This window comes from Hyperolius riggenbachi, chromosome 6 (assembly GCF_040937935.1).
Source record: "Hyperolius riggenbachi isolate aHypRig1 chromosome 6, aHypRig1.pri, whole genome shotgun sequence".
NCBI classification, from domain to species: Eukaryota; Metazoa; Chordata; class Amphibia; order Anura; family Hyperoliidae; genus Hyperolius; species Hyperolius riggenbachi.
In genome coordinates this window covers 267,423,598-267,548,898 of record NC_090651.1, presented here as the reverse complement: position 1 = coordinate 267,548,898, position 125,301 = coordinate 267,423,598, and the positions used below count along the sequence as shown (strand labels likewise).

The window sequence follows — 125,301 nt, the reverse complement described above, 5'->3', positions numbered from 1 at the left end:
TGTGTTGTAATTTTACATAGCATAATTACTCTCATTCCCACCCCCCCGTCCCCCCCGTCCCTAACAAACAGTGTAGCCAGCATAATGCCCTTCCATATATGTGTGGCCAGTATAACAACCTTCCCCACCCCTAGCTAGTGTAGCCAGTTTAAACACCCCTCATCCATTCCTGAAGTGTGGCAAGTATAACACCTCTTATCCCTCACAGTTAGTATGGAAAGCATAACACCCCATCCAACAATAGCAAGTACGATCAGTATAGCAGCCTCCCCATAGCCGTAGCCAGTGTCACCAGTGTGACACCTCAAACCCCTACAAGTGACCCCCAAAACCCCCTCTCCATATGCAGGGAGAAGAATATTTAATCTGCTTTCAATTCCAGGTCAGGTCTGCTGTTCACCCGTCTCCGCAGCAGTATTTACCACTGTCTCTGTCCTTGTCGGAGAGTGTTTAGAGCGTCTTAAGGTGGCCACACACGATACAATAAAATGATCTGATTTTACAGCAATTCGATAAAAATGATCAGATAAAAATCGAAAGCTTTTTTTTCATTTGACAGAAAAATCCGATCGGATTTCCCGTTTTTTTTTTATTTTTATCTATCCGGAATGCCAGATATTTTTCTTCAATTTCTCTAAAGATTGTATGGTGTGTGTTAGATTGTCAATTTATTAATATACACACCCAAGCAATTTTCTCAGTGTTTCCAATCATTTTTATCATAATTGGGGAAAAATGTAACATAGGTGCGTGGTACATTGGTCATATTTTTGGAATGTTACAATCCGTCAGAAAAATTGATTGCAATTCTTAAATTGAACAGATATTTAAAAAATTGTATGGTGTGTGGCCACCTTAACACAGGAAGTGATGGCAGTTCTCCTGGACGGGCATATAGATAGCAATAAATCCTTTAAAATACATTATAAACAATTTCCACATTATCCAAATATGGGCTTTAAATGTATTGTATTAATCTTTGTACTGAATGATTTAAAGAGGAATTGTAGTGAAAATAACATAATAAATAAAATTGCTTATTCTATACAATATTCACTTAAAATGATTCAGTGTTTGCCCATTGTAAGATCTTTCCTCTCCCTGATTTACATTCTGATATGTATCACTGTTGGTGACATCTTTAGTTCTGCCAGATTATTTCTACAGAATGTTCATTATTGACAGTTCTACGCACAGAAGGAAAGCCATTATTTCCCACAATGCAACACGATTCACAGACAGCAAACTGTCAGGACCATGGCCATGGCATCACACTGTGGGAGGGGTTTCACCACAATGGGCCTGATGCTATTCCAGGTGATAAGTAGCTTGCAGATGCGAGCTACTTATCACCTTGCCATCGCACAAGGATTACCGGCAAATCTTATTGCCAGTTTCACTCGTGCGATGGCCGATCGTTAGGGAGCATTACTCAGGCGAAAGCCTGAGCGATGCTCTCTATTACCGGGCGGTGGGGATCGAGGTTTACCCTGTGGTGCTGTCCATCAGCACCACGGCCTCGCTCCCCACACATGCGCACAACCCGCCGAACATCCGCCGCCATCTTCCGCCGCTGCATCTGGGGGTCTCCTTTAATAAGGAGACCCCCAGAGCTCCCCACTGGCCGCCGCTCGTCTCCGCAACCCCCCACAAAGCTAAATGCTTAAATTCCTTACCGCCGCATCTCGCCGCAAGTCCCCGCTGTGTAATTACAGTGTACGAGTTACTGTAATTACACTCACTAATAACAGAGTCCCGGCAAAGCATCTTTGAATCAGCCGCCGGGGCTCCCCATTGGTTCACAGGCATCAAAGATGCTTTGCCGGGACTCTGTTATTAGTGACTGTAATTACAGTAACTCGTACACTGTAATTAAACAGCGGGGACTTGCGGCGAGATGCAGCGGCCGACGGGTGTAAAGCGGCGGTTAGGAATTTAAGCATTTAGCTTTGTGGGGGGTTGCGGAGACGAGTGGCGGCCGGCAGGGAGCTCTGGGGGTCTCCTTATTAAAGGAGACCCCCAGATGCAGCGGCGATGTCATGCGTTAGCATGTTTAGACCTGCTTTTTGCAGGTCTAAGCTAACGGTCATGTCTGCCGGGAAGCATCGCTTTCCAGAGGCATGCAAAGTGTAATAGGTTAGGGTGTAAGGAACTTGCTGGGCGATAATATCACCCAAGCGAGTTCTTTTAGCACCCTGTCTAGGGCTAAATGCAATTGGATCAGGCGACTTTATAGTCGCCTGATTATCGGACTCACCAGCGTTTAACACTGACGAGTCTGATAATTGCATCAGGCCCAAAGTCAGCAATACAGATTCCCCTAATGATCTATTTAAGAAAAGGTAAAGATTTCTCGTGGGATAGGGGGTATCGGCTACTGATTGGAATGAAGTTCAATCCTTGGTTTAAGTCCTCTTTAAGTGAGACCTTACTAAAGACAATGGCTTCAATTCATCAAGCATTACCGCATTCGGTAATGCTGAAAACAGCTGAGTTAACGGAGGACTTAAGAAAATGTTAATTCATCAAAGCTGTTACCGAATGAGAAGCTGAAATGACAGAGCAATGAGATAAATTACCGACTTGTGCTCAACACATGTCAGCAAATGTCAGTAAATGTTAATTCATCAAGGTTACCACATTCGCTAGCACATTCGGTGTTTATCTCCAGCTCTCCCCTCTCCTTACAGGCTTCGAAAGCCTTCTGTGTGAATGTTTTCATGATTAGCAGGAGCAGGCAGCCAATAGAAACAGCCCCTGTTCTCCTGCAAGTGCTGCTGATAGGTCACACAGGCTTCTCCACACAAAGCTTTCAGACCCCCCAGGCAGTGAGCAGAGAGAACGGGACAAAAGATATCCCCAGATTCCCTTCGGTCGTTTAACCCTTTGAGTCTCTGTTTGAATATGCAAAGATGCAAGTGGTGAAATCACCAAGCATGGCATTTGTAATGTCTCCAGGAAGTTTATCTACGTTGTGGCAAATAAGTAAAATGTTAAGAAACACTGATGGACAGATTCAGAGCAGCAGAGGCAGTATAAGTAACAGTAAATATAACACGTTTACATGTAAAGGGATGTCTGGATGCCTTCTATTGTTATCAGCTTGTAACAACACAGAGACATTCCAAGCTGCTCTGCACCACTCTGCTGTTATCTAACAACCTTTGATGAACTGAAGCCGTAGTACTTCGGTAACTTAACGAACCTCTACCACACATGTGAAAATATTGATGAATCAGCACAGTGAAGTGTAAAATACCGAATGCGGTATTTCAAGGACTGGGATTTTGTTATCGAACACCCTTTGATGAATTGAAGCCAATGCCCTACTTCTCCCTAAAGCTAGAATTATCTTTATAAGAGGAAAAAGTAATAATATGTTTAGTGCTTTACCTCAATGGCTACAACATTAAAAGGACAGCTTTTATTAGTTGATTACATTGCCATGCCGTATATCAAAGCAACAGGAATTGTTGAACGTGAAGCCAAAAGTGAGATTAACCCTTCACTGCCTATGAGCTTCTGGTTGCCTGTCCACTGATTAAATCATCTGGCGGTAATTCTGCCTGACATTGAGACAGATTAGAGAGTGACCTCCTTCCGTAGGGGATTGGAGTCTCAGTGACTCGGTTACACATTTCCTCTCCAGCACATCCATCAGCCATGCATGGGGTCTCCGGCCCTCGCTGCTCCTAAATGATTTTTGCTGCTGTCCCTGTAACAGACACCTTTTCAGGATTGCCAGCTTGTTAAGACCCACAGGGACATCAGAATGAGGTAGGAATGTTTTAGTTAAGTACTTGTTTTCTGTGTTCTTTAAAAATTTGGTGATGTTCAAAACTTCACATCGGACTCTGTACTGAACCATAACGATTAACTCTCGTTGATTTAAACCTTTACAACTGAAAGTGGCAGCTTGTAAAAATACCTTTCATTCAAAAATGAAGTTCTATATACATTTTATTTCTAAACTATATTGAGAAGTTCTGTCAATGTCAACAAATTATGTATACAAATAGCACAGCTGAAATGTATGTGTGTGTGTATGTATGTATGTGTGTGTATGTATGTATGTGTATGTGTGTGTGTGTGTGTGTGTGTGTGTGTGTGTGTGTGTGTGTGTGTGTGTGTGTGGTGTGTGTGGTTGGTGTGTGGTGTGTGTGTGGTGTGTCTGTGTGTTTGGGATTGTGTGTGTGTGTGAGGTGTGTCTGTGTGTTTGGGATTGTGTGTGTGTGTGTGTGTGTGCGTGCGTGTGTGTGTGTGTGGTTGGTGTGTGGTGTGTGTGTGTGGTGTGTCGGTGTGTCTGTGTGTGTGTGTGTGTGTGTGTGTGTGTGTGTGTGTGTGTGTGTGTGTGTGTGTGTGGTTGGTGTGTGGTGTGTGTGTGTGGTTGGTGTGTGGTGTGTGTGTGTGGTTGGTGTGTGGTGTGTGTGTGGTTGGTGTGGTGTGTGTGTGTGAGTGTGTGTGTGTGTGTGGTGTGTGTGTGTGTGTGTGGTGTGTGTGTGTGTGTGTGTGGTGTGTGTGTGTGTGTGGTGTGTGTGTGTGTGTGTGGTGTGTGTGTGTGTGTGTGTGTGTGTGTGTGTGTGTGTGTGTGTGTGTGTGTGTGTGTGTGTGTGTGTGTGTGTGTGTGTGTGTGTGTGTGTGTGTGTGTGTGTGTGTGTGTGTGTGTGTGTGTGTGTGATTTTAGAAATTTTAGTGAATGACAAACTGTGCACCCACAATCTGGAAGCCATTTTGTAGTGGAGAATAATAACACAGTCACAAAAGTACAAGTGACATACAGATGTGAATTGTCCATTGACATTTGATGTGGATTGATTGGATTGACTTTTTTTTCAGAATCTTGTATTAAAACAACACATTCTTTTTTTCTCATTTGTCTACTAATTTATGTATAAATGAAATACTAAATGGCAGGGGCATAGATACAAATCATGGGCTCCCAGAAAACTTTAGGCCCCTTTACGGCCAAAGGGCCCAGCTGCCAGGGGTCATATAACAGGTGTGGTCACAATTACTCCCCCCCACACACACATAACCTTATAGCCACCAAGACAGTCTATCAAGAGTGACCACAATGGCACACCCCTATAGCAATAGCCATGCCACCTCCCTCATGCAGAATGGTGCAGGGGATCAGGTGTCATTATAGCTAGCTGTCCTGGGAGCCCTTGTGTGATGTCAGAGGAGTGCCAAAAGGAGATTGATACAAGGAGAAGGCATCTTATGAGAGGCTAGAGAAAAAGGACTGCACTGCATATCAAGAAAGGTAGCTATAGCAACACCAGCTTCCCTGCATCGCTCAGCATCCATATAATTTGAAGCTACCTGGCGAGCTCTAGGGGAGGAAGAGCTGTATTGGAGAAAAGGTGAGAAGTTGGGCCTCCCCTTCACCCACCCATGAGACACACTGTATCTGCTTGCTAGCTGCTTTCACATAGTGGATCCTATAGACATTCTATGGATGTTATACGTCCAATCATGTACATGAGGATCTCTTTCTTGTTGGAACTCCAATGCACCTGACTGGATGTTGTGCCATACACCTGGACTAAATCTCCTAGTGTAACAACCACTCTGGAACTGATGTTTAAGAAAGGGACAAAGTCATTTTGTATACAACAGAGAAAGCAACTATAAAGATCAGTTGGTTGGGTTTAAGCCGATGAATGACTCAAATATAGGCAAAGAAGGCAAATACATTGAGCACTGCTTTTTTTAGCAGGAGGGCTTTTCAGTCCCTTTCATGATGTCCATACATGGTACAATTTTTTTTCAATTAGATAATTTCATTCAATTATTCTGTTAGATCAAATATAAAGATTTTTTCCAATATGTCTGATCAGATCTTTATTTAAAAAAAACTGAATAATCATTCATTTTTCTTGATAAATAAAACAAACAAATTCTTTTAGACTTTAATTTGATTCAACAGTTTTGGTGAATTGAAAGGGAAAATCTAACATTTTTATTGTACTATGTGTGGGCACCATTAGTCCCCTATACTTTCCTAGTGGTTTTGGGCCACCATGAGCTGCTTGGGTATTCAAAGGAAAAAAGTTATCCTGAGTAGGTCTCTGGGAATCTGTTCCAGTTTTAGTCCTGTTTTCTTTGTCCATGCTAAAATGAAACAGCTTCTCTGTGTGTAGAAATGAATATACGAAAACATACCAACCCTCTTTACCCGGCATTTGGCTTCCATGTGAATTATGTTCATTTTGGTTTTCAGAGAAGGGGGACCTTTCCTGAAGCCGAAATTAAAACTCTGTGACTAATCAAGCAAACCTGAAGCGAAAATAAAGTTATGAGATAATGCCTTGTATGTGTAGGACAGCTCAGAAATAAAAGTAGCAAAGAAAAGAGCATCATGTTGTAAGTACAGAAAGAGTAAAAAAAAAAAAACAGCTTCTCTGAGGTACTAGACCCACTGGGTTGAATACAGTCCTGTTTTTTGAAGCACTTCAGTCAAGAAACAGTGAGAGACAGCTTGAGATGAGGGTTTACTGCAGGAAAGTTCAAAGGTTATTGTTTCTGCTTTGATTTATAGCTTAAAAGACAGGCTGTGGTGTTAAAACAGCAATTGTTACAGTATGATGCAATGTTATAAAAAAAAAAGCTATATCAAAAATATGAACTTTTCTTTGCTACTAATGTTCTTTCCATTATCCGTACTACACATACAATTCATTATATCATACTTTTTTTTGCTTTAAATTATATTATGTAAACTCATTTTGTTCTAAAGTTTGCTGTTGGCATATTATTCACATGCTAAGTATAGTTGTTGCAACCCTGTTGTGTGTAAAGCCCACCCAAAAATGTTTTTGCAAAGAAATAATGATTGGTATAAACCTATTGAAAAAAAAAAATGTGTGGTGCAAAACATCTGTTGCCATGGTTTGCAGGCCAACACTTGTTCAGCTCATCTTGTTTATAGTTGGCTTTATTTCTGCTCCCATTTCCATTCTGATCTCTTCATTAGCGAGCATATAATGATTCAGGGCCAGCCGAATCGCTTTTGGATCTGAATATTCATGAAACAATGACTGTGTCTGATATCAGGAGGCAAACCGTACAGCGCCCTTCCAGTGGATACATTAACATAAGATATGGCAGGATAATATTTATATCGTAATATTGAAATCTAGGATTTATGGTTAAAATATTGTGTTTCATAACAAACCCTGTTTTGAAAACTTTTGTATTTTACTAAAAGGAAAGAAAAGGAGTATAAAAAAAAATCTTCCCTTCTGTTTTGCTAAGGCTACAGAGAGGATGTTGTTGTATGTACAGTACATAGCGTCACAGTACAGCAGTAAAGGAAGGCACACAGACAATATTTTTAACGCTTTCCAATACAATGTTTGGATTACCAACATACCCCCCAGCACTTACTTTTTTCCTGTGTGCAGTGGGGATGTGGGTGAACTAGGAAGTGCTGCAGCACTGGGGACCCTGAGGGTCTCTACCTCCTCCCACTATAGCAAGGATGCAATCTGGCATTAGGGGAAGGGGGTGTGGCAGATGGCAGCTTCCACACTGTAGCTCTGGCCCCTTTGCATGTGTACCTAGTTATTATGTAATTATGCAGCACTGCATGGTCCTGGAGGGGATCAAAGTGTCAGACTTGTGCAACACTTTGATCCACATTGGGTGACCCTCTGTTGGACTATATCCAGCAACGACGTCCCTAGTGACGCGCCCAAATGTGCTCATGTAATATTTAAATTAGGAGTCGCAGAAGGTGGGGCTGGTGGAAATTAAAGTGTTTGACCCAGTCCAAAATGTTCATCTGAAGTGGCTGACATTTTCCCGGATTTAATCCGGCAACAGAGCTCCCCCGCTCCAGCCATTTTTCCTTGTTGGACTATTTTGGACATTAGACTTATGCTGGAAAAGGCCAACATAGGATTGGAAAAGGTTAATAAGCTAGATGTAAATGTAAACATTGAATCCAATGAAAATCTATTGAAGCTATAGCATTTGTACATTTGATAGGATTATGAAAATTTTGATTGAACCTTGATTGGAGGCCTGTTCTTTGCCTGACTGATGTTGGCTGGAACTTGGGGGACCACTGGTGGGGACAGTATGCAAGCAAGATTTTTCAAAGCTTTGTACTACATCAAGCAGTACAACGCTAGCAGCTGCAGCTGTGCAAATTATATTGGACAAGATTTCTGTTCAAAGCGGACCTACAGTGAATATCACATTCATTGGGTCCTCTTCTTCTTCTATAAAGATATAGTCACCTGCCGTGACGTCTTTTCTTAAATCACCCCCCCCCCCCCCCGGGGCTACTTGTGTGCTGACTTCCGGTGGGGAGCCCCACCCCCCTATGCAAAACCCCCAAACTCCATTTTGTTTTCTCTGTCTCGAGTACAGACATCCCTGGAAGCAGACACATAGCCTTGGGGGTGATTTAAAAAAAGAAGACATGGCAGGTGATTATAACTTGATAGAAGAAGAGAACCCAGTAAATCTGTGATATTCAATGGAGGTCCACTCTAATATCTACTGCTTCAAGGTGTTACATCACAAATTGTATGGTGGATATCTAGAACGGCTGCAACATATGTGAAGAAGAGTGTCTTTTCAGGAGAATGGGGGTGGGGGGTGATGTGCCTACTTTACCACACACTGCTCAGCGCCAAAAGTGAGCAAAGGAAGTGCTTAAAGCAAACCTGAAACGAAACTAAATGTATAAGATAATGAATTGTATGTGTAGTACAGCTAAGAAATAAAACATTAGTAGCAAAGAAAAGAATCTCATATTGTTTTCCAGTACAGGAAGAGTTAAATTATTTAACCCAAACTTGCTCCTATTGGCATCCTATTGACGCTGCTTTCTTATGATAGATAAGAGAATGTCAAGCTCTGTTGGTCATTCTGCATTACATTATGTAATCTAATAACAAATCTGTCAAGGTGGACAAATGCCCCCTCCTGTCACTGTAAAATGCAAACACGAATGTTAAGATCCAAAGTGATCTATCATCTGCTTGAGATGGATGAATCCAATGTTTTCCTTTATAAACATAAACTTTGGCAATCTTAAATTGTTAAAGCTGCTGTTTTGAAGTTAGAACAAAACAACAAATTGGATTAAAGTGTACCCGAGGCAATATGCGACATGATGAGATAAACATTTGTATGTATAGTTCAAAACATATTAATAACCAGGCTGTTTTATTTGCTTTATTTTGCTGCCTTAAAAAGCTATTTTTTAGGTTTGGAATTTACAGCTTCTGTCTTGTCGGTACCTTGTAGGGAATTTAGTAAACCTCACTGATAAGCACATTACAGCCATAAAAGTTTTCCTGGCAGAATAGAGCTTTTGAGAGCAGAGGGAGATAGAAAAGGTCAATAGTTCAAGTATTTTACCTCTGGGACACTTAATAGGCAAGTAGAGAATAGAGTAATGCACAGGACAGGGCCAGACTCACCGGAATGCAACTCACCAATGAAGATCAGTAGTATATGTAATCAAGTAGAAAGCGGCAGTGCACTGCTGCTTTCTACTTGATTATGAATACTGGGACACTTAATAGGCTGCTACTTGTAATAAACTATATGTTGCTATCGGCAACAACACAACACACCTTTATTCCGGCACCAGCAACTCATTAGTAAGAGCTGCAAACATGACTCTCATCACAGCAAACAGCATAGGAGATAGAACTTCTTTAGTTGTCTTCCAAGTTTCAAAGTGTTTATTCAGTAAACAGATATACCGATACAGTCCGTTACATCTTAACCATTTACCGACATCCTATCGTATTAAAACGTCATGCTTACCGCTATTAACGGCAACATGACGTTTTAATACGTCGCGCATTCCCGCCGCTGCTACCGCCGTGTGCGCGCCGCTACCGCCGCCATTACCGTCGGGATCCCGTGCTGGGTGATTGGGGAAGAAGACCGAACGGTCCTCTACCCAATTGCAGTGCCTGGAGTGAATGGACGTGACCGCAAACAGCGGCTACGTCCATTCACATAAACAGGAAATGTAACAGTTTAATAAAGTGTAAAAAAAAAAAAAAAAAGTGAACACGTCCTATGAGTGTTCACTAGCACCATCTTGTGGCCAAAAAGTATGTTACACCTACAAAATACATACATTTTCAAGTATATACACATCATTAATAAAATTACACTTCCAACCCTCCCCCCCCAAAAAAAACACTTGTAAAAAAAAAAAATCAGCTTAAAATAAATAAATAAATAGTTGCCTTAGGGACTCAGCTTTTTTTATTCTATATTTTATGGGGGAAAATTAATTTTAATTTATTACATAGGGGCTTGTAATTATGGCCAGAACAAACAGAAAAATAACCACTTATATTTCAAAATAATATACTGTCGCCATACATTGTGATAGGGACATAATTTAAACGGTTTAATTATCGGGACCACTGGGCAAATAAAACGTGTTTGTTTTATCCACAGGAGAATGTTTAATTTTAAAACTATAATGGCTGAACACTGAGAAATAATGATTTTTTTCTTTTTTTTCTGTTTTTCTCATTAAAATGCATTTAGAATAAAAAAATTCTTAGCAAAATGTACTATCCACAGAAAGCCTAATTGGTGGCGAAAAAAACGAGGTATAGATCATTTTCTTGTGATAAGTAGTAATAAAGTTATTAGGGAATAAAAGGGAGGAGCACTGACAACTGAAAATTGCTCTGGTCCGTTAGGATAAAAACCCTCGGGGGTGAACTGGTTAACAAAGCAGATTCTTCTGTAGTAAGTCCGTTGCATTACAGCTTCTTGATTACCTTCCTGTTGAATGGTAATCAGGTTATCTTCTGTCTATACTACGTTACATCTAACTACCAAGCCCTGAGGCCTATCTAATATATACAGCATACGTTATATCAGGTTACATAAATAAAGGAAAGTAATTAGGGTTCCAGTCAGTAGATAGAGAGCGTGAAAGTAAGTGTGAGCTCAGTTGGCTCATCATAAACCTTAATACTGACCAGGAAAGAGTTAACTGTGTCATCATCTGAACCATTCCCCTAAACCTATAATTGGTTCAGATCCCTCGTATGGTAATGACACACACCTACTCAATTAATATTCCAAGTACCTCTTTACCCTACATACAAAGAATGTTCTGTTTAGTAAATATGGCCTATGTTTACCTTTAGGTCTCCTAACCGTCTGGGGCAGTTTAGGCCTGTGGCCTCCCTTCAGGGACATGTTCAGGACATATTCCTGGTAACTGCCTGCATCTTCGATTCTGTGAGAACCTCTTCTTAAAGGTATACTCTGCGAACAAGCCTTTTACCTAAAACTCAGTCCAAATAACTGAGGCCTACTTAAATTATAACAATACTGAGCAAAGTCAACAAAACCTTCAATTTATTTTTAAGTATTTAATTACAAAATAAAAATATGGGATATCTAAAAAAAAATTATTTTTAGGAGTAGGGGGATAAATACAATTGTTTATCTCATCAGTTTATTTGCACCTCAGGTTCACTTTAAGGATTTGTTCACACAATGGTTGAAGAGGCAACAGTAGTTTCAGCGCCAACTAAGCGCCAACTACCTTCTGTTTGCAGTGGACAATTCTCCTAGCAGGAGAAGGCTTAGTGAGGCACCAGATGTAGCCCTATCAATCTGCTGCTGCTCAAACAATGCATGTTATATTTCTAACAAAATTCAGAGTTGTAAACTAAGGGTCTGAGCATACTTTTTCATTGCTACATTTATGGGGGATTCATCAGGCAAGAATGGAGGAACCAAACCTAGTGATCAGATTTCATAGAAACCACAAATTTAGCCTACCCTAATTACAAGTGACTAGAAGTGAGCTCTGCAGCTTATGTTTGGCTGTTCTATACCAGCCTCTAAACAGTTAAATGTGACATCACCCGAGGGGTGGATCATGATTGTGTCATATCTGTCAATTACCTGTAGAAGATCACAGGAGCTGGCTATTGGCTCATGCGGTCATGTGACTGATAAGACACTGCACAGGTATGAATGTGGCCTTAGTCGAAAAGTATGATTCAGCGCTCACCACACCAACAACTTTAAATGTCCAGTCTGCTGCTAGCTGTCCAAAGAGTAAACAGATTTTCTCCTTTAACCAATTTAAGATAATCACAGCAGCGCCACTGGCAAACGGCTCCTCAATAGATCTCACTCCAGGTCCTATAATAGCAATAAAACATATGCACACATAGCGGGTAAACTTCCAGCACTAGTACACCCTGTGTATGAATCCACACTTTGTGCTAGGAAACCTCCACCGCATGCAGGACGGGGGTCACGCTCCCCCCCCCCCCCCCCCCTAAATCCTCTGCTCACCAAAATTATTCTTTCAAGCAGACAAAAAAGGAGGATCCGCAAGCCAGACCAGGTAGAAGTGTAAAAAGGTTGTAGTTACGATTAAGGGCAGATGGTAGGCCCGATACGCGTGAGTTGATCCTGTGATTTTATTGCCATGTCTGTGGATTTTTCTAATAAACTACAACCTTTTTACACTTCTACCTGGTCTGGCTTGCAGGTCCTCCTTTTTTGTCTGCTCATCTTCTATGGTTTGACTTGCCTGGTCCTGCACCGACTGGTATGAGGTTTGGGGGTTTAGAGCGTTTATGAACTTTTTTTGTCGCTATTCTTTCAAGCAGGCGTATCAAACATAGCCTTCAACGGCAGACTGCCACTTCCTGTTTTCGTCCTACATGTTACAACGATCAGCAGGAAGCGAGGCTGTGTGTTCCCATAACACTTTCCTCCTAGCCTGTGCACTGCTCACTGCTGCCCCCCAAGCAAGCTCAAGACACTACACGGGTAAGGAGGTGTAGTGTCTTGAGCTTGCTTGGGGGGCAGCAGTGAGCAGTGCACAGGCTAGGAGGAAAGTGTTATGGGAACACACAGCCTCGCTTCCTGCTGATCGTTGTAACACGTAGGACTAAAACAGGAAGTGGCAGTCTGCCGTTGAAGGCTATGTTTGATACGCCTGCTTGAAAGAATAATTTTGGTGAGCAGGGGATTTAGGGGGGGAACGTGACCCCCATCCTGCATGCGGTGGAGGTTTCCTAGCACAAAGTGTGGATTCATACACAGGGTGTACTAGTGCTGGAAGTTTACCCGCTATGTGTGCATATGTTTTATTGCTATTATAGGACCTGGAGTGAGATCTATTGAGGAGCCGTTTGCCAGTGGCGCTGCTGTGATTATCTTAATATGAATGTGGCCTGCCTTCTAAGGACCTTTCTTCTGTGATCTGTCCTGGCAGAATGTGTTTTGGAATCGAGGCGAGTTTGTTTATGTTCTGCCTGCCTTGATATCTGTACATAGAGCATCTTCATCTGCTCCGTGATATTCCCTACACACACACAAAATGTTTTCTCTAAAACTCAGAACTCTACTTCTTGGAAATCTCCTTTAACTAATTAAGTACCAAGGTGATTGAAATCTGCTAATGAAATCTAATGAAAGCAGCTCCTGACCGGCTCACATTATCTTTTTTTACTTTTACTCAAGCCACAGGATGCCAGCTGCTTGTGTGCAACCCATTGTCCCCCCTCCTCTCTCCATTGAACAGTACACTCTGCTCAGCTTTAACTCTTTGCAAAGCTACCAAATGTTTGCAAAGCTTCACAAATCTTTTGGCAAATTTGCAAGTGACTTTGTTTTATTATGTGCGCATGACACAAAATTAAGTGGAAGTGTGTACATTATGAACTTTTACAGTAACAGAAGTTCACAATTATGTGCAAATATGCAAATTAACCTCTACCATGACAACAATAATGCAAAATCAAGTGAAAATGTGCACAATATTAACCTTTACAAATTACAATATTAGCACAGGATTAAGTGGAAATATGCACAATATCAACCTCAATGATAACAGTAATGTACAATTATATACAAAAGTGCACAGTTACCCTTTAGGGTAACAGTCGTAATGCATAATTATGTGAAAATGTGCAACATATTAACCCTTTTTTTCATAATTAAAAACTGTGATCCACACAATGATATATCATCAATAGCCATGCTGGCTGTCTGAGTAGTGTGTGTACAGCCAAGAAACTATTCATTGCTACTGTCCCTATACTGTACATTCACCAGCCCTGTCAATCCAATGCAACTCTCCCTGTACATATATCTACCTACAGCTAGGGTGAAAACAGGAAACAGAATACCAGAAAACCCTCTCACTATACCTTTTATAAAGGGGAAGAGAATGTTCTACTCTCCTTATAACACTGGTACAAGGGGAGTAAGAGAAAACAGGGAAGGCTGTATAGGATCCAGAACGCTAGGAACGAGGCTAGTAAGAGCCTTCTCTGTAAGTATCTGCCCTTTTTTTTAAAGTTAATTACATTTACTTTAAATGTTACTAAGGGCTGTTTCCCACAAGGAATTGCAATCGCGATTCCAAGTGCCCAACTCATGCAGTTACGGCACAATCTGACAGGTGTCATGCGATGATTGCTTTCAACAAGGGCACAAACACATGAAAAATGCAGCTGTACCAATGCTAGCAGTTGCATTACAGTACTTAATACATTTCAATAGTTTAGCAGAACCGAGCATTTTGTGATCGAAAGCAATCAGAATTGGATCACAAAACACTGCTAGTGAAAAACAGCCCTGTGACTAATTGTCGTTTCCCACTTAATTCATAGTGTTCTGTTGCAACAGACAACATCATTGCATCCCAGTGTGATGTAATAATATTGCTATGGTGAGTTCACATAGGGTGCTGTGGGTCCTGTTGTAACATAGCATGCTGTGCGTTTACCGGATAACATGCACATTTACAGTGGCAGTCAAGCATATTTTCACTGTACTGTATGCTTCCCTGTATGGTCGCACTGCTCGTCTAACGTGTGGTGCACCTTTTCACATGGTATCGCAATGCGAGGTGCACAGTGTAAAAGGACTGTTAGGCCAAAAACTAAAGCTCAGCTTCCAAGAACTGTGAATTTCTTAAGAGAAAACTTTCTTAGGAAACACTTTTCATGTCATAGTCTTCTTCACTAAATACTGTAATAATAATAATTATAATAATAATAATAATAATGCTCTTATTCTGATTAAAACTACTAAGTAAAAAGAAAAGAACCCATGAGAGCACGCCTTCATATAATTATTAACCAATTAATTACATTTTGCCTGTTGATTTTTTTTTTTTAATTAACAATTTTATTGGGATTTTAGCTATACAACTGAGAACATGGGAACAAAACATCAGACACCTGCTGGGCTGTCCCGCAGTGTCTTTTGTGTATGCGCGATTTCAGAACAATGCCTGCCTGATCTATGTACTGAGATTTTCATTCTTTCTTTCTTTGCTAATTAGTTGTTTATTATAGTGCATGGTGAGAGCGTAATTATATTTAGTCATTATCATATGTCTTTGATATGTCGCAAACCTCATCAGCGGCAGGTTTAAGCACATTCCACATCCACAATATGGCGGATGGAGGGTTTCCCAATATGTTCCCCCCTCATAAATAAGGTGCAGAGCCTATCAAGGCTGCCTCAGTTTCAACAAGCAGGTGCCCATATGCTGGGATTTCTAATAGCGAGCTACAACCCTCTGACATGGTTCACCCCAGAGGGACTTTCTCAGAAGGCGTGGCTGTGATGTCATGCTGACATTCGCTTAAATTACTTTTTATGCCCAGTTTACCATACTCCCTATGCTTTTATACTTTTTCTTACTGAAAAAAAAGGTATTCAAATACATTTTAAATAAAAAATTCCAGGTTTTTTTTTTTTTTATAAATCTATAAGCATAATTTGGTGCTGCACAAGTCTTTTTGCATCACTATGATATTAATTATCTTACCATCTAAGTTTGTTGCTAGCACACGGACAATTACTGTATACTAGCTGACCCGCGGCGTAGCATACGCCGCATAAGAGGGTAGATGGCAGGAAGGGGGTATTGGGCACAGCGGCGGGGAGGGGGGTTGGACCCCCCCTCAACTAGGTCCCCATGTGCACTCCCCCTCCAGCTTAAGCTCAGCAGGAACCCCCCCTCACCTGGGTCCCCCTCCTGCTTAAGTACAGTAGCAGCCGCCACTATTAGTAAGAGGCAGCGGGCGGGGATGACTCACCTCTACCGTATTCCATCGTGCGTTCCACTGTCGTCACTTCCTGCAATGCTGCACACTGTATTGGTGTAATTTGCCATTTTAAGACAGAAGGAAATCTGCAATAATTCAGCTATAAGTGAACATTTGTGGTTACCCACAATGCACTGCTACTAAATATGCACATTATTCCTTTTCACCCTTAGTAACCCAAGCAAGCATTCAGAGCCACTGGTGTATAGCAAGCCTATAGCTTTAAATTTTATACAGTCATATCAAACCTACATGTAACAGCCTGTTTCAGACTTTTGCTCCTCATCAGTACATGGCAGGGATTGATACGGCTGAATGAGATAGGGCTTGGACCAGTACAACAGAGTAACCAGACAGCTTAGGGTGACCCAAACCGCTCGGAATGTATAGGTGGATAAAAGGGACTAAAAAGCTCTCCTACTAAAAAAATCAAAGCTTGGTGTAATTTGCCTTCTTAAAACAGAAGAAAATGTGCAATAATTCAGCTATAAGTGAACATTTGTGATTACCCACAATGCACTGCTACTAAATATGCAAATTATTCCTTTTCACCCTTGGTAAGTCAAGCAAGCCTATAGCTTTCAGTCAGTGGTTCTTAAACTTTTTTGGGTGAGGGTGCCCTTGATGGCTTTGACATTTTTTCAAGGCACCCCTCGGCAAAAACTACCAAAATACCGTTATGACCTTTAGTAAGTAACACCCCCTCCAAGTAGCTAGTGATGCCTATTAGGCAGCATCCGCCTCTAAGTAGTCAGTGACCCCCTCCCCCATTATGCAGCCCCCCAAAAGGATAAAGAGTCAACCTTGTAGACCACAAAGACATTTCCCCACAGGGGGACTGCAGTAAGTAACGGGATTAAAGGTTAACTGGCAGGTAATGCAGCTGGTTGCATTCCCTGATGGCATTGTACAAAGGATAAGGACGATGGCAAGGCACCTAGTTTGAGAACTCCTGCTTTAAGTTTTACACAGTCATATCAAACCCACATATGACAGTCTACTTCAGCCATTTTGTCCTCATCAGTACATAGCAGGTATTGATAATGTTGTATGAGATAGGGATTGGCCCAGTACAACAGAGTAACTAAGCAGCTCAGGGTGACCCAAACTACTAAGAATGTATAGGAGGATAAAAGAGACCAAAAAGCCCTCCTACTAAAAAAAGCAAAGCTTGGTGTAATTTTCCTTCTTAAAACAGACGCAAATCTGCAATAATTCAGCTATAAGTGAACATTTGTGGTTACCCACAATGCACTGCTACAGAATATGCAAATTATCCCTCTTTGCCCTTGGTTTGATATGACACTGCTTCTTCTTCTTGCTTGGACCAGCCCCTTCGTCTTGCTTGGACCGGCCCTGGGGGCAGGGCGCTACTTCTTCTTCTTGCTTGAAGGTTGAGGCACTTACTCTATTATATATATAGATACCAGAGTATAAGTCTAGAAATGTAGGTCTGATTCACTTCATAAAAGTATAGGGGTCGACTTATACACGAGTCACTGGCAACACTGAGCACACTGACTAATGTGTGTACTAATAGTGACATTCCCATTTTCAGCAATTTACCCTGTGGTAAGTAATACTTTGAGGAAAGGAAATGCCAAAAAAACTGAGGTCTGTGAGTCCTGGCCACAACAATTGTCAAGGAAAGGGGCAAGGGGGAATACTGGGCTGCATAAAAGGGAGTGAATAATTGCAGCACTTGGGGGCCTGGAGGATGTATTGGTTGCACTTAAAGAGAACCTGAACTGAAAATAAAAAGTCAAAATAAACATACACCGGTCATACTTACCTTCCATGTAGTCTACTCCTCAATCTCTTTCTCCTCTCCTGCTTCCTGTTTGTCCACTCTGATCAATGGGATTCTCTGTCCTCCATTTCGAAAATGGCCATTACCCCATAACAGCTTCCTGGTCAGCACACTATTAAACTGTTATATCTCCCACTTGAGCCATAGGGAAACATGGACATTACCTTGCACATTCAATTGTAACTGACAGGAGCTGATATATAACTGACGTCAACTGGTATATTTCATTTCTGACAAAATCTTGTCAGAACTGGAAGGGATCACTGTAAGAAGAGGAGCAGGACAGGGACAGGAGGGATTAGTGGCTGCAATACTGTATGCAGTCCAGTCATTAACCCCTCCTGTGCCCCAAGTGCAGCCATTAACTTTGCTGGATAGACTTATACTTGAGTCAATAAAAAAAATCCCTCTTAAGAGGGTTGAATATTGGAGTCAACTTATACACGACATCGACTTGTATTGGAGTATATACGGTACTGTCACCTGCATGGAGCACACTCAATGTCGATTCGGAATCAAGTGCTGCGCAGACACATTACTAGCCTAGCAGGCTGTTCTATTGCTATAGGGAGAGAGGAGAGACAACAGCACAGAGTGAGAGAGAGAACAGAGTGATTTTGAGTGTGAGGTAAAAGAAAGGGAACCATGAACACTGCCTGTGTTTCACGCCACAATCTGGCACTCTGCATCTCTTGGCAGTGCATTAACGCCACTGTACACACAAAAGGGTTAAAATTATACTACTTTGCAACCATGCTAACAGTACTGTGTTGAAAAAACAGATTGTCCAGAAACTTCCACCTTATTGCATATGTAATTATCTGAAGAGAGCAGTAGCCCTTGAATCTGGTTCAACACTTGCACCATTCTGTTGACTCGTAGCAAATTGTGACACCCCCATCTGCCAGCTTCTGTTAAACACCCTTTGAAATTGCTTTGTTTCTTAGGAGCACAAAACAATGTAAGCAAGCTAAAATAGTGTTTGCCAGATAGGCTTCCAATATCTATGGCTGTACTGAAATATTACAATTAAGCTGCTAGATTGATACAGCAAGTGCAAATAAATTCCAAATCACTACACTGACTCAATCACAAGGTGGAGCGCTCCTTTCAACGAGATGTCACTGTATATTCAATATATAGAAGCGCTTCAAGCTAAAGAAAAGTTCCAATATTGCAAGATTCCAAAGTCCTCCGAATCTTCAGACAATGTTTATAGTGACAGGATGGGATCCTTATAAGAGTGACACCCACCACCTCACCCTCAGAAGTGGGCACTCACCCTTTTCAAATGACCCTCTATCAGATGGGTCTTCCGTACCTCTGGCATACTTTTAAGACAATCCCCAGCCTGTCACAAATCCTCCTTTTGTCCACAGAAATTAGGATCCTCCTTATAGCACATAAACCTCAGAATACAAGAAAACGCGCCCCACCATAGTGTAAAATCATTAAACAATTTATTTAAAATGATGAATGCACACTCACATATTAAAAGTGAAAAATCAGGCGTAGAATGTTAATGGGCTCTACACTGTGCTTTGGCCGCCTGGCCAGCTGTTGATGGTGCCACAATCAAACCCTGCACAGCTCCAGAACACCATTCCGTCTATGCTGGCTTTGCATGGCAATTGGCTTGCAGCCGATTCCTCCTAGGTTTTTCTGGGCTAATTAACATACTGGTGAGTCTGATTTGTATCTGCTCTCTGGCTGCATTTCACATAAAAGTCTCTTCTTGTCTGGGCTCCACGCTCGGAACAGCAACTGGTACAGCGTTCAGTTGCCAGTTCTTCTTAGGGTGTGCTTTGTATTGCTCTGTTTGGTAATCAACCTTGTCTTGTTTGACCTTCCTAGTTTGTTGCCTGTATTGACCTCTTCTTTTGTACTGAGTGACTACACTTCTGTTTTAACCCTGATTTATCTGCCTGTCTGCCTCCTGATCCTCCGTGCATGACCTCCAGCTTGTTCCTGACTTAGAGTTTGCCTAAACCTCTGATTTGTAAGTCATCTGACCATCTGTGTATGAACTTTGGCCTTGTTCCTGGACTCTGTCTTTGTGTAGCTTTTGTCTGTTACATTGGTTACCTAGGCCTCAGATCCAATACCTTGCACAAATAAGTTCTATGAAAACATGTCAGGTAGACATTATATTCAAGTGGGGCTTGGCTATAGGTGAATATCGTGGTGGAGATTGAGGTATTGGATCTGAAATGGAAGGTCACCAAAAGTCCTTAGACCGTGTTTAACATGGCCGGTGGGGCATGGTTGTAGGTTGGAGGAAGTATAGTTGGACTTCCCTGTATGGCCACTAGAGCCTCATTTTAGAGTGGTGTGTACTATGTATCTATATCACCTGTGTTTTTTTTTTTAGAAATATTTCCAGTTCACTATCAAATGAACACTCACTGAAAATTAAGATGTTCCTTTAAGACACCCGCCTTTATTCTATCTGGATGCATAAATAAGACAAGCTTTACTTTGCCCTATCCTTTTCCTCTGACTAGCCAAGCACGCCAGAGCCTTCTTGAGTACTTGAATAGAGTACAGCAGGAGGCCTCAGTTAATGTAATTTATTAGAGATTTTTATTTTCTATTACGCCAGTACAACCCAGAACATGCTGATAACTGTTTGTAAAAAAGAACTGAGAAATGATTTAAAAGTCTGTTTATGAGGACAGGCACGGTTTTGCCTTTTGATGGCGGCTTCTGGCTGGTGCAGATTAAAGGCAGATGGAAGAGAATTACTACACAGTAGCATGCGCTTGATCTGACGATAAAAATAAACCAGAATTAGGCAGTGGGGTTTAGTAATTTTGTGCTGTGTTTAGCTTATTTGGGCTGTGAGCGGAGGATGCTTCCACCTTGTGCACCTCTCTGATCATACTAAAGATTGCTTTCCATTTATCCTCATTGGATATGTTTAGACGGATAACAAAATAAAAGCTTCTAAACTCGTGCCAAATAATTATTCCTGAGATTTTTTACCCCCTTTTCTTAAATCCGGCTAAATCCAGCAGAGCTCTTGGATGTTACAATTCTTCTCCCTGACTTCGAGCTTAGAGGAGCCGTGGAGTAATCTGCAGTTTAATTTTCCTTCTTCATTGGAAGTCTTACAAAGATGAAAACTAAGGTTTAACTCTGTGTGTGCGACGTGCTAGCCAGCCGCAGATCAAACATTGTTATTTATCACACTAATTGGCTTTCTGTGAAATAAGAATGTTCAGTTCCTTAGATGAAGTGTGTGAGTCGCATATATTCAATCAGTAATAGATAACCAACCAAAGGCATGATTAACCATTCATTCCAACAAATACACATACACTTGTATACACACACACACACACTCCGTCATGCACACACACACAGGCACGTACACATACCTGCATGCACGCACAAACACATACTTAACTCATTCAGGTACCAATTATAAAGCCTTGAGATTTGTAAGGTCCATTATTAATAAATAGATTGAGTAAAAGTACACACATACAATAATTGCTGGTCATCAGGAATTGGGAAACAATACATTAGTCGACAAGTCAGGGCACGGTGTTGTACAGATGCTTTGCTAGCCAGAAGGCTAGTGATGCAATCTGTTGTTATGGGGGATGGCTAATGATGGGCTTGGTTGCTAAGGAGGGGGGCAGATAGCTAGTGATGCATTCTGTTGTTATGGGGGGGGGGTGGCTAATGATGGGTTTGGTTGCTAAGGAGGGGGGGGGCAGATGGCTAGTGATGCATTCTGTTGCCATAGAGTGAGGTGGATGGACAATGATCACACACAATGGAGTGCATTTCTGCAGGTGGGTGGAGCAAAAATAACACTGCGATAGGTCCTGCTCGGGAGTAGGTTCATTAGACAATGTTTTTTTTATCTTTTTTCCTATTAGTTTTATGCTGTGTTTAATGACATGGATGCTGTGTTTAATGACATGGATGAAATGTGAGTTTTATCCCTCTGTAAAGTAGATCTATAACTGCTCATGTAACAGTGGGGTTGATTGACAAAACACATCTCACTTAGAAACGTACTTATTTCTCACATTATCCATAAAATAACTTTTCAGCACTTTATAAGCAGAACAATTATTCCACGTAAGTTATCCCTGATATTCTTTATATTACCTTTCTTACCTCACTTTCCATATTTCTATGCTTGGTGGATACTTAAAGCGGAATATAACCCTGCATTTCAACTTTGCTCTAAAACATTATTTACAGTATATTATATGCAACCAGCATTTTTTTTTTTACTAGACCAGCATTGGAAGGGTTACACAGGGCTTTAAAGTCCCTGGAGATTTTTGCAGACGCATCCGAACTTGAGTTAGATACTTTTTGTTTACACAAATGTATCTAAGTGTTTATTGTGACTCATCTCTCTCACTGAGAAGGAGTTGGAGGACAGCCAAAGAGTGTGTAACATTTCTAAATATATACATATAACTAAATAGAATGTAACTATCTGAACGTCTGGAACTTAAAACCTCTGTGTTTAACCCTTCCAATGCTGGTCTAGTAAAAAAAATATGCTTTTTGCATATAATATGCTGTAATAATAACACACATAGGCTGTATTGCCCGATCATTAATTATTTCTAACTGGCAACAAGAGGAAAGACGGTATATCTCACAACTAATTCATATATTACAAACGAATCTACAAATGGAGAGACTCCTTAGGAGTCGTAATAATCAGAATATCCATTTATACGAATGGCAATACGACTGGAATGCTTTGACCCCAAAGTTCACATAAATTATAACAGATGCTAAAACAGAATTAGCCATTAAGATATCAAAATTTTCCACACCAAAGATCAGATCCTGCGTAAGCTTTCTCACTCTCATCCTCCCCCTCCCTGTACTCCCCTCTGATAGTTGTGCCACTTCTTAGGACCAGAGCTCTAGGGTTAAAAAAAAAAAGTGTTCCTAGACTCCCTCTGGTCAACTTCTCATGAGGTTACTCACTCATTTGAATTGACTTGCTCAATTTGTGTTCTAAACTTTATGTTCTATGTTTAAGTTGTATGGCTCAGTTATGAGTCAGTTATCTGCAAAAATTCAAAAGATACATAGAAGTATCTAATTGTTTTATATGGTTTACGTATGGTTGCAGTAACAGTTTGTAGTCGCGGAGTCAATTAGATGTATGTCCAGTAGAATGGCCACACACAAGATGTACTGCAAGATTTAACGAAATACGTCCTTCATCAATATTTGTCTCCATTAAGTGTTAACATTTCAAATGTTATTGCAACATAAGTTCATTATTGTATTTGCATTTTAAAACTTCAATAAAAATGTATTGAGAAAAAAAAAAAGGTCTTACCTAGATCAGAAGAAACACAGATAATTCATGAGAAATGTTTTATAATTCAACTCCATTATGTTAAACAAATGTTTGTCTACATATTCTTGGACACTAAATATCTGTTTGATTGATTTGAAACATGGTGCAGCATCTATGCACAGAGCATGTGAAAATGCTTTTTCTGTAAAATGTTGAATTACAGGTTTTTGCATACTTATTATCCCATTAGACATCTACCATCTATCTGACTGTTCAGAAAGGCATTAGCAGTATATATTTATCAAAGTATTTATCAAAGTTCCCCATGTTCCAGCATGAACAGCACTGAGCTGTTACAAGCTGCAGACTCGAGCCAGAAGAGAAACATCACACAAGCAGTCAGTCAGGAGTGGTGTATACATGTCTCCCTGACTGATATCTCCCTGACTGCTAGTAATATTCCAGCAATATTACAGCACATCTAGCCCTGCTACCTCCTCTGATCAGCTTTCCTCCTCAACCTTTGTCCATACTGTGAGGAGAACACAGTGAAGTATTTGTGAACTGTGTTAGGAGTGAATGATGATTTTAAAGCAGAGAGAACTGGGGTAATAAATACAGTGCCCCTGGCACAAGTGGTAATGTGAACCCTAATACAGAGTATTTAATAAAAAGGTGTTTATCGATAGTTGTTGTCCTTTAACCATTTTAGTCGCCTGGATGGGATTGTCACATCCAGGCGGCTGCTGTTGCGTGCTATTGCGCTTGCGCCCGTGTTGCCCCCCGTTATCCCAGAGATCAATGAATGGTAACATAGTTACCATTCATTGATCTAAGTCCTCGGTAGAAAGACCGACGGCTTCTTATCAGAAACCACAGTCTTTCTGATTAAAAAAAGTTTCCTGTCCTCCTTATGCTTCCTGGCTATCTTGTGGCCAAATAGTAAACTACATCTACATACATTTTTTATTAAATAAACACACATTATTACATTTAAAACTAACTGTTTACCTCCCGCACCAAAAATTACCCAAATAAAATTATTAATTAAAAAAAAACATAAATAGGTACCTAGGGGTCTGAACTTTTTAAATATGCATGTGAAGAGGGTATATTACAAATATTTTTTAAATTATAAGCTTGTAAATAGTGACGGATGCAAAACTGAAAAAATGCACCTTTATTTACTTAAAGTATTTATATAGCGCCGACATATTATGCAGCGCTGTACAGAGTATATTGTCTTGTCACTAACTGTCCCTCAGAGGGGCTCACAATCTAGTCCCTACCATAGTCATATGTCTATGTATGTATCGCGTAGTGTATGTATCGTAGTCTACGGCCAATTTTAGGGGGAAGCCAATTAACTTATCTGTATGTTTTTGTGATGTGGAAGGAAACCGGAGCACCCGGAGAAAACCCACACAGACACGGGGAGAACATACAAACTCCTTGCAGATGTTGACCTGGCTGGGATTCGAACCAGGGACCCAGCACTGCAAGGCGAGAGCGCTAACCACTACGCCACCATGCTATGCGCAGTCACCCACCAATTCCTGTTGCCTTTGCTGCAGTTTACCATAAAACCTCAGAACCTGAGGGAATCCTGAAGGCAGTCAGCACTGCAGGCAAAATAACCTTTTGGATTGGTTGGTGAGTCCACACACAGTCCAATTTCGATTATATATACAATCAATGCAATATGGGCTCTCATATAGAGGCCAGGTCGCTGCCACCAATCCGCAATAAAACGTACGGATGCGCTAAGTTTAACCCTAGCTAAATTCTGTAGGAAAAAGGGTTAATGCACAACCTTTCTAAAGATAGAAAAATAACAATATTAATATCCAAACATTTATGGTAACGTCTCTACGGAGATATGAATCCTTTTCCTATAGAGATTTTCAGAACAGCACTAAGACGTACAATTTTTAATCGTTTATTTAAAGAAATAATGCAGAACAAAAATATAGCAAATGAAACAAATTGATACAGAAATAATAAAGATTAAATGGGAAAATAGCTATTGATAGTCTGAGCAATTTGTCAAGTTACTGTGTCATTTGCGATATTAAGTCCAACAGAAGATATGTAGTCCAGTTATGGAAAGTTCTGTGGACTAGATAGAAGTCCTTTGGTAGAATGAAATGCCAATCCTTTGATGGTATGGATGGCTGCAGCAGGACTCTCTCTCAGCCTGATTGTCCAGGCAGTTTTTACCCTTTCTCTGCCAGAGGGTGTGGATGGTAACAAGAGAGGTTCTCCCACCCTTAGCAATCTGACCTCAGGCTGCTGAAGTCCGCCCCTATTGTCTGAGGGACAGAATTGGCATTTTCCCCAATTATGCCATAACTCAGCGGATATCTGACATAACATATAAAAACCAACATTTTACATTCCGTCATCATGCGCTGAACCAATCGATATCAAACTTGCTTGGAGTGACACCTTCTCTGACTATGTAATCGATATCTCAGGCTGTGAGGCAACTATGTGATCGATTAACATCTCAGAAGGTGTGCTGCACTGGTCGCATGACGCACTGCGAGTTGTGGACCGCTGGGTCCAAACAGTTTCGCAATATCCATTGAATTATGGACTACTGTGAAATGAGATATCAAAGTCTCATTAAAGAGACTCTGTAACATTAAAAAGATCCCCTGGGAGGTACTCACCTCGGGTGGGGGAAGCCTCCGGATCCTAATGAGGCTTCCCACGCCGTCCTCTGTCCCACGGGGGTCTCGCCACAGCCCTCCGAACAGCCGGCGACTGTGCCGACTGTCAGTTCAATATTTACCTTTGCTGGCTCCAACGGGGGCGCTGTGGCGGCTTTCCGTTCCGAACTACACGGAAATACCCGATCTCATTCGGGTCCGCTCTACTGTGCAGGCACAGGAAACTTGCGCCTGCGCAGTAGAGCAGATCCGACGGCGATCGGGTATTTCCGTGTAGTTCTGAGCCGACAGCCGTCAGAGCGCCTGCGCAGGAGCCAGGAAGGTAAATATTGACGTCATCGCTGCACGGACTCCACGGAGGGCTGCAGCGAGACCCCTGACGGATGGAGGACGGCGTGGGAAGCCTCATTAGGATCCGGAGGCTTCCCCCACCCGAGGTGAGTACCCCCAAGGGGATCTTTTCATGTTACAGATCCTCTTTAAGGGACATGTCTCTGGGTTTCTGCAGGACAGGCTACGTGCAGGAATGTGGTCACCTTATGATTTTACGACCCGGTCTGTTCTGGCCTAGCTAGTATCATCTTTGAAGTAGGAACCAGTGACCCTGCCATCATGGTTTATGGTCCCCTTAGCTAGGGCGGAATAAACAACACATCATTTCCTCTAATGTGTGGCTGGCTTGGACATGCAGAATTTTTTCTTGTCCATATATCTTTTTATAGTAGTAGATTTGTGAGCTATGTGAATGGCTCTGGTTTTAGGGTAAATGGCTTCTCTCAGTAAGTACAAACAAACACTCACATCCCCCCAGTGCAGGGGTTGTGAGATAGAAGAACACTCATTTTCTAAAAGCAGGCTTATAAATTTAAAGGGGTACTCCAGATCAGATTTGGTGCGCATTTTCATGCGCTTGCCGTAATGACGTTCGCAAAATTGTGACACCTTCCCCGAACTCGTTGCGGTGGGGCTAATAAAATATTGGTGCCATACAGTATATTGTGATAGGGACATAATTAAAATGGTGTAATAACCGGGACAAATGGGCAAATAAAATACATAGGTTTTAATTATGGTAGCATGTATTATTTTAAAGCTATAATGGCCAAAAACTTAATATTTTTTCCCATATTTTCCTGTGAAAATCCATTTAGAAAAAAAATAATTCTTAGCAAAATGTACCACCCAAAGAAAACCTAATTGGTGGCAGAAAAAACAAGATATAGATCAATTCATTGTGATAATTAGTGGAAAAGTTATTGGCCTATGGAGGTGAAAATTGCTCTGATGCATAAGGTGAAAAATACCTGCGGGCTGAAATGCTTAATTATTACCTCTTTCCTCTTTTTTGGTTATATCCCTCCCTTACCACTAATTCTAACTCTAAACTTACTCTGACCTTTAACCCTTTCTGCACTCATTGGTAGCACTTGATGTACATTTGTTATTTTTCAACATAAGTAAGTCACCATGTAACTGTGCAGGAGAACAGAGGCACCAAAAGGATAAAAGGAAGCTAAATGAGCTTAAAAACCAAATTCTTGGTAAATAGAGGAGGTAGTGGTGGACTTACCTCCTCCAAGTAGACACACAACGACTGTAGTAAAGACAGTCAATATATTTTATTTATGAACTCCAAATATGCAACGCGTTTTGCAGGTTTGATCCCGCTTCATCAGGCAATAACAACGGAGCAATAGCATATGTGGTCAGTAGAAGAGCCAGGCACCTCTGGCTCTTCTACTCTTCTACTGACCACTTCTCATCTACAGAGAGCGACTTCTTATCACTGAGTGGGGTCAGGAAAATCTCCCCACCTGCCTTTACAGTGGTTGCCTAGTGGTAACCCTGGTTTGTGAGTATTAATATTTACTCTATCTAGTAACCATTTACCAGTACATATTACACTATTGGGGCTCTTGGTGTTTCTTGTTTTTATCACCATGTAACTGTGTTTAATTAAATCTATGGCAACACTTTTCTCTGCTTGTGTAATTGGCTCAGGAAAGAAGCATTATGCAATCAAGGCTTGAAGTTTTGCACTCCCTTTAGTACTTAGGGGGATAAGACATAACAGTGCTACAGCTTCATCCACTGCTATCATTGTGGTGAGCTCTGAGGCAACCCACTTATCAGCTAATAAGCCAGTCGAAAAATTGAAGGGTAGTGGGTGAAAGTTCAGTTAGTCATACATCTCAAAATACAACATTTTTTTAATCAGTCCTAGTACTTTTTTTTAATCCTACTTAAAAATCTAAAACGTGTGAGGCTTATTTGCTGGTATTCTTAATACCACTCAACATCCAAAATCCTAAAGCATGGGAACACACACCGCCATTTCTAAAACACATTCCTCCCTGCTTCTGCCATCCTTTATTCTATATGACCCTTTTTTCAGAAACATTATTATTGGTTTAAAAGTGTTGCTAAGACAGAGAGTTACAAAGTCCTTATTTATCCACCTTATTTAAAGTGGACCTGAACTCTTGCACAGTACAGAAGAAAAACATAGGGAAATGCACCCCGTATGTACAGTATTTTATTTAGGGCTCTTTTCCACTATGAAATACGATCGCGATTGCGCTCGTGATCGCAATCACATTTAAATTTCCACCATGCGATTGCGATTGGGCTACTATACTCATTATAGTAGAGCTGAATCGCATACAAAACGCAGCAGGACTACGATTGCGCTTTGACCAAAATCGCATCACAATCAGATCACACTAATGGAAATTGCTGCTGCAGTTTCCATTAGTTTAATATACCTTGCAATTTGCGATCAGAATAATATCGCAAATCGCAGGCTAGTGGAAAAAAGCCCTTAGAGAGTTTAGCCTGTCTAATCTGTGATTTATCACAACTGTAATTTGATCTCTCATCTGTCAGCTTGCTGCCTTGGTGGAACAGCTAATTTGTAAACACAGGATGTTAGCCCTATGTCTGCTTCCATGAAAGCAGGAAGTAGACACACTGTAGATTTATTGTAGGATTTGTATAAGCTGTAACAAATGAAATAGTTTTCTTTAACTACCAAAAAATCGCATCACGCCAATGGGCGTGACAGCGGCGACAGCCCCAGGGCTGAAGCCTATGACAGCCGATCACGCTGATTGGCTGGCGGGGGAGAGAGGGGGGATTATAAGATAAAAACAAAAATCGGAAAACATATTCTTAAAATAAAGGGATAAATATAAAAAAAAAAACACCTGGGGGGGCGATCAGACCCCACCAACAGAGAGCTCTGCTGGTGGGGAGAAAAGGGGGGAATCACTTGTGTGCTGTGTTGTGCGGCCCTGCAGCTTAGCCTTAAAGCTGCAGTGGCCAATTTCTCAAAACATGGCCTGGTCTTTAGGGGGGTTTAACACTGCAGTCCACAAGTGGTTAAAGATTGCTTATCTTTTAGAAGGTACAGACTAACCAGCAAACTCATGGTGAACCAGAACTCATTAGAGTATGTAAGGGACTACAATGGTCCTAAAAGCCCCCTTACTAAAATGTTAAGAAAAACAAAATTTTGCTTTCCTAAAACAGAAAGAATTTGCGATAATTCAGGTTGGAGTGAGCTTGAGATGTCTCCCAGTGCATCACTGCTGAATATATGCAAATTAACCATTGTACCCTTAGAAGCTAAACACACTTCCAGAACCGCTGGAATGCAGTGATGTGTCAGCTTGTCAATTTGTAGTGCATGGCATCAGTGCATGGCATGGATCAATTTGGCCCTACTCCATAGAGCCAAATGAATCCATGCCATGCACTGATGAGGATCAAACAATCCGAAACAGTCTGTATGCATGTTGGATTATTATGGCTCTGTACAAATTAACAAGCTGACACATCATTGCATTCCAGCGGTTCTGGAGGTGTGTTTAGCTTCTAAGGGAACAATGGTTAATTTGCATATATTCAGCAGTGTTGCTCTGGGAGACATCTCAAGCTCACTCCAACCTGAATTATCGCAAATTCTTTATGTTTTAGGAAAGCAAAATTTTGTTTATCTTTTAGAACAAAGAGAAAGTTCTGAGTTCAAGTTCTGCTTTAAAGCCTGAGACCCTCTACCAGTGGTTTTCTAAGCGCTTGTGATTTGAAAAGCTCTTGCTATTGTAATACTATGCCTGTGATCACACTGGAGGGATGTGATTTTTTATTTTTAAATACCCCATAGCGTTAGCAAGAGATTTTCAAATCACACATCCTTAGAAAAGTGCCACTAGTGGGTCCCAGGCCTAACCTCCATTTTTTAGCTAACAAATTTCGGACTGCACAATTACCAATTTCATTGTAAGATAAATATTTTCACCAACTCTGCACCTTTTGCAACAAAGAGAGTTTAAGATGTTTTGCCCATCGCTACTTATTACTAAAGGTGGTAATTTTTTTCTATAGCTAAAATCATGTAGCATTAAAAAGGTGTAGCAATATATATGATCAGATGATGATGAACAGCCAATCAGAGACTTACACATGGATCATACATCCTATTCTATTTCCAATTTTATGTAAAAAAAAAAGTATGAATTTGTATTACACAGTCAGCAGGCCACTCATGTTATTTATCAAATGAATGTGGGCTGGCAGTGTAGTATAACCCTGACTGTGTCATTTTTGACAGCACTGCACATTCACTTGCACTTCGTGGGATTTAGGGAAAAAAGTGTTTCCCTTTAAAAATATAAAGAATAATATAAGCGTGGATACCATGTCCACACACAGGCCACATTACCCCCTTTTACCCAATGCAGGTTGGGATGCTGATGTGGGTGGGGCTTGCAAGTATACAACACCAATCCAGTAAGGCCGTAACATTAAGTGGTATGTCTTCAAAATGGGGAGATTCAAAACCCCCTAAGGCACCCTTGTCCTAATGTTATGGACTAGAGCTCCATCCTCACCTTATCTTAGTCTTATGTTAGTCTTCATATTTTCTCTTATTTTCTTGATCTTTTTTTTTAACTTGTCTGCAGGACATCACCCCACTGTTTATACTCGCTCCATTTCAACATATTTTTGCTTGACAAAAGAAATCACAGGTTTCCTTCCATTGTATTAGCCTCCCCTGCGTAAATAATTTTGAAATCAACGTTAACATGCTTTAAAGGACACCAGAAGTGAGCGGGATTTGGCGGCTGCCATATGTATTTCCTTTTAAACAATACCAGTTGCCTGGCAGTCCTGCTGATCTTTCATGCATAAGTAAGGTTTGAATCACACACCTGAAACCAGCATATAACTAATTCAGTCAAACGTCAAACATCTTATCTGCATGCTTGTTCAGGGTCTATGGCTAAAAGTACTAGAGGCAGAGGATCAGCAGGATGTCAGGCAACTATTATTGTTTAAAGCGGTATTGTCACCATAAAAATCAAATTTCAACAGCAACTGGTCTGAGTGTATTAAGTGATAAAGATGCTAATCCTGCATTCAAAACTTGTAAAACTGTTTCTGCTATTATGGTTTGGAGTTATCACATACTTAAGGAGCACTGGCCCTTTAGTAATCAGTGCCAAACAGTTGAATGCTGGGGATTCTTTTTATCTATAATATATTCCTCCTCTTCCATTTATTCATTCATGAGGTGACTCAGCGATTGGAGGAGAAAAGAAAAAAAAGACAGTGCAGTTCCTAGCATAGACCTCAGTGGGAGTGTCTAAGAGACTCTGGGAGGAGGGCAGCTAATGAATACACAATGAGCAAAAGAAGGGAGGGGGGAAACAAGAGTCAGGGAGGATATGATGTCAGTGTTAGCTTAGCAAGATGGCCACTGCCTAGAACAGGATTTTCTGCTTTTCCTTTATAAAATTCACAGGAATCATTACGTGGATAGCACAATACATCTGTTATGTAAGTAGAACTAGTATTTATCTACTTATATATGTGTTTTTTATTTCTAGTTTAGCATGTCGCTTGTTCTTTAAAAGGTAATTAATTTGACAGGCTCTGTATCCTTTCACTTCATGTGTCCTTTAAGTGGAAATGAATGCTTCTTGTATGTATAGGAAAGTATAACAAAAAACTGACCCAAAAAAAACCCCATGGGAATTCCCTCATTTGTGTTATACATCAGTTAAGCATTGCATTAAAGCTCATTGCAATGCTCTCAGTGTAAATTGGCCCTTATAATATGGGCTTGTGCACTTTTTTTTTGTTGCAAATTTTTAAAGTGCTTGTAACAGATTATACATGCAAACGTGTGTTTAGTTGTGTTTGATTTGCATTGCATGTTTGAAATTGCAGCCTGTCCTATTATTTTGAGTTGGAAGTGTTATTCTGGTTGATCCCTTTATTGAATTCAAAGTGTGGATGGGATCCAAAGCTATTCAAATGTGAATATAACACTGCTTCAAATATAAAATGCAAGTGAATGCCATTCAAATGCAAACTAATAGTAAACACCACAGGTATTTTTGTTAAAGTGGATTAGGATTAAATTTTTTTACGTACACATGTTGCTGTCTCATTCTTTGGTACAGTGCTTACTACTCAGATGCTGATGTAAACCCAACTGCAGAAGCATGTGTTTAATAAGAAAAATGCTAAAAAAATCACTTCTTTGCCTTGGGTAAGTTACGTATCTGTATAATACTGGTATTATAAAGATACATAACTTACCCAAGGCAAAGAAGTGTTTTTTTTTTTTCAGCATTTTACTTTTTGTACACACGCTTTGGCTTTTAAATGGATTTCCAGTTGACATGAAAATCCTTTGCTCAGAGGTATGCCAGGTGCCTTGTAAACAGCATACGAACATGATCCTGCTGTTTACAGTTTTGCTGATTTAAATGGGAAAAATCAGTTAAACTGGATTTAAAGAGAAACTCCAACCAAGAATTGAACTTTTTCCCAATCAGTAGCTGATACCCCATTTTACATGAGAAAGACAATGATTTTCACAAACAGACCATCAGGGGGCGCTGTGTGACTGATTTTGTGCTGAAACCCCTCCCACAAGAGGCTCTGAATACCGCGGTACTGCTGGCAAACTGCCACAATGTAACAATGTTCAGAGACAGGAAATAGCTGTTATTAGCTGTCTGTAACAGACAGAGCAGCTAGAAACAGCTAAATAACCTGCCCACAGTAACAATGTCACCATGTAATACATGTCAGAATGTGAATCTGGGAGAGGAAAGATTTTACAATGAGCAAACACTGACTAAATCATTTATACATAATTATGGTAAAAAATGAAGCACTTTTTTTACTACATTATTTTCACTGGAGTTCCTCTTTAAACAGGAATCCCCAGTAACCAGTTGAAGCAATCCTGTCACATATCATTGGAGGATAACCTGAGAATATGATTTAAGAAATATAATCATATGTTACAACTGGTAAATTTTGCATGTCAAAATAAATTACAACTATAAAGGAGGAGATTAGCTCCACAATGTTAACTTCCCAAGCTTTTCTTTTGGTTGTTTTTACAATTAATGGTTATACCTTCCAGTTTGCCAGATGCTCTGCATACATATGGGGGCTGCTTCTCCCCTCCTTTCCTCTTCACCCTGGCCAACCATTCACATCGCCTGTCTTTTGATATAGGGTGCATGTTAATATGTACCTTACACTGATGAACCCTAACTTCAGACTAAAATGGCTGTAAGGCTTAACAGGTTATGTCCCCAATCAGTCTCAAGCCCAGCCCACGGTCTTCACCTATAGACAAGCCCCTGCGTGAACAGGACACTTTATTTGTCTCCTGACTACGGTTACTAGGTCTTAACGTGCAAGGCATACAGACTGAAGTAGAGAGGACAATAACCCGCCAGAACCCAACTGAGGCAAGTATAGCACAGTTCAACAGTTATAATAATAATAATAATAATCCAAACATTTATATAGCGCTTTACTCCTGTTGGACTCAAAGCGCTCAAGAGCTGCAGCCACTGGGACGCGCTCAAGAGGCCCTCCTGCAGTGTTAGGGAGTCTTGCCTTGAACTCCCTACTGAATAGGTACTTACCCTAGCCAGGATTCGAACCCTGGTCTCCCATGTCAAAGTCGGTGCCCTTAACCAGTACACTATCCAGCCACTGTACACTAGCCAGCTGCTGTTCATAAGTCATAAGTATCATAAAGGATTAGTACCTTGATTTTAGGAGGATGAGGCCCTCAGCGTCGATTACATGGGTTACCTTAACCAACCCCCCCAGCTAACCCCTACCAACTCACAACGGCTAACCGTAACCCCCCACGGCTAACCACAACCATCACCCCCACAGCTAACCTTAAACCCCTCCTCCCCACGGCGCCTGCTATTTGTAGCCATATTTTGCATTGCGGGGGGGGCCATTGGGCGGGTGTCTAAATTTCCCCAATTACTGTTATTTCTATAGGCACCTATGGCAGTGGCCAAATTTCCCCCATGAACGGGCACCGAATATGCCTGCTTTCCGACTGCTATGAGGAGGTGGAAAATTCTCGCCTATGTTTGATGGGAAGCATCGCTTGCAGGTGGGTGATTTTGGAAATTGAATAGGGGTGAAAGAACTAGTGGGCGATTATATCACCTAAGCAAGTTCTTTAGCGCCAATTGGTGCTGAATTGAATTAGGCAAAGGTCCCATAGTCTAGTTTTAGAGCTTGCTAGCACTTATCGCTGGCAAGGTAAGGAATTGCATCAGGCACACAGTGTTTGATCATATGGTGAATACACACCGCAGACAAGATTAGGTACCAAATGATGTGAATGGACAGAATTATACAGTTTAAATCATGTACAGACATGTGATAGTGTATGTTGGTATTTGGCATGTGACTGATGTTAGGAGAGCGGCTGCAATAACTCTAATCAACTGAAGTGGAGATTTATCCTATCACAAAACAAAGCATTTCATCTGCCACAGCTGGCTGTGTGTGAGGAGAGTGACAGAGGGATAATGTGGGTCAGCAGAAAGGCATGGAGGAGCTGAGTGGAAGCCCTGGACAGGAATAGAAAGGATTATGTCACTAACACATGACTTACTCTACAGTCAACAAGTCTGCATGTCTTTGCAGGTAGACCTAGCTATAATAACTTTGTCACCACATAAAGAAAAGAAACACACTCCTTAGCATGTCAAAACATTTCACAGGTGAAATCAGCAAGTACTGTACTGTAATAGAAAATATATATGTTTTTCAATTTACTTTTTATTGATTCTTCAATTATTTGTTCCAACATGGAACATCAAAAGGATAAAATAACAACAAGAAACATATTGAAAAAGGAAATCGAACAAAATGCAAAGAAATGTATCTCAAGAGCATCATATTAATCATAGAGTGTCAATCATCAAACATGAACAGAGGTAACCAACCGTAGCTCTGTAATAGAAAATATTACTTGTAAAGACATTTTTTTTTTACATTTTACAAACATGAATATTTTGAATAAAGTTGTAGACTAGATACGTATAGCTAAAGTATTATTCAAACTTTCCAATGCTTAGATTTAAAGCAGAGCTTTAAGGTGCCCATACATCAGAAGATGTATGGGCAGATTGACCAAGAGACAGATCTCTCTTTGATCGAATCTGTTGCCTGCCCATACACTGCAGGCCGATTCCTGATCTATTTGAGCATGCGATCTTTCGGGAATCGGCCTTTTGACGCCACATCTTCAGCCTAGCCACCCCGGTGCAAAATTTGCCACCCACCTTGCAGTATACTTTACCTGTAGGTGTCCGCCGCTGGCTCCATCTCCTCACTGGTTCACAAACAAGCGCCTTATGTGGTTGTCCGCGTAATGTGGGTGCGTGTGTAACGTAACACATGCACCCACGTACATGCCGGCAACTACGTGGGGCGCATGTATGTAGGTGTAGCACAGAGCCAGCGGCAGACACTGACAGGTAAAGTATAATGCATGGGGTACTGGTGGGGGGGCACATTTTACACTAGGGGCGACAATATCACACGCCATTATAGCATGGGAAAACCTTGCGCTGCCTTACAGTCCACTAGATCAAATAGTCCAATAGTGTTGTCTCCACCAGGTCTTCAGAAAGAGACTTTTCTCGAAAGATTTCCTCAAAGCAATAAGAAAGACATTTTTTATCGCATAGACCATCAGTTACATATGGCTCCTTCACCATACAATAGTCCTCTTGTGCGTTTTTTACCAATATCACCACGATACTCGTGTCCACCACCTTTAGGGACCGCTCTCACCTTAGTAAGTCGATGCCCCGGCCTACAGGCAGCAACCACAGCATAAGATATAACTCCTGCGATTCAATTCCTTTACCCGATCTCACTCCATTTTGGACTCATAAAAGAAAAGATATACAGATCATAGTGCAGACTGCTATCTGCTAAAATCCCCAGCACCTCAGTAATATGGGTATCAGCCTGTGCAATTTTAACGGGTCACCCTTCAATTGTTGTGATCCACACACCTGCAGGGACTGTGCTCACCTTATGCACTGGCTGCCCAGACCAACAGACAGCAATACAGCATGGATGCACAGTCCTGGATCATATGTCAGCCTGCGTGCCTCTTACAAAGCCAAGGTTCCCACAAGTCAAACTGCAATACTAAACAGGAGATATCATCGCATAAAACCATTTATTGGAATATAAAAAATTGGTAGTACAAATTAAAAATTTGCTACACGGGCAGGAGAGGATTTAGTGCAAAGAGGAGACATCCTCTATAACATGCTGTTTTACTTCGAGTGTTTGTGAGTAGTACTACCAATTTTTTGATCTAGTGGACTGTAAGGCAGCGCAAGGTTTTTCCATGCTATATTTTATTGATGTTTTATTGTGACATTTATACCTGTGCAGCATACCTTCAGTAGTGTGTAGGTTTATAATTAGAGCGGGGAGCGCATACCTTTGCTAGTTTTTCTTAATTCCTGATAATTACACGCCATTACCGAGCATGTCAGCCCTACATTTTGCAGCATGTCCAATCAACACATACGACCAATCTTGGCACAAAATTGGTCACATCATCAATCGGACATGCTCCTCCAATCCGATTACAATGTTCTAACTAGATGGTCAATCGGCTGCCAAGTCGCCTGATGTATGGCTACCTTAAGTTTTTTTCTGTTGTTTTAGTTAACCGCTTCAGAAGCGTGAATGCCCTGCTTATGACTGCTTATTCCTGCCAGGACATAAATATCAATTACCACGCCTCACGGACCCTCCGCTTCCACCGATCGCGCCGCTCTCCTGATGCAGCGTCAGAAGGCCACTCGCTCTGCTGTCGCTATGATGGCAGAGCCCTGTGATCCAGTCAGGAGTGTGATTACAGGGTCGGGAGCCAATAAAATTGGCTCCTTACAAGCTCACAGAGCTCTGCCATAATAGCGATGGCAGAGCAAGTGGCCTGCAGCGACAGTTAGTGGTGGGAATGGCGAGATCGGGGGTCCGTATGGCGAAACGTCAGTAGGCCCCGTTTTTTGGTACCAGCAGTCTGTGGTCCTTAAGTGATCACAGTGTGTATATGTGTGAATCATCAACCACAACTTCAAGTACCTTATGCTTCTACCTATCTAGAGCAGCCGCAAATCACACTGTCCTGATACCAGCCTGACATGTTTATTAGGAGAAGATTTTCTACATCATCAGAGATATAGATATGCCCATTAAGCAAACAGGGTTTTTAAACAGGGATAGTTCAACCTCCTGCACACTATTCTCACAATGCACACTTACTTACATACAGTGGCTTGCAAAAGTATTCGGCCCCCTTGAAGTTTTCCACATTTTGTCACATTACTGCCACAAACATGAATCAATTTTATTGGAATTTCACGTGAAAGACCAACACAAAGTGGTGTACACATGAGAAGTGGAACGAAAATCATACATGATTCCAAACATTTTTTACAAATCAATAACTGCAAAGTGGGGTGTGCGTAATTATTCAGCCCCTTTGGTCTGAGTGCAGTCAGTTGCCCATAGACATTGCCTGATGAGTGCTAATGACTAAATATAGTGCACCTGTGTGTAATCTAATGTCAGTACAAATACAGCTGCTCTGTGACGGCCTCAGAGGTTGTCTAAGAGAATCTTGGGAGCAAAAACACCATGAAGTCAAAAGAACACACCAGACAGGTCAGGGATAAAGTTATTGAGAAATTTAAAGCAGGCTTATGCTACAAAAAGATTTCCAAAACCTTAAACATCCCACGGAGCACTGTTCAAGTGATCATTCAGAAATGGAAGGAGTATGGAACAACTGTAAACCTACCAAGACAAGGCCGTCCACCTAAACTCACAGGCCGAACAAGGAGAGCGCTAATCAGAAATGCAGTCAAGAGGCCCATGGTGACTCTGGACGAACTGCAGAGATCTACAGCTCTGGTGGGGGAATCTGTCCATGGGACAAGTATTAGTCGTGCACTGCACAAAGTTGGCTCTTATGGAAGAGTGATAAGAAGAAAGCCATTGTTAACAGAAAAGCATAAGAAGTCCCATTTGCAGTTTGCCGCAAGCCATGTGGGGGACACAGCAAACATGTGAAAGAAAGTGCTCTGGTCGGATGAGACTAAAATGGAACTTTTTGGCCAAAATGCAAAACGCTATGTGTGGCAGAAAACTAACACTGTACATCACTCAGAACACACCATCCCCACTGTCAAATATGGTGGTGGCAGCATCATGCTCTGGGGTTGCTTCTCTTCAGCAGGGACAGGGAAGCTGGTCAAAGTTGATAGGAAGATGGATGGAGCCAAATACAGGGCAATCTTGGAAGAAAACCTCTTGGAGTCTGCAAAAGACTTGAGACTGGGGCGGAGGTTCACCTTCCAGCAGGACAACGACCCTAAACATAAAGCCAGGGCAACAATGGAATGGTTTAAAACAAAACATATCCATGTGTTAGAATGGCCCAGTCAAAGTCCAGATCTAAATCCAATCGAGAATCTGTGGCAAGATCTGAAAACTGCTGTTCACAAACGCTGTCCATCTAATCTGACTGAGCTGGAGCTGTTTTGCACAGAAGAATGGGCAAGGATTTCAGTCTCTAGATGTGCAAAGCTGGTAGAGACATACCCTAAAAGACTGGCAGCTGTAATTGCAGCAAAAGGTGGTTCTTCAAAGTATTGACTCAGGGGGCAGAATAATTACGCACACCCCACTTTGCAGTTATTGATTTGTAAAAAATGTTTGGAATCATGTATGATTTTCGTTCCACTTCTCACGTGTACACCACTTTGTATTGGTCTTTCACGTGGAATTCCAATAAAATTGATTCATGTTTGTGGCAGTAATGTGACAAAATGTGGAAAACTTCAAGGGGTCCGAATACTTATGCAAGCCACTGTATATGGAGATATCCTTGGTCCCCCGCTACCTCATTCAGCCATAAGTTAGTTAACTGCTCAGTTGCACAGTGTAATAAACCCCCAGATTGGAAGTAGTCAAGAAGGAATGTGAGGACCAGAAAATGAGCATTGACTAAAAACAATATGACACAGAGCGGTAGCAAAACATAAACCATACTTAGGTATTATGTTTTAAGTATGTATGGACAATAAAGAAATTCATGTTTCAATGGTAGTTGAAACCTCTAGGCCCTCTGGTTCCCAGGGAAAATCCCCAAAACTTACCTAAGAACTTTTTCTGTAGGTCTGGTTCATTTAAAGGGCACCTGAACTGGGAGGCATATGGTGGCCGCCATATTTATTTCATTTTTTAAACAATACCAGTTGCCTGGCTGTCCATCTGATGATTTGCTTCTAATTAATTTAGCCATTGACCCTGAACAAGCATGCAGATCAAGCAATCTGACTGAAGTCTACTGGATTAGCTTCATGCTTGTTTCAGGTGTGTGATTCAGACACTACTGCAGCCAAAGAGATCAGCAGGAATGCCAGGCAATTGGTATTGTTTAAAGTGGACCTAAACTCACACAGGACACAGTGAAATGCACCCTGTGTATTTTAAAGAAAAAAACCTAATTCTCCCTCATCTGTAAGTAATCACAAATGTAATTTGATCTCTCAGCTATGTCGTGACAGAAATGTGTCAGTCTCTCAGGCCCAGCTAATATGTAAACACAGGATGTTAACCCTTTGTCTGTTTCCATGAAAGCAGAATGTAGACACACTGCAGATTTATTGCAGGAGTTCTCTAAATTGTAACAAAATAAATGTTTTCTTTAAAGGTTATTATGCTGTTGCTTATAGAGCAGAGAGGAAGTTCTGAGTTCAGGTCTGTATTAAAAGGAAATACATTTGGCAGCCTCCATACCCCTCTCACTTCAGGTCTCCTTTAAATATGGGTCTAATATCAGCTGTTTTTATAGGGTATAGGCCACTATATCAACTTCCACTATATCTAATCAAGCAGTATCTAATCAAGCAATACATCAATTGAAATACTAGAACAGTTATTTATGGACTCTTTTTTTCTTCAGCATGCCGCAAACAATGTGTGGGTTGCACAACCAGGCCATGGCATTACAGAATAGTTGAACACTATTGTGGCGCTGTTAAAGCGAAATATAACCCAGCATTTCATCTTTGCTCTAAAACATTATTTACTGCATATTATATGCAACCAGCACTTTTTTTTACTAGAACAGCATTCAAAGGGTTACACACAGAGCTTGAAAGTTCAGTGCAGTAAAATGTGGACGCATCTGAAGTTGTAGATAATGTTATCTTGTGTTTACTTAAATGTATCAAGTGAGTAATGTGACACATACTCTGACTGTGGAGCAGCTCCACACAGACAGAGAGTCAAAGCATGTCTGCCTTCAATACATAATGAATAAAACCAGTCATTAATAAAATGCAAAGTCAGCTCACAAAGCAAAAACTGTACTTTTGGGAACCTATAATTTCTAAATGAATAATAATACTTATGCACAAATGCAAATATGATAATCGTATGGCATATAAAAAGTAGGAAAACATGTTTTTATTGAATATTATGTCAGGGTTTTAAACCGCTTTAATATGGGAGATAATAACCTGTCAAATTTGTCCAAACACTTATGCCATGGAAGTGATATACCGCATTTTACTTTTGTTAAGGGTGGCGAGAGAGAAATCAGAGTTGTGTTATGGTGCGTACACACCTTTGATGGGTGTCATTGATCAGGGATTGGGACACGATCCTCTTGGGCAACATCGCTTGGCCAGTCTGTACAGACATGAGTCAACTGTGAATTGGACAACATGCTCTGTTGCTATGCTGGGAGGAGGGAGGATCATGGAGCAGCTTGTGTGCGTCACGCGGTGGGTGAGTAGCGTTCACAAAGAAGTTGGCTGCCACTCGGCCAAGTTGATCTGCCAGGCAGATCACCCGTGGAGTGGCGAGCGGGAGCCAATGTACATGTGCCTGACTATCGGTGAAGGGGGGCATTATCGGCCATCCTAGATGACTTTAGTTAGGCGTGTGTATGGGGCTTTAGAGAAAGAAAGCTCTTAGGAACGTTGAGCAGATTTTCCTATACTCTTGCCTTGTTCATGATATCCTTTAAGTGATGGCAACAGCCAAGCACATTGATCTTCTCCTTTTCACACCTACCAGGCATCGCTCTGTCATGACTCTGCAGTGTTGTCCTTATAACAACTCCTATTCGCAACAGCTGTAACGCATGTGAAGCACCCTAAGAATAACCTTCTATTGTATCATGAAGATTGAAAATCTTTTAAGAGTAATGAGCTCTCCCAGTATGATCCCAATCCTTGGTTGCATCATTACAATCATATGGGGAATTTTTCATGGGTTAAAGTGAACCTCCGGACTAAAAATCGACTCAGCAGCACTGAAAATGCTTGGTGTTTCTTTAACAGTTTCACAGCGTCAGAACTTTGTTTCTCTTATACAAGCCTCATTTTTAGCTGCACAGAAGAAAACTGCCCGGGCAGTTTTCCCCTTATGCTGTGCAAAGCATGATGGGATTTCTGATGTTGCTGTTCTCGTTCTGCTGTTTTGGTGCAATTTTTTTTTTGACATTTTGCATTTGACATTTGAAGCCTAGTGTGTGCAGCTGGGAGGGGTAATCAGGACACAGGACAGTTGGAACTGTGTCTCCTGCTCCTTGTCACCTCCTTTCAACCAAAAAGATGGCTGCCCCCATGACAAAGATGGCAGCCCCCATGAATCACAAACATTTGCCTGTTCTTTTAAAACAGGGTGGGTAAAAGACTATATTACCTATCTATTCTAATTAACATAACTAATGTAACTTAACCACTTAAGGACCGCCCCCAGCCGATGGGCGGCGGCAAAGTCCGGGCCCAAACGACCGCAATACGCCCATCGGCGGGGGCGGCTGCGGGAGTGGCTATGCGGCGATCGTGTCATTTGTGACGCGATCAGCCGCCGGGGACTGGCTTCGCCCACCGCTCGCTGTAACCCGCCGGCCGTTCGGAAGCGCCGGCGGGTTACTAGCTGCCCGATCGCCGCACGGAAAGTGTATAATAGGCTTTGTAATGTATACAAAGCCTATTATACTGGCTGCCTCCTGCCCTGGTGGTCCCAGTGTCCGAGGGACCACCAGGGCAGGCTGCAGCCACCCTAGTCTGCACCCAAGCACACTGATTCCCCCCCCCCCCGCCCCCTGATCGCCCACAGCACCCCTCAGACCCCCCCCCCGCCCACCCCCCAGACCACTGTTTGCACCCAATCACCCCTCTAATCACCCATCAATCACTCCCTGTCACTATCTGTCAACGCTATTTTTTTTTTTAGTCCCTAATCTGCCCCCTACTCCCTCCTGATCACCCCCCACCCCTCAGATTCTCCCCAGACCCCCCCCCAGACCCCCCCCCCCCGTGTACTGTATGCATCTATCCCCCCTGATCACCTGTCAATCACCTGTCAATCACCCGTCAATCACCCGTCAATCACCCGTCAATCACCCCCTGTCACCCCCTGTCACTGCCACCCATCAATCAGCCCCTAACCTGCCCCTTGCGGGCAATCTGATCACCCACCCACACCAATAGATCACCCGCAGATCCGACATCAGATCACCTCCCAAATGCAGTGTTTACATCTCTTCTCTCCTCTAAACACCCACTAATTACCCATCAATCACCCATCAATCACCCCCTATCACCACCTGTCACTGTTACCCATCAGATTAGACCCTAATCTGCCCCTTGCGGGCACCCAATCACCCGCCCACATGCTCAGATTGCCCTCAGACCCCCCCTTATCAATTCGCCAGTGCAATATTTACATCTGTTTTTCCCTGTAATAACCCACTGATCACCTGTCAATCACCCATCAATCACCCCCTGTCACTGCCACCCATCAATCACCCCCTGGCACTGCCACCCATCAATCAGCCCCTAACCTGCCCCTTGCGGGCAATCTGATCACCCACCCACACCAATAGATCGCCCGCAGGTCCGACATCAGATCACCTCCCAAGTGCAGTGTTTACATCTCTTCTCTCCTCTAAACACCCACTAATCACCCATCAATCACCCCCTATCACCACCTGTCACTGTTACCCATCAGATTAGACCCTAATCTGCCCCTAGGGCACCCAATCACCCGCCCACACCTCAGAACGCCCTCAGACCCCAGCCCTGATCACCTCGCCAGTGCATTGCTTGCATCTATTTCCCCCCTCTAATCACACCTTGAGACACCCATCAATCACCTCCTGTCACCCCCTAGCACACCTACCCATCAGATCAGGCCCTAATTTGCCCCATGTGGGCTCCTGATCACTCGGCCAAACCCTCAGATCCCCCTCAGACCCCCTTCCGATCACCTCCTCAGTGCATTGATTGCATCTATTTTCCCCTCTAACCGCCCCCTGAGACACCCATCAATCACCTCCTGTCACCCCCCTAGCACTCCTATCCATCAGAACAGGCCCAATACATCCTGTCATCTAAGAGGCCACCCTGCTTATGACCGGTTCCACAAAATTTGCCCCCTCATAGACCACCTGTCATCAAAATTTGCAGATGCTTATACCCCTGAACAGTCATTTTGAGGCATTTGTTTTCTAGACTACTCCTCGCGGTTTAGGGCCCCTAAAATGCCAGGGCAGTATAGGAACCCCACAAGTGACCCCATTTTAGAAAGAAGACACCACAAGGTATTCTGTTAGGTGTATGATGAGTTCATAGAAGATTTTATTTTTTGTCAAAAGTTAGCGGAAATTGGATTTTTATTGTTTTTTTCACAAAGTGTCATTTTTCACTAACTTGTGACAAAAAAATAAAATCTTCTACGAACTCACCATACCCCTAACGGAATACCTTGGGGTGTCTTCTTTCTAAAATGGGGTCACTTGTGGGGTTCCTATACTGCCCTGGCATTTTAGGGGCCCTAAACCGTGAGAAGTAGTCTAGAAAACAAATGCCTCAAAATGACCTGTGAATAGGACGTTGGGCCCCTTAGCGCACCTAGGCTGCAAAAAAGTGTCACACATGTGGTATCGCCGTACTCAGAAGAAGTAGTATAATGTGTTTTGGGGTGTATTTTTATACATACCCATGCTGGGTGGGAGAAATCTCTCTGTAAATGGACAATTGTGAGTAAAAAAAATCAAATAATTGTCATTTACAGAGATATTTCTCCCACCCAGCATGGGTATGTGTAAAAATACACCCCAAAACACATTATAATACTTCTCCCGAGTACGGCGATACCACATGTGTGGCACTTTTTTGCACCCTAACTGCGCTAAGGGGCCCAAAGTCCAATGAGTACCTTTAGGATTTCACAGGTCATTTTGCGACATTTGGTTTCAAGACTACTCCTCACGGTTTAGGGCCCCTAAAATGCCAGGGCAGTATAGGAATCCCACAAATGACCCCATTTTAGAAAGAAGACACCCCAAGGTATTCCGTTAGGAGTACGGTGAGTTCATAGAAGATTTTATTTTTTGTCACAAGTTAGCGGAAAATGACACTTTGTGAAAAAAAAAATTAAAATCAATTTCTGCTAACTTGTGACAAAAAAAAAAAATCTTCTATGAACTCACCATACTCCTAACGGAATACCTTGGGGTGTCTTCTTTCTAAAATGGGGTAATTTGTGGGGTTCCTATACTGTCCTGGCATTTTAGGGGCCCTAAACCGTGAGGAGTAGTCTTGAAACCAAATTTCTCAAAATGACCTGTGAAATCCTAAAGGTACTCATTGGACTTTGGGCCCCTTAGCGCAGTTAGGGTGCAATAAAGTGCCACACATGTGGTATCGCCGTACTCAGGAGAAGTAGTATAATGTGTTTTGGGGTGTATTTTTCCACATACCCATGCTGAGTGGGAGAAATATCTCTATAAATAGACAATTGTGTGTAAAAAAAAATAAAAAATTGTCATTTACGGAGATATTTCTCCCACCCAGCATGGGTATGTGTAAAAATACACCCCAAAACACATTATACTACTTCTCCTGAGTATGGCAATACCACATGTGTGGCACTTTTTTGAAGCCTAACTGCGCTAAGGGGCCCAAAGTCCAATGAGCATCTTTAGGCTTTACAGGGGTGCTTACAATTAGGCACCCCCCAAAATGCCAGGACAGTGAACACACCCCACAAATGACCCCATTTTGGAAAGTAGACACTTCAAGGTATTCAGAGAGGAGCATAGTGAGTCCGTGGCAGATTTCATTTTTTTTTGTCGCAAGTTAGAAGAAATGGAAACTTTTTTTTTTTTTCTTTTTTGTCAGAAAGTGTCATTTTCCGCTAACTTGTGACAAAAAATAAAATCTTCTATGAACGCACCATGCCTCTCACTGAATACTTTGGGATGTCTTCTTTCCAAAATGGGGTCATTTGGGGGGTATTTGTACTTTCCTGGAATTTTAGCCCCTCATGAAACCTGACAGGTGCGCAGAAAAGTCAGAGATGCTTGAAAATGGGAAAATTCACTTTTGGCACCATAGTTTGTAAACGCTATAACTTTTACCCAATCCAATAAATATACACTGAATGGTTTTTTTTTTATCAAAGACATGTAGCAGAATAACTTTCGTGCTCAAATGTATAGGAAATTTTACTTTATTTGAAAAATGTCAGCACAGAAAGTTAAAAAAAAATCATTTTTTTGCCAAAATTCATGTCTTTTTTGCTGAATATAATAAAAAGTAAAAATCGCAGGAGCAATCAAATAGCACCAAAAGAAAGCTGTATTAGTGACAAGAAAAGGAGGTAAAATTCATTTAGGTGGTAGGTTGTATGAGCGAGCCATAAAACGTGAAAGCTGCAGTGGTCTGAATGGAGAAAAAGGCTCTGGTCCTTAAAGAGGATCTGTAACATGAAAACATCCCCTGGGGGGTACTCACCTCGGGTGGGGGAAGCCTCCGGATCCTAATGAGGCTTCCCACGCCGTGCTCCATCCGTCAGAGGTCTCGCTGCAGCCCTCCGTGGAGTCCGGGCAGCGGTGACGTCAATATTTACCTTCCTGGCTCCTGCGCAGGCGCTCTGACGGCTGTCGGCTCTGAACTACACGGAAATACCCGATCGCCGTCGGGTCCGCTCTACTGCGCAGGCGCAAGTTTCCTGCGCCTGCGCAGTAGAGCGGACCCGAATGAGATCGGGTATTTCCGTGTAGTTCGGAACGGAAAGCAGCCACAGCGCCCCCGCTGGAGCCAGCAAAGGTAAATATTGAACTGACAGTCGGCACAGTCGCCGGCTGTTCGGAGGGCTGCGGCGAGACCCCCGTGGGACAGAGGACGGCGTGGGAAGCCTCATTAGGATCCGGAGGCTTCCCCCACCCGAGGTGAGTACCCCCCAGGGGATCTTTTTAATGTTACAGAGTCTCTTTAAGGGGCGAAAAGACTGTGGTCCTGAAGTGGTTAATAACAGTATGTTTGTTTAGGCTGAAGGTCCCCTTTAATTATGGTGCTTGATCCTTAACTGATGAATGGAATAACATAAGACTGGCAAAGTTCTTGACAACATACCTGAATTAATCTTGTGTTGTACAAAATGTTGTCTGTGTGATTTTTCTCTGTTGTTGTTGTTGTACAAGAACCTAACCATTCCATCCCACCAGTAAAGGGTTCTGTGTGTCTCATTGCCCATGCTTTTAAAGAGGAGCTGTCAGCCATACTACCTCATTAAAAAAAACACATATATAAGTAGATAAATACTTGCTCTACATACATAACATATGTATTGCACTGTCCACATTTAGAATTTAGTGATTTTTCTATAGTAAAAAAAGAGAAAATCCTTCTTAGGATTCTCCATTTTAACTGTGTCTATCTTGAAGCCAATCCCGATGTAATTTCCTCCCTTACTCTCCTCTGCCTGATTGTGTATGCCTTGCCCACCCTTATCCCAGTCTTCAGGCACTCCTACCCAATGCACTTTCTGCAATAGAAAATGCATTGTCTCAGCATGAGAAATATTGGCCAATTAGAAAGGAACAGAGGTGTGGGAGGGGAAAACAGGAGGGAAAGAGGCTTCAGCCAATCTGGCTGCAATAGTTAAGTCTGAGGGGAAAGTAAAGAAGCAAAAAAAAAACTACACAGCATGCCCTGCAACTTCCTTTGTGCGGCAATGTACCAAATAAGAGCCAGGGAAACTGGGGAATGATCATTTATCAACAAGAAAAGTAATAGTGATTTTTAACTTTTGGATTGCCTGGTTAGCATCCTTATTACTTGTTTACCAGATAAAAATAAAGAATTGAATTTTTATTTTATGCCCGACAGTTTCACTTTAAGGAAATCACACAGTAGCAGTACAATGTAAGTCTGCTAGGTAAAATGTGCAGGATCATACGGGCAGAAGAACCAGGTTTGAATCTTTAAATATGAGCCAAGTTGTTTTTGTGTCTCAACTTTAAATATTTTCCTTTTTGTTTTGGTAAGCCTTAATGTAACGAATTTGAATGGAGTATAGGTTGTAGTCATTGTGTAAGTACGATTCATTTCAGTTAAAGTATTTTGTTACTGCTTCGTATTTGAGTTTGAGAGGTCCAAACTTTTCGGATATGCAGTATGTTATGTTTAGTTTATTTGACTTTTAAATATTACACAATTTGTATTGTATTTACTTAAAGGACTAATGAAGTGAGAGGTATATGGAGGCTGTCATATCTAATTCCTTTTAAGCTATACCAGTTGCCTGGCTGTCCTACTGATCTATTTGGCTGCATTAGTGCCTGCATCAAACCACAAACAAGCATGCAGATAATCTTGTCAGAATTGACAATAATGTTAGAGACACGTAATCTGCATATGCTTGTTCAGGGTCTATAGCTAAAAGTATTGGAGAAAGAGGATCAGCAGGATAGCCAGGCAACTGGTATTGCTTAAAAGGAAATAAATATGGCAGCCTCCATATCCCTCTCACTTCAATTGTTCTTTAACTACTGGAAGACCGCCTCACGCCAATGGGCGTTACCGCGGCAGCAGCCCGAGGACCACCTAACGCCAATTGGCGTCAAGTCCTGGAGCTGCAGTTTGGCAGGGAACGGCCGCGCACATGCGCGATCGTTCCCTGCCCATTCACGGAGCGGAGTTCTGTGAATAGCCTGCTAGCTGCCGATCGCGGCTAGCAGGCTGCTTGTAAACGAAAGAGGAAAGAAATCCCCCTTGTTTACAAGCGTACAGCGCTGTGGTCCCCGGCAGCGCTGTACGAGATCGGCGATCCATGGCCTCTGATTGGCCGGGGATCACCGTCCTCTCATAGGCTGATGCCTATGAGAGGCGGAATAGGACGGATCGCCGTCCTGTTCAACTCTCTGCACGGAGGGGAGGAGGGAGAGATAAACAGCCTGATACAGGCTGAGGAAAAAAAATGTGACAGCAGCGATCGTCGGACCTCTCCGGCAGCATGTCCCCTTAGGGACAAAAATAGGAGGTGAGTCCGATCGCCATACTTCTTAGCTGGGCTGTGCAGGAGACTGAAAAACTTACACAGCCCAGTACTGCAAATAACAGCCTGGTCTTGAGTTTAACACTGTGGTCATCAAGTGGTTAAAGTGAACCGTTCCCCTGATCATGTAAAGAAAAGATATTCTACGTTTTCTCATAAGGTTTTCACAACTTATCAATAAAATATGTTTGCAGTCCCAGCAATTTACTTAATTTGATATTACTTTTCTTGCCTTATTTTTAGTACTTATTCACCTCCTAGGTCAGTGGTTTTCATACTTTTTTCAAGTCACAATGCATCTCTCCAAGCCTTCAGATCTCTGTGACACACTGCTGCTGGCACAGGGGAGGCTGCTAATCAGTGGCTGTTGCTGCTGCTGGTAAAGTGGTGGTTGTTAACCAGTGGCTACTACTGCTGCTGCAGGCACAGTGGCGGCTGTGGCTGCTAATCAGTGGCTACTGTGTTGACATAGTGGTGGGTGCTAATTGGTGGCTGTTACAGGCACAGTGGTGGTTGCTGCTGGTTCAGTGGTGCCTGCTAATTGGTGGCTGCTGCTGGTACAGTGAGGGCTGCTGACTAGTGGTTGCTGCTGGCACAGTGGTGGCTTCTATTAACCTCTTGACGACCAGCTAACGGCGATTGGCGTAAACTGGTCGTCTGCGGGTTACCATGGAAACGGCCGCTCGATCGAGCGGCCTTTCCATGTCAGTTCACGGAGGGTGTCTCCGTGAACAGCCGGAGAGCCGCCAATGGCGGCTCGCCGGCAAAATGTAAACAGGCGGGGAAGAAATCCCCGCTGTTTACATCATACGGCGCTGCTGCGCAGCAGCGCCGTAAGGCAGATCGGCGATCCCCGGCCTCTGATTGGCCGGGGATCGCCGGCATATGATAGGCTGAAGCCTATCCTTCAATGCGCAGGACGGAAATCCGTCCTGCGCAGCACACAGGGGAAGGGAGAGGGAGGGAGCTGGCGAGAGGGCTGAAAGCGCTGCGGAGGGGGGCTTTGAAGAGCCCCCCCCCGCTAAGCAACTGCAGCCGGCGGCGATCAGACCCCCCCAGCAGGACATCCCCCTAGTGGGGAAAAAAGGGGGGTAGTCTGATCGCCCTGCTGCACTCCTGATCGGTGCTGCGGGCTGTAGAGCCCACGCAGCACCGATCAGTGTAACATCCCCTGGTCGGCAAGTGGTTAAAATGCTGTCTCCCCCTTCCCCTCCCCACCCACACACCCTACCCTTCCTTCACTCACCATGTCTGCCCAATTTTTTGCCTTCCCTTCCACTCTTCCATTTCCTCTTCACCCTCAGGTTACTATAGGACTGCAACAAATGGGAATGTGGCCATTTTTTGGTAGTTCTTTAGTCATTTCTATTGGAATATGGGATAGCAGAGAGGAAGACAGAGTGGCAGCACAGTGACTCATACTTGGAGCTGTGCACATAGGTTGGGAATCACTAGACTATGAGAAAGCAGAGTGGGGGCACAGTGGTGGCACATAACCGCAGCTGCTGCACATAGGTTGGGAATCACTAGACTATGAGACAGCAGAGTGGGGGCACAGTGGTGGCACATAACCGCAGCTGCTGCACATAGGTTGGGAATCACTAGACTATGAGAAAGCAGAGTGGGGGCACAGTGGTGGCACATAACCGCAGCTGCTGCACATAGTTTGGGAATCACTAGACTATGAGAAAGCAGAGTGGGGGCACAGTGGTGGCACATAACTGCAGCTGCTGCACATAGGTTGGAAATCACTAGACTATGAGAAAGCAGAGTGGGGGGCACAGTGGTGGCACATAACCGCAGCTGCTGCACATAGGTTGGAAATCACTAGACTATGAGAAAGCAGAGTGGGGGGCACAGTGGTGGCACATAACTGCAGCTGCTGCACATAGGTTGGAAATCACTAGACTATGAGAAAGCAGAGTGGGGGGCACAGTGGTGGCACATAACCGCAGCTGCTGCACATAGGTTGGGAATCACTAGACTATGAGAAAGCAGAGTGGGGGCACAGTGGTGGCACATAACTGCAGCTGCTGCACATAGGTTGGAAATCACTAGACTATGAGAAAGCAGAGTGGGGGGCACAGTGGTGGCACATAACCGCAGCTGCTGCACATAGGTTTGGAATCACTAGACTATGAGAAAGCAGAGTGGGGGCACAGTGGTGGCACATAACTGCAGCTGCTGCACATAGGTTGGGAATCACTAGACTATGAGAAGGCAGAGTGGGGGGCACAGTGGTGGCACATAACCGCAGCTGCTGCACATAGGTTGGGAATCACTAGACTATGAGAAAGCAGAGTGGGGGCACAGTGGTGGCACATAACCGCAGCTGCTGCACATAGTTTGGGAATCACTAGACTATGAGAAAGCAGAGTGGGGGGCACAGTGGTGACACATAACCGCAGCTGCTGCACATAGGTTGGGAATCACTAGACTATGAGAAAGCAGAGTGGGGGGCACAGTGGTGGCACATAACCGCAGCTGCTGCACATAGGTTGGGAATCACTAGACTATGAGAAAGCAGAGTGGGGGGCACAGTGGTGGCACATAACCGCAGCTGCTGCACATAGGTTGGGAATCACTAGACTATGAGAAAGCAAAGTGGGGGCACAGTGGTGGCACATAACCGCAGCTGCTGCACATAGGTTGGAAATCACTAGACTATGAGAAAGCAGAATGGGGGGCACAGTGGTGGCACATAACCGCAGCTGCTGTACATTGGTTGGGAATCACTAAACTATGAGAAATCAGAGTGGGGGGCACAGTGGTGGCACATAACCGCAGCTGCTGCACATAGTTTGGGAATCACTAGACTATGAGAAAGCAGAGTGGGGGGCACAGTGGTGACACATAACCACAGCTGCTGCACATAGGTTGGGAATCACTAGACTATGAGAAAGCAGAGTGGGGGGCACAGTGGTGGCACATAACCGCAGCTGCTGCACATAGGTTGGAAATCACTAGACTATGAGAAAGCAGAGTGGGGGGCACAGTGGTGACACATAACCACAGCTGCTGTACATTGGTTGGGAATCACTAGACTATGAGAAATCAGAGTGGGGGGCACAGTGGTGGCACATAACCGCAGCTGCTGTACATTGGTTGGGAATCACTAGACTATGAGAAAGCAGAGTGGGGGGCACAGTGGTGGCACATAACCGCAGCTGCTGCACATAGGTTGGGAATCACTAGACTATGAGAAAGCAGAGTGGGGGCACAGTGGTGGCACATAACCACAGCTGCTGTACATTGGTTGGGAATCACTAGACTATGAGAAATCAGAGTGGGGGGCACAGTGGTGGCACATAACCGCAGCTGCTGTACATTGGTTGGGAATCACTAGACTATGAGAAAGCAGAGTGGGGGCACAGTGGTGGCACATAACCGCAGCTGCTGCACATAGGTTGGAAATCACTAGACTATGAGAAAGCAGAGTGGGGGGCACAGTGGTGGCACATAACCGCAGCTGCTGCACATAGTTTGGGAATCACTAGACTATGAGAAAGCAGAGTGGGGGCACAGTGGTGGCACATAACCGCAGCTGCTGCACATAGGTTGGGAATCACTAGACTATGAGAAAGTGGAGTGGGGGGGGGGGGCAGGGCACAGTGGTGGCACATAACCACAGCTGCTGCACATAGGTTGGGAATCACTAGACTATGAGAAAGTGGAGTGGGGGGCACAGTGGTGGCACATAACCACAGCTGCTGTACATTGGTTGGGAATCACTAGACTATGAGAAAGCAGAATGGGGGGCACAGTGGTGGCACATAACCGCAGCTGCTGTACATTGGTTGGGAATCACTAGACTATGAGAAAGCAGAGTGGGGGGGGGCACAGTGGTGGCACATAACCACAGCTGCTGTGCACATAGGTTGGGAATCACTAGACTATGAGAAAGCAGAGTGGGGGCACAGTGGTGGCACATAACTGCAGCTGCTGCACATAGGTTGGAAATCACTAGACTATGAGAAAGCAGAATGGGGGGCACAGTGGTGGCACATAACCGCAGCTGCTGTACATTGGTTGGGAATCACTAAACTATGAGAAAGCAGAGTGGGGGCACAGTGGTGGCACATAACCGCAGCTGCTGTACATAGGTTGGAAATCACTAGACTATGAGAAAGCAGAGTGGGGGCACAGTGGTGGCACATAACCGCAGCTGCTGTACATTGGTTGGGAATCACTAGGCTATGAGAAAGCAGAGTGGGGGGGGGGCACAGTGGTGGCACATAACCGCAGCTGCTGCACATAGGTTGGGAATCACTAGACTATGAGAAAGCAGAGTGGGGGGCACAGTGGTGGCACATAACCGCAGCTGCTGCACATAGGTTGGGAATCACTAGACTATGAGAAAGCAGCGTGGGGGGCACAGTGGTGGCACATAACCGCAGCTGCTGTACATTGGTTGGGAATCACTAGACTATGAGAAAGCAGAGTGGGGGCACAGTGGTGGCACATAACCGCAGCTGCTGTACATTGGTTGGGAATCACTAGGCTATGAGAAAGCAGAGTGGGGGGGGGGGGGGGGGGCACAGTGGTGACACATAACCACAGCTGCTGTACATTGGTTGGGAATCACTAGACTATGAGAAAGCAGAGTGGGGGCACAGTGGTGGCACATAACCGCAGCTGCTGCACATAGGTTGGGAATCACTAGACTATGAGAAAGCTGAGTGGGGGCACAGTGGTGGCACATAACTGCAGCTGCTGCACATAGGTTGGGAATCACTAGACTATGAGAAAGCAGAGTGGGGGGCACAGTGGTGGCACATAACCGCAGCTGCTGCACATAGGTTGGGAATCACTAGACTATGAGAAAGCAGAGTGGGGGCACAGTGGTGGCACATAACTGCAGCTGCTGCACATAGGTTGGAAATCACTAGACTATGAGAAAGCAGAGTGGGGGGCACAGTGGTGGCACATAACCGCAGCTGCTGCACATAGGTTGGGAATCACTAGACTATGAGAAAGCAGAGTGGGGGCACAGTGGTGGCACATAACTGCAGCTGCTGCACATAGGTTGGAAATCACTAGACTATGAGAAAGCAGAGTGGGGGGCACAGTGGTGGCACATAACCGCAGCTGCTGCACATAGGTTGGGAATCACTAGACTATGAGAAAGCAGAGTGGGGGCACAGTGGTGGCACATAACTGCAGCTGCTGCACATAGGTTGGAAATCACTAGACTATGAGAAAGCAGAGTGGGGGGCACAGTGGTGGCACATAACCGCAGCTGCTGCACATAGGTTGGGAATCACTAGACTATGAGAAAGCAGAGTGGGGGCATAGTGGTGGCACATAACTGCAGCTGCTGCACATAGGTTGGAAATCACTAGACTATGAGAAAGCAGAGTGGGGGGCACAGTGGTGGCACATAACCGCAGCTGCTGTACATTGGTTGGGAATCACTAAACTATGAGAAAGCAGAGTGGGGGGCACAGTGGTGGCACATAACCGCAGCTGCTGCACATAGGTTGGGAATCACTAGACTATGAGAAAGCAGAATGGGGGGCACAGTGGTGGCACATAACCGCAGCTGCTGCACATAGGTTGGGAATCACTAGACTATGAGAAGGCAGAGTGGGGGGCACAGTGGTGGCACATAACCGCAGCTGCTGTACATAGTTTGGGAATCACTAGACTATGAGAAAGCAGAGTGGGGGGCACAGTGGTGACACATAACCGCAGCTGCTGCACATAGGTTGGGAATCACTAGACTATGAGACAGCAGAGTGGGGGCACAGTGGTGGCACATAACCGCAGCTGCTGCACATAGGTTGGAAATCACTAGACTATGAGAAAGCAGAATGGGGGGCACAGTGGTGGCACATAACCGCAGCTGCTGTACATTGGTTGGGAATCACTAAACTATGAGAAATCAGAGTGGGGGGCACAGTGGTGGCACATAACCGCAGCTGCTGCACATAGTTTGGGAATCACTAGACTATGAGAAAGCAGAGTGGGGGGCACAGTGGTGACACATAACCGCAGCTGCTGCACATAGGTTGGGAATCACTAGACTATGAGAAAGCAGAGTGGGGGGCACAGTGGTGGCACATAACCGCAGCTGCTGCACATAGGTTGGAAATCACTAGACTATGAGAAAGCAGAGTGGGGGGCACAGTGGTGACACATAACCACAGCTGCTGTACATTGGTTGGGAATCACTAGACTATGAGAAATCAGAGTGGGGGGCACAGTGGTGGCACATAACCGCAGCTGCTGTACATTGGTTGGGAATCACTAGACTATGAGAAAGCAGAGTGGGGGGCACAGTGGTGGCACATAACCGCAGCTGCTGCACATAGGTTGGGAATCACTAGACTATGAGAAAGCAGAGTGGGGGCACAGTGGTGGCACATAACCACAGCTGCTGTACATTGGTTGGGAATCACTAGACTATGAGAAATCAGAGTGGGGGGCACAGTGGTGGCACATAACCGCAGCTGCTGTACATTGGTTGGGAATCACTAGACTATGAGAAAGCAGAGTGGGGGCACAGTGGTGGCACATAACCGCAGCTGCTGCACATAGGTTGGAAATCACTAGACTATGAGAAAGCAGAGTGGGGGGGCACAGTGGTGGCACATAACCGCAGCTGCTGCACATAGTTTGGGAATCACTAGACTATGAGAAAGCAGAGTGGGGGCACAGTGGTGGCACATAACCGCAGCTGCTGCACATAGGTTGGGAATCACTAGACTATGAGAAAGTGGAGTGGGGGGGGGGGGGGGGGCAGGGCACAGTGGTGGCACATAACCACAGCTGCTGCACATAGGTTGGGAATCACTAGACTATGAGAAAGTGGAGTGGGGGGCACAGTGGTGGCACATAACCACAGCTGCTGTACATTGGTTGGGAATCACTAGACTATGAGAAAGCAGAATGGGGGGCAGTGTGGTGGCACACAACCGCAGCTGCTGCACATAGGTTGGGAATCACTAGACTATGAGAAAGCAGAGTGGGGGGAGGGGGGGCACAGTGGTGGCACATAACCACAGCTGCTGTGCACATAGGTTGGGAATCACTAGACTATGAGAAAGCAGAGTGGGGGCACAGTGGTGGCACATAACTGCAGCTGCTGCACATAGGTTGGAAATCACTAGACTATGAGAAAGCAGAATGGGGGGCACAGTGGTGGCACATAACCGCAGCTGCTGTACATTGGTTGGGAATCACTAAACTATGAGAAAGCAGAGTGGGGGGCACAGTGGTGGCACATAACCGCAGCTGCTGCACATAGGTTGGGAATCACTAGACTATGAGAAAGCAGAGTGGGGGGCACAGTGGTGGCACATAACCGCAGCTGCTGCACATAGGTTGGGAATCACTAGACTATGAGAAAGCAGCGTGGGGGGCACAGTGGTGGCACATAACCGCAGCTGCTGTACATTGGTTGGGAATCACTAGACTATGAGAAAGCAGAGTGGGGGCACAGTGGTGGCACATAACCGCAGCTGCTGTACATTGGTTGGGAATCACTAGGCTATGAGAAAGCAGAGTGGGGGGGGGGGCACAGTGGTGACACATAACCACAGCTGCTGTACATTGGTTGGGAATCACTAGACTATGAGAAAGCAGAGTGGGGGGCACAGTGGTGGCACATAACCGCAGCTGCTGTGCATTGCTTGGGAATCACTAGACTATGAGAAAGCAGAGTGGGGGGCACAGTGGTGGCACATAACCGCAGCTGCTGCACATAGGTTGGGAATCACTAGACTATGAGAAAGCAGAGTGGGGGCACAGTGGTGGCACATAACCGCAGCTGCTGTGCATTGCTTGGGAATCACTAGACTATGAGAAAGCAGAGTGGGGGGCACAGTGGTGGCACATAACCGCAGCTGCTGCACATTGGTTGGAAATCACTAGACTATGAGAAAGCAGAGTGGGGGGCACAGTGGTGGCACATAACCGCAGCTGCTGCACATTGGTTGGAAATCACTAGACTATGAGAAAGCAGAGTGGGGGGGGGGGGGGCACAGTGGTGACACATAACCGCAGCTGCTGTGCATTGCTTGGGAATCACTAGACTATGAGAAAGCAGAGTGGGGGCACAGTGGTGGCACATAACCGCAGCTGCTGCACATAGGTTGGGAATCACTAGACTATGAGACAGCAGAGTGGGGGCACAGTGGTGGCACATAACCGCAGCTGCTGCACATAGGTTGGGAATCACTAGACTATGAGAAAGCAGAGTGGGGGGCACAGTGGTGGCACATAACCGCAGCTTCTGCACATAGGATAGGTTGGGAATCACTAGACTATGAGAAGGCAGAGTGGGGGCACAGTGGTGGCACATAACCGCAGCTGCTGCACATAGGTTGGGAATCACTAGACTATGAGAAAGCAGAGTGGGGGGCACAGTGGTGGCACATAACCGCAGCTGCTGCACATAGGTTGGGAATCACTAGACTATGAGAAAGCAGAGTGGGGGGCACAGTGGTGGCACATAACCGCAGCTGCTGCACATAGGTTGGGAATCACTAGACTATGAGAAAGCAGAGTGGGGGGCACAGTGGTGGCACATAACCGCAGCTGCTGCACATAGTTTGGGAATCACTAGACTATGAGAAAGCAGAGTGGGGGGCACAGTGGTGGCACATAACCACAGCTGCTGTACATTGGTTGGGAATCACTAGACTATGAGAAATCAGAGTGGGGGGCACAGTGGTGGCACATAACCGCAGCTGCTGTACATTGGTTGGGAATCACTAGACTATGAGAAAGCAGAGTGGGGGGCACAGTGGTGGCACATAACCGCAGCTGCTGCACATAGGTTGGGAATCACTAGACTATGAGAAAGCAGAGTGGGGGCACAGTGGTGGCACATAACCACAGCTGCTGTACATTGGTTGGGAATCACTAGACTATGAGAAATCAGAGTGGGGGGCACAGTGGTGGCACATAACCGCAGCTGCTTTACATTGGTTGGGAATCACTAGACTATGAGAAAGCAGAGTGGGGGCACAGTGGTGGCACATAACCGCAGCTGCTGCACATAGGTTGGAAATCACTAGACTATGAGAAAGCAGAGTGGGGGGGCACAGTGGTGGCACATAACTGCAGCTGCTGCACATAGTTTGGGAATCACTAGACTATGAGAAAGCAGAGTGGGGGCACAGTGGTGGCACATAACCGCAGCTGCTGCACATAGGTTGGGAATCACTAGACTATGAGAAAGTGGAGTGGGGGGGGGGGGGGGGGCAGGGCACAGTGGTGGCACATAACCACAGCTGCTGCACATAGGTTGGGAATCACTAGACTATGAGAAAGTGGAGTGGGGGGCACAGTGGTGGCACATAACCACAGCTGCTGTACATTGGTTGGGAATCACTAGACTATGAGAAAGCAGAATGGGGGGCAGTGTGGTGGCACACAACCGCAGCTGCTGCACATAGGTTGGGAATCACTAGACTATGAGAAAGCAGAGTGGGGGGAGGGGGGGCACAGTGGTGGCACATAACCACAGCTGCTGTGCACATAGGTTGGGAATCACTAGACTATGAGAAAGCAGAGTGGGGGCACAGTGGTGGCACATAACTGCAGCTGCTGCACATAGGTTGGAAATCACTAGACTATGAGAAAGCAGAATGGGGGGCACAGTGGTGGCACATAACCGCAGCTGCTGTACATTGGTTGGGAATCACTAAACTATGAGAAAGCAGAGTGGGGGGCACAGTGGTGGCACATAACCGCAGCTGCTGCACATAGGTTGGGAATCACTAGACTATGAGAAAGCAGAGTGGGGGGCACAGTGGTGGCACATAACCGCAGCTGCTGCACATAGGTTGGGAATCACTAGACTATGAGAAAGCAGCGTGGGGGGCACAGTGGTGGCACATAACCGCAGCTGCTGTACATTGGTTGGGAATCACTAGACTATGAGAAAGCAGAGTGGGGGCACAGTGGTGGCACATAACCGCAGCTGCTGTACATTGGTTGGGAATCACTAGGCTATGAGAAAGCAGAGTGGGGGGGGGGGCACAGTGGTGACACATAACCACAGCTGCTGTACATTGGTTGGGAATCACTAGACTATGAGAAAGCAGAGTGGGGGGCACAGTGGTGGCACATAACCGCAGCTGCTGTGCATTGCTTGGGAATCACTAGACTATGAGAAAGCAGAGTGGGGGGCACAGTGGTGGCACATAACCGCAGCTGCTGCACATAGGTTGGGAATCACTAGACTATGAGAAAGCAGAGTGGGGGCACAGTGGTGGCACATAACCGCAGCTGCTGTGCATTGCTTGGGAATCACTAGACTATGAGAAAGCAGAGTGGGGGGCACAGTGGTGGCACATAACCGCAGCTGCTGCACATTGGTTGGAAATCACTAGACTATGAGAAAGCAGAGTGGGGGGCACAGTGGTGGCACATAACCGCAGCTGCTGCACATTGGTTGGAAATCACTAGACTATGAGAAAGCAGAGTGGGGGGGGGGGGCACAGTGGTGACACATAACCGCAGCTGCTGTGCATTGCTTGGGAATCACTAGACTATGAGAAAGCAGAGTGGGGGCACAGTGGTGGCACATAACCGCAGCTGCTGCACATAGGTTGGGAATCACTAGACTATGAGACAGCAGAGTGGGGGCACAGTGGTGGCACATAACCGCAGCTGCTGCACATAGGTTGGGAATCACTAGACTATGAGAAAGCAGAGTGGGGGGCACAGTGGTGGCACATAACCGCAGCTTCTGCACATAGGATAGGTTGGGAATCACTAGACTATGAGAAGGCAGAGTGGGGGCACAGTGGTGGCACATAACCGCAGCTGCTGCACATAGGTTGGGAATCACTAGACTATGAGAAAGCAGAGTGGGGGGCACAGTGGTGGCACATAACCGCAGCTGCTGCACATAGGTTGGGAATCACTAGACTATGAGAAAGCAGAGTGGGGGGCACAGTGGTGGCACATAACCGCAGCTGCTGCACATAGGTTGGGAATCACTAGACTATGAGAAAGCAGAGTGGGGGGCACAGTGGTGGCACATAACCGCAGCTGCTGCACATAGTTTGGGAATCACTAGACTATGAGAAAGCAGAGTGGGGGGCACAGTGGTGGCACATAACCGCAGCTGCTGCACATAGGTTGGGAATCACTAGACTATGAGAAGGCAGAGTGGGGGGCACAGTGGTGGCACATAACCGCAGCTGCTGCACATAGGTTGGGAATCACTAGACTATGAGAAAGCAGAGTGGGGGGCACAGTGGTGGCACATAGCCGCAGCTGCTGCACATTGGTTGGGAATCATTGAGTGATAAAAAGTTTTTTGTAGGAAAGATGAGAAAATATCTGAGCACCTATATTTTTTCACCTTAACTATATAATACCTTTTCAACACCTAACAAGCAAAAAAGAACCAAAAACAGAGATAAGCAATGCATTTTAAAAGCATGCAAATGTCCTCTAACTTGAAATTAAGCTAATCAAATGATCAGTTATCTTGGAGTTGGTTATTTAACCAACAGCTAAAGGCTTTAATTAGCTGCAATTAAAGTGGATCCGAGATAAACTTTTACTCATTGCATAATTGTGTTCCTTTCATATAGTTTATAAGGCATTCCTCAAGCCAAATACCGTACTTTTTTTTTGTTTTGTTTTAATACTCTAATTCCCTATAAACTAAACAAGTGTAATGATCCGCTCAGCTGTCTGCACAGGCAGACAGCTGTTTGACCATTCCTTAAAGGGACTCCGAGCAGTGCAGAAACTATGGAAAGATGCATATCATTTTAAAGCTCTCTTTCTCCTCTTTCCAATGATATATAAACTGCTGCCCTACGCCTTTTAGTTTTCGCTATTTTCGCGATTGAAATTGCTGCGGCCGTGATTTCAATCGCCAGAAAGAGGAGAAAGAGAGCTTTAAAATGATATCCATCTTTCCATAGTTACATTGTATTACACAGGGCGACTTTTTCTGCTGAATGGAGCTGCTGACACTGGGGAAAGTGTCGTCCTGTGTAAAACAAGTAACTATGGAAAGATGGATATCATTTTAAAGCTCTCTTTCTCCTCTTTCTGGCGACACCTAAATCGTCGCTCTACGCCTTTTAGTTTTCTTTATTTTCGCGGTCGCTGCAATTTCAATCGCGAAAATAGCGAAAACTAAAAGGCATAGGGCGGCGGTTTATATAGCATTGGAAAGAGGAGAAAGAGAGCTTTAAAATGATATGCATCTTTCCATAGTTTCTGCACTGCTCGGAGTCCCTTTAAGTCTGAGGGCTGCAGGTCTCTGGAAAAGAGACCTCTCTTCACTTTGCAAGTTTCAGACCTGCTCTGCTGCTGAGGAATTTGCATACAGTATACTTGTCATGCAAATTGCTTAGTTGCCTCCTTTGAAGGCTTGCAGTATAAATACCATGTTCTCCCAGAGTCCTTTGCTGGTCATGATGATTTGTTCCTGCTAACACCTGGAGTGTCAGCCATTGGCCGTTGCTATTGTTTGCTAAGATTACCTTAGAGTAATTCCTTGGGACTGCACTAGGCATCCCTTCTAGTGCAGTCAGGTTGTAATATCTGTTTTGTCTGTGTGATTGCACGGTCGCCAGTGGTTGGCGATTGTGAATCGTTCTGTCTTGCGATTGTCTTGTCGCCAGCGGCGGTCGACAGGAAATCGTTCTGTCTGTTTGGATCGCACTCGCCCTAGAAGTAGTGGCGGTGGTTCCTTCTGTATTCTGCCTTGGGGGTGCTAACCAGAGCAGCGGTTGCTACTGGTAGCCCCATCTGTTTGTCTTTCTGGATCGCATCCGCTCTAGCGGTAGCAGCGGTGGTTCCTTCTTTGCTCTGTCTGGGAGTGTAGGCCAGAGCTGCGGTTGCTGCTGGCTGCTCCTTCTCTCTGTCTTGTCTGGTACAAACGCTTGCTGTAGGCTTGGTGAGGTAACCGTTTAGCAAGCGCTCGCGTTCTCTATTTCGTGTTTGTGTTGTGTTGGTTAGTTAGGGTGGCATGCTTATCACTGGGCGCCTAACGCACGGTGATCGTGCTTAAACGCGTTCGCTGTTGCGAATGAGTGCGGTGTTCGCGTTTAGCTAGCGTTTGTTATTTTCCTTGACGTTCTGATCATTGTTATTGTTATGTCTTTCCTGCTACACTTGTGCTCTGTCTGATCTGGTCTTGTGTCTCTATTGGCAATCGCCACTCTTGCGATTACATTCCCACTTCGTTTCCGTTGTTGTGTGTTCACCGTCGCTGGGTGGCGACTGGATTGGTGGACACACATACATTCTATCTCTGTACTTATTCAGTCTTGTTTCCCTGTTGGCAATCATCATCTCTTGCGATTGCATTCTCACTTGGTTTCTGCTGTTGGGTGTTCGCCGTCGCTGGGTGGCGACTAGATTGGTGGACATACATACAGTCCTTCTCTGTGCTTACTCAGTCTTGTTTCACTGTTAGCAATCGTCATCTCTTGCGATTGTGTTCTCACTTGGTTTCCGCTGTTGTGTGTTCGCCGTCGCTGGGTGGCGACTAGATTGGTGGACATACATACATTCCTTCTCTGTGCTTATTCAGTCTTGTGTCGCTGTTAGCAACGCCATCTCTTGCGATTGCTTTCCCACCTGGTCTTCACTGTTGTGTGTTCATCGTCGCTGGGTGGCGACTAGATTGGTGGACACACATACATCCTGTCTCTGTGCTCTCTCTCTTTAAGGGCTATCTTGCCCTGCATTGCTTCCCCTCGTACAATTCCTATCTGGCATCTGTGGCAGTAGAGAGGGGTTGTTCCTCTGTTCTCCACAGCTCCATCTGCCGGCAGGAATTCCCCTCTACAGGTGCATAGCACCATTGCTGGGTTCTCTCAGATTATACGCTTGTGGAGGATTTCCGCAGTGTCAGCGCGCATCCTGTGCGCTGATTACGGAAATAATTACACAATCGTTACAACAAGCCTCATCCACAGCTCAAAGTGCCTTGGCACTCCTTGTAGCAAGGGCTTATGGGAGCTCAGTCTGGGCAGGAGGAGGAGGAGGTTACTAGTCATAGATTTCAGGGGCAGAGGGGAGGAGGGAGCAGGAGAGAGGAGTGAGCTGAAGGCTGTAGATGCAGTTGCAGCTTGCCTGTGTGTAATGTGACAAACAAAACATGGCCGCTCTCATTGTATCACAGGAATAAATAATCATAAACAGTTGAAGCTGTTTGCAGCTAGATTTGCTGTGTAAACTATCAAAACTTGAGATAAGATATGTAGACAAGTTACTGGTTATAGTTATTTTTTCATCTCGGATCCGCTTTAAATGGAACCTGCACAAAAGAAAAAAAATGTCCATGATGGAATTTTAATTTGTGCTGATTATTGGGGGGCAGCTTCACAGAGCTCTTTCACTGCCCTATCAAGGGGCTTAAAGGGACCCTGATCAGAAGAAAAAAATGCCGTAGTCCGTGAGTTCCCTCGATGTCCTATGGACACCCTTCGTTCTTCCACTGGTGGTTCCGTCAGCGTCTGACTTGGCTGGGAGTGATGCATAACTGCGCATGCATGAGCCGTTCGTGCCCCCGCAAGTCGGGAGCACGGACGGGCTAAGCATGCCCAGTTGCGCACCACTGCTGGCCAAGTAACACACTAACGGAGCTGTCAGCAGAAGAATGGAGGGAGCCCAGAGGACCCCGAGTGACCGCACGGACTAGGGGGCTGGAGGTAAATTCAGTATGGCGTTTTTTTCTACTGTTCAGAGTCCCTTTAATCCCCTTGATAGGGCAGTGAAAGAGCTCTGTGAAGCTTCCCCCTACAATCAGCACAAATAAAAATTCCATCATGCTTGGTTAGTGCAACATTTCTGCCTATTTGTGCTGCAAAAATTAACTCCTCTGCCACTGCCTAACGCTGATAGAAAAAAAAAATATGATTATTTAAAAAAAAAAAACTTGACGATTGCAGTTCTCAAGAGGTTAAGATTTGTTCTGGTTTCGTTTTGAAGATAATAGCACTTCTTTTTTCAAAAACAGTAACATCACCCAGCCCTCATACAACAACCTATAGACATGAAACTGGCGTGGGTGGGTAGTGCCGTGTGTGTCCCCATTTGTGCTGCAAAAATCATCTTTGTATCTGTTAGGCCCCGTTCACACTTGCGGTTTTGCAAAAACCGCACCGGATGTCCGGACCGCACCGGAGCCGGATCGGACCTGAACCGTACGGTTCCTGTCCGGATACGGTCCGGATCCGGTCCGGTTGCATACGGTTTCCGTGCGGTATGAACACGGTTCCGGTCCGGATCCGGATTCTTAAAGAGATAACAACCTGTATAAATACCTGGGGTTCTGGGAGGTCAGCAGAAGCTCTGGGGTCATTGTTGGAGACAGCTGGACGTGTGGAGACCATCCTTGGATACAGAGACAGCAGTTGGGACCATGGATCCAGTCATTTTTTACGCTTATCTGGGAATTCTCTCCTTCCTGTTGTTTACCTACTACTATGTGGGGAGAAGGCGTGCTCCTCGCAGGAGATGGTGGGTGCACCCTCTACTAGCCAGGAGGCAGAGGAAGGGAGAGTTCCAGGCCCTCTACCGGGACCTCAGACGACACCCACAGAAGTTCTACAGCTACACTCGGATGTCTATTCCCCTGTAAGTATATAGGCCTAAATACACCAACCCCCACCATTCCTAAACACCCCACCCTCACCCCCACAACACCTCATCCCTGTATACCTAGCTAAACACACCACCCTGACCCCCACACCCCTGTATACCTAGCTATACACTACACCCCCACCCTCCACAACACTCCCAAACCTCTGTAAACACACCTCCCCCATCCTCCACCCAACACCTTGTCCCACAACATACTTTACAGCTTCTTCCTTTCCATCTCCTGACAGGTTTGATACCCTTTTGGAGATGGTGAAGGATGACCTTAGGAAGAAGGATACCACGTTCAGGAGAGCAGTCACACCACAAGAACAACTACTCATCACACTGAGGTATGTAAAAACAAATTTTTTTATTGCAAAAACAACCACTTTCCAACATGGAAACATTCTTCCAACATGGAAGACAAAAAAATAACATATCTATGGTATAGCCCGGTCAGTTTTAAGGAACACCAACCACCAACTTTGTGCTGGAAGAGTTGTAGGGCATAGCTGCCCAAGTGTCTTTCGGGGACACCAGGCCCTAATAAATTGAAGTGCTTCAAAAACCTAACCACTGGCACAGGACCCTCTGAGCCATGGGTGAAGGACACAGGTCAGTGAAAAGGCTAGGCCTCTCACCGACCAGTCAAGGTGTCCTTCATCCATGGTTCAAAGGGTCTTGTGCAAGTGGTTAGGAACAAGAACAAAGTGAGGAGCAAGAGGAACCGATGGCAGAGGTGCATGACTACAGGTGCAGTGCAACAGGCACAAGGTTGTGACCAAGGTAGTGTCTTTCGGGGACACCAGGCCCTAAAATTGAAGTGCTTTAAAAACCTAACCACTGGCACAGGACCCTCTGAGCCATGGGTGAAGGACACAGGTCAGTGAAAAGGCTAGGCCTCTCACCGACCAGTCAAGGTGTCCTTCATCCATGGTTCAAAGGGTCTTGTGCAAGTGGTTAGGAACAAGAACAAAGTGAGGAGCAAGAGGAACCGATGGCAGAGGTGCATGACTACAGGTGCAGTGCAACAGGCACAAGGTTGTGACCCAGGTAGTGTCTTTCGGGGACACCAGGCCCTAAAATTGAAGTGCTTCAAAAACCTAACCACTGGCACAGGACCCTCTGAGCCATGGGTGAAGGACACAGGTCAGTGAAAAGGCTAGGCCTCTCACCGACCAGTCAAGGTGTCCTTCATCCATGGTTCAAAGGGTCTTGTGCAAGTGGTTAGGAACAAGAACAAAGTGAGGAGCAAGAGGAACCGATGGCAGAGGTGCATGACTACAGGTGCAGTGCAACAGGCACAAGGTTGTGACCAAGGTAGTGTCTTTCGGGGACACCAGGCCCTAAAATTGAAGTGCTTTAAAAACCTAACCACTGGCACAGGACCCTCTGAGCCATGGGTGAAGGACACAGGTCAGTGAAAAGGCTAGGCCTCTCACCGACCAGTCAAGGTGTCCTTCATCCATGGTTCAAAGGGTCTTGTGCAAGTGGTTAGGAACAAGAACAAAGTGAGGAGCAAGAGGAACCGATGGCAGAGGTGCATGACTACAGGTGCAGTGCAACAGGCACAAGGTTGTGACCAAGGTAGTGTCTTTCGGGGACACCAGGCCCTAAAATTGAAGTGCTTTAAAAACCTAACCACTGGCACAGGACCCTCTGAGCCATGGGTGAAGGACACAGGTCAGTGAAAAGGCTAGGCCTCTCACCGACCAGTCAAGGTGTCCTTCATCCATGGTTCAAAGGGTCTTGTGCAAGTGGTTAGGAACAAGAACAAAGTGAGGAGCAAGAGGAACCGATGGCAGAGGTGCATGACTACAGGTGCAGTGCAACAGGCACAAGGTTGTGACCCAGGTAGTGTCTTTCGGGGACACCAGGCCCTAAAATTGAAGTGCTTCAAAAACCTAACCACTGGCACAGGACCCTCTGAGCCATGGGTGAAGGACACAGGTCAGTGAAAAGGCTAGGCCTCTCACCGACCAGTCAAGGTGTCCTTCATCCATGGTTCAAAGGGTCTTGTGCAAGTGGTTAGGAACAAGAACAAAGTGAGGAGCAAGAGGAACCGATGGCAGAGGTGCATGACTACAGGTGCAGTGCAACAGGCACAAGGTTGTGACCAAGGTAGTGTCTTTCGGGGACACCAGGCCCTAAAATTGAAGTGCTTTAAAAACCTAACCACTGGCACAGGACCCTCTGAGCCATGGGTGAAGGACACAGGTCAGTGAAAAGGCTAGGCCTCTCACCGACCAGTCAAGGTGTCCTTCATCCATGGTTCAAAGGGTCTTGTGCAAGTGGTTAGGAACAAGAACAAAGTGAGGAGCAAGAGGAACCGATGGCAGAGGAGCAGGACTACAGGTGCAGTGCAACAGGCACAAGGTTGTGACCCAGGTAGTGTCTTTCGGGGACACCAGGCCCTAAATTATTAGTGCTTCTAAAACCTAACCACTGGCACAGGACCCTCTGAGCCATGGGTGAAGGACACAGGTCAGTGAAAAGGCTAGGCCTCTCACCGACCAGTGAAGGTGTCCTTCACCCATGGCTCCAAGGGTCTTGTGCAAGTGATTAGGATCAACAAAGTAAGGAACAAGAGGAATCAAAGGCACAGGTGCAGGACTACAGGTGCAGTGCAACAGGCACAAGGTTGTGACCCAGGTAGTGTCTTTCGGGGACACCAGGCCCTAAAGTTCAAGTCCAGCAAAACCAAAAGTTAAAAAGCCCTGTGATGGTATCCTTCCTCCGAGGATCGGAGGTATTCAGAGGAGCATGTCCAGGAACAATTTGACTTTTTTTTTCAAATTGTATCGGCACCACTACTCGAAAAGGTGGGAGTTGCTGCCTGGAAATCTGGACTCTCTTGGGTGCTGGTCGCGGATGAGCTGGACCCTGACAGCGGTGGCCCATATTGACTGCCTCTGTAGCCGGTGTACATCTGTGATGATTGCCAGGTGGGCACCGCTGTTGGTTGTTGGGGTCTAAAAATTGGTGGTTGCAATAATGGCGTGTCCATGTGCTGTTTAATCACCTCCAGCAAATTGGAATGGCACGCCATCAGGTTTTGGGAAGGCACCTTTTCCAGATATGGTATTAGAGACATCACAGTGTGAAAACACGGGTGTGCCTGCAATTTCAGTAGTTCCTTGCTTTGTTGATGCATTTGCTGCATCATGTTCTGCAGCTGGCCCACCGACTGATGATGCTGCGCACGCAGTTGGTCGATTTCTCCTCTGTGCATCTCATGCATCATTTTAAGCTCGTCCCTGTAGTGCCCATGTACAGCGTCGAGCTCACATTGCAGTGAAGTGATGTGGGACTTGTACTGCTCCATGATATGGCCCCTGTCCTCATCTTGCAACTGCCGGGTTATGAGAGTTTGGTGGCTCTGAAGAATCCCGAGAAGTCCGGAGACAGCCCCGGACATCTCAGACTCTGTCTCTCTCCTTGTTGGGGGGAGGGTACCTCGACGCCTCACTGGTGTGGTGGTCCTCACTGGTGGTGTGGCAGCATCTTCCCGTCCTCTGGCCTGTGTCGGGGTTGCCCTGCGCGCTGGTTGTGCTGCAGTCTCTCGGTGCTCCTCACTTTGTTCTTGTTCCCCTGGAGCTTCCATAGCGGTCGATTGTGGAGGTTCAGCTTCTTCCACACTCGGTCCTGCAACCTCAACATCCAAGCTCTCTTCTGCCAAGTCATCATCAAAGGAGAGAGTTGGGATTAAGGACTCCCTCCTCCTACTCCTCTCCTCGGGGCAATAGGTTACATCGGCGACGTCATCATCCACCAAGCTCTCCTCACTGCTGAACCGTGCCTCCTGGGTCGGTTCCTCTTGCTCCAAATTGTCTTCAGTCCTGTAGATAAAAACAATATTTATTGGTGTGCCAAACAGCATGTGGCGTCAATTCACAGAGCTAGCAAACACTAGCAATCACTTTATCAACCGTTTCTACCCAACATTTGATAAAGCTTGTGAGAAAAGTTCGCTAGCCATGGGAATTGAGGCCATAGCAATACATGGCCGAAGTCATGGTAAATGAGCTCTCAGTTCCTGCCCACAGTAGTGGTACTTACAGTCTAGGTTCCAGGCTTGCATTGATGAAAGACAATTGCTTGGCAAATTGGTAGTCTTTTTGTCGCCTTCCCCCGCCACTGCCACTTCGTTCGGCAAGTTTTTTCTTCCGTAGCCATTTCACATATGCATCCCGTATATTGCGCCACCTTGTCTTGTACCTTTCTCCTGTAACGACATGAAAAATTGATTTCGATTATTTCTCTTGTAGGTACATCGCAACTGGACAAACATATACATCGCTACATGTCACATTTCGTATTGGGAAGAGCACGGTGGCAGGCATCGTCGTGAGGACTTCGAGGATCCTTTGGACGCGACTGAGGGCCAGATACATGCCTGTGCCGGACACCACGAAATGGGAGGAGATCGCCCAGGGCTTCTGGACCGAGTGCAAGTTTCCTAATTGTGTTGGCGCACTGGATGGGAAACACATCCGGATTCAGAAACCCGTGGGGAGTGGCAGCTATTATTTCAACTATAAAAAATACTTCAGCATTGTTCTAATGGCAGTGGCAGATGCGGACTACAAGTTTGTGTACGTGGATGTGGGGTCGTACGGTAGTTCCAATGACTCTGGAATTTTCCAGCGTACGACCCTTTGCCGGCTGATGGAGGAAGGCAGACTGCGTCTCCCCCGTGACAGACCCTGGCCTGGGACAAGGGCACCGGCCTACCCCTATGTGTTTGTGGGGGACGAGGCCTTCGCCCTGTCCGACCATGTAATGCGTCCGTACCCAGACAGGGGACTTGATGCCAGCCAGCTACACTTCAATGCTCGGTTGAGCCGTGCAAGGAGAATGGTGGAGTGCACATTTGGGATCCTGGTGTCAAAGTGGAGGGTGTTCCACACGCCCATGCTGCTGAAACCGGGCAACGCAGTTGTCGTGGTGAAGGCAGCATGCATCCTCCACAACTTTGTGCGGCAGGAGGAAAGAGAGACTCCGGAACCCCCGAATGTGCTTCCACTAATGCCCCTGCGGAGGTATGCAACCAGGCCAAGGGTAGTGTCACTGCGGAACAGGGACCAACTGAGACTTTATTTTACCACACCACCTGGACGAGGGTGAATGTTTGGTTTTTAATATGTTTTGTTGAAATGTGTTTATTTTGGAGTTTCAAGTTTGAGTGATTTTAAATGTATTAATTTTTTACAATAAATTGATGTATAATAATTGGTCATTGTGTATGTTTTATGTGCACAGGTGGGGTACATCGCAGGTGGGTGGGATACATCACAGGTGGGTGGGATACAGCACAGGTGGGTGGGATACAGCACAGGTGGGTGGGATACAGCACAGGTGGGTGGGATACAGCACAGGTGGGTGGGATACAGCACAGGTGGGTGGGATACAGCACAGGTGGGGTACAGGTGGGTGGGATACATCACAGGTGGGTGGGATACATCACAGGTGGGATACATCACAGGTGGGGTACATCACAGGTGGGGTACAGGTGGGTGTGATACATCACAGGTGGGGTACAGGTGGGTGGGATACATCACAGGTGGGTGGGATACAGCACAGGTGGGGTACAGGTGGGTGGGATACATCACAGGTGGGTGGGATACAGCACAGGTGGGGTACAGGTGGGTGGGATACATCACAGGTGGGTGGGATACAGCACAGGTGGGGTACAGGTGGGTGGGATACATCACAGGTGGGATACATCACAGGTGGGGTACAGGTGGGTGTGATACATCACAGGTGGGTGGGATACAGCACAGGTGGGGTACAGGTGGGTGGGATACATCACAGGTGGGATACATCACAGGTGGGGTACAGGTGGGTGGGATACATCACAGGTGGGGTACAGGTGGGTGGGGAACAGGTGGGTGGGCCACGGGTGGGTGGGCAACACGTGGGTGACACAAATCCATAGCAAAAGTTGAATACATCACAAGCACAAGCCCCCCCCAAAAAAACTTCTAGTCAACATACCCTCTGTGCCTTGCTGTCTCTTGCTCAAGTTCTCAAAGTCCTCCACATACAGCTTGGCAATTTTTTTCCACAGGCCTCTGCATTTTTTGATGTTGCTGTGGTCCGCATCCCCCTTGTCCCACAGGGCTGGTACCTGCTGCACCTGTAGGATGAGGTCTTCTGATGTGTAGGGCCTCACCCCCTCGCTATCAGACAGATCCTGCTCCATATTGCTGCCAAAGAGCTCCAGCATGAAGTCACTGCTGCTCCACTCTGTGAACGCTGGTGCCATGTGGTCCCCATCCAAAATGGCCACCATACCATAGAGTCTGCATAGGAAGTGTGGTACAACATCCGGTTTTTATAGCCAGTGTGTTGTGCGCTCTCCGGTTCTCATTGGTTTCCATTGGCCGGATGCAACATTCCGGCTCCGGTCCGGATACGTCAGCCGGACCAGCCGGACCAAAAAATAGCGCATGTTGGAACGGACGCCGGAGTCCGGATCCGGTCCGGCTCCGGTCCGGACGAAACGGACGCATGTGAACGGTCGCATAGACTTTCATTGCTATGCCGTGCGTCCGTTTCGTCCGGTACGCATGCGGTCCGGCTCCGGCACGGCTCCGGCACGGTGATTCCGGATAGCAGCCGCTAATGTGAACCGGGCCTTATAGTTTTTGAGATATTCAAGTTTTTACAAAGGCCAAAAGTTCACTCAGCCCCCCCTACAACACTGAAAAGCTGAGTGAGTGAACTTTTGACCTTTATAAAACTTCAATATCTCAAAAACTATAAAAGATAGAAAGATGATTTTTGCAGTACAGATGGGCGCACACAAATAAAATAAGTGCTATTATCTTCAAAACGAAAGCAGCACAAATCTTAATTTTTGTGGCATAAATGGGCACAAACACAGCACTAACCAACAATGATGGAATTTTTATTTGTGCTGATTGTAAAGGGGCCAGTGAAAGTTTTCATGTTAGAATCTATGCCCCATATTTAACTTAAAATAAGGTAAATAAGGTACAAAAAAAATGTAAAAATTAAGTTAATTTTGGGACTTTTTGTTTTCCATAGCATTTTAGTTTTTGGTCCATTGTAGCCCCTTACACACTCACAATTAGTTCTGGTTCACCATGTGCTTGCTGGGTAGTCTGTAAAATCAAGTTAGTTATGCTTGTTCTTAGATTATTTTTAATTTAAATTGAATCATTCCTCAGACAGTAGTGACTGATAAATACTTATGTGTAGTGTGAATGTTTGTCTCACTCGCACATGATAATCATGACCCAGAGTATAGCCTCATACAACACTGTCCAACATCTGTCAGGGGGTGTTTAGTGTGGACAATAACTTCAACTCGCACAATTCACTTCAAACAGTCCTGCACATTGTGCAGAGATGCTTGGTGAGACGTCTGTCATGTAAGTCATGTGATCTGTGTACACTGTGTACAAGACATGTGAGATCAGGATTTTGATTCAAGTCTGAACAATACCAGTTACAAATTAGAATCTATAAATACTACCTGCACCTTTAGCTGTGAAGCCGGGAGACTTAAATCCTTCTGAAGCCAAAGTACAGAAGAAAATTGTCATGCTTTTGAAAGGACTGCTATTGATAAGCATGGGTTTTCCTGTCTGATCTCCAAAGTAATCTTAGCATTTGATGAGCTTCAGGCCTCATTTGGTGGGGATTACAGCCCTTCATAATCCAAGCCCTAAACCTGTCCTCTTTCTGCATAGATTAGGAATGCATCATTTACGGAGTGCTGCTCTGTGTTAATGAAGACCCTCTCTCCAGTAAAAGGCAGCTTAGACACTGACGCACAGATGTTGGGCATTATTTTATGATGGTTATTATTTTAACAAAAGGCTTTTATTTTTATTATGTGCACCTCAGTCTGGCATCTCTGTATTAAATTATTTTTGTACCAGTTTTCACAGTGTCTCCTTTCAACATTAGAAAAATGACTTAACAAAAAATTATTCTTTTATTTTTGTTTAAAAATGTCGCTAAAAATCTACCTGTGAGTTTTTTATGATCATCAAATGTTCTCCAGTTTTTGAAACTTACTATTAAATATTGCTTTTATTCCACTTTGAAACATATCTAAAATCCACATTTTCTTCTTTGTTTCCATCACGCTTTGTTCCCTGAGTGTGCAGCAGACTTGCAGTCTCCCCGCTACACAAATGTTCCCTGAGCAGATATTGTATTTGCGGTTGTCAATAATGAAAATACAATGAATGAAAGTCTGTGCCACACAATATAGACATTATGGGCATCATTAAAAAGTTTTGTAGCTGCCAACTTTTAAAGTTCAGCATTTCTAAAACGGTATAAATTATAAATGTCATTTGCATTAAAGGTCCTATCCTTTGAAGCTGCATGGAGTTCTTCCTTAAACTTAACCCTTTCCATTCGGACATACCTGTAGTCTGACATAGTAAAAATGGCTGCCAATAGAAGGCACTGTGGACGGATAAAATCTGGCACAGCCTCACTCTCTTCATATCAAAGTGTCGGACTAAGTCCGACACTTTGGTTGCAGCCAGCCCCATCGTTTGCCACTGTGTCACGGAATGTAAATATTACATGGACGCAAAGGCGCCACCCTCTAGGCACCAGCTGATAAGCCAACTGCCTGGAGCGGCAGATTTATCTGGGGGCGCTTCCAGGGGGAAAAAGTTTATTTTTCCTGACCTTAGAGACTGAAAACTGAGGGTGCGGAGATAAAAAGTTCTAATGAAAGCATCTACTGCTCTGCCTCTCATAAGGAGTCTACAAAACATTTGTCTACAACTCTTTGCATGACATTCCCTAATTAGTTGTTATCTTGGCATCTAGGGGTGTGTCTGTTCACTCCTGTCCCGCCCCTCCTTATGACCGTGAAAAGAAAACAAATCAGAAGAGGAGGATGTTGTCTTTCTGGGAAAGAGGTACAAGGCATTCCAGAACGGACTGGCCGGGTGCAAAAGGGGGAGATTTTCCTCCAGGCTGCTGGTACAGTGCCTGGTGCATTGAGGTTTTTCTTGTATAAGGCAATGTGAAGCACTAGGCTCTCCACTTCTCTCCTCTCCCTTATTAACCTTTGTTTCCCCCTTTCCCCTAGTGCTGGCTGTCTTCTTGTCATACAGGAAAGCTAATTAAAAGTTATTTTCTGCCCTCTCTCTGGATAGTGTAATGGTTAAGGGCTCTGCCTCTGGCACTGGCAACCTGGGTTCAAACCTCAGCAAATCTCAGCTATTCCTGCTCAGTAAGCCAGCACCTATTCAATAAGAGACCTTGGGCAAGACTCCCTAACACTGCTACTGCCAATAGAGTGCGTCCTAGTGGCTGCAGCTCCTGAGTCCGCCAAGAGAAAAATGCAATATAAATGTTCCTTGTCATTCTCTACTTTGCCCCCCCCCCCCCCCCCCACCACCACCTCTTACCCTCACAATTTAATCACCCCGATCTTGTTATTAGTAACCCTAGCCTATAGCTGTCAATACATGCATTCATTTTTACTGACAGATTCTTTCACTAGGATTGAATCTGGTGATTACCAACCACCCACATCGATTATACTTTCAATCAATAATTCTGGTGCAAAAATGTATAAAAATTATGATCAAACAGTACATTTTTCAATTGGACACGGTGGTATAGAGGTGGTAGATCGGCGGGTCGTAGTACTGCACTGAACGATTATTTTCTGGTGAAATGCTGCAGCATTGTGATTATTTTATTGGGGGTGGGGCGGCACAGATTTCCTCGCCTGGAGTGACAAAATGACCAGAGGCGCCCCTGCATGGGCGCATTTAAGCATCTTGTAGGGGCACCTCTGCTAGATCTGGTCTAGCATGGCATTACTCTGTATCGCATAATGACGATATTACGCTGGCGCGTGTGCATGGGGGAGGAGCTAAAGCACACAAGCTGTTGCTGACAGTGTGTGTGGAGGGATTCGAACAGATAAATCCCTCACTGTTCAGATTGCCATATGAGAGGGATCTATTTTTTGGCCACATTGACCAGTGTATGGTCAGCTTAAGGATGGTTGCTCGAGGATAGCAGCGATAAATAACGGCCAAGGTTAGGCGGTGTAGGTGTGTGTGTGTGTGTGGGGGGGGGGGGGGGTTAGTGTTGGGCACAGTTAGAATTGGTAGTGTAAAGAGTAGGTGTGTGTGTATGGGGGCGTGGGTAGTGTTAGGCACAGTTAGAGGAGGTAGTGTAATGGCTCATACACATGGGCTACGGCTGTCGCCGCAACCACGTGACACGCGCGTGTTGCGGCGACAGGTCACCCGTGTGTATAACGCGCGCGCCCCGAACCGTCGCCCGTCAGAGCTGTCGCCAGGCAATTGGCGCAGCCAATCGCCTGCAACAGCTGTCGCCGCAGCTTCACCGCAACTGTCGCTAGTCCGCCGTGTGTATGCGGACTAGCGAACAGCAACCGACTTACCCTGGACGGAGCTTCCGGTGGGGGGAGGAACCTTCGGCGACAGCTTCCACCGCATCTCTCGCTGCTTTTTTTTAATTTTTGTTAGTCCTGCTACATTTGTGCCTCATGTGTACGAGGCTTTAGAAGTAGGTGTGTGTGTGGGGAGGAGGGGGGAGGTTAGGTGTAGGTAGGGGAAGGGTAATATGAGAGTTAGGTTAGGGGATGTGATAGTAGAATAATGGTAAGGCTACCAATATTCTACAAGTGGTATAAAGACACAGTAGACTTTTAGAAAAGTTAGAATTTTTTGTTTTGTTTTTTAATATACACAGCCAGATGTGCTTTCCACACTTTATGGATAATATTTTTTTATGCAGACATTTTTTATACAATCATCATATTTCTTAGTGTTTTCTACATTTGTAATTCCAAGTTCCATCTTCTGCAGACTTCTAAAGTAAGCTTATTACCTCCTGATAACAGACAACTGAAAAGGTCCTTTAGGCATAAGGAGATCACAGAAGGGTGCTCAGTAACATTAAATTAGAGCTAAATTCCATATACCAAAACATAATTTTCTGTACTATGGTCAATTAAGCTCCTTTGTGCTTAGCGAAGGGGAACAGTTCAAGATAGCCACCCTGAATAGTTTTGATGACTTTCAAGCGGATATCCAGCAGTTTTCCACAAGAAAAAAAGCGTTAAGCTGCTTAACGCTTTTTTTCTTCTTCAGTCATATATTTTCACCACTTGGACAAGTTGCTTAACTTAAGCAACTTGTCCAAGTGGTCAAAATATATGACTGAAGAAGACCTTCCCACTAAGATATTAGAAGGGTATAAAGTGGTCCATAATTTGGTTATAGGGGAAAATTGGTGGAAATCCCATTTAAAATGTATACACAAAGCAAAGTATGCATTTGACATTAAGTACAAGAATCCCCCATCGCACTGTACTCCCAAATGCCCAAAATGTTCTCTTCCAGATGCAGGTTTGTTTCATTGGCCTCAATTCACTAAGCAGTTTAGACTAGTCTACTGATGGTTTTTCGTTTACTGGTGGTTTGGTCAGTTGCATCAAAGGAGAATTCACTATTACCAAATATTTTAGACCAGTTTTTAGACCTGGTCTAAAACATTTGGTAATTAGGTGGGTAAAGCAGGGAAAGTGATCAAAAGATTCACAAACAAGTAGCTATGACTGACATCCTTCTCCTTTGATGAGCTCTCCTCTGCATACAATAAAACTCCTGCATAATTAATTCAAAAGGTTCCATCCTCACATCTAAAATACCTCACAGATTTACTTTACCTATAGAAATCAGCTGGTCTAATTTCTGTCAGAAAAAGTGGGCGTGGTTACTCCTTGTTTGCCTTTGTGAATTGTGTAATTACTGAATGTTATGGAGGGCATAGATGGCTCGTTTTATGCACCGGATCGAGCCAGCGGCTCGATGCCGGCGCATCCCTGCTCGTCCGCGCGTGCGCGCGGATCAATTGCCGCTCGTCCCCGCCGGCGCTTCCTTATCACCGCTCGATTCCCTGCCATTGTCCGCCGGCGGGAATCGAGTGGGCGCGGGTCGAGCGGCATGATCGGGCCAGCTAAATATTATCAGCTGGCCGGATCAGCTGGTCGATACATGGTACAGAAACGTACCGTGTATCCCCAGCATTAGACCAGGTCTAAAAACAGGTCGAAAACATTACACCAAACCATCAGTAGACTAAAAACCACCTGTAGACTAGTCTAAACTGCTTAGTGAATTGAGGCCATTGTGTTTGGATGTGTCCCGTTATATCAATGTTTTGGCACAAAGTGGTACAATATGTTAAACAGTTATGTAAGGTCTATATAACACATTCTCCATTACTGTTGTTATTTAAAATGTGTCACCTTGTGTTGATAGCGGCAAGAAAAGTGATATTTAATAAATGGATATACCCCAGCCCCCCATGGTCTGGGATGTAAAGGAGGAATTTACTCACAAACTTGATGCGATCAATCACAAGGATAAAAAAAAAACAAAGGCCTTCTTCAAGAAATGGAAACTTTTTGTATAAGTTAATTATTCTCAGCAGCATTCTCAACACTTTACATATACTAAATGGTATCTTTTGGAACATCTCAATGGCACTTTGGGGAAGCTTGACATTTCATAACCATATGTAAATTTCTGGCTCAGGGATGACAAGGGGTGGGGAAGGGGTGGCAAGGGGGGGGGGGGTATTTTGTAGGGGGTTTGTATGTACAGTTGTACTATGTACATGTTTAATCTGTTGGCTCCAAACTTTGAGCACTGTACTCATAGGACACTATGAATTGTTGTAAAGTTGAAAATTCAATAAAATCTGTTAAAAAAAAAAAAAAAGACTAAGTACTTTCAGATCTTGCATGCTGTGTCCTGGTTCACAGAAATGTTGGGCCACTGGTGTGTCCATTTTACCCTCATTAATTTTAAAGCAGTGATGGTTCATTCTTGTGCGCAGTTTTTGTCCTGTTTCTCCTATATAGATTCCTCTTGAGGGGCATTTCATGCAGAGTATCATGTATACAACATGGATGACTCACAGGAAACTTGGTGTTGAATTTGATGATATTTCTGTGAGTTTGTTATTTGTATTTGGCTTGTGCTCAAGATATAAGGGCAGGTCTCACACCTTGTGTTATTGCAGGGTAATATGCCTAGAGTTTCTGGTGTAGATAATGCACTTCTGATAATCATTTGTCTCAAATTGGGAGGTTGTTTGAAAGCAAGCAGTGGTAAAAAAGGAAAAATGTCCTTCAGGCATTTGTCTTTGTGAAGTATCTGTTGCAGGGCTCTCGATATCTTCCTCAGCGTCTTTAATTATTTATAATTATTGGGACACTGTTCTTTTCAGTCTTTGGGTGTACTTCAATAGTTTCTCTAGATTATACAGTTCTTCTGTGTATTTGATCATCAAGGATTGGTGGATAATATCCCTAATCTAGGAATATATTACGTAGCGACATAAAATGTCTGTCTCTGTCCTCTGAATTAGAACATATTTAGTTATACATCAGAGCCTGGCTGTAAACAATAGATTCTTTGGTGTGTTCTGGGTGGAAACTATTCCACTTGAGGTAAATATGCCGGTTAGTTGGTTTACGGTATATGGATGTTTGTAAAAATCTATCTTGTATATATATTGTAGTATCCAGGAAAATGACATGGGAGGATGAAAAGTTGAGAGTTAACTTGATGTTCTGGTGGTGCTCTGAGAAGTTTTTGTGGAATCTGATTAATTCTTCCTGTGATGTCGTCCAGATTAATAGGATATCGTCTATGAATCTTGAGTAAGCTCATGGTTTAATTTAACAAGTTGAAGGGAAGTTTTCCTCCAATCTGGTCATAAATAAATTTGCATACTGGGTGACATCCTACTTCCCATAGCACGGCCCATTGTCTGTATATATAATTCCCAAATGAAAAATAGTTAATTTGTATATACCTGATAAGTTGTAGTGTGGTCTCTGTTGAAAGATCATTCAGCTGAAGGAAATGTTGACAAGCTGCAATACCGTCCTCGTGTGGCATGTTGGTATAAAGGGATTCAACATCCATTGTAGCCAGGATAGCACCCTCTGGGATTGGACCCATAGCAGACAATTTGTTAAGAAGGTCAGTGGTGTGGTGACCTGGATGTAGCTGGCTGTATTCCTTACCATGAGTTTAAGAATGTTTTCTACCCAGACAGATATTTTTTCTGCTAGTAACCCCAAACCAGAGATGACATATGTTGCTGTTGCTTTTAGTTTCAAAACTTTTTATTAAATGTTGGCGAAAAGATCAGACAAGAGTATATCTAGATTCCCCACGCAGGGGGCGAAGATATTAGCAAGATATCTTAAACAGACAATAACAATAAGAACAAAATAGGGTAAACAGGGTACCAAATGCAGCAGAAAAGTAAGCTTGAAATGTTGCAAATAATGAAACAGAATCTTTACTATACATAACAAGTATAGTGCCGGATAATTAGGTAAAGAAGGTGGCATAACGAAGACCATTGTTATCCGCATAGTCGACCCAGGGTGACCATGTGTTGGTAAATTGTAGCATCCGGTCGTCCGATATAGCTATCATTCTCTCCAAAATCATAATTCTGTGAACTTTGTCGATCACATGATCTAAAGATAAGAGAGGGTCCTTCCAGCGTGAGGCTAGGTATGACTTTGCGGAATTTAGGATGTGTTGGATTAGCCTATGGGCTGGGTGTTTTATGTTGTTAGGTTTATCTCCCATCAAAAAGACAGATGGGGTAGGAGAGAATGGTATCTGAAGAACAGACGCTATCAGACCAGCAACCTGTGACCAGAATCTGGTAACCAGGGGGCAGGTCCACCACATGTGAGCTAGAGTTCCCTTGGTGCCACAGCCTCTATAGCACAAGGGGGAAGCTTGGGGGAAGATGCCAGAGACCCGCTCCGGAGTTAGGTAGGCTCTGTGGAGAAGTTTAACGTTGGTCTCTAGAATAGAGTAGTAGAGGCTTCCCTTCATTAGGGTTTCAAAACAATGCCCCCATCTTTTGGGTGTAAGGTGGAAATTGAGATCGGCCTCCCATTTCTCCAGAACAGTGTCCATGGCAACTTGAGCCTGAGCAGCCTGTTGGGCATATAGATATGAGATAATACCGCCCTCTAGGGGTGAGACTTTGCAAAAATTCTCAAAATAAGTAAGTGAAGTGTTGGATGATAGTGGACCTAGGGTAGACCAGAAATGGTAGACTTGTTGTAGGTGGAAAAGTTGATGAGGCCAGCAGGAGAGCAATTCAGATAGAGTGGAAGGGGGGATCAAGATCCCCAGCCTTTGGAATTTATCTAATTTAGTATGATGAGAAGAGGTTAGCCATGCCAAATCGGAATTTAGACCTTGAGGAAAGTCAGGGTTACCAAATAGTCGAGTAGATAGCGAGGGGGTAGCCTGTAGGCTTAATACAAAGCGATATCTTTTCCAGATCTGGTATGTAGAGTGTAGGGGGAGGCAGATAAAAGTTGGGAAGGGTGCACTAGTAAAGACCAAACCAGGGACTCAACTGTGAATGGATTCAGTAGGGATGATTCAATGTTTACCCATAAAGGTGAGCTAGGTCCGGCCTGAGAAGGTGGGATATGAGCTAATTGGGAAGCTATGTAGTAATTGTAGAAGTTGGGGACAGCTGGGCTCCCTGCATACTTAGGAAGTTGCATCCTCTTAGAAGATATTCGGGGAGGCTTGTGAGCCCATATAAATTTAGAGACTTCTCTTTGAAGAGGGGCCAGAGAGTCTTTAGGGACTAAAATAGGGAGAACCCTGAAGTAGTAGAGGATCTTAGGAAGCAAGGTCATGCGTACTGCATGAATCCGTCCACTAAGTGAGATCGGGAGCTTGGTCCAGGTAGCAAGTAGGTTCAGGAGATTAGATAAAAGAGGAGTATAGTTGAGGTGAAACATATCAGAGGGGTTTTTAGCAAGTTTCACTCCTAGATATTTTACATACTTATGCTGGATATGAAAGCCAAAATGAGAGGCAAGGGCAGATACGGTGGAGCTAGGGATGTTGCAGGGGAGAAATTCTGATTTTGTAATGTTCAGATACAAGCCGGATAGATCTTTAAAAATTGATAATAAATTTAGCAATAAGGGGATAGATATAGTAGGGCTGGTTAAAGTTAAGGCCAAATCATCTGCAAATAACGATAATTTATAGATACGTCTGCCTATTTGGTAACCCTGAATGTCTGATGCCTGTCTAACCTTGATTGCGAGAGGCTCCATGCAGAGCACAAATAATGCTGGGGATAGGGGGCAGCCTTGCTGTGTTCCCCTTTCTATGTTAATTGAAGATTGACGTGTGGAGGGAAGTTTGAGGGATGCGGTTGGAAGGGAGTACAACGATTTGATTGCCTGGAGAAAGGGACCAGTGATACCAAATCTTTGTAGAGTATGAAGCATAAAGGGCCCAGATAGGGTATCAAAGGCCTTTTCAATATCAAGAAGGAGCACTGCCAAGGGATGTTTAAGGCGATGAGCATGGTGGATAATATTAAGGAGTTTCCGGATATTGTCTGTGGCCTGGCGTTGGGGGATAAATCCCACCTGGTCTTTATGGATGAGTGAAGGTAGGAATTTATTAAGGCGAGAAACGAGGACTGAGGTAAATATTTTATAGTCAGAGTTTAGGAGTGATATGGGGCGGTAGTTAGGAGAATTTAAAGGGTCGTGACCTGCTTTTGGAATAACTACTATTGAGGAAGCTAAAAATTCAGGGGGAACCGAGGCACCTCTAAGGATAGAATTAAAGAGTGAAGTTAGGTGGGGGATTAGGATAGCAGAAAATTTCTTATAATAAGATGCAGCGAAACCGTCAGGACCCGGGGCTTTGTGACTCTTATGGTGTTTTATTACCTCTTCGACTTCTTCTAAAGAGATAGGGAGGTTAAGTGAGCTTGCTGATAAAGGGGAAAGGCATGGGATTGGCAGGTTCGACAGGAAAGACTGGGGGTCTTGAGCTGAAGAGGAGGAAGGTTGGGAATACAATGAGGCATAATACTGAAGAAATCGGTCATGGATTTCGTCAGGGTTGCAGGTTTCCCTACCATTAGAAAGCCTGATCTTCCTGACGCCATTTAGCTGTTGTTTCTCCCTGAGTTTGGCGGCAAGCCAACGATCAGGTTTGTTGAGTAGCTTGTGACAGCGGGATTGAGTCCATCAATAGACCTTCTCAGCCTGGTGGGAGAAAAGAAGGTCGATTTGTAGTTTGGTGTCTTTAATTAGTTTGTATAGATATAGGGAGGGAGAGGCCTGATGCTCAGCGACGAGTTTATTCAGTTTGTATTGTAGATTGCGTACAGATTCAAAGTGCTCCCTCTTGATATGTGAAGCCAGCCTGATAATTTGGCCTCTGATATATGCCTTGTGGGACAACCATAGGGAAGATTTGGCTATATCTTGAGTGTTATTAATTTCAAAGAATTCTGTGAGGTGTTGAGATAGGTCAGCCACTACTGTGGAGTTGGTTAAGAGAGATTCATTTAATCGCCAGGAACGGTTGAGGCATTTTGGGGACTGAGAGTTAAAAGTAGCTAGAACCATGTCATGGTCTGACCATGAGCACGGTAAGTGGCGAGCATAGATTAGGTTTAGAATGTTATTTGGACAATGGCAACTAGAAGGAGCACCACAGCAGTAAAGTATCCGGGTGCCAAGGTCAAGGTCTGAGTGCCCACAAAGACCCACAACAGTCCAAACATCAAAAAGGACCGGCACCGCTGTAAAGTATAGTATCAAAAGCTCTTTTATTCCATCAAGTACGGCTTGGCAATGACAGACGCTGTTTCGGGCGATGCCCTTTATCAAACTGCAGAAGCTTCTGCAGTTTGATAAAGGGCATCGCCCGAAACAGCGTCTGTCATTGCCAAGCCGTACTTGATGGAATAAAAGAGCTTTTGATACTATACTTTACAGCGGTGCCGGTCCTTTTTGATGTTTAGAATGTTATTAGCATTAGTGAAAATAAGATCAATGCGTGAGTGCGAGCAATGATGGGGGGAGTAATAGGTGTATCCCTTGACTTGCCCATGAAATTCCCTCCACACGTCAACCAAGGTCAGAGAATCTAAAATTTTGTGAAGAGATTTTAGCTTGGTCTGGGTCAATCTATAGTCACGTGATGTAGAGGAGTCAAGGCTTGGGACAAGGACAACATTGAAATCTCCACACCAATAGAGGTGTTCATAATTTAAAGTCAAGAGGCGGTTGGTGCATGCTGTGAAAGTTGCTAGAGGATCACTCGGGTGGGAGTAAGAAGAGACTAGGCAGACTCGTTTTGAGTGAAGCGTGCCGAGCAAAATAAGGAAGCGGCCCAGATTATCAGGAATAGCCTGTTCTATCTCCAGGGGGAATGAGTTGTGAAGAAGTAGTGCAACTCCAAGGGTCTTCCTGGAGGGAGAAGAGGCATAATAGATTCGCCTGTATTGTGCGTGAATACATTTCGGGAAGGAAGCTTGAGTAAAATGGGTCTCCTGCAAGGCGATTACGTTGGGCTTATGAGTCAAATAATTTTGCATGGCCTTTCGTCGTTTGGGGGGGAGTTAAATCCCCGAACATTATTGGAGATGATTCTACACATGGAGAATACTTAGGTGGTGTATGCTAATGCCCATTATAGTAATGGAAGGTCTAGTTTTAACATAGATTCTGTCATGTAAAGGGGACATACCCCATATAGTGCACGGGTAATGAGTTGCAGCCAGGTACCATACATAAGATAAACTATAAACCAAAAATAATATAAGAACAACAAAAAAGTAGAGGAAAATATTCCTCTCCAGGCGATTCACAGATGTAGGGGACCATATTAAAGGGACCCACATGCGTGAATCTAATTGTGGATCAGCATAACTATCTCCGGAGAACCTGAAATGTAAAAGGTTATTTAGAAACAATGTGAGCCTCTATGTTGAGGCGAATATAAAACAGCATCATAGGCAGTAGTAGCGAAATAACCTGCTCAAGGAGGAAAAAACATTAGAAAAACTCAAATGCTATGAGGTGAGGTATTAACTAGGTAGTAGGATCAAGATAGCCAAGTCAAAATAGCTGGAGTGATGCGTCCAAGGTAGCATATCACTGCAAAGGAGAAGCCTCAGGCCATAAGTGTATAAGGCAGTCATTGATAGAGGTAGCGGAGAAAAATGCAGGAAGCCCAGTAACCTAGGTAGAGGCGTTCCATAGTGATGCGGGCATACACTCATCGAGTTCAATAACGATATTTCCAACATGGAAGATAATAACAATAAAGACAAAGACAAAGACAAACACTTATATCGCGCTTTTCTCCTGGTGGACTCAAAGCGCCAGAGCTGCAGCCACTAGGACGCGCTCTATAGGCAGTAGCAGTGTTAGGGAGACTTGCCCAAGGTGTCCTACTGAATAGGTGCTGGCTTACTAAACAGGCAGAGCCCAGATTCGAACCCAGGTCTCCCACATCAGAGGCAATAAAAGAGTAGAAACAGTCGACTATCGATACAATACCTAAAAGTCAAAGTTAAATTGACTGAGAAGAGTGAGCTGGTGAAGGAGGAGAAGAAGGATTTTCGGAGGTTCTGCGGTGTCTGCGGTGGGTGACCTCGGTCCAGACTCAGGTTGGTCTCGGGGAGCGTTGTGGAAGTGACGCCGCAGCAAGAGGGGGTAGTTGTAGGCCAGACTGTTCCAGAGCTAGGCGCGCTTCGGCGAATTACTTGCAGGAGAAGCTCTTGTTGTTATGTTGAAAACACAGGGAAAAGGGGAATCTCCATTTATATTTAACAGAGGCTGCGATCAGGGCTTGAGTTGCTGGCCTCATGTCTCTTCTCCTTGCCAGCGTGAGGGGAGACAGGTCTGCAAATAGGCGAACTGAGTTGGGGAGGCCCGGGAGCTCGTGCAGAGGCCTAGCAGCAGCTAGGATGGTGTCTCGCATCTCCTCATATTGCATCTTTAGGACAATGTCCCGGGGGAGATCAGTGTTGCGAGGGCGTTGCAAGGCCCGGTGTATCCGGACAATTCTAAACGCCTGGGGGTCAAGCTGCGGGAGGAGAGCAGCGAAGAGGTTGAGAGCTGTCTCTTTTAGATCGGTGATGGCCTCCAGGACCCCCCGTATGCGGATATTCGCTCTTCGGGACCTATTCTCGAGGTCCTCTAGTTTCAGTTCCATGGTCTGGATCTTTTCATCCTGGTCATCAATCTGTAGTTTGTCAGCAGCAACTGCATCCACTAGAGAGTTGGCCTGCTTTTCGAGGGTAGCCACCCGTTCACCCACTTCTTTAATTTGGTTAGAGAGGTCCGTCATAGCTGCCGCCAGCTCTCGTTTGAAGAGCCTGCTGATATCCCTGTAGAGCTGTTGGGATTGTTGGCTTGTAAGAGGGACCTCCGTAGCGGATTGCGGTGATTCAGGTAGGGAGACAGGCGAGCCCGGCTCCGGGAAGGGAGGCTGAGATGCAGTCGCAGACGGAGCGGCGGCGGCCATCTTAGATCTCGTGGCAGCAGGCCCGAAATGGTCCGTGAGCTTGTGTTGCTTGTTTTGTTTCTTGGGGACCTCGGGCAGTGGCAGCTTATCCTTCTTTCCCCTCCTGGACACTTCATCGAGCGAGGATGTAAGTAAGATGCCGGATTTTGGAGGGTGCGAGGCTAATGCAGGACGAAATCAGGAACCCGGAGACGGAGTTCAGCCAACTAGCGTCTGCTCATGGCTGCTCCGTGCATGCGCCCCCGTTGCTGTTGCTTTTAAGGATCAGTATTGCTTTCCTTGAGTGAATTTGTGGAGTCTGTTTTTGCTTGTCCAGTATCTCCAATTTTATTATTTTCCTGAAGTTGTACATATACTCTTCTAATTTCTTGTTTCGTGCTAATTTTGGTATCCAGGTACTGCTCTTTTTTGTTTTGCTATTTGCATGTTCGGTGTCCACAAATGATGAATAATTAGGTCTGCTGTGAAAAAATTACTTTAGTCCTATCCTCCGAAAAAATTCTTCCATGTCACCAGGGGTGTAACAATAGACCCTGCAAAGGATGCTGCCGCAGGGGGGCCCAGAAGCCACTGGGGGTCTCATCCTGAGAGACTGACAACTAAGGGCAAGGAGAGGAACAGGAGAGGAAAAGCTCCTTCTATTCTCTGCACAATTGTTCTATTGACTGCATCTGCTCAGCCACTGATAACAAATCAAACAATCCTATTCAGTGTGCGGCAAGCTCTTCTCAACAATGCCCAGCCCCCAATGTCTCTACCCCTCCCCAAGTGCTGTGTACTGTAGTGATGCTGGAGAAGTCTGCAGAGCCAGTTCTGCTCCATCAGAGATGGACAGAGTGAGTGCAATAAGCTGAGGCTAGGAGCACACTCATCTGTCAGTTTTCTGCACACATTTTCTGCACACCATATGGGCCAAGGGGGCCCCATGAAAAGTTTTGCAGGGGGGCCCTGTGATTTCTAGTTACGCCACTGCATGTCACTGCAAAATTTGATTCCATCAAATCTTTTGGTGGGGCAAAAAGTGAGTCCTTTAGATAGAACAGCTAATTCAGTTTTGTTTGGGTTATAGCTGGACAAGTTAACCACAGGTAAAAGTTTAGCAGTGTTAAGCTCTGAACGGGGTTCACTTGTATCATTCTCCAGAATGTTTTCAGCTTTTGAGTCTAAAGGTCCGTACACACGCCGGACTGGAGGCAACGACGGGTCCGTCGTTGCCTCCTGCTGGGTGGGCGTGCCAACGACAGTCCGGCGTGTGTACGCACTGTCGGCGGACTGATACGGCTGTTTCTGAGCGATCCGCCCGGAGTCATGTGACTGCTAATCTGATACAGTGGGTTGCAAAAGTATTCGGTCCCTTGAAGTTTTCCACATTTTGTCATATTACTGCCACAAACTTGAATCAATTTTATTGGAATTCCACATGAAAGACCAACACAAAGTGGTGTACACATGAGAAGTGGAACGAAAATCATACATGATTCCAAACATTTTTTACAAATAAATAACTGCAAAGTGGTGTGTGCATAATTATTCGGCCCCCTTTGATCTGAGTGCAGTCAGTTGCCTATAGACATTGCCTGATGAGTGCTAATGACTAAATAGAGTGCACCTGTGTGTAATCTAATGTCAGTACAAATACAGCTGCTCTGTGAGGGCCTCAGAGGTTGTCTAAGAGAATATTGGGAGCAACAACACCGTGAAGTCCAAAGAACACACAAGACAGGTTATGGATCACGTTATTGAGAAATTTAAAGCAGGCTTAGACTACAAAAAGATTTCCAAAGCCTTGAACATCCCACAGAGCACTGTTCAAGCGATCATTCAGAAATGGAAGAAGTATTGCACAACTGTAAGCCTACCAAGACAAGTCCATCCACCTAAACTCACAGGCCGAACAAGGAGAGCGCTGATCAGAAATGCAGTCAAGAGGCCCATGGTGACTCTGGACGAGCTGCAGAGATCTACAGCTCAGGTGGGAGACTCTGTCCATAGGACATAGGACAAAGTTGGCCTTTATGGAAGAGTGACAAGAAGAAAGGCATTGTTAACAGAAGGCATAAGAAGTCCCCTTTGCAGTTTGCCACAAGCTATGTGGGGGACACAGCAAACATGTGGAAGAAGGTGCTCTGGTCAGATGAGACCAAAATGGAACTTTCTGGCCAAAATGCAAAACGCTATGTGTGGCGGAAAACTAACACTGCACGTCACTTTGAACACACCATCCCCACTGTCAAATATGGTGGTGGCAGCATTATGCTCGGGGGGTGCATCTCTTCAGCAGGGACAGGGAAGCTGGTCAGAGTTGATGGGAAGATGGATGGAGCCAAATACAGGGCAAACTTGGAAGAAAACCTATTGGAGACTGCAAAAAACCTGAGATTGAGGTTCACCTTCCAGCAGGACAATGACCCTAAACATAAAGCCAGGGCAACTCTGGAATGGTTTAAAACAAAACATATCTATGTGTTAGAAAGGCCCAGTCAAAGTCCAGATCTAAATCCAATCGAGAATCTGTAGCAAGATCTGAAAACTGCTGTTTACAAACGCTGTCCATCTAATCTGACTGAGCTGGAGCTGTTTTGCAAAGAAGAATGGGCAAGGATTTCAGTCTCTAGATGTGCAAAGCTGGTAGAGACATACCCTAAAAGACTGGCAGCTGTAATTGCAGCAAAAGGTGGTTCTACAAAGTATTGACTCAGGGGGCCGAATAATTACGCACACCCCACTTTGCAGTTATTTATTTGTAAAAAATGTTTGGAATGATGTATGATTTTCAATCCACTTCTCACATGTACACCACTTTGTATTAGTCTTTCACGTGGAATTCCAATAAAATTGATGCATGTTTGTGGCAGTAATGTGACAAAATGTGGAAAACTTCAAGGGGGCCGAATACTTTTGCAACCCACTGTAGCTAGAAAAGGTATTTCTAAACTGCTTTTTCTTTTGCTTTGCTGAAGAGAAATGGAATACAGATGGGTGGCCTAGATCCCTATTTATATATTTTCTTTTAAAGTTTTGTTTTAAAGGTCTATTTTTTTTAATACATTTTAGAAAATGCCGTGCAGTAAAAAATTAATATGGTATTAATTTTCCCCAGTAAAAGGTAAATAGACTTGACCTATCTTATTAATATCAAAACATGTCATGTTGTTTCTTTATTAAATTAATAGGAATTTCTAATTAGAAAACAGACCCTAACGTGCAAGAAAATGTGAGATTCTATTTTAATTTATTCCCGTTCCTCATTATCCTTGCAGGATTGGAGAGAGGAGGTGTCATGCTCTTGAATAGACATATGTGGACATCATCTGACCCACAATGGCAGTGGCTGTTCCTAGTAGCAGCATGGACTTGCAGCAGGATAATGGGCCCTGCATGCGTAATTATGTCAATGACAACAGGCTGAAAGTAGAAGAAACTCGAATAAGGAGAAACTCCATTCCTCCAGTCCAAACACCTACAGGAAAGCATATGCTTGCCTATCTACCCAGGGCACCGACAGATACCAGCAGATATGGAACTTTTCCTCAAAAGGTAAAGTGTTTCTGCACATTTCTGCCAAATGTTTACATTTATATTACATAACTTTATGAAATTACACTGTAAATAATGCTTTGCAAAGGAACTACCATTATATTTGTGGCTTGTCATGCCTGGATATTTGGCATCAACGGAGTGGACTTAAATTCTTTTGGATGCCCATTATTCAAAATAGTGTGTTATCCTAAAATGCAATTTACCCCAATTCCCCTTCCCTATTTTCAACCCTGAAGCAACTGATGGGTGCAACTGTTCAGCCTGGCAATGCCATAGTGTCAATACATATTATATGGAAAGTTTGGTTGATGTCAGTTACAATGCTTAGCTAGTGTCCACATGATAAAGGTGTTGTGTTAGGAGGGTTAAGTTCCGTACACACAAAGGGATTCCTGTACCCCAGAAAGGATTGGGACTCAATTCCTCTGGCAACAGTGCATTGCTGATGCTGTCCAGATGTGTCACTGGTCTCAAGGCTAGTGACGCATCTGTTGCTATGCAGGAGGGGAAGGACAATGAGTGGCTGTTTACCACGGATAGGTTGAGTCGGCAGAGCAATGCACTCATTGCTTGCTCGTGTGTTGAGGATTGCTAAAGATGTGTTATGCCAGGCATCGAGCAGCCATTGTACACACACTAGATTCACTCAATATGCTTGTCCAAGGCGGTCTTTAGCAACAGCCAAGTCTGAGTTCATTCCAACGTGTGTATGTATCTTTAGTGTAAAGGGGCTCATTATAACCATCAGAATCAGTAAGTTAGGTGTAACTTAGAAGGGGCCAGGGTGAAAAATATAAAGGTCCTAATCCACTAAAACTGTCTCATGAGTTTCCACCTACCTTTCCAAGTTCTCTTGTTTGGTATAGGCATGTACACACTATATCAATTGAATACTAATTTAAAGATCCGATGACCCCCTCTAAGGCATTGTTCCCCTCCTAACCCGTCCAAAAGTCACTTTGAGTACAGCGGCATCATCCCTCTTCCTTCCCTATGGAAAAACACATTGGGCCTGATTCACGAAGCGGTGATAACTCAGTTATCATGCCTAAAAGACTTTAGGCGTGATAACCTTTGCACTAGCAAAGTTATCACCGCTTTGTGCTGTAACTCGCGCGAAGCTCCCGCGCGCAAAGTTTTGCACGCATAAACGCGCAGGCGCACGCGCGCAAAGTCCCATAGGACTTAATGGGCGCTGCTCGCGAAGCGCGGTGCGCTGCGCGCACGCCTGCGCGATTGCGGGAGCTTCGCGTGAGTTACTTCAGATCGCGCCTAAACTAAGTTTAGGCGTGATAAAGGGCTTTTCACAGGCGTGCAAAGTGTTTGCACCGCTTTGTGAATCAGGCCTATAGCGTCTCTATGATACTTATTGTTCGGCTCCCAAACAGTTGCACAGGGGATTGAATCTCAATCCTTTCAGGGTACAACCATTGTGTATGTGTACGCACCTTTAGAATGATGGAAAAGTATTTAAAGATAAGATTAGGGGGGAATATAATAATTTAAAACATGAAAAAAAGATGTTCTATGGTTTTAACCTCTTGAGGACTGCAGGGCTAAACCCCCCTAGTGACCAGGCCATTTTTAGTAAAATTGGCCACTGCAGCTTTAAGGCCAAGCTGCAGAGCCGCACAACATAGCACACAAGTGATCCCTCCCCCTTTTCTCCCCACCAACAGAGCCGCGGCCACGCCCATCGGCGTGACACGGTCGGCAAGAGGTTAATGGATACCCGAAGTGACATGTGACATGATGAGATAGACATGTGTATGTACAGTGCCCAGCACACAAATAACTATGCTGTGTTCCTTTTTTGCATGTACTCATCTCTCCAGGAGGTGTTATATGAAATACATAATCAGAGCTTACCTTCAGTGAAAACTGTATACCAAAATGATGTTCAAGGATACCCGAAGTGACATGTGACATGATGAGCTAGACATGTGTATGTACAGGGCCTAGCACACAAATAACTATGCTGTGTTCCTTTTTTTCTTTCTCTGCCTGAAAGAGTTAAATATCAGGAATGTAAGTGGTGACTCAGTCCTGACTCAGACAGGAAGTGACTACAGTGTGACCCTCACTGATAACAAATTCCCCTTTTTACCTCTTTCTTGCTCTCAGAAGCCATTTTCTGCTAGGAAAGTGTTTGATAGTTGAAATTTCTTATCAGTGAGGGTCACAGTGTAGTCACTTCCTGTCTGAGTCAGGACTGAGTCAGCCACTTACATTCCTGATATTTAACTCTTTCAGGCAGAGCAATAAAAAAAGGAACACAGCATAGTTGTTTGTGTGCTAGGCCCTGTACATACACATGTCTAGCTCATCATGTCACATGTCACTTCGGGTATCCTTGAACATCATTTTGGTATACAGTTTTCACTGAAGGTAAGCTCTGATTATGTATTTCATATAACACCTCCTGGAGAGATGAGTACATGCATTTCCTATTATGCTACAGTACCGCTAGATTCATATAAGTTATATGACCCTGTCCAAAAACTATCATGATCACATTTTTGTAACACAAGTTTTCTCCTAGGTCATATTTTCACACCTTATCCATAAAATGCCCTTTAAGGCACCAGCAAGCAATAAAATACTCAGACATTTTTTACAGTTATTATTTACCTACTTTCATATTTTGTTTTGTTTTTCCCAGTTGCAGAGTGCTGAAAAGTTATTTTAAACGAAAAATGAAAAATTATCCTTTAGGAGAAAATCTAGAAGAAAATGTGAATTGAATAAGGGCCACAGTATGTTACGTAATCAACAGAATAACCTCTTCAGTGTGACTCTGGGGTGCCCTGCATCTTCTGCGATCCTGGAAACCCCCCTGAAGGGCATACCTATGAAACTGCAGCCAGATTTGGGCGCGGGGTAAAGCTATTAAAAGGCTTACCTTGCTTCTGCACAAGTCCCGGCGGTGTTACCGTAATTACTATTCCCCCTCCAGGCTGCCATGGATAGTGGGGGAAAGACCTAATTCATTGCTGGCAGCCAAATTACAGTGTTTTTAGAGTCATTTTTGCTCCGACTATTTTAGCCGGCACCCAAATCACTCACTGATTGCCGCTATAGCAGTAAATTCATATTACAGCCTATGGCGGTGCCAGCTGCACCCAAATTTCCTGTGCTGTTTTTACAGCGCTCACCCTGGAAGCTACTAGTATTGTTCTGTGGACCGTGTTTTAAAACCTGTCCTCAAGTCCCATAAACAGTGCATGTTTTGCAGCCAAACCCTCATATGCATTCTTGGGGAAATTCATGTTTCAGGCTTGAGCACAGTTTTGGGAAAGCCAGTTCTGCTGATCTGTAAGTTACTGTGATTTTTGCTTAAGTTTAAAGTGTACCTGTAGGGTAAAAAAAAGTGCTCTAAATAGGTTCTTAACTCAGTCTTGGAAAGCCTCTGGATAATCCAGAGGCTTCCCCCACCTCCCTCCACCTCGCCGTTCAAGTACTGGAATCCCATGAACCTCTTTGACAAGGGCTTGTAGAAGAGTATGCATGGCTATGCTCGCTTTCATGACCAAGCGCAGCCACACTGTGCAGGCGGATACCTTGTGCCTGCGGAGTTCAGCTTTTCCTGCTGAGGCTTAGGGCTTGTTCACGGTGAGGCCAGCACTGCGATTCAAAATATTTATTAGGATAATCAATGGTTAAGATCACTTACAGTCAGCATTTGGTCGGATGCAATGCGGATGTAGTGGGCGCCAGGTCTAGATCCCCCTGCGGGTTATCCTAATAAATACTTTGAATCGCAGTGCTGGCCTCACCTTGCCTCCCTCCCTCATACAAGTTTGCTGTTTGCTATTCAGCCTATGCACGCCTTTCTATAGGATTAACACTTGCATCCAATACAGCGTATTTAGGTCTAGTCTACATCTCCTGCTGCCATCTTTAAGAGTGCTGGAACTTTGCTTTCCTTGCTTTGAACTGACTTAGGGCTTGTTCACACCTAGGGCGTTTTGTGATTTTTTTTTTTTTAAGCACCAGCGATTTTCTAAATCACCCTAAAAGCGCTTGTGCAATGATTCCCTATGAGAGTGTTCACATCTGAGCAGTTTGTTTTCGATCCAGTCAGCAAAGTGCTGCCTGTACCCTTTTTGGGACAATCTCCCTATAATGGCAGGTATAATGATATCGCAAAACGCTTGAAAAAGCGCTTGGTATAGAGATTTCCTCAGCGCTTTTAAGAATAAATAAATTGTACTTATTCTTTTCTGGGTCAAACATTTCACTTCCTGACTTGAGTCAGGAAGTGAAAAAAAATTGCTCTGCAAAAGCGCTTTAAAAAGCGCTTTGAAAAGCGCTTTACAAAAAATCGTAGCGTGAAGGTAAGCACCGGGAGGGGGGAAAAAAATCACAAAACGCTGGCCTCAGCAATTGTGATTTTAGATGTGAATAAAGCCTCAGCGTCTCCGTGCTCCTGCACAGGCGCCAGGCATCCTGTACCTGCGCAATGTGGCTGCACTCATTCATGGATGGGAGCGCAACTGTAAAATTCCAGAGGGTCCCAGTGTCCAGATGTGTTTGGAAAGAGGACGGATCCAGAGGATTCTCTGTACCAAGTACATGCATTTCTCTCCCTTGAAAGCTACAGGTTTACTTTAAATATCTTCAGATCTAGAACTAAAACCTATGTTCACACATATTCCATTGCAATTGTGTTTTATAACCAACTTTGTATTTAATCTACAGGGATCATTATAGATTTCAAAGAAATTATAACATTTATGGTAATAGCTTGTTTAATTTGTTTCTCCTTTGCATTCTTTTGCATTTATACAGCCTGAAACAACAATTGTCTCTGGCCCATCTTGTGAAGATTGCCCAGAAAATTTGGAAGCACCTCCACCCAAAAAAAGTAGCATAATATCAAACTTTATCCCCCATTCATACACAAACAGTATTAAAGAAGCTCGGAATAGAAGATTTAGTTCTGCAGAACCTACAAATACTGGTGCTCCTGCTGTTCCTGTTGCCAAGCATAGGCCTAGTGTAACTATTAACACAGAAGAATTACCTCGATACCAACGAGCTGCCAAGCAAGAAGCACCATTCCGGGAAACTATTTCAAAGTGGAACCCCAAACATGCTCTTAGCGTTCCAAATATCCCCATGCGAAGTAAAACCCCAACCCGTAGTGTTGTCTCCGCGCCAGTCACCACAAAATCACACAGGATTCGTTGTAAGCTTATGTATGATGACCGTCAGCTCTTCAACCTCACCAACCGTCAGGCACGCCAGAGGTATGTGACCAAGGATGGAAAGTGCCGGGTCAATCTTGGACGCATTCAGGAGAAATCAAGGTTTTTGTCAGATATTTTCACCACTATTGTGGATCTAAAATATCGCTGGTTTATTTTTGTATTTATGTTATGTTATGTCCTCACCTGGGTTGCATTTGCAATTATTTATTTTGTGGATGCCTTAATAAGAGATGATGTAAATCATATTGGGGACCCTGAGTGGAAGCCCTGTATTGACAATGTTGACAGTTTCCTTTCTGCCTTACTCTTCTCTGTTGAAAGTCAAAGAACAATTGGCTACGGCACTAGGATGGTAACTGCCTACTGCCCTGAGGGTGTAATATTACTTATGGCACAGTCAATCCTTGGGTCAATGATTGATGCACTTATGGTGGGCTGCATGTTTGTAAAGATTTCACGGCCCAAGAAGAGGGCTGAGACTTTGATTTTCAGTAAAAAATGTGTGGTGTCCCACAGGGATGAAAAGCTGTGTTTAATGTTCAGAATTGGAGACCTTCGGGACAGTCATATGGTTGATGCCAAGATAAGAGCTAAACTAATAAAATCCAGGCAGACAAAGGAAGGGGAGTTCATCCCGCTGGAGCAATCAGAGATTAACCTGGGTTATGATACTGGGGAGGACCGTCTTTTTCTGGTGGAGCCCCAGATCATTTGTCATTTCATAAATGATCACAGTCCTTTCTGGGAAATGTCTGCAGAGTCACTGAAACGAGAGCAGTTTGAAATCATTGTAATACTAGAGGGCATCGTAGAAGCCACAGGTAAGGAAAAAAAAAATTGTTATCTGTTCTAACTGTATAAATTATAATAATTTGTATAAATTATAATTATTTAAATAAGTATAATCTGTATACATTGCTGACTTTTTGTTCCAAAGATGATTCCGAACAGTGATTTGATTTTGTTATTTGCAATACAAGTTTGTTATTTTTTTTCTTTCATATTTTACAGTTAGGGTTTTTTTTTGTATTGTTTTATTTTTGTAACTTGAAAAAAACAAAGCTCTATGATTTCTTGACTAAGCTAGGCATATACTATTAATGCACATCTTTTCAAATCTATTTGCATAAGAATTGATGAATGAACATCTAAGCTCTTTGCTAAGTAAGCTATTGGATAGTATATTTAGATTTATCCCCAGAGCTGGGCTTCAGAATGTACATTTATTTTTAAAGCATTATTCAAAAAATGCTTTAAAAAGTGTTTCAGACCAATCGTAAAAAACTGTTTGCTTTCTTGATTACATCCAGGTAACAGCGGCAGAGCCATTGTTTTCTTACAGCTGACATAATTGCAGTTGAGAGCCGGCATTTCCATCTTCTTACTATTGTTGGTGTTTAAATTCAGATTGAATTTGGAAACCTGAATTCCCCTGTGCACCACACTCCAGCACACTTAGGCCTCTTGCACACTGCACGCGATTCCGATTCAGATTCCGCTTTTTAATCAGTTTTTACATCCGATTCAGATTCTGATTTGCAGTTTGCTCCCTGCACACTGCAAATCGGAATCTAAATCGGATGTAAAAACTGATTAAAAAGCGGAATCTGAATCGGAATCGCGTACAGTGTGCAAGAGGCCTAAGAAGTGGACAGAGCCACGGGGAGCTCACTTACTTTCTTGGAAGGAGGAAGCATCAGAGTCCCGTGAAGCGCTGCATGAACAGTAAGTAAGCGAATTCCCTGTGACCCTATCTGCTTCTTCAGGTGCTGAAGTGTAGTGTGCGGTAGAATTCAGGTTACTGAAATCAATCTCCCAAATTTGAAAATTTGAACACCAACACTACTTCCTACCATTTCACTAAGGCTCAGTTCACATTTGTTTTAAAAACGTATCCATGGCTCTGTTTTGGGGCCCAGACCAAAATCGGAGCCATGGATACAAAGGTTAAAAATAGTGGCCGTCTTCACCCTCTTCAAAAATGCTTTTGAAAACAGAACGGAGGGTCCGGATTTGCAGGGTTTTCACAGACCCCGGATAGACGCAAGGGTAGTGAAAACCTACGTAAAAACAGATCTCCCTCTACACCGACCGCTTTGGACACAGAAACAGATCTGTTTCCAGTATCCCAGCCCTGTCTGTGGGTGGGGAGGGGGCCGCCATGCTGGAGGGGGTAGCAGGCAGGAAGGGGGGCAGCTGGCACAGCAGCAAGGAGGGGAGGTTGGAAACCCCCTCCCTTACCTGCCCCCGCTCCCCCTCCAGCTAGTTTCTTTTAAAATCAATTCTGCAGCCAGCAGGGAACTCACTCATTTCCTTGCATTCCACTGCTCGCCACGTCGCTTCTTGCAAAGCCGTCCTCTGTACTTCTTTGGGCGGAATTGCAGGAAGTGACGCACCGAGCAGTGGAACAAGGTAGTGAGTGAGGTCCCTGATTGCTGCAGAATTTTAAAAGAAACTAGCTGGAGGGGAAGCGGGGAAGAGAGCACCCAGGTGAGGGAGGGGGGGTCAGATCCCCTCCCCGCCGCTGTGCCCACTGGCCCCCTTCCTGCCTGCTACCCCCCCCCCCCCAGTATGGTGGCTCTCCCACCCACGGAACGAGTAAACGGACTGGAAACGTGCTGTAAAAATGCAGCACGGATCCCTTCTGTTCCGGTTTTTGAAAACTGGTGCCTGGACCAAGGACTGCATTCTGCAACCGCATGTAGTGTGGACCAAGCCTAAGAAAAGCAGCAAAGATGATCTGTAGAAAAAAAAATGCTCACCAGAAAAATAAATGAAAAAAGCTATTACAATTCACCAAAGCCTTTTCATTCTTTTTGGTGCAGCCTCTAGATTTTAATCTACTACCACCCCCACCTTCACCCTGAAAACCTGATCTATTTTTACAATGTCTCTGGAATCATCTGAATAAACCCTGGTATGAAAAAAAAAACACAAAAAAATGCCTGCTTTCATGCCTTATGCTTGCCCACTCTCTAGATTATTCTAGATAGTGGGCAACTCCAGGTTTACTACACCTATCTGGCACTTGGTGTGCATTAAGGCTTGCTTATGTTGATTGGGTCCCTGTTGTACAGGACCCACAATGTGAGTATATGTTTTCATATGTGTCTGTGCAACATTTTGAATAATGCTTTTTGCTTGGTACTGCTGAACACTGATCAGAGCTTTTAATTCATATCTTGATGATGATCAAATTGTCCCTCTGAGCACTTAATGTATTGTAGTCAAAGAAGAGAGGTAAATCGGCACAAGATACCAGATCAGCAGCTCAGGCATCTTAGGTGCAGTCAACCGTGCCTCCAGAAATTAGGTTCAATCACGGCAACAAACGGATAGGAAAATCCGGGCACCACTTGATTTGCAAGTTACCCTTTAATTAGCTCCCGACACCTTCAAACATACATTATAATAAATCTTGGCCTTACAGCCGTTTCGCAGGGTAACCCTGCTTCTTCAGAGGCAAAAGATTATACCTACCATGTAATCTTTTGACTCTGAAGAAGCAGGGTTACTCTGTGAAACAGCTGTAAGGCCAAGATTTATTGCATGTACCGTATGTTTGAAGGTGTCGGGAGTTAATTAAAGGGTGACTTGCAAATCAACTGGTGCCCAGATTTTCCTATCCTTTTGTTGCCGCACTTAATGTATGCAGGCAGATACTTTTAAAGCTATGGAAGATTCCCACTGGTCCATGATCACAATCATTTAAGGATCCTCCCTGAGAAGGATTCCCATTGATCAGTTTTAGCCTCCCTTAACCACCAAATTGTGTTGTAAATACTATATATCTTACAGAAAAAGCATGCTTACCTACAGTAAATAGCATTTTCCTATTTGCTCTAATTTACAAGACCAGGTCATTGCTGCAGAACTGACTGGATGCAAATCTGGTCCTGCCTACATTCCAGATGTGGCTATGCCACATAGCAGATTTTGGGAGTGTTCAAAATTACATTTTTTCATGCACTTGCTTAAACATGTGTTTCATCTGTAATGTTATTGCGCTTTTGTCTTATGAATTTGTTTTCATATACAGTCAAAAGACAGGATACAGAGACAGATACAGGAATAGGAAATGTGTCAGCAAGCAAAATTTACATAAAAATGCATGCAAAAAACTTTGCATGCATAAAAAAATACAGTACATATTTGTCAGTTTTTTAAATGAATAATAATAATGAAAGACTGATCGCAATGCAGAAAACGCTGTGAACCCTGCCTCATTCTTCTCATATACAATAGTTCAAGCTGCAGGTGAATGTATTGTAGACTTTGAAAGTGTCTCACAAGAGGTGTGCAGTACTGAGAAAAAAATGGAGGACGTGATTAATGAAGGTTGGAGAGCAGAGAAAAATAGTGAGGAATTGAACTAATCCACATACCTGGCCGAATTTATTAGAAACAGTCTGCTATTAGATGGCATTTGGATCACATCAGCACATTAAAAAGGAACTCCAGTGAAAATAATGTAATAAAAAAAGTGCTTAATTTTTACAATAATTATGTATATATTATTTAGTCAGTGTTTGCCCATTGTAAAATCTTTAAATCCCTGATTTACATTCTGACATTTATTACATGGTGCCATTTTTACTGCTGGCAGGTGATGTAGCTGCTGCATGCTTTTTTGGCAGTTGGAAACAGCTGTAAATAGCTATTTCTCACAATGTAACAAGGTTCACAGACAGGAAACTGTCAGGAGTACGTATTCAGAATTTCTTTGTAGGAGGGGTTTCACCACAATATCAGTCATACAGCGCCCCCTAATGGTCTGTTTGTGAAAAGGAATAGATTTCTGATGTAAAAGGGGGTATCGGCTACTGATTGGGATAAAGTTCAATTCTTGGTCAGAGTTTCTCTTTAAGGGCTGGTTAAGATGGAGGTTTGAACCAGCCATACAGTGCCTCACTTCAAATGCTTATCTTCAAGAAAGCAGAAAAGCTGCTTCCGACAGCACTTCCTGCACTTTGATGTTTATGTTGCATTTTTGACATGGATGCCCTGCCATTACCTGATCCTGGATGCTACATGTAGCATCCAGGGAAAATATATATAAATGGCACTCAAGCTCAGCCTCAAACTGTCACCCAGGGGATCAAGTTCCAGGTACCTTTGGCCAACAATCTTTGTGTGCATGTTCACACCTTTAGGTTCTTTGAGATCTCCTAGAGTGTTACATGTTATGCACTTGGCTTGATCTTCATTAGTCAACCACTCCTGAGAAGGATAACAATGATGTTAAATTGGCTGTTTATTCACTATCTACATGCAACCATGGCTGGTGGAGCCTCAACTCTTCATAAATGGCTATGTAACCTTTTCTCATCTGGTTAGCAACAATAACTGTTCTGTTGTCCTTGGAAGTCTCCTTTGTTTAATCCATGGAATACTTTTACAAATCTGAAGATCAGACTCAGATAGTGAAGACCCAAGTCTCTGCCTTCATATATGATTTTATGAGTTGTTTAAAATAACATGAGTTGTGTGAGTGTGTGTAAAATGCTAAGAAATGGGAAGAAGCAATAACACACAAGGCATGGAAGTCTTCTGTGTTAAAGTAAACCTGAGGTGAAAGTTGCAACAAAAAATAAATAATAACCTATAAAGAGGGAAGCTCTCCAGAGATGTCCGTGTCCTCTTCGCCCCTCCCGCCACTGCCCAGGACCCTCTGGAAAATCGAAGTTGCACTCCTCTTCATGCACAAGCACAGCCATACTGTGCCCATACAAGTACGGCCATGTCTGCACAACAGCCAGGAGCTGCTCGTGGACATGCAGGTGTAGTACGGCTGCGCTCGTGCATGAAGAGGAGCGTGGTCACAGAACATATCCAAAAATCTATTCTAGAATATGTCCCTGGGGTCCCTGTGCAGCAATGGTGAGGCAAGGAGAACATGGGAAGCCTCTGAACTATTTAGAGGCTTCCCTCTACCTAGTTAAAGAGGACCTCCAGAGTGAAAATGTAAAGGAAGTAAAGGAAAGTTAAATTTACCCAAAAAGTCTTGTTCCACGATGCTGTCCTGAATTCCCTGCATCACCCGACTTCCGGCACCTGGCCCCGCCTCCTCTCTCTGTCCCCGGAGAAAAATGCGGAGAGAGAGAAATGGGTGATGCAGGGACTTCAGAATGGCATCATGGGAAAATACTTCTCAGGGAAATATAACTTTTCTTTACTTACATTTTCACTCTGGAGGTCCTCTTTCACTAGGTAGAGGGAAGCCTCTTTAAGTATCTGTTTTTATTTGTTGCAGCTTTCACCTCCGGTACACTTTAACAAAGATTAACTGTGACCTGGTACTCTATAGAGATTCCCCGATATTTCATTAGTAAAAATAGCAGTGACTCAAAGTCTGCAAGTGTTTACTTAAGCCTTATACAGGAATTTCACTGAAAAATAGTTGTAGGGGGGAAAAAATAAATCAATCCATTGCAAAGCAAGAAGTTAAGAACTAGAAGTGAGATCAAGAAATAATTGATATTTGCCATGCAGTTCATTCATGTTGTCTGATCCACAATGAGCCAGCTCGTCATCATGTTGGCAGACAAGAAAAAAAACTAGACAGCCATTATTTATAACCACACCCACTAACAATTCAATATGCTAAAGGGTTGATTTTTGTTATATAGAGATACATATGCACAGAGGGAGATGCTAGTTGCTTAGCAGTTGGAAAAAGCTGTTATTTCCCACAATGCATCAATGTTCACAGCAAGGAAATTGTCATGATCATGACATCACACTGTGGGAGGGGTTTCACCACAATATCAGCCTCACAGACCCAATCCCCCCCCCTCCTGATGATCTATTTGAAAAAAGGTTAAGATTTCTCATGGGTAAGGGGGTATGAGCTACTGATTGGGATGGAGTTCAGTCCTGCATTCTCTTTCACCTCTTTAAGGTGTTTATACATCTTTAACGGTTAGGCCCAAAGGAATGGAGACTTAATACCTCTGGTAACAGTTTGGGGGCTGAGCACTCTGTTATAGAAGAGTGATGCACTTGTTGCTATGGAGGCTGGAGGGAGGCCTTGTGTAACCTAATCCTAACCTTTGCCATAGGCCGGTTTCACACTGCATATTGGGGGAAGCTGTGTTGTGTGGTCCGGGGACTTGTGTAAAAGGGCCCTTGAACTACTCCAAAGATAAGCACTAACTCTTCCTTTCATTCAACCTTTCCCGACTTACTTCTAGATTTGATACTAGCTATACTTACCTATGAGCACAAACAGCCCTCTAATAACTGTTTCGAGGCACTTCCACACCGATTAAATATCATTAAAATCCAACTTGCATTTGTTAGTATAGTTAGCATGATTATACAAGTGTGACATGACAGGTCCACTTTAAGCAATTTTTGCACTATTGGGATATATTCAAATCACATCATGGAGTAGTCAAAACACTCAGTTTCAACTAAGTGCCCATTTTATCTCAGGGATGCATAAACAAGACCGAAATCATTATGGCATTGAGAAATTGATATTAACAGCAGGGGATACACTCTAAACTGCACTTCAATATGCAGAGCTGTCACTTTGACGCACTGTATGAGCAAACACAGACAACCTATTCTTTCAGTATTATATTAAAAGCAATTGTAAATGCAACACCAGCCGCTGCTGCCTACCATTTATCCCAAAAGTTTATCTTAGAAGCATACATTTACTGTAAAACATCCTGCGGGGAAATGAATGGGCTTGGTCTGTCACCACTGTGAAAAGAACAAGTGGACTGTAAACATTTAAATGGTGCTTTAATTGAAGGATATCAAACATTTTCAATGCAAAAGCCCCAATAAAAATGCAAACAGGCATTTTGCAGCCACTGACTTGAAGACTTGCTTATTTTATGCTGCTATTCTAGCTGAATACAAAGCATTGGGGAGGAAATAAAACTTACCTCATACATAAAGTTCAAAAACTTTTTGCTATACTTACAAATCTACACGGCAAAGGTCATTGAACCGAAAATGACCACTAGCTTTGTTTATTCACCTTCTTAAACACTAAGATGCTAGGGAGCCCCCCCCCCCCCCCCCCCCAAAAAAAAAAAACATTTTTGACTCCTATTCACCTTCCATTTTCTTTCAGTTGTCTTCTGGCTGTACTTCTTTTGTATGCTCATTGAGGATGCAAAAGACCTAAGATTTATTTTCATCAGCACTAGAATTTCTGAGTGCCAACTACTTACTCCTACAATGCCCAAGTAGTCATTTTTGCTATTGTTGCACAATGGGCCTGATTCATCAAGCTGCGTTGCTCAGCAGCACATTTTAATGTGAAGGAGCACCTGCTTTCCCTGCCTTACATAGCAGCGCTCACTGCTATGTAAGGAGCATGCCTTCCCTTAGTTCCGCCCCCCCCCCCCCCCCGTACATAGCAACGCACATAAATTTAACTGTGGGCGGTCCTGTAAAGTACCGTTACCGCGATACCTCACTCAGAATCAGAATCAGTTTATTTTGTCAAGTACAATGGGGGTTGTACCCAGAATTATTTTTGGCTCATACAGGGTCGGAGATGGTACAAACACATATGCATGGTGGGTCACCACATACAATCAGGTACAGTATAGTAGTACATAAGTAAGCATATACACATATAATACAGCACATGACTAGTGGAGGACGCGTGGGGCAGTCTGGAGTGCTATGTGAGGGGAGCAGCCACATCTACCGGCGGCGCTTGCTCTGCAGCAGTTCCAGATGCCCCACAGTGTGTAAAGGAAAGAGAGGATAGAAAAAGAGAGAGAGAGAGAATGATAGCTAAAGAGAGAATGAGGAAAAGAGAGAGAGAAACAAAGCAAGAGAAGAGAGAGAGAGGCAGAGAGTCCCCCTTAGGGCTGCAGATTGTGTACAGTCAGATAATCAGTCCGAAAAACCATGTGCTCTCCTCCGAACTGAGGGGATAGCATAGCTCTGGCTTGGTGCCCAGTCTGTGAGCTGGTCGGGCCTGGTGGAGTGTACAGATGGAGGCAGGATCCTTGTGGCCGCTATTGAGGGCTAGATGTGATGGTCGTCCTGGCAGTGGCCCCATCAATGGTGGACTGGCCTGTGCGAGAGTTCAGAGGAGAGGAGCTCCTGCACGTGGGTGGCCTGCCGGGCTGGAGGCGGCAGATATCAGGAGAGGAGCTCCTCCACGTGGGTGGCCTGCCGGGCTGGAGGCGGCGGATATAGGAAAGGAGCTCCTCCACGTGGGTGACCTACCGGGCTGGAGGCGGCAGTGGAGACTGCCTCTGGAGTGGCCAGCAGAGCCGCTCTCCCAGTGAGGAGCTCCTCCACGTAAGTAAGTAAGCGGCGGCGAGTGGGTTGGCTGTAGGTGGCAGTGCAGCGGGTGTTGAAGTTGGAGCAGCCAGCAGCGCCCGGAGGTCTCCCTGGGGCCGATCCGCTGCAGCCTGTCGACAAGAACCGCGTGCAGCGGCAATGTGCCACCCATCAGCGGCAGCGATGGAGAGCGGACCAGCGTCGGTGGGGATGAGCAACGGCCCTGCAGCAAGCAGCGAGGCAGACCCGGAGAGCGTCCCAGCTCCCTCCATCCGCGGCAACATCTCCCACATCGCAAGCGCACGGGCTCCGAACCTCCGATCCACTGACCCCATTGGCTGGAGCAGGACAGAACCAGCACGCCCGCGGTGGGCAGGGCACTGCAGTGATGTCTCGGCTGCATGGCGCCATGTCCCCGCTCTCCCCCGGCTTCAGTGATGCATCCTCGCGCAGAGCAGAACACGTGGGCTGGAAAGCATCTGACCTCCCGTTCCACTAGCCTTTGCACGCCCGAAGCCCCCGCATCTTCCCCAGGTGGGTTTAGAAGGTCGGATGGGTGCAAGCTCAGGGGTTAGGCAAAGAAAGAAGAAAAAGGACGGAGCCCTGTGGCCGAGGCGTCCGAGCACGGCGCCATCTTGATGTTAACAACTCGCGGCTGCTACTATGTTAATGTACCTAGTTACAACTATGTAAATGTCACACACATTGATTCAAGCTCACCCAATCATTTACATGCCAAATAGCACATCTCTAATTTCTTCCCAAACTTTACCCTTGCTTTTTGCACATCCACCCATTGTTAGCACTATTGCTGCTCCCATTAGTGAGTTTAGCACTTATGCTTACTTGTAGTGCAAAACATAATGGCGGTGGTGGGCAATGAGAGTGGCAGTACACACATCTCTATCCTTCTTCTGCTGCACTTACAAGTTGGTGTGAGTTGATACATATTGTTGATAGACAGTATTTTGAATCTTGAGATTTCCTGATGTACAAATTGTAACAAAAAATAAAAGCTATTATCAAAAACAGTAATCAGATAGCATCTTTAAAAAGTGTATAAACTGGAAAAATGCAAAAATTGTACTACATTTGTATACAACAGCTGCATTCCTTTAAAGCATGGGTGTCAAAAACAAGGCCACGGGCCAAATGCGGCCCTCTTTGCCATTTTATGTGGCCCTCAAAAGTTTCCAATGTCCATTATTGTAAGCAGCAAAAGAAAGACAGCACACTGTCTTCCAGTCCAAAGGAGCACACCGTTGACAGTGTTTGTGACTGAAACATTTTTAAACAGTTTACACAGAGTGTAGCAATAATCCACGCCCCCCCCCCCCACCAAGTGAGATTAGTATGGGGCCACCTACTTGGATGTAAGCCCCCCAACGCCTGGTAACTGGGACACATCTACACACCTTCTTTCCTTATATATCTCCACATAGCAGAAGCAGAGTAGGGCAGTGGAGCAGTGGTATGTTCTCCTGCTCCAGTGACTGTTGTCTTTTCTGATTTTCCTGGAAGTTGCATGCTTTGTGCTTCCGTACTTCCTTCTCCCGATCACATAACATGCCTCAGGAGCTAGAGGTATGCAGCAAGGAGTATGTAGCTGTCAGGAAGATCAGAGGAGACCCCAAGCAGTACTGGAGCACATAAATATTAAACTGCTCCACTGCGCTACTGTGCAGAAGGTCAAGGGGTAGGCCCGCCATGGTTACTATAGTTATGTGACTTTGTTTGAGATTGTTCAATGAATGTAAAATCTTATTAAACAATTTGGCCCGCGACCTGGACTGTGTTGTAGATTTTGTCTCCCGTAATTTAATTTGACACCCCTGCTTTACAGGAAACATCAGGAAATTTAAGGAACATGAGATCTGGAAAGCTATGTGTCCCTCGATACTGCTCCGCTCCAAGCCAATCTCCCGGGGTCCCCTCTGTAGCACCTGCCGATCAGGTTAGGTCACCGCCTTCTGCACATGCGCGAGCCCTGTCAGCACGACTGCAAGCAGTGCGACCGTGCGCTTGTGCAGATGCAGAGGCCGCCGACCTCGCCAGGTTGGCAGCTGCTACAGAGGGGACCTGGGAGACCGGCTTGGAGTGGAGCTGTGGTGAGGGACACATAGCCTTCCAGGGGCTGGAGGAAGCCTTAGATAAGTAGATCTCATGTTCCTTAAATTGCCTGATGTAAATATTAAACTTCTCCACTGCGCTACTCAGCAGAAGGCCAAGGGGTAGGTCAGCCACAGTAACTATAGTTATGTCACTTTGAGATTGTTCAATAAATGTTAAATCTTAGTAAACAATTTGGCCCGCGACCTAGGCTGTGTTGTAGATTTTGTCTCCCGTGATTGAGTTTGAGACATCTGCTATAAAGGAAACATGAGGCAATTTAAGTAACATGAGAAGTACCTGGGGATTCCTCCAGTCCCTGGAAGGTTATGTGTCCCTGGATGCAGCTCTGCTCCAGGCCGGTGCCCCGGGGTCCCCTCCATAGCTGCAGCCGACCTGGCTGGGGTGCACGGCCGTGTGGCTGGGTGCTCGTGCAGGCGGCAGCTGCTACAGAGGGAACCCTGGGAGACCGTTCTGGAGCGGTGAGGGAACCAGGGGTTGGAGGAAGCCCCAGGTAAGTGAATCTCAGGTCCCTAAATTGCCTAAAGATCAAATTTACAAAGGCAACAATTTTGAGCTGATTTTGGTAGCTAATTTTGAGCTAATTTCAGTACAAATGAATCTCACAGCACACAGACCACAATACTAATTTCGGCTATTGTGGCGTCCAGTGGACAATTATGGCACCGGAGGCATGGGATATAGACAGCGGCAAGTTACCGGGTGTGAGTGTGTAGGTGCTGGAGACTAGTAATAGGAGATGGTAGGGGTAGGTTAGTGTTAGGTTTAAATATCAGTAGATTAGTGTTAGGAGTAGACAGAGGGAGGGTTAGTGTGAAAGGAAGGTTAGTTAAAGCTATAATAGAATATCAGTAAAATTACTGATATTCTATTATTGGAATTATCCAGCACCTAATAGCAGCGTTGCCAATATTCTAATAGTGGCTTTAGCATGTCCCCAAATTTCCACAGCAGCCCATTTTCCTATACGACTTTTTGACCCTATGGGTATAACTCGGAATGGGCCTTCCTTTGGCATCCGAGCATTAAAAGGAACCGAGGTGAGAGACATATGGAGGCTGCCATATTTATTTCCTTTCAAACAATACCAGTTGTCTGGCTTTCTGGTCAGTAGGGTCTAAATCACACACCTGAACAAGCATGCAGCTAATCTTGTCAGATTTTTCATAGATATGTGATCTGCATGCTTGTTCAGGAACTATTGCTTAAAGTATTAGAGGCAGAGGATCAGCAGGACAGCCAGGCAATGTGCATTATTTAAAAGGAAATAAAAATGTTAGCCTCCATATCCCTCTCACCTCGGGTTCCCATTAAACTGTCCATATATACCAAAACAACCATATGGGCTTGCTGATCATTTTGGAATCTACTAAAACAAATGGTGAAGTGTTAAAAGCAGTGGTGCTCAGCAGAGCTCGAATATTCGAGTAGCTTGAATATTCAAGCTCTTTTTCAGCTATTCGAGCTCGGTATTCGAGCTCCGAATAGCTGCAGGTATTCGAATGGGCTATTCGAGTAAACTCGAATAGCTCATTCACTATTCGCGCTATTTGAGCAAACAGCGCTATTCGAGCTCGAATACCGAGCTCGAATAGCGTCATAGCCCAGATTGATGTCCTTAGAGCCAATCAGAGGGCTCCCAGGCCCTCTGACGGCAGCCAATCACTGAGGGGGACCCTGGCCAGCCCCTACCCTAAAAATAGCGGCCGCCATGTTCGGTTTTTCCGTCCTTGCCTGACTTTGTACAGAGAGAGATCTGCTCCTTTGTGCTTTGGCTTAGCAAGAGCTTTATTGTGGTCAATCACCTAGCGTTTTTGCTCACATACACCTCCTATATACACCTATATTGTTGTTAGTTAGATAGACATTGTATTTTAGTTAGTAGCTTTTGTGTTACATAGAGAGAGACAGCTGCTGCAGGCTTACAGCTTTAGGCCTCAGGGCCTGCCTGTGTGGGCAGCTGTTCTCTCCTGTCCTCTGTTTATTTCTCATCTATACCAGTATTTCTGCTGTCCTTTACTACTGATTGATTGTATTTTGTATTGTAGTTATATACTGTAACTGTACTAGGACACTCACTGTCACTGTTCATAGGCTAGCTCCTGCGTGTGCGTGCACTCACTGTCTGTGTACACACACTCTATTTCCTTCTGATTACTACTTATTATTGTAACTGCTGGTTGTACTTCCTGACTGTTACTACTTACTTACTGTACTAGGGACACTCACTCAGTCACTGTTCATAGGCTAGCTCCTGCGCGTGTTTGCGCGTGCGTGCACTCACTGTCTGTGTACACACACTCTATTTCCTTGTGATTACTACTTATTATTGTAACTGCTAGTTGTACTTCCTGACTGTTACTACTTACTTACTGTACTAGGGACACTCACTCAGTCACTGTTCATAGGCTAGCTCCTGCGCGTGTTTGCACGTGCGTGCACTCACTGTCTGTAGTGTACACACACTCTATTTCCTTGTGATTACTACTGATTATTGTAACTGCTAGTTGTACTTCCTGACTGTTACTACTTACTTACTGTACTAGGGACACTCACTCAGTCACTGTTCATAGGCTAGCTCCTGCGCGTGTTTGCGCGTGCGTGCACTCACTGTCTGTAGTGTACACACACTCTATTTCCTTGTGATTACTACTGATTATTGTAACTTCTAGTTGTACTTCCTGACTGTTACTACTTACTTACTGTACTAGGGACACTCACTCAGTCACTGTTCATAGGCTAGCTCCTGCGCGTGTTTGCACGTGCGTGCACTCACTGTCTGTAGTGTACACACACTCTATTTCCTTGTGATTACTACTTATTGTTGTAACTTCTAGTTGTACTTCCTGACTGTTACTACTTACTTACTGTACTAGGGACACTCACTCAGTCTCTGTTCATAGGCTAGCTCCTGCGCGTGTTTGTGCGTGCGTGCACTCACTGTCTGTAGTGTACACACACTCTATTTCCTTGTGATTACTACTTATTATTGTAACTTCTAGTTGTACTTCCTGACTGTTACTACTTACTTACTGTACTAGGGACACTCACTCAGTCTCTGTTCATAGGCTAGCTCCTGCACGTGTTTGCGCGTGCGTGCACTCACTGTCTGTAGTGTACACACACTCTATTTCCTTGTGATTACTACTGATTATTGTAACTGCTAGTTGTACTTCCTGACTGTTACTACTTACTTACTGTACTAGGGACACTCACTCAGTCACTGTTCATAGGCTAGCTCCTGCGCGTGTTTGCGCGTGCGTGCACTCACTGTCTGTAGTGTACACACACTCTATTTCCTTGTGATTACTACTTATTATTGTAACTTCTAGTTGTACTTCCTGACTGTTACTACTTACTTACTGTACTAGGGACACTCACTCAGTCTCTGTTCATAGGCTAGCTCCTGCGCGTTTGCGCGTGCGTGCACTCACTGTCTGTAGTGTACACACACTCTATTTCCTTGTGATTACTACTTATTATTGTAACTTCTAGTTGTACTTCCTGACTGTTACTACTTACTTACTGTACTAGACACTCACTCAGTCACCTAGCCCACCAACCCACTCCATTAAAGTACCCCACTTTTCACCCGCCCTTTAAAAAAACTTTTGTGTTTACGCCCAAAACATCGAAGATGTCTGGAAGTGGCAGCCAGTGCGGTTTGGGCAAGGGGAAGGGCAGCAAGGGAATCAGGAGGAGAGGGAGCAGCATTGTGGCAAGCCGCGGGCACGGCCGCCCCACCATGCACAGTTCAGCAGCAGCAGCAGCAGCAGCGTCAGTGGCTAACATTTCTCCTATAGCCACTGGCCGTGGACGCCTTGGGCGCCGCCCAGCAGGAGCATCTGCAACTCACGCTGCAGAGACACAGCAGCAGCAGCGTGTAGCACCTGCTCCGATTTTCCTCCAGCCGGGTCGGAAACGTCCCATTGAGGAAAAGGATGCAGACACTGTGGTGCAACTGATGACGGAGGATGAGCAGCCTGCCATCAGCTCTGCATCCGAGGCCTCCACCCTCACCACCACCACCACCACCACCCCTGTTCGCAGCAGCCGCCCAGCAGGGCCTGGGGAGGAGGCCAGTTCACCGTCACTCGCCGACCTGTCATTCAGCAGTCTTTTGACCCCAGGCATCATGAGTAAATTGTCTGCTGTTGTTGGCGATCTTGAGGAGGAGATGCTGATGGGCACATTGGGGGATGAGGGATTGGACAGCAAGACTGTGGCGACAGTCAAGCAGCCCATCCATGCATCAGGAGAGGAGTTTGGGGGGGTCATCATCCCAGCAGGACATGTTTCAGGAGGGGGAGGATGATGATGACACGGTGACAGACAGAGACTGGGTGCCACCAGCTCCAGGGGATGTCGTCATCAGCAGCTCTGAGGAGGAGGAGGAGGATGCGCTTGTGGGCCTTGCAAGGAGGCGCATCATTGCAAGCATTGGCAGCAGTAGGCAGGTCCCACAGCCTGCTGGTGTCTCAGGCTCAGCAGCAGCAGCATCTGCCAGTACCACCACCAGCCGCACCCAAGGCCCCCCCCCCCCCAACCACCACAGGGAGACAGGCAGCAGCGGTTCCATGCCGTAGGGGGTTGTTTTTGTCACCAATCTGGCGATTTTTCACCATGCCCACAGTGTACAGCAAGTACGCCACTTGCAACCACTGTCAGCGGAAGTTGAGCAGAGGTGCAGACCCCTTAAAGTTCAGCACCAGCTCGCTCATCAACCAACTTGCTGCGAAACATTTCCACCAGCATGAGGAGTTCCAGAGGCTGAAGGCATCTGGTGCTGGCAGTGGCACCACACCCATCACTGCACAGCCTTCAGCAGCAGCAGCAGCAGCAACAGCAGCCACCCGCCCTCCTGCTCCTCCAGCAGCACCAGCAGGAGTGCGGAAACGCACTGCTCCTCCCCCCTCTGCAACTCCTGCCGCCGACACTGAGGCCTGTTCTGGCAGCCAGTCCTCAGTGGCCTCCTCTGCTGTGTCCGCTGATTCCCGTGCCAGCAAAAGGCCACGCCAGAGCCTTTTGAGCGAGTCCTTCCAGGGGGTGGTTAGGGCTCTGCCTCCCAGCAGCCGTCGCGTGCGGCAGCTGAACGGCTTGCTGGCACGGGCCATGTGCTCCCAACTCCTGCCGTACACGCTCGTGCAGGAGGGGAGCGACATGCGTGCGCTGCTTGCTTGTGCAGCCCCAGACTGGCAGCTCCCCAGCAGACACTTCTTCGTCCGCAAGGCCATTCCTGCACTGCACCGCTTTGTGATGGCCAATGTGGAGCGAGGGCTGGAGCACGCGGTTGGTGAAAGGGTCCACGTCACCATGGACTCCTGGAGCAGCCGCTTCGGGACAGGCCGCTACCTGTCCTTCACTGTCCACTGGGTCAGCTTGGTGGAAGGGGGTGAGGATGGGAGAGCAGCAGCGGGCACAGCAGCAGCAGCAACACAGTGGGTGGTGCCACCCCGCAGGGTCAGGGGAACTGCAGCAGGTTCCTCCGATCCTCTGCCATCCTCCGGCACACCTGGCCAAACCCCCCGCCTCAGCAGCAGCGTGAAGGCCCGCCACTGCCAAGCGCTGCTGCACTTGGTCAGCCTTGGGAAGACCAAGCTGACGGCAACCCATGTGTTGGCCAAACTCCAGGAGCAGGAGAGGATTTGGCTGACCCCCAGAGGCCTCAGAGTCGGAGAGGTGGTGGCCGACAATGGGGCCAATCTGGTTGCCGCAATAGACAGGGGAAACCTGACCCACATCCCCTGTCTTGCCCACGTGCTGAACCTGGTGGTGCAGAAGTTCTTGCGCACCTACCAGGGGATGGGCGAACTGCTGGAAACGGCAAGGAACGTTGTGCGTCACTTCCGGCGCTCGGCTGCAGCCTGTGCGAGCCTGGAAGACGTGCAAAAGGAGCTGGAGCTGCCACGCCATCGGCTGATCCTTGACGTTCCGACTCGCTGGAACTCCACCCTGGCGATGTTGGAGCGTCTGGTTGAACAGAAGCACGCTGTCAACCAGTACCTTGCCCTGGCCACTGTTTCCGCCGCTCAGAGAAGGGACAAGACCAGCAACATCCCGTCCATCGTCCCCGATGATGACTGGAGGCACATGCAGCAGGTGTGCTTAGTGCTGGCTCCCTTTCTGCAGGCCACTAACATGGTGAGCAGGGACCATGCTATGGTCTGCGAGTGGGTGCCCCTGGTTTGTCTGCTGAACAGGGCCCTCGATGCTTTGCTGGAACAGGGAGCGGCAGCCTTGGACCAGCAGGAGCGGCAAGCAGCTGCACAGTCCACCTCTGAGGGGGAGGAGGAGGAGGACTTTGTGGAGGTCCCTGACCTTGCTGCTGATGAGGGGGATCAGCACAGCACAGCTGAGTTGGTGCGGGGGTGGAGAGAGGATGAGGCGGCAGAGGAGGAGGATGAGGACAGCAGCACTGCCATCGATGTGCCAGCACACGTGGCCCGCCTCTTCCCAATGGCAGCGCACATGCTGGCGTGCCTGCGCAGGGACCCCAGAGTGATCCAGATGAAGCAGAGGGAGGAGATCTGGATCAGCATGATGTTGGACCCACGCCTCAAGGGGAAGTTGAGCCAGTTCCTGCCGCCTGCAGGAGGAGACCCAGCGCAACAAATAAGGAGCTTGCAGCAGGCCCTTGTTGAGCGCTTGGAGGAAGCCTTCCCCCAGCCTTCCACCCCCACTGTCCAGCCAGCACAGAGGCAGCAGCAGGTGCCTGCATCCAGCAGCAAGCGCCCCACAGACCTGCTGTCTCTCAGCAACGAGCTCTACAGGACTGTAGAGGCTCCGGCAGCAGTGACTAGAGAGGAGGTGCATGCAGCAGCATCCTCCTCCGGTCACAGCCAGCGCCTGACCCGAATGGTGGCTGACTACATGGGGTCCTACAGCGGGCTTGACAGCGATGCCCCTGTTGATCCCATGGAGTATTGGGTCAAGCGCCTGGAGATCTGGAGCGAGCTGGCGCAGTACGCCCTGGAAGTGCTGTCCTGTCCCCCTTCCAGCGTGCTGTCCGAGCACTGCTTCAGTGCAGCTGGTGGCGTGGTCCCCGAGAAACGCTCACGTCTGTCTCACAAGTCTGTGGACAGACTGACGTTTCTCAAGATGAACCAGGCGTGGGTGGAAGGCGAGTTCCTGGCCCCTCTTGTCGGCGAGAGGGGGACATGAACTGAAGAACCATCGTTAATGTGCCTTACCACCCTTTACCACCTCCTGGCTCCTGCTCACTAAGCCAGCCTGGTTCACTTTGACTATTACTTCGCCTGCAGCCACACATTTTACACCTACAGTGGGCTGCTGTGTACTGCCCTTCTGCTGTCTGTCTGTGTTTCCCACTGTCAGGGTACACAGATTTACCTTCTGCTGCCACTCTGCCACCAGCTATTACGTCAAACAATAGCTATATATCTGTGTAATTTGTTTTACAAACAAAACCAAAAAACCATAAAAAAAAAAGGTTTAATTTTTCTGAGGTGCCAGGGTTGAAAACTGTGTTGTCCCAGTTGTGTATTGGACACAATGTGGGCTGCACGACCGCTGTCTGGGACCTCCTGTTGTGTTTATTTACGCCCTGGTATCACCGCTAGGTACCAGGGCTATTATGTCACGCTGCCTGCCTGCTGCCACACTCACAATACTCCTCCATTCCTCCTGCTGCTGCTGTCTGTCTGTGTTTCCCACTGCCAGGGTACACAGAATTACCTTCTGCTGCCACCAGCTATTACGTCAAGCAATAGCTGCTCACATAATTACTCCTCCATTCCTCCTGCTGCTGCTGCTGTCTGTCTGTGTTTCCCAACGCCATGGTACACAGATTTACCTTCTGCTGCCACTATGCCACCAGCTATTACGTCAAACAATAGCTATATATCTGTGTAATTTGTTTTACAAACAAAACCAAAAAAACATAAAAAAAAAAAGGTTTAATTTTTCTGAGGTGCCCGGGTTGAAAACTGTGTTGTCCCAGTTGTGTATTGGACACAATGTGGGCTGCACGACCGCTGTCTGGGACCTCCTGTTGTGTTTATTTACGCCCTGGTATCACCGCTAGGTACCAGGGCTATTATGTCACGCTGCCTGCCTCATTGACTGCCTGCTGCCACACACTCATCCTCCTCCTCCTGCTGCTGAATTTACCTCCTGCTGTCTGTGTGTTTCCACTGCCAGGGAGCACATACAATGGCGCTTTGAACATGCGTGCGCCACCAGCTATTTGTTACGCTCAAAAATAGCTGCATTTCTTTAAAAAAACAAAAAAATTATATATACTTTTTATTAATACTGTGTGATATTATTTTTAGAGGTGTCCGGGTTGAAAACTGTGTTGTCCCAGTTGTGTATTGGACATGATGTGGGCTTCACGACCGCTGTCTGGAACCTCATGCTGTGTATTTACGGCCTGGTACCACCGCTAGGTACCACACAGCCTATTATGTCTCGCTGCCTGCCTCATTGACTGCCTGCTGCCTCCTCCTGCTGCTGCTGCTGAATTTACCTCCTGCTGTCTGTGTGTTTCCACTGCTAGGTAGCACATACAATGGCGCTTCCAACATGCGTGCGCCACCAGCTATTTATAACGCTCAAAAATAGCTGCATTTCTTTAAAAAAAAATATAAAAGAGAAATAAGTGAAGAAGAAGAAGACGATATAGAAAAAGAAGGAGAAGAAGAAGAAGAAGAAGAAGAAGAAGAAGAAGAAGAAGAAGAAGAAGAAGAAGGAGAAGGAGAAGAAGATGAAGAAGAAGAAGATGAAGAAGATGAAGAAGAAGAAGAAGATGAAGAAGATGAAGAAGAAGAAGAAGAAGATGAAGAAGAAGATGAAGAAGAAGAAGATGAAGAAGATGAAGAAGAAGAAGATGAAGAAGAAGAAGATGAAGAAGAAGAAAAAGAAGATGAAGAAGAAGAAGATGAAGAAGATGAAGAAGAAGATGAAGAAGAAGATGATGATGAAGAAGATGAAGAAGAAGAAGATGAAGAAGAAGAAAATATAGAAGAAGAAGAAGATATAGAAGAAGATATAGAAGAAGAAGATATAGAAGAAGAAGAAGAAGATATAGTAGATAAAAAAGAAGAAGAAGAAGAAGAAGAAGTATATACAGTACTGAACAAAATTCTGGACACAACTTCTCTTTCCACCTTTTTTTTTTTTAAAGGAACATCCCCACATAATCACTTGCTGTTGTTACTTGGAAAAAAAGATGTTTCTTGCATCATTCACCCTCAAAACAAGTGTTGGAAGCTATTTAAGGCCAATTCGAATAGTCAGCTCGAATAATGAACTCGAATACCGACTCGAATAGTGAGCTCGAAGTCCGAGGTCGAATCGAATAGTAAAAAATATTCGACTCGAATATTCGACTGAATTCGAATAATTTACTATTCGAATTCGACCAAACTCGAATAATAAAAAGGGGTATCCGAGCATCACTAGTTAAAAGCATACCTGACCTTAGGCACAAAAATTTAAAAGAACACTTCTCCCTTTCAAGAAAAGTACCAAATATACTCGACTATAAGTTTAGAAATGTAGGGCTGACTCCCTAAATAAAAGTATAGGGGTCGACTTATGCATGAGTCATGAGCAACACTGAGCAATGTGTGTACTATTAGTGACATTCCCATGTGCAGCAATTTACCCAGTGGGAAATGACACTCTTGATAAAGGAAATTCCCCCAAAAAACACAGGTCTGAAAGTCCTGGCCACAACAATTAACAAGAAAAAGGGGCAGGGGAAAGATACTGGGCTGCAGGAAGGGGGGTGAATAATTGCTGTTCTTGCAGACCTGGAGGAGTTATTGGCTGCACTTAAAGGGACTCCGAGCAGTAACCACAATCAAAATCTGAACTTACCTGGGGCATTCTCCAGCTCACCGTAGGTCAGGAGGTACCTCAGCGTCCTTCTGGCTCTTCTCCCAGGCCCTTCTTAGAAATGGCCCCGGTGGCGCCCAGCGACACTGGGCCCGAGTGTTGGGCTCCTTCTTCTGCAAAGATGACGTCAGTCATCAGCACGCCGGCCGCCTCGCGTCATCACGGTGGCCGGCGTGACAGTACTGCGCATGCGAGTTTTAACCATGCATGCGCCATACTGTCACGCCGGCCACCGTGATGGCGCAAAGCGGCCGGCATAGTGACGACTGACATAATCTTTGCGGAAGGAGGAGCCCGACACTCAGGCCCAGTGTCGCCGGGAGCCATTTCTGAGCAGGGCCTGGGGGAAGAGCCAGAAGGACGCCGAGGGACCTCCCGACCTACGGTGGGCTGGAGAAAGCCCTAGGTAAGTTCAAGTTTTGATTGTAGTTACTGGTCGGAGTCCCTTTAAGGGACAGGAGGGGTTAATGGCTGCAATACTGTATGCAGTTCAGTCATTACCCTTCTTGGTCGCCCAGAGCAGTCATTGACTTGGCTAGGTAGACTTATACTGGAGTCAATAAAAAATTCCAGCTTAAGAGGTCCAAATATTGGAGTCGACTTATACACGAGGTCGATTTATATTCGCAGATGTACAATATACACTTTCAACAATGATCATCTGAAAAGATCATTGTTGATTGCTCGAGGCGCCATTTCCTGTACAAATATGCCTTTTGGCTGTCTGGTGAACATCGCCTTCTTCGCTAGATAGAAGAGAAGTGGGAAGATGATAACAGGAGCAAACTCTCGTAATAACAATGGTCATGTATGGTTTTCCAGCTTGCCCAAACCCTTATGCATCCTACATATTATGAACTTTGAGAACAATTTTGCATTTCACAGCACTTTTGAAGCCAATATTTCTGAGTCTCAGCAATTTTCTTGTGAAGCGCATTTACCTGCCACTTCTGCATCCCAATGATGCATTGTGATGCATTCTAATAAATAACGGAGTTAGGGAGTCAGAAAGCTGCAAAACAGCAAATGTTGGAGAGTATGCGATCTGTTGTTAAAGAGGAACTCCAGTGAAAATAGTGTAATAAAAAAAAGGGCTTCATTTTTACAATAATTATGTATAAATGATTTAGTCAGTGTTTGCCCATTGTAAAATCTTTCCTCTCCCCGATTTACATTCTGACATTTATTACATGGTGACATTTTTACTGTGGGCAGGTTATGTAGCTGCTGCTAGCTGTTTTGGCCGTTGGAGACAGCTGTAAACAGCTATTTACTGTCTGTGAACCTTGTTACATTGTGGCAAACTGTCAAAAGTACAGTGGTCCTCAGAGCTTCTTGTGAGAGGGGTTTCACCACAATATCAGTCATACAGCGCCCCCTGATGGTCTGTTTGTGGAAAGCAATAGATTTCTCATGTAAAAGGGGGTATCAGCTACTGATTGGGATAAAGTTAAATTTTTGGTTGGAGTTTCTCTTTAATGCAAATGCCACGTGCACGGCTGACCGAGAAACCCGAATTGATGATGATGTCTTTGGTAATGGTGTCAGTTTGATGGTGTACTCCGGGGGGTGAGCTTCATTGCAGATACAGCATATTGGAGGTGCATTTGTGCTGAAGTAAATTGTGACCGTTTCCATCTTGCAATGACATACATGAAGAGGATGTTTTTTCATTGAACAGTATTAGAAAAGCCTTATGCACATGCTAGATAGAACCTAGACAAGGCAGCCACTCGTAGAGGTCTTGGCCCATAATCTAACGTAAGTACAGGTGTTTCCTGAACTAATTTAAATATATCTTTTTTTTTTTTAACAATAGAAACCTCTAAGCACCTTGTTTCCCTCCTTAACCACCCTGGCATTCTATTAAGATCGCCAGGGTGGATGCGCAGCAGTGTTTTTTTTTTATCCCCATTTTATCCCCTTCATGTAGCTAGCGCTAGGTTAGCTACATGATGCCCCCCTCCCTGCACTATCCCTCCCACCCCTCCGATCGCCGCCGGCGCACTTGCATATAAGGAAATCCCGTTCTGAACGGGATTTCCTTTAGGGCTTCCCCTGTCGTGACGTCATCCGGAGTTCCGATCCACCCCGCAGCGCTGCCTGGCACTGATTGGCCAGGCTGCGCAGGGGGGGCCTCTATCGCGGCACGTAGGGGCGCATCGGCGGAGGGCGACGGCGATCACAGTAGACGCGCAGCAAGCAAAGCGCTTGCTGCGTGTTTGAAAAAAAAAATGAAGAAAATCGGCCCAGCGGGGCCTGAGCGGCGCCCTCCGGTGGTAATGGACGAGCTGAGCTCGTCCATACTGCTAAGGAGGTTAAAGGGAACCTAAAGCAAGAGGTATTTGCAGGCTGCCATACTTATCTCTTTTTAAACAATACCAGTTTCCTGGCAGTCCTGCTGATCTACGTGGCTGCAGTAGTGTCTGAGTCACACACCGTAAACAAGTATATAGCTTCCTTGTCAGATTTTTGTCAGCAACATCTGATACGTATGCTTGTTCACGGTCTATGGCTAAAAGTATTTGAGGCAGAGGACTACCAGGACTGCCAGGCAACATGTATGGTTTAAAATTAAATAAATATGTCAGCCTCCTTATCCCTCTCACTTCGGGTTCCCTTTAACTTTCCCACTTGATGTAACTCCACCGTGCACAACGATGTTGTCTCTCCTGCACCCTCCATTCCGACAGTATGCCAGAATCATAGAAGCATCATGAGTACACACCTTAAGAGTCAAGTACACACCTTAAGGGTCAATTGGAGTCTTTCGCTTTATCAGCTTGCAGTTGATGAACACATTTACAGGATTTTGTGTAAAGGGGTACCTGAAAAGTGCTTAAAAGCACAACACTAAGTATATATAAAACCATATAGCACCATTTTTCTATGTTTCTGAGATGAGGGAGAAAACCAAAACAAATATAGGAAGAACATAAAGTAAAATAATGTCCTGATTAATATTTCAGTCTGTGACTCTAGTGTTGCAATGAGCAGACTTCTATATTGTACATGACCATGTCATCTATATACAAAAGAAAACTGTACAACACTGCAAAAAGTGTGTGCTGTGGCAAAGAACAAAGTATTAGAAGCTGGGCTTTAAAGCAATACTAAAGCAAAGAAAAAATAAAAAAAATCAGATACTTACCTATGGAATGGAAAGGTTCTGGATCTCATAGAGCCTTCCCAGGCTTATCTTGTTGTCCTCGTTCCAGCACTGTCCCCCTTTATTCACCTCTGGAAACATTCTGAAGGCTCCGGTAGCACATGTGTCCAAAGACGGGCAGCTCTGTATTGTGCACTCATGCATGTGAGTATGAAGCCGTCCATCTTCAGAAACACTCAGGGACACAGTGCTTCTGAAGCCTTCCTGGATTTTCTGAAGGTGCATTTGACCAGTTGGTCAAATACCTACAACAGGACAGCACTAGAGAAAGCACACCAAGAGAGGACCGGGAAGGATCTATGAGATCCAGAGCCTTCCCTCTATATGTGAGTATCTGAATGTTTTTTTTGCTTCAGCATCACTTTATATTATAACATTTATGGAATTATAATAAACTTTTGATTGATTTTAATGCATTAGAACATATCTATTCATTATTTAGCAATGTTTCTTAAAGTAAACTATGTCAATTTGTGATTGCATACAGGTATGACATGCCAAGCCAAGACTTCCTATACAGAGGATGAAATATTATGGGGTCACCGGTTTGAGCCTTGCATGACACTCGAGAAAGGAGCATTCCGTGTTGACTACTCTCACTTTGACAAGACATTCGATGTCCAGACACCCTGGGCAAGTGCAAAGGAGATGCATGAACTCAAAGAAAGTGAGCAAAATGACCGGTCAACCCTCAGTCTCTACTGGGACAATAACATGTTTCAGACGGTTCCTGAGGACCCAAGCATGGAATCTGAGGACACTCCTCAGGACCAACGTGATGGGATATATATCGCTGCCCTCCTAGAAAATCCTCGAGAAACTCAAAGCAATGATCTGGACGTGTGATAGAATACTCCTTGTCCTTAGTTGCCAATGTTTAACGATTCACAACAGGGAGAAAATTCAAACTCCTGAAGAAGTGAACATGCGTCAATCATCACAACTAAAATTTTGTATAAGTCAAAAACTCTCATTCTAATTGTATTCAAGTGTCTTTTATTGCAACAGAATTATGCAAACTCTTAAGCATCTTTCCTTGCTCTCATTTATGTCACAAGTCGCTGACCATCTCTTATTCATAGCTATATTTATAGCCCATACCAGCAGATTATTTATTCATGCCTTTTCATATCACGTCTGCCATTTTATCTCCATTTTATCTCCTATACATCTTTTTTGAAGTATGTATTGCAATAAACCTTATTTATATGTCGCAATAAAAAAGTTTCTTAATATCAAGGAAAATGAAGAGATGCTTAACAATGATTATGTTCAGCACTCTGTGTCATTTATTCACTAAGGTTTGAGGACAGAGGAGAGAGAATATATGTCATCCAAAAACCTGGGTATTTTAAAGTGTCTATGGTTAGGGATCAGCAGGGCCATATCAGAATAAAATGAAATTGCTAAAAAGTTAGACGATACACCAAACAAACAATTATTTTCATCACCCACAGTTTTTGTTTTGTTTTGATACAGGCTTGTTAAAGACACGTTTTTGCTGTGGTTGTCTGCATGTGACCATAAAAAAATACATGACTATTCAGCACCCCTTGTCATAATCTCAAATGAAACAGGCAAGGGTTGCAAACTTTGGCCAACTAAAAGCAGATACTTGAAGTATACCTGAAGAGAGAAGCATATGAAGGCTGCCTTTTAAACAATACCAGTTGCCTGGCAGCCCCTGAATCACACACCTGAAACACACATGAAGCAAATTCAGTCATATTTCAGTGAAACAAGTAATCTGCCTGCTTGTTCACGGTCATCTTCGTATTGCTTGAATGGAAGTAAATATGGCAGCCTCCATATCCCTCTCTCTTCAGTTGTCCTTTAAATAAAACCTTAAAGCGACACTGAAGCGGAAAAAATTATGATATAATGATTTGTATGTGTAGTACAGCTAAGAAATAAAGCATTAGGAGCAGATACATAAGTCTAATGTTGTTTCCAGTACAGCAAGAGTTAAGAAACTCCAGTTGTTATCTATGCAAATTGCCATTGAGCTCCACGACTTTCAAAGTCGCAGAGAGCTCTGTGTTCTGAAGGCTGTTATCTTAACTGTATTGTTTTTTTCTTTTGCAGAGAACAGTTCAGGACAGGTCAAAAGTTCACTGCCTGTTCTGTAAAAAACATTTAGAATGCTGAGTAGTGTGTAAACTGCAAATATTAGAGAATGATGCAATGTTATAAAAAAATCTGTATAACTGAAAATAAAAGTATGAGAATAATTTTTTTGCTACTAATATTCTAGTAATTATCCCTACTACACAACCAATTCATTATATCATATTTTTTTTTCCGCTTCAGTGTCTCTTTAAACTGTACTTTAAATTGTACTTGCAAAGTGGACCTATACTGTGATAGCTTATCTCAGTCTGACCTCTTCTGTCTCGCCACCGCTGCCGTGCCCCTATAGTCATTATTCCAGAGATGACAGCCAGCACCAGGGACCTGGGCCACATACATTTCTTTTATTGTATATTTTATGTCAGGAACTACAGAAACAATTCAATCTAAAATCATCAAAGTTTTAAGTGACCAGCATCATCCACAAAAAGAGTACTGTTTGTGGCATGCATGTGTGATACGAACCAGGGATGAGTAAAAAGTTATCCTAACACGCAAATCTCCTTTACTAAAACTATGAGCGTAGGTTAAAGAAAAATAGAGTAACCACAGTAACCACACAGTTATACAACATAGCACAAGGTTATACACTTAAAGAGTAACTGTCAGGCTGCAAAAGCTAATTTAAACCTCTATTCTCCTGTGTTAAACAGTTTAGAAGGAAGCCAAAAAGGCAATACTGAAGTTAAAAATCTCTCTTACTTTTGATGTGTGCTGACAGCAAGGCTCTGTATTCCCAAGCTCTTAAAAGGACGACAGGCCGCATAGCATACTGCAAAGCATTCTGGGGCTGCTTGGGTCCTCCCCTCGGCTGCTAGTGAGAAGTTACAGTCTCATGTTACAACAGCCAGCACTGAAAAATCTCCGGGCAGAGTATACTGCATGAGTCCGCTATTGTTCCTAGCCACATGGCTAATTAATATTCATTGCACAGTAGTGTTGTATTCTTTCTGAGTGGAATCATCAGGAAGCAGGCAGGACATGACAACACATTTGGCTTCATAGGAGACAGACAAACATGGAACCTGCCATGAGCTGTCAGGAGCACCATTCTCTGCAAATACTATATAACAATTCTGTGAAATCCAAACGTGGACAGTGAAATGCATATGTAATGTAAGTACAGCCAATCTTTAGCTACTGATATATGTGTTTTTTTTTCTCTGAGGCCTTATACCTAACAGCTCCTCTTTAAACAAGGTATAAGATACATGATCATGCACTTTTACAGACACCCAGCAATTGAAGTTCGAGTTAGTCCATGGGAAGGGTGCCATTGGTTGGGTTGCAAGATCAAGAAGGACACACTAAGGGGTGGGGGGTGGGAGACCCTGCCAAAGGCTTACAATCTAAAGGGGATGGGGAAGGGACACACTAGGCAGGGCTGTGGAAGAGGTGCTCTACTGAGAGAGTTAAGGTGCGGTGGGGAGAAGGTCATTTAAAGAGCTGAGTTTTGAGGGCTTTAAGGGAAATAAGGATTCATTAAATCTGGGTAAATGTTTTTCATTCTTTAACTTCCAGTCTTGGTGAGGCCATGCTCACTGCAGCCTCAGCTTTTTGTTTTTGGCTGACAGAGTAGAACCCGAACCTTACCTCATTTAGCCTAGCCTTTCTGTCAGCTCAGACTATTCTGGTCATTTTCTTTGAACCTCCCTCATCAACAAAGCCTTTCTGCCCAAAGAACTGTGGCTAGCTGATTATTTTTGGTGCTATTCTGAATGCACACTAGGGCCTATTGCACATAAAAATCATAGAAGATTGACAATTAAACATAAACTTAAACTGGCCTGTTGGCACCAACAATCATGGTGTCATCAAAATCCCTGAGAACACCCCCCCCCCTTCCCCCCATTTTGGTGTTTGACGGGGCACTAACTAAATCTCCTGACCTGTATATGCACAGTTGTATGCACTGCTGCCACATGATTAGCTGAATTGTATATCAGTACATGATAAGATGTTACAGTTGTTCCTAATAAAGTGTTTAGTAAGTGTAAAAGACTGCTTAATAGATTAAATTAGATTGCCTGCCTCTATTTTGCTGATATACGTAGTACCCCCATCCATTAACACCAATATATTAATAAATTGTGGTTTCTTCAGGAAAGGCCGACATTTAACATATTTGTAACGCCTATTGAAACAACAAGATGGGAAGGACTGATTAAGTTATTATGCTATAGGTTCACTTTAAAAGGTTCACTTGAAGTAAACATATTCAGGGAAGGAAATAGTTGCCAATCAATGAAAGATATAGCTGTGTTTTTAATGTTGTAAAATGTTAATATTTTTCAGTACTGTCCTTTATCTTTGGAGTTTTTTTTTTATTTGTTTTTATGGTGGGCGGGACCCTAAGTATTTAAGGTGCGGTAACATGAGGATCATTGGAAAGGTATTACTCTGGCTATTAAAAGTTGCCTGTTATGTGAATATGTTAATGACAGAGGAATTTATGAACTGTTGCACCATACTACGGCTTGCTTGGTCATCTCAAGAGAACGTTATGCACAAAGGACACAAGCTGGATGGCTGAACAGTGTATAAATATTTCAATAAAAAATTATATATAAATATTAATATTTTGCTTTTTTATTTAGCGTGGTAAAGAAAGTATTACATTGCATTGTAAGGTATAGGATACTCACCCTTTGCTTCCCAATACAGACTGCTCAAATATTCTTTAACCATTTGAGTAACAACAGTCTCTGGCCCCTTAAGGACCAGCGACTGCTGGTACCAAAAAACGGGGCTAACCAACAACTTGCCACAAAGACTGGCCACTACTGCCGATCGTACTGCTCTCTCGTCACTGAAGCCCACTCCCTCTGCCGTCGCTATGACAACAGAGCTCAATGAGCTGATTAGGAACCAATTTAATTGGCTCCTGACCCTGTGATGATCTATGTGAGCCAATGAAATTGCCTCACAGTGATTATGGGGTCAGGAGCCAATGAAATCGGCTCTTGACCGTCGCATGGAGATCTGCTGCCATAGCAACGGCAGAGCGAGTGGCCTGCAGTGATGAGTGAGTGGTGCAATCACCAATAGCGGCGGCTCTGTGAGACGATGTAATTGAAATCCATGCCCTGGCAGGGATAACAGGTGCTTAACAGGGAGTAGATTTCAATTGCCCCGATTCAGAAGTGATTAAAGTGGTATAATTCAGCATTCAAATGGTTAAACACAGCACTTTGTTCTTCAGTGGAAAGCTCCTAGTTTCAGTGGGCAGCTTCTGACCGCATCCGATGAGGTGATAACATTATCTTTTGTTTACATCCCTTTATCAAATACATTTTCGAATGTTTACTAAACTGCCGAAACTGAGCTGAGAAGCAGAAAGCGCTGAGAAGTGATCACCTGATATATGTTAATATATAAATACAGCAGCTATGCAATATAATGCACTGGCAGATTTCAAAGCAGATAAAGGCCTAGTGCACACCAAAAACCGCTAGCAGATCTGCAAAACGCTAGCGGTTTTTGAAGCGTTTTTTCTTATTATTATGAAGCGTTTTGCGGTTTTGTGTAGCGGTTTTTTACTTAAAGTGAAGCGTTTTTGGTAGCGTTTTTGTGTAGCAGATTACAGATATTGTTACAGTAAAGCAGTTACTGAACAGCTACTGTAACAAAAACGTCTGGAAAACCGCTCTGATCTGGCGTTTTATCAAGCGTTTTGCGTTTTTCCTATGCTTAACATTGGAGGCAGAAACGCCTCCGCAATCCAAAAAATGCTGCAGCCCGGGAGTTTGCATTTCAGCTAAAACCGACCTGCTCTGGTGTGCACCAGCCCATTGAAATACATTACCCAAGCGTTTCCTCAGCCGCAAGCGTTCCTAAAAACGCAACCAAACCGCTCTGGTGTGCACTAGGCCAAACTGTTCTTTGGAAATTTGTAGACAGACAATATTAGTTGTGCACAAAAGCAAATATGATAACTGTATGGGTAAAAAAAGCAGGAAACCCCATTTGTATTGATCATTATGTCAGAGTTTTATCCAAACTTAAAAGAAAAACTAAAATTATGATTAAAAAATAGAGCTTAGGATGTTTGCTATTCTCTCCATCCTGGCTATGGAAGAAGGTTATAATGTTATTAACTTATGACATCCCACTCAATTACATTTTAAAGGGTTCACAAACTGTCAAGCATCAAGGCAACTGACCAGTGTTCTAATGTTTTACATTCTCAACCCACACCGCAATTTTATATTCCTCCTCTATCTCGGGCAACTGTGTATTGCACAATTATTCTACTGTATATTAATATACTTCCTTTGCGGAATTTATTTCCTTTGCGGAAAACTTTATTGCCCATTTTCACTGTGTACGATTCACGATATACACAAATTTGGACCCAACATGACAGCCTATTGAGATCAATATTCTGCTTCCTGTTGATGTGCGGGGGGGAATTAGAGCTGTATTATTCAGCAGATTGCATCCGAATCCCCAGTGTTGCATAAGGGAGAGTCTGATCAGCACAGGTGCTACATCCATCTCGGAGACGGACGCCACCACACAGTGGAAACGGGGCCTACAAGTAAAACTTCAACTTCTAATGAGAGATAAGCAATTCCAACATTACAGTACACAGTCCATTTTACCTCAGTGCTGCACAGGCACAAAAGGACAGGTTGTGGCTGCAGTGATAGCTTGAAATGCGGATGCACATTACATTATGCAATGTTTGCATATTGCACACTATACATACAAATGTAATCAAGCCCTAGTGAATTGCAGCTACTGTAGTGACTTATTTGCTACCATGGGGCCTGATGCATCAAACGCTGTAATATTGCCATGCACTTTGCACCACAAGTTACACTATTAGCGTGACCCATAGTACTCGACTAGAGTGACCATTGCTAAGGTAACGCACACTACTAACGGTAACGCTTGTTAGTAGTGTGCAGTACCATAGCAATAGTTGCCCTAGTTGAGTACCGCAAGTCACACTAATAGCGTAGCTCACGGTACACAATGCCCGTAGTAAGGGTAATATAGGCGTGTGATGTCTGTACAGAGCAATATTACTGCGCTTTTGTGCATCAACCCCTTGGTTTTCTGGATCAGTGAACATTGCAAGTTAGGAGAAATTTCTGTTACACATTTTTCTTGCGTTTATAGAGACAAACGATTGATTGTAAAGAATTTCTCTTCAAGGGTAAATTATGTGATCAATCTTATTGTAAATAAGCCTCTTAGGCCACGTCCATAGTGAGACACCACGTTGTGTTCCCTGTTTAACAGGAACGCAACAAAATAAAAAAAGTAGGGCCGCTTGTTACGGCAGCGTCGCATACAGTCAATAAAAGGTATGCTTCACTTCTACTATTAATGCATGCATTTACCTGTAATAATAATATTTTTTATAGTG

The 125,301-nt window shown here is 44.6% G+C and overlaps 1 protein-coding gene across 2 annotated transcripts; it reads left to right on the top strand.

The window, feature by feature from the left end:
* Positions 1-3,641: 3,641 nt before the first annotated feature.
* Positions 3,642-121,232, top strand: LOC137521475 (G protein-activated inward rectifier potassium channel 4-like). Of its 2 annotated transcripts, XM_068240789.1 has the most exons (5): positions 3,642-3,777; positions 34,216-34,333; positions 87,878-88,154; positions 92,949-94,191; positions 118,282-121,232. In XM_068240789.1, exons 3-5 carry the CDS (start codon positions 87,939-87,941, stop codon positions 118,638-118,640), a joined length of 1,818 nt encoding a protein of 605 aa, XP_068096890.1. In that variant the 5' UTR covers positions 3,642-3,777; positions 34,216-34,333; positions 87,878-87,938; the 3' UTR covers positions 118,641-121,232. The 2 variants fall into 2 exon arrangements, with proteins under 2 accessions (XP_068096890.1, XP_068096889.1); XM_068240788.1 differs by lacking the exon at positions 34,216-34,333.
* Positions 121,233-125,301: the final 4,069 nt, after the last annotated feature.

Bases quoted from the DNA above. Each gene is read 5' to 3' on its own strand.
- LOC137521475 (XM_068240788.1), top strand. From the start codon at position 87,939: ATGGCAGTGGCTGTTCCTAGTAGCAGCATGGACTTGCAGCAGGATAAT. The intron at 88,155-92,948 runs GTAAAGTGTTTC...GCATTTATACAG, and splicing joins ATGGAACTTTTCCTCAAAAG to CCTGAAACAACAATTGTCTC. The intron at 94,192-118,281 runs GTAAGGAAAAAA...GATTGCATACAG, and splicing joins GGGCATCGTAGAAGCCACAG to GTATGACATGCCAAGCCAAG.